Consider the following 144,179-nt stretch of genomic DNA (forward strand, 5'->3'; position numbering starts at 1 on the left):
TTCAAGACCCAAAGAGGGATCATGGTATATGATTTACAAATATAATGTATGGCAGAATTGTTTTCTTTTGGGGGCATTTTGAGAGACTACATTTCTGCAAAATACATTTTAGGAAATTATATTTTAATTTACTCTACAAAAACCCACAGTATACTAAGAATCAGATTAATAATATATTTTGAAATTCTTATTTATGTTATTTCTAAGACTGAAATAAAGTTTTGCGGTTTATAGGGTGCTCATGATGCTTTAGGATTGCAGTGGCATGCCATCAGAGAGTATTTAAAAAGCCTATTTTTAAAGAAAAATTTTAATAAGAGAAACTGCATATGATGCAGTTTACCTATTTTTTTTTTCTAATATAGTATACGGTATTCAGATTCACACCATGCTCCAATGTGCCTTTCCTGCAGCTCAACATATATAGTCCATCTAATAAACAATAGGTAACTTCTGATTCCTGATTTGAGAACCATAAAAATAATAAGAGCTTTCTCTAAAAGTATATGTTATAATGTCATTCTAAGTTTTTTAAAATGTGATAGAGGTAAGAATTTTTTTCTAGAAGTACATTATAATAGCATTCGGAAAGATCTAAGATGAATATAACAGGAAGTCACATTAAGGAGAAGTAGCATTTTCTCTTTAAAGTAAAAAATAGTACTCATTATTGGCTGTTTGTACTTCCATAATGCTTTTCATCTGAATACTTCAAATGTTCAAATGAATGTAATGATAGTGGGTTTACCTAACAGATTTGGGAGAGGAAGGATGCTGTGTGAGTGAAAACATTGTATGTTTTTAAAGAAAATTTGTTTTCACAGCACCAAGAGCTGGTTTTATTATTGTAGTTATAGTAGAGGTAGCTTTTCTTTTTCTGTTTAAAAAGCTTTCGGGAAATTAATGGGTCAGCAAAAAATCAGATATTTGGGTATGTATTCATGATGATAGCAAATGTGTATTTATCTAAGTAAAATATTAACCCCCCCCCCAAATAGACCAAAAGATACAACACATAGTAAAGCAGTGAAAACTCTCCTGTGACCTTTTTGACCTCTTGAGGACATCTGGTTTATGAGTTGGTTCACTGTAGCTGTAATACCATGTCAGAGGAACTCAGTCAATTTTCCCTCCATACTTCTATCCAATAGTCAGATCATATAGCTGCCTCCATGACAATGAAACTGTTCTAGAACTGCATGTTCTAGAGACTTTCACTTCTGTATTCATGGTATTAGATTTATAACCATGACATGTGGCCTGGAATTGTTCAACTTAACAGGTCCTACACATTACACAGGAATCACCACACATGTATGTATCCAGGATAGGGGCTTTGCAAGCAACAGTGGCCATTCTCTACCACATTGAATAAATGCTCACATTGTATCTGATACTTCATAAAGCACTTTTGTGAAGTTCCTTTATATTCTGAATATAATTGTTGTCTTTATAAAGTCACCGTTTATTAACCCATCTACAGTTCTGGCACATAAGTTAATAAAAAGTTCTTAAAAGACAGACCTTACTTTTCTAGGATGAAAGAAGATGTGTGTGTCTCCAGAATCTGCCCTATTTTTCTATCATTAGTAGAATATGTTGGGGGGGTGTCTCTTTTTTTAGGGCCACACCTGTGGCATATGGAGGTTCACAGGCTAGGAGTTGAATCAGAGCTGCATCTGCCAGCCTACACCATAATGAGAGCAACGTCAGATCCCAGCTGCATCATCTATGCTGTAGCTTGTGGGAATGCCAGATCCTTAACCCACTAAGTGAGGCCAAGGATCCAGCCTGCATCCTCATGGATAGTAATTGGGTTCTTAACCCACTGAGCCACAATGGGAACTCATTTTTTTTGTTTGTTTAAATTATAATAGTTTGGGTGGATTTCCTTAACCCAAATGAATTCAAGGAAGAAAAAAGAGCTAAAGTAGTGAGGAAATTTCAGAGGGTGAGTTATTGTACTTACCTATCAGAACTGGCAGCTTCTCTTCTAGTGTGGGATTGGCCTTCCCCTATCAGTACATACAAGAAAGCTAATTAATCCTAAATACAGAGCACAAAGACCCATTCCCATGAATAGTTGCTTGAACACTGTTTCCCTATTCAGTTTTTCTATATTTCAAGACCCGATTTTTATAAACTCATTCTTATTATGAATCATCCACTAATATACCAGGTATATAAAAGACACTTTCACATATCACTATAATCTTTTAACTCTCAATATACTCCAGAAGAATATTATCATTTTACAGATGAAGAAAAAATGTGGCTCAGATTAAACAATTTGACCAAAAGCACTGAACTTAATAAGGAAAAGAGGACAGAGGAAGAGAAGCATTTTTGAAGATTAAAAGGAGATGGTCAAGTGGTAAAGGATTTAGAAGGTCAGAGTTTAATCCATGCTTGCAGTATGGAAAATCAAGAAACTTTTTTACCTATTGGAATTCTCCCAAAGTTTCCAAAGTTAACACTGCCAGACACCTTAGCAATTGCAGGATATGGGCAAGGCTAAAAGGAGTAAGACTGGAGGAAATTTTAAAGAAGCTACAATCGTCTTATTCCCTTCTCTGCTCTATTCAGGCTGTAATTTTGCTATCCCACCATAGTACAAGATGGAAGTTGTAAAGAGAATTAAACAGAAGACTATTGGAAACTGCAGGGTTGAGTTTGGAGAAATCATACGGAAAATGTAGAGATTAAGGATTGGTTATATTCTAATGCTGGGAATCTCAGTTGTCTTTCATCCAGGTCATTGTAATCCAAGAAGGAAAATGGAAAATTGTGTTCTGGGAAATCTTTCAATTAAAAAGTATAATGTTTCATTCAAAACTGCGCAGTTAGACCCTTGCTTAACACTCTCCATTATACTATGTATAGCTTTAAATAAATGTACCAAGCACTAATCTTAAATATTACAAGAGAGACAAGAATTCTCAAATCAGAGATAAGTCTAAGATATGAAAAATGAAAAGTGAGCAAATACATAGACTTTTCTAGGAAACAAATAATTTGAAAATGTGTCAAAATATATTCTGAATATCAACAGAGAAATGAAAGATATTTTTAGAAAGAACAGGATGGTGTATATATATATATTACATTATATAGCTGTATTATGTAGATATACTGCATTGTTCTTTATATATATAAAATATTTATAAAACTTTGGAAAATTAATAATATAATAGCAGTATTAAAACTCAAGAGATTTAAAATAATGGAATCCTACCAGAAAAGACAGCAAAACATAATTGAAGAAAATATAAATAAAAACTAAAGTGTCTGGAGTTCCCGTCGTGGCGCAGTGGTTAACGAATCCGACTAGAAACCATGAGGTTGCGGGTTCGGTCCCTGCCCTTGCTCAGTGGGTTAATGATCCGGCGTTGCCCTGAGCTGTGGTGTAGGTTGCAGACGCGGCTCGGATCCCGCGTTGCTGTGGTTCTCGTGTAGGCCGGTGGCTACAGCTCCCATTCGACCGCTAGCCTGGGAACCTCCATATGCCGCAGGTGCGGCCCAAAGAAATAGCAAAAAAAAAAAAAAACAAAAAACAAAACAAAACAAAAAACTAAAGTGTCTGAATGATCCATCCAGGCAGCTATAATTAAAAAAAAAAAAATGTAAACATTGAGATCTCAAAAAGAACAAACAAAAGGAAATAAGATGAATTCATTAGGGAAATAACACTATTCAAGAACATTTTCAGGACAACAACAACAAAAGATGTTTCCCTATAAATATATTTACATTAATACCCCAATAAAAATGAAAATAAATCCACACTATGTAGAAACTATTATGTATTCACTAACCTATATCTCTTTAAAGTGAAATTGGCTATGGTGCTATTGTGCTTTCTTTACTGTCTTGCCACAGCTGCTAGCTGGATATAAACGATCCAAAAGAAAACTACTTCAAGACCCTACTGACTTTTAGAATAAGATGGAAGGAGCCTGAAACACCACACAGAAGGCCATCCATATTCCAACTACCTTCCAAACTAACTGTTAGAGGAGCTAGAAAGTAGCCTCTGCAGTGGTAATCCACAGAGATTTGGGGTTGTTTGTAGCCCAGGTGATTAATACAAAATGTAAACACTCTCTTTCTAATGTAAATCTTGAAATTAGAAAAAGCTCTATTTGAGTATGGAAATGATAACAAGAGAAAAATCTGTCACTGAAATATTTTGAGAATGTGATTTTATATAAATAAAATAGTCTTAGATACTTTTACTGAACTAAAACCTCAAATCATGGAAAATTAGTGTAACATGATTTTTTCCAGGAAGAAGGCATTTAAATATATATATATGCACATATATATATTTAAATATATATAATTTTTAAATTTTTTTTTTGCTTTACAGTCACACCTGTGGCATATGGAAGTTCCTGGGCTAGGGATCAAATTGGAGCTGCAGCTGCAAGCCTACACCAGATCTTAGCTGCATCTGCGACCTTACACCACAGCTTGTGGCAAAACCAGATATTTAATTCTCTCGATGAGGCCAGGGATTGAATTTGCGTCCTCGTGGACACTATGTCAGAATCTTTTTTTTTTTTTTTTGCGTTTTAGGGCCACATCTGTGGCATACGAAGGTTCCCAGGCTAGGGGTCTAATCAGAGCTACAACTGCTGGCCTACGCCACAGTCACAGCAAAGCAGGATCTGAGCCGTGGCTGCAACCTACACCACAATGCCGGATCCCCAACCCACTGAGCAAGGCCAGGGATCGAACCTGCAATCTCATCGTTCCTAGCTGGATTTGTTTCCACCACACCATGATGGAAATTCCTATGTCAGGTTCATAATCCACTGAACCATAAGGGGAACTCCTACAGTTTGTATTTTTTTCTAATTTTTGGAAAAAAACAGGATGCAAGAGATTTTCTCCACCCCCCAGGTTGATCATAATCAAAACGGTGGAGGAAGATTTCTGCCATTAGTTAAATGGAAAAGTACATTAATAAGTGTGTACATCATCCTCCTCTAAATTCAGAAATAATAAAAACTTAGTACTAGTATCATGTTGCTTTTAATAAAACCCATAAATGCAATATGCCACATTTTAAACTTTGTCTACTTTAATTTGTGTTTTATGTTTAGTCCTCTGAGAGGATATAACCCTGAGCACAGGGAGGATTTTTCCAAAAACCTGTGAAGTAATGCACTCCTTTCTCAAATGGAAAGTCAGTCTGTTTTTTTGGAACAGTTTCCCCCCCCTCCCCCCAGCACCCTGGCATCCAGGCCTGTGCCCACTGTCATAGACAGGAGGTCATTCCAAGTCTATTGTGCTTATTTTTCTTTCTTTACAATGTTTTCTGAAACAAATGCTGACAAAAATAACTTGGGGGAGTAGAATGAAAACTTAATTAGCTGAAAGGAAAACTAACACATCAAAGTCTACACCCGTGAGCTAAAATGCAAAACAATGTTATTGTTCTTACCAGAAATCCTTTCTTGGAAAGGATTCAATATGTGAAAGTGTGGAGGAGATTAATGACCCTTTAGTTGAAAGACTCCAGGAGAAAGTATCTGTAAATCATTTGCTGGCTTCTAGAAAATACCCTGAGAAACTTTGTTTAGATGTTCTATTTCAGTAATAGTATTCTACTTTTTCTTCAAGCTTTTTCTTCTTTTCAGTGTTTCTGGGCTTATAATCAATGAGGACATGCTAATTACATTTCTCTCCAGTGTGGCCTCTATAGCACAAGCTCTCTGTCCACAAAATTGCTTCAGGTGGAATTGCCTGACCAACCAACTCATTCCCACAACTAATTTGATGCACTTAAAGAATTCTCTTCAGTTCTTTTGTCTTGGTTGCAGACATAAAAATGCACAAAAATTATTTCAAATATTAAAAACTAGGAGTCAACTCTTCCAAATTTGAAGAAATTTCATTTGGTGATTTATCTTTCATTTTATAATCAATGCTCCCCCCCCCCCTATAAATGTATTTTCTCTACTTTTTGTTTTAATTCACTTTCTTGGGAATATGTATATTTATAAATTTGGTGACATTTTTAGCAGCTTACCACAGATCTCAAATATTATTGGCACTCAGTGATTAGTTATTAAGTAAAGGATATATTGTATATAAAAATAAAAAGATAATTAGTTTATAGAGAAAACAAGGTATCATTAACATCAACATCATGGATAAAAACCTCACCATTTCCATACTGGGAGTGAAAAGAGTTGGGATTATTTTTTAATTAAAAAATGAAGGAGCAGAAACTGTTGAAAAATAAGAATGTGCTTAAGAAATAGGTAGGAGAATTGCAAAGAAGACAGAAATAAAAAACTTCTACACAGAGAAAACCTTTCATTGAGAAGGTAGTCTGTAATGATAATTCTGTGTAAAACTTGCCTGTTTTGAAATTCAAAAGTATCAGATCTGTGTTTCTAAAATATTCATGTCATTGTGTCACATATTTTAGGTACTAAGAAAAAAACAAAAAATGAAACAAGGATGACACAGGACATGATGACACAGTAAAATGTTTCATGTCAAAATAATTTCCTTTCCCCCCTAAACAAAGAAATTCCAGTTAATAGAGATACAATGTTTCTCTAAGATTGGTATACCAAAAATTGTACAAGAAAAATATTGCTTTTTTCCTCTAAGAAAAACTAGTTAAATAGATATTTAAAAGTATTTGATGTAAAGGTACAACACAATATTCTGTTTTACAAAATTTTAAATTCAAATAGACTTTACATCTAGTAATGCATCATCCAGACTATTGTTTTGATAGAAAGAAAAGTATTTATATAAAAATCTCTTTCATATTTTCTTTGAGCAACTATTTGCCATCATATATGATAATTTAAATGTGTTATTTTTATTTGTAAGTTATACTGCTTAGTGTATGTGAATTGCTTAGCATGACACTTGGCACAAAATAAGAGTTCACATACCAAAACTGAACTTATCAATTCCTCTTTAATGACTATATTATGCATACGAAGCATTTTGCTTGTAGGTTTAAAATGAATGTATCATGTTCCCTGAGGCCAGAGGCCCTCTTTATCTTTCTCATTGATGTATTCTTTGTTTAGCAAAATGCCTTGCATTTATTACTCATTATGTGAAGAAAGCTATTAGAAAATAATGAATAAATGAAAGATTATATTTTGATAAAAACCTCAGCAAAGACAGAAAAATGGTTTATTATGTGATTTTCATTCAGCATGTTATAAACATTCAAGGCAGAAATACCCTTATTATACAACTAGAATTACACTTTAAGGCTTTTTTTCTGGCATAAGATGGGATTTGGAACAGAGGTAGGTATAATATCTCTATAATTAATTCACTTTTAAAAGTCTATGACCTCATAGTTGTTATAGTATCTAAGTAATTAATGCATTTAGTAAAACACTTCACAAAATATTTTATTCATAATTAAAATAGGGCAGCAGAAGAAGACTTTGATGAGAATATGTTCAACTTTCAAAACTTTTAATTTAGTTTAGCTTTTTTATGGGAATGCTGGCAGCCAAGGCTGGGGACTAGGCTGGGTGGAACAGAATTAAGGTTTCCAGGAAAGCAAACAGGATGCAGGTTGGAGCCTACAGGGTGCACTTGTGTGGCTTGGAGTATATGTGGTGGAGGTAGGGGAGGGGGAGGTGGGGGGATTTCGTGTGGAGAAGGTAGGAATCTGAGGAGGGGCAGAAAGAGATGGGCTAGGACGCTTTGAGAAACAGTGTGGCTCAGAATGAAAGAATCAGGCCTGAGTTGTTGTGGCAGCAACAACTCTTTCCAGAGGAAGCCCAGTCTCTCGGGATCTTGGGAATTCTGCAGAGTCAGCAGGGGTAACCAGGGACAAAATAACACCTGGGTGCCTTGGTGCCCTTGTCCCAGACTCCTGTGTAAGAAGTCTGGCTCACACCACCTGTCAAGCTTATCCCAATCCTCTTCAGATGTAACTGCCCCACCCCAGAGTCACAGCTCAGCAGAACCTCTATCCAGGACATATGTGTGGGGGGAAATCCTTACTATGCTTTTTATATATGTATGTGAGCTCTCCAATGGAACACTGCCATGTCTCTTTTCATTTTAAAATGTTCAATATATCCAAATGAGTGGTTAAAATAACATCTATTCTTCTGTAATAAGTGCATCAAGTTCCCTATTATTTTTAATGAACATGTTTATGTATTATTTGCCACTAGCATTGCAATGCTTCCTGAGGATAAATGGGGGCTAGAGAGTGGCTAAAACTGCTTTTCTCAGGAATTTGAGAATATTTAAGCCCTATAAACCTTTTCTACACACATCATGTTGTTTATCACCATAAAACCTCCTGAGTTTTTAAAGCTAATACCTACCTGTTAGCCATGTTGGCTTCATGATATACACATTTTGGTTTTATTGCCTATTTTAGCAACTGGTTGCTTTAAGGTGTAAAGCAGTTAAATCAGAATTCCGTTTCTTGTCCCTTCTGGATCTGGTCCAACACAAAACAGAACATTAAGTCAAAAGGGAAATTTAGCACATGTCTAGATTTACTATAGCTGGACTTTGCTATGGTATGGATATCAGAGAAATAAGAGAAATAAGTGTAGGCAACTCATCATGTCCAACTCTGTTATCCAGAACAGAGGTAGATAAATAAAGCAGATCATCATGAAGATGGACTTTGATCTTCAATGCATATTTCTTAAGGAATACATTTTTCTTGGGCCAGTTCAGGGCTTGGTGTAGAAAGACACCTGTTATATTGTCTACAGTGAAAATGTTGCTGGTTCTCTCCCTGAGAACAAATTCACTTCTTGACCAAGACAGGGAATTAAGTTCCAAAGCTAAAATAAAAAGGCATCTAATTTATCACCACTACTTCCAAAAAGAATGTGTGAAATGAATTCTAAAGTGCCAAATATTGAAAGCCAATCATGAACAAAAACTCAGAATTCAGAAGTGAATAAGGTGCAGCTCTCTTTCCAGAAGTTTCATTCCAGTGGAGAAGACAAACACTTCCATGACATTTTAGAACCAAGTGTGACATAGTCTATTGATATAAGCAAAGGGTTGGGAGGAAGTACAAGGAAGATAAAGATTAATATTGAATAGGGCTGCATCTGAGTTGTGATAATATCATACCTTCATTTTTTCCTTCAATAAATTATTTCAACATATGATTAATGAGCTTCAGCTATATGCTAGGCACTGTTTCTATGCATGAGAGAGATAGAAGGAAACAGAGCAGAATCCTATTTATATGAAGTATAGCTTCCACTAAAAGTATTTTTAGTAACTTATTATTGTCATTAAGTAAATAGCCCAAATGTGTTTGTCATTGAGAGAAAATATAGGAAAGTCATTAGTGCTAGCCAATAATACATAGTTCAGAACTAGTTACTCCTAAATTCTCAGTATTTAAATGTAGTCTATACTCATTATTGGCCAAATAACCCATGCAAATTACCTAACCTCAACTTTCTCAATTGTAAATTAGGTAACTATGATACTGAGGTTATACTGTTATTTTGAAGGCTTAAATGAAGTAATACATATAAACATCTTAGAATAGTGTGTGAAATGTAGCCAGGATTCATTATTATTTTCTGCATCATTATCTTTTTAAAAATTTATTTTGTTGCTATACCATACTACCATCTGCCTTTTCTTGTCTTTTATTTTTAATTTATTTAAGTAAAACTGACATATAGAAAGTGTACAGTTTGATATGTTTTGCGATGTGTACATCAATTTGCACCATAAAATAATGAATATATCTAAAAGTTTCCTCACGTTCCTTTATAAATCCTCTGTCCTTTCCTCCAATCTCTTACTTGTTCCTAGGCAACCACGAGGGATTACACTTGCATTTTTTGGAGTTTTCATTTTTGTTTGACTTCTTTCACTCAGTATAATTGTGTTGAGATTCATTTATGTTGTTGCACATAGCACATTGTTCCTTTATACTGCTGGATGCATTCCACTGCACCAAATATGCCATAATTTGTTTATCCATACACCTGTGGATAGCCAATTATGTTGTTTTCAGTTTTTAGCTAATGTAAATAAAGCTAAAATGAACATTCTTGTTTGTCTTTTTAAATACATAATGTCATTAACAACTTTCCATGTGCTTATATGCCATCCATATATCTTCTTTTATGAAGTGTCTGATCTAAACTTTATGTGTTTTTTCTTATTATTCACTTTTGGGCATTCTTTATATATTCTGGATACAATTTCTTTATGACTGGTAAATTGTTTTCGCAATCTGTGGCTTCTTTTTTATTCTCTTTGGACTGTCTTTCAAAGAGCAGGCATTTTTAGTTTTGATCCGGTCCAATTTATTAATATTTTCCCTTGTAAAAAAAAATCGTGTCAGATCTAAGAAACCTACGATCCTAAATAATTTCTCTATACTCTTTTCCTGATATTATTGACTTTTAGGTTATATATTTAATTCTATGTTCCATCTTGAGTTATTTTTTCTTAATGATTTAAGGTATAGTTCACATTTCATTTTCCTTTGCAAACAGACATCCTCTTTTTCAATCACCATTTGTTGAAAGGCCTATTCTTACTCCATTAATTCATATTTGCACATTTGTCAGAATCAGTTATCCATAAACATTTGGTTGTATTTCTGGCTTAACTATTTTATTGCAATAGACCAGTACAAACCTACCTTAAAACTATAGCTTTATAAAGTCTTGAAATCAGGTACTGTCGCTCCTGAATATTTGTATTTTTTCAAAATTGTTTGAATACAGTAAGCTCTTTGCATTTCCATTTGAAATTCAGAATCAGCTTGATGCTTTTTACAAAAAAGAAAAAAAAACCTGCTGGGATCTTGATTTGTTTAGGTAGAATCTATTGATCAATATGGAGAGAATTTATATCTTAAAAATATCAAGTGATCTGACCCAGGACAACAGTGTAGCTTTCCATTAATTTAGTTTTTTTTTTTCTTTTTGTCTTTTTAGGGCCGCTCCTGTGTCATATAGAGGTTCCCATGCTAGGAGTCTAATCAGAGCTGTAGCCGCCGGCCTACACCAGAGCCACAGCAACATAAATAAAGTGGATAGTAGATCTAAATAGCTTAGAGAATCTCACAAATCACGTCTTTCCAATCTTTCTCAGTGAAACCCCAAGTCAGTACATACTTTGCTCAAACAGCTGATCCCCTGCGCCTCTCTTACCCAACCCCCTTTCTTAGTCTACATATTCATTTTGACTCCATGGTTTTTGTGATTGTTTTGTTTAACATTTCTATTGACTAAAATATATAAATGTTACAACACTAAGTCAACAAAGCCTCATAGTAATCACGTAGAATAATTTATAAATCTTTTCTCTTCAGCCTGAGTGGTTTTCTGATATCATGATAATGTCTATTACATCAAACTAGAGTGACATATGGCATCTTTGACACTGACGGACCTATTTTTGTCACTTTCTTCTTCCCCTCTTAGAAGAAAACAATGGCTTAAATCACTTGCTTCTGGTAACGAAAAGTTGTGATTAGTAATCTCACATAATCATTGTTATTTCCGTTCTTAAAGAGTTGAGAGGGGGAGTTCCCGTCGTGGCGCAGTGGTTAACGAATCCGACTAGGAACCATGAGGTTGCGGGTTCGGTCCCTGCCCTTGCTCAGTGGGTTAACGATCTGGCGTTGCCCGTGAGCTGTGGTGTAGGTTGCAGACGCGGCTCGGATCCCGCGTTGCTGTGGCTCTGGCGTAGGCCGGTGGCTACAGCTCCGATTCAACCCCTAGCCTGGGAACCTCCATATGCCGCGGGAGCGGCCCAAGAAATAGCAGCAACAACAACAACAACAAAAGAGTTGAGAGGAAATAGGTTTTTTTAAATCATGAAAACAGTGACTTGATTTGTACATCTTAATTCTTCAAATGATCCTTAATAAAAATACCATAAGCTGCCAGAGGAGCCATGAAATCATAGCTGTCACTTATCAGAGAAAATTATATTTAAAATTGATAGATTTAACCATGTTGGACAGTTCACAACAACAGAGGCCAGAAACAATGTAGAATATAGAACAGATGCTAACTAGCCAAATAGAATGAAACAAAAAATAACTGGACAAACAGAACTAATCAAAATTTAAAATACTTCACCAAAAAAAAAAAAAAAAATCCCTCGGAGTTCCCATCGTGGCGCAGTGGTTAACAAATCTGACTACAAACCATGAGGTGGCGGGTCCATCCCTGGCCTCTCTCAGTGGGTTAAGGATCCAGCATTGCCATGAGCTGTGGTGTAGGTTGCAGACGTGGCTTGGATCCCGCGTTGCTGTGGCTCTGGTGCAGGCCAGCAGCTACAGCTCCATTAGACCCCCAGCCTGGGAACCTCCACATGTCTTGGGAGCGGCCCAAGAAATGGCAAAAAAAAAATAAAGTAAAATAAAATAAAATACTTCACAATTTTGACTGTTATAATAGGCAGGGGATCTTGACCCAGGTGTTGTTAAAAAGTATGTTGCTATCGGATTCTGTATTTCAACCATGTTCTTTTTTGCACAATATCATTGAATCAATTTTCCAAAGAAGAGTACTACAGCTTTTTATAACTATCTTGATAAGACCCGCTATCCAAGGAGCAATCTTTTAACATTAGATTAAATAAGACAACAACTTCAGGAAGCAGATTGTCTCCTTTAAACAATAAATTCCATCATATATTAAAATACTTCACATGTATCCCACTAGACTTTCAGGGAAAAAATTCTCAGGAGAAAAAATACACACAACATTATTATAGAAAATTATTTAGAAAATAATGGGAGCTGTGGAAACTGAATTTCCTAAAAAGAAAATTAAGCTATACCTGCATGAATGAACGTTTCTAAGGAAAATAAGATTTCTAAAGCAACAACATTTCTCCAGTTTTCCATAAATTTTGTTTTTGTGAGATTGAGAGGCAAAACATAAGACATAAGTGATTCTCCTTACTCTAATTTATTTTTTCTAGTACCAATTAAAACTAGCAACCACATATGTAATTTTGTAATATTTATTATATGTTGTTTATATCCTGCTTCTAGAAGGGAAGCCTAAAAGTGTCTAGAATTTTATCTCTTCTTTTGACTGATGAATCCCAAGTGCGTAGGCTAATACTGTCATGTAGAAAGCATTTGGTAAATGTCTGTTGATCAAATAAATGGATGAATTAGTGAATGAATAAAGGCATGAGAATAAATCTTGCATGACATTTTTAAACTAATGGCTTGTTACGAGGTATTATGAAAACCACCTACACAGTGAATTGGACACAGATAGTGAAACATTTCATAAAGGAAAATCTCTTTGTTCCCATATTAAGAATGTAGAGCCAACGTTCATTCACCTATATTATGCTGGTTCACTCAAAACTTTATTTCGATATGTCCCCAAAAAAGACAAACTTCAGTTTTTAAAGACTTTCAGTCTTGCGATCTATCAGTCCATCTGGAGCCAGGTATATGAGGAATTATCTTTCTGAAAGTTGTTCACATAGACTTTCTGACTCAATTTTAGTTCTACTGAAATGTTATAACAGTTCCTAGAAAATGAAATGGGCCCATTTTGTTCATGTTGTGAATCATATGAACTCAGTTCTTCAATTGCATATACCAATTTTGCCATGATCTTTTCTTATATAATGATGTTTTGTCATTACATAATGTAGTGATCAAGTTTAAAATAGTCTCAATCCAGTACTGTGATAATAATTGAACCGAATCTATAAGAATTCAAATTTATTAAATACTCTGTGTAAAACAACTTATTAATGTCCAAATATATAGTTTTAAGACTTCTACCTGAGAATACGAGTCCCTTTTAAAATTAGAGTTTATTATAGTGTGGTGTCAATTTCCGCTGTACAGCATAGTGACCCAGTCATACACACATGTGTATATATATATATGTATATACATATATATGTGTGTGTGTATATATACACATATGTACACACGTATTTAATGCTTAAAAGAGAAATCATTATATGTATGGTCAAATAGTTATCACATATTTTAGATCATCTTCAGATAAGATATATCTTCAACTATTTTTTCAATTCAGCTCATTCTGTGGCACTTACAAAAATGTAACAATTCTAATTGGTGATATAAACACATTAAAAAGGAGGAAACCAGAATTTTATATTCAAGTAGAATAGACTAAATTTGATTATGAATCGAACTTTAGTTAACATAGAATAATAGATATAACAGAAAGCTCTATTTCATGTGATAGATGTAATCCTTGTGTAATGTGTAATTCATAGATATAATTCATGGATAGTACACAGACATATATACATATATTTATAGTATATTACATATGTACTGTATGGTAATGGAAATGCAAGTTACTCATTTATAGATGCCATTTATTCAAGCAGAAATAAGAACTTCCAAAGCTAGCAGAAAGGCTGTACATTTTGATTTTTGTCCTTTTTTTGATGATATTTTGAAATTGTGGGCATTTTGAGTTTTGAAAGATTAAAAGGAGCCTTTAAATAATATCACTGGGGGAGGGTGATCAAGATTTAAGATGTATGTTATAGTGAAATTTGGGATGTTTCGCGTGGCTTTGATGGTGTTTTTTATTGATCATTCCCTAAAAGTTATATTTGTGACACTTCTGAGTTTGGGATGAAGAACATATGTAAAAGAAACTAACATAATGAAATATTTAAAATGCTTAGTCAATATGAAATCCAAAACCTCTGTGTAACAGATGGACATTATTTTCACTTTCCCAGTAGCAAAGTACATAAGTAACATAGGAGGGGGACTCTCCTCAGTATATCATTATGTACTTCATTCCATGAATATTTACTAAATATCTGAGAGGGCCTGGCTTTTGTAGATTTATCCAGTCACCAAACACTTCTTGGAAACTGTGGTTCCAGATAATATGCTATTTGGTAAGGAGATACAGTGATTCAGGACATGGTCCTTTCTCTCAAGAAGCTTAAGAAAATAGTTGATATAGACAAGTAAATTAATTGTAATGTATATGAAAATGTTTCACTTTTTTAAATTTATTAAAATCTTATAATTTATCTAAAAGATTTATGGGAGTAGAGAGGAGACAGAGGAATCCAATATGAGCTTATTCTAAGTTAGAATAATGAATATGTATGAATTAGACCCCAAAATTGTGAGAAGCTCGCTACTGACAGAGGGGTGTTAGAGACATGGCTTAGTATATGACATGTCTACTTCAAAGGGCAGGTGTGGAGAACTAGTGAAGAATGAAGTTAGGCAGAAACTAAATATCCAAGAGCCTTCAATGAAATACTAGGTTATATCATAGCAAAGGAAGAAAATGAGCACATTAAATTTTAAAAAGAACATCTGGCTTCTGGTGCCAGGAACATAGGCAATTTGACTAATTCTTATCTTCTGAATATAGATTGGCCATAAGTTAAATTTCCAAAACAGTTTTAAATATTATATTTGTAAAACTAATGGGTTTAAAGGGTTTCTTAAGTGGCATTTATAGGTTACAGGTATTTATTTGAATCAAGAAAAAAACTGTTTAAAGGTTTCAAGTTTAGAAATTTGATTTACCTTTACTATTGTACTTAAACCAAAAATCTCTCCATATTTTAATTTGAAAAAGGCAAACCATCTTTTTAATGTAAAAGTTTAGAACCCTTTGTGAACAAAACTACATGTCAAAGCTGGAGTGTTTCTCTTTTATGGTAATAGCAAAAAAAAAAAAAAAAAAAAGCAACCATGAAGACCCCAGTATAAACATTTGGTGTACTCTCACTAGGCATGATAGTTTACTGAAATGAAAGTGAGGTCTTAGTTAATTTGTCAGTCACCATGGACATAAAAAGAATTAATATGTTTTGATAAATGACAATACACATATAAATATTATTAAAAGTTTAAAAGGCGTCCTTCACCCTTTACACATGAAAAACACATTTGCAAGCATGTTAATTGGAAATACAAAAAACTGGCAGATGTAGGGTCTCTGTAACAAATTCTCAAACATAGACACTGAGCATAAAATATAGTAATTTCTTAGATGATAAAATTTTAAGATGCTACAAACTAACAGGATCAAAGAAGTGACATCAATTAGATGTATCAAAATGAATTAAGACTGTCTTGGGTCAGTAGGTTAACTCCATGAGCAGGTAAGCATAGTCCTAAAATTAAATGTCATGCATGTCTTGGTGAAATTAGATTAAGAAATGTTCTCTTAGGGAGTTCCCATCGTGGTGCAGTGGTTAAGGAATCCGACTAGGAACCTGAGGTTGCGGGTTCGGTCCCTGCCCTTGCTCAGTGGGTTAAGGATGTGGCATTGCCGTGAGCTGTGGTTTAGGCTGCAGACGCGGCTGGAATCCCACGTTGCTGTGGCTCTGGTGTAGGCCGGCGGCTACAGCTCAGATTCGACCCCTAGCCTGGGAACTTCCATACACCGCGGGAGTGGCCCAAGAAATAGCGGAAAAAAAAGAAAAAAGAAAAAAAAATAAGAAATGTTCTCTTAATGAAAGAGGAATATAAAGTTGACAAACATAAACCCCCTTGACTGAAATTATTTTAGGACAAACATGAAATAGTGCTACTATATTTCTACAAAGATATTTAAATAGACTGTTATCTTTGCTGTACTAGCTGTGTTCAATCACTATAATATCATTTCTTCTAAAAATTCAAATTTGAAGTCAGTTTTTTACGAGGAATATACTTAAAACTATTACTTTTCAGTTCCAGAAATTTGGGCTATGATAATCTCTTCTTCCCAATTACCAATTCTAGGTCAGGTATTTTCTTTGTAACAATATTTCTACAGATAACTTTGCATTTCTTTCAAAATAATCTATATATTTTAGAACCCAGGATAATATTGATTATGCAGCAGTGTTTTGAAAGTAATATGAAACGTTATTAAATATCACTTGAATTTCAGGTGCAATATACAACACTTAATTTCTTTATGATAAATGATCGTGAATGAATATTTAAGTGAATTAATAAACAAAAACTAGTTTTAATGGTTGAGAAACACAAAGGTGTAATTCTATCTCTGGGCACTTATCAATTATGGTTGGCTGGTGGCTATCCTTTTTTTCATCATTAGTCTTTAACTGAGGATGCTGGTTTAGCAAGTTTAGGACAGTGCGGACTACTTCAGCAAAGGCAGAAATATACACTGGCCCTTAAATCCTCAAAACTGCCACTAACATTTCATTGTCCTACTCAAGTCATATGGCTGATTCTGATACCAAGATAAGGAAGTATTATGTTCACTCTAAAAATAATTTTATGTTGTTAAACAGAGATACAATTTACTTACCACAGCTAGTAAGTGAAATATTTGGAGATTGCAAAAAAAAAAAAAGATAACTGCTTTTTTTTTGTCCAAAGCCCAACCCTTAATCTCTACACTAGTGGTAAACTAACTTTAGTTAAACAACAACAACAACTAGAATGTTCTTTTAGAAATAAAGATGCTCAGTTCCTAAAATAAAAGAAGCTAAGATCAAGATATAGATGAGGTATTAGTGGGTTGTTTGCATTATGTTATCAACTGTTTGTTTTGTTTGTTTGTTTGTTTTTGTCTTTTTGCTATTTCTTGGGCCGCTCCCGCGGCATATGGAGGTTCCCATGCTAGGGGTCTATTCCGAGCTGTAGCCACTGGCCTACTCCAGAGCCACAGCAACGCGGGATCCAAGCCGCGTGTGCAACCTACACCACAGCTCAGGGCAACGCAGGATTGTCAACCCACTGAGCAAGTGCAGGGACCGAACCGCAACCTCAGGTTCCTAGTCGAATTCGTTAACCACTGCGCCACGAGGGGAACTCCTCAACTGTTTGTTTTATTAGTGTTTTCATTTACCAAAATAGTCAATAGAAAAGGGTCTGCAAAGGATATTAAAAGGTATTACGTCTGGTACAATTGGTATGCTCCATATTCTTATTATGAGTGAAAACTTGAGCATGATGAGAGAAATACAAGACATAAAAATTCACATGCAAATTTTGAAAGAGGAAAATACATCTGAAATGAAACATACACTGGATTACAAGCAAACCAATCAGAGAAATAGAGTATTTGAATAATACCATATGTTTACAAAAATATGTTTATATTAACTCTCCCTGACTAAAAAAAAAAAAAAACGTTTGCATTACTAATGAATTCTATTAGACACTTCAGAAGAAAATTTGTCCAAGTTATGTAAACTGTCCATACAATAAAGAAGGATAAATCACAACTCAGTTTGACAAAACTCAACTTCCACTCAGGATAAAAATTATTAGCAATCTTGAAATAGTAGGGAACATCCTCAAACTGCTAAAGGATAACCATCAAAATATCTATAGCCAAAATAATATCAGTGGTGAAAAACTGAATAGTTTCTCTTTAAGTGTGGAAACAAAACTAGGATGCTTGTTTTCAACATTATTTGGCATTGTACTAGATGACCTGGCCATCCCAATAAAGTAAGAAATATATATTTGCAGGTGTTATGATTGTTTATATAGAAAAATCTAGGGAAATCTGCAACACAGCTAAGAAACCAAATTACTGAATGTATCACATTAGCAGGAACCAAGTTTGGTTAAAAATTAACTATATTTGTATAAGCAACAGCCAAGATTGATAAACTAAAATTTTCAAAATGAGAGAGTTCTCATGTGGTTCAGTGGGTTAAGGAACCAGCATTGTCACTGCTGTAACTTGGGTCACTGCTGTGGTGCTGGTTCAGTCCTTGGCCCAGGAACTTCCACATGCCACATGCATATGCACGGCCACAAAATACACACACACACACACACACACACACACACACACACACATGTATTGCTGAGGGAAATTAAATAAATAGATATATATTGTTTGTAGATTAGAATAGACAGAGCACAATAATAGCAATTCTTCCCATGCTGATTTCTAGACTCAATTACATTCCCAATGAAAAATTTCAGCAGGTTTTATCTCTGGAGATTGACAGGATGATTTTAAAATTAATAAAACATTCAAGACACTTATATTAACCAAACAGTATTTTAAAAGAATAATGTTGGAGAAATTATCTTAACCTTTTTCAAGACTTACGATAAAGCTAGGGTAATCAAGATAGTTTGGTATTCAGAAGAAGTAGCTCAGTGAAAAAGAATGGAGAGTCCAGAAACATAGTCAAACTGATTTTTGTTGAAAGTGCCATGGCATTTCATTGGGAAAAGAAAAATGCTTTCAACAAATCGCACAGAATAAACCAGAGCTGTGTAAGGAAAATACATAAATAGCAAAAAATGTATTTTACTCTTCACCATGCATCACTGAAAAAATGAAAAAGCAAGTCCCAGACTGAAAGAATGTATTTGTGCAACATACATCAGACAAAGGACCTGTAACTACATAAGGTATTCTTACTAATCAATGATAAGATGACAGATAAAATAATTAAGAACGAGGAAAAGACATGAATCAAAATTTTGCCAAAAGCAAGGCTAAATATAAGCATGTGAATAAGAAATAAAATAAGAAACAAGAGCCAGTAAACTTAGGAAAAGATGATTCATTCATCAAAATTAAAAATGGTTGTACTTCTATAGGCACCTGAAAGAAAGTAAAAAGACATCCACAAAGTGGGAGAAAAAAATAGTAAATCATACATCTGATAACGAGACTTGTATCTAACATGCGTAATAATCTCTTACAGCTCAATACTAAGGTAAATTATCCAATGTAAAAATGAGCAAAGAATACAAACAGATATTTCTTCAAAGAATATATAAAATGGGCACAAATATCCTTGTTTGATCGTTTCAATCAGTTCTAGAGGTCTCTATTACCATCTTCCATTTCCTGAAGATTTTAGTACTTTATATATATAAAGTTTTCAAGGGAGACAAAAATATTTATGTTAGCTATATATTTTTGTCAATTTTATTGTTTATTATAGCATTACTGTCTACTTTATTTAGTGAATTTGTCTTGGATAGTTTTTACTTGGTATCCACATTACATAGAAATTTATTAGAATAAATGTGCTACCATTTCGTTACCTGTGCTTCTATACTGTCATGAAATCTGAAACCTCACACAAATGTTCATGTTTTAATTTGATGTGGCTCCCTTAATATTAATTCACTGTTACCACCACAGTTCATTTTGTGGTACTCTATTGATTACTGAGAATTAAGGAACATTCTTTTTATTACAACCATTCTGAGGACAGTTCTTTTTTTTAACCACTATGTATAAATACGTATTATGGAAGCTGTATGTAAGCTAAATTATTTGTAGAGATAAACTTATCAAGAACCATAAAATACTCCTATTATAATTATTTGGTCATGTTAAGTTAATACCTAAATAAACCTGTTATAATGATGGTGAGTTTCTGTACAAACTTGCCTCAAACAATCAGTAGTTTTGTCTTTTTTTGTGGAAGCCACTGTATAACTTATAAATGAAGAATAAAAGAGTCTATCTATCAAGAATGACATTATAATTACATCAAATATATTATTAGAAAGTCAAAATTAATTCCTCTGCCTGTGGTCTGTTTTCTTCTTGGTCTCATTTGTCAGCTTGGCAACTATGAAAGACTTTCATGATTTTCTAGCATTATCTTCTATTAAGAAGATAATTGAATAAACTTAGAAAATCCATCCCAAGCAAAAATGGAAAAGGCAGAAAATTTTCAGGAAAATGACTTGCATTGTATTTCATTTTACTAGTTTGACTTATAGGAAAGTCAGACTTTTTAACCAGCCTTTACCAGTAATAGGCAGAATGTGTTATCAAATCTGTTTGCACTCATACTTTGCTGTTCACAGTTTTAGGTGGAAAGTATAACTTGGCAGAAAATATATATATATTTAAATTTCTCACCTACTCTTTCCCAGAGGCTTGAGTTCTTCAGAAGGAGTCCTTCTGTCATGGTAATTGCATTCCCCTGGCATGTGTAAATGTTTAATTGGGCCAAAGATTCTCAAGTATAAAACTCAGATAACAGTGAGGTGAGTCATACTTCCTAGATATATGTATCTCTTTTCCTCATGCAGAAGTTTTCCACATATACTCAAGTCTCAGTAAGTCCCAGTAGGCAAATTAGGTAACAGTGATTAAAATGATATGTACTTAGCTATTTAAACACCAAAATTCGTGTTTTCAGTCCTCAGGACTTGTGATCATCAACTGATCAAAAAAGTTAGGTTTTTGTCCAGATAAACCAGTAGATCAATGCAGCAGAAAAATGATGGAAGAGAACTGTAAATATATGGAAGTTAACTTTTCATAAAGATGCAAAGGCAAATCAATGCAGGAATATAATCTTTTTAAGAAATGGGTTGATTTTGTTGTCATTACTGTAGGAGGTGGATCTGAGAAGATGTTGCTATCATTTATGTTGGAGAGTGTTTGCCCTATGTTTTCATCTAAGAGTTTTATAGTATCTGGTCTTATGCCTAGGTCTTTAATCCATTTTGAGTTTATTTTTATGTATGGTGTTAGGAAGTGTTCTAATTTCATTCTTTTACATGTGGCGGTCCAGTTTTCCCAGCACCACTTATTGAAGGGGCTGTCTTTTCTCCATTGTATATTCTTGCCTCCCTTGTCACAATTTAGTTGACTGTAGGTGTATGGGTTTAATCCTGGGCTCTCTCTCTTTTTCCCCTGCTCTATATTTCTATCTTTGTGCCAGTATCTCATGGTTTCGGTGCTGTAGCTTTGTAGTATAGCCTGAAGTCAGGGAGCCTGATTCCTCCAGCCCCATTTTTCTTTTTGAGGATATCTTTGGCTATTCTGGGTCTTTTGTGCTTCCAAACAAATTTTAAAATATTTTGTTCTAGTTCCGTGGAAAAAATGTCCTTGGTAATTTGATAGAGATTGCATTGAATCTGTAGATTGCCTTGGGTATAGTATTGTCATTTCGATAATATTGACTCTTCCAACCCAAGAACATGGTATGTCTTTCATCTGTTTGTGTCACCTTTGATTTCTTTCATCAGCATCTTATAGTTTTTAGAGAACAGGTCTTTTGTCTCTTTAGGTAGGTTTATTCCTAAACATTTTATTCTTTTTGATGTGATGGTAGACGGGATTGCTACCTTAATTTCTCTTTCTGATCTTTCATTGTTAGTGTATAGAAACGACGTCAATTCTGTGTGTTAATTTTGTATCCTGCGACTTTGCCAAATTCATGGGTGAGTTCTAACAGTTTCCTGGTAGAGTTTTAGGATTCTCTAGGTATAGTATCATGTCATCTGCAAATAGTGATAGTTTTACTTCTTCCTTTCTAATTTGGATTCCTCTTATGTTTTTTTTACTTCTCTGATTGCAGTGGCTAGGACTTCCAGAACTATGTTGAATATAGTGGCAAGAGTGAGCTTCCTTGTCTTATTCCTGATCTCAGTGGGATTTTTTTCAGCTTTTCACCATTGTTTTCTGTGGGTTTGTCATATATGGCCTTTATTATGTTGAGGTAGGTTCTCTCTATGCCCACTTTCTGAAGAGTTTTTATCAGAAATGGGTGTTGGATTTTGTCAAAGGCTTTTTCTGCATCTATTAAGAGAATCATATGGTTTTATTCTTCATTTTGTTAATGCATTGTATCACACTGATTGATTTTCGGATATTGAAGAATCCTTGCATACCTGAGATAAATCCCACTTGATCATGATGTACAATCCTTTTAATGTATTGTTGGATTCAGTTTGCTAGTATTTTGTTGAGGATTTTTGCAACTATGTTCATCAGTGAAATTGGCCTGTAATTTTATTTTTTTGTATTATCTTTGTATAAACAAATGGAACTTAATTAAACTTAAAAGTTTCTGCACAGCAAAGGAAACCCTAAACAAAATGAAAAGATAGCCCACAGAATGGGAGAAAATATTTGCAAATGAAGCAACTGACAAGGGATTATTCTCCAAAATTTATAAGCACCTTCTATAGGTCAATACCAAAAAAAACAAGCAACCCCATCAAAATGGGCAGAAGATCTAAACAGAAAATTCTCCAAAGAAGACATTCAGATGGCCAAAAAACACATGACAAGATGTTTAACATCACTGATCATTACAGAAATGCAAATCAAAACCACTATGAGGTACTACCTTATACCAGCCAGAATGGCCATCATCAAAAAAGTCTACAAGCAATAAGTGTTGGAGAGGGTGTGGAGAAAAGGGAACCCTATTACACCATTGGTGGGAATGTAAATTAGTGCAACCACTATGGAAAACAGTTTGGAGATTCCTCAAAAAACTGAAAATAGAGTTACTATCTGATCCAGCAATCCCACTCCTGGGCATCTACCCAGAGAAAGCCATGACTTGAAATGACACACGTACTTGAGTGTTCATTGCAGCACTATATACAATAGCCAAGACATGGAGACAACCTAAATGTCCATGGACAGAGGAGTGGATCAAGAAGATGTGGTGCATATATACAAAGGAATATTACTCAGCCATTAAAAGGAAAGAAATAATGGCATTTGCAGCAACATGGAAGGACCTAGAAATTATCATGCTAAGTGAAGTCAGTCAGACAATAAGCGACTAACATCAAATGCTATCACTTACATGTGGAATCTAAAAAAAAGACACAATGAACTTCTTTGCAGAACAGATACTGACTCACAGACTTTGAAAAAGTTATGGTTTCCAAATAAGACAGGTTGGCAGGTTAGGGGATGCACTGAGGGTTTGGGATAGAAATGCTATAAAATTTGGTTGTGGTGATTGTTGTACAATTATAAATGTAATAAAATTCATTGAGTAATTAAAAAATGAAATGGGTTGAGCCAATTGAATATTCATTATAAAGATAATAATTTTGATCCGTATTTTGTACTATATACACAATTACCTAATTAATTCAGATATGTCCATAAATGTAACAGCTAATATTAGAAAACTTATAAAAGAAAACATCAGAAAAAATCTTTGTGGTCTCACTTAGGGATGCCTCAGATATCACACTAAAAGCACAAGCCATCAAAAGAAAAAATTCAAACTTCATAAAAATTGAAAAGTTTTGCTCTTTGAAAGACACTATTAAAATATTGAATGGATAAAGTACAGGCAGGGATAAAATGTATGAAAATTGTACATCTGACAAAGGACTTATAACAAAATATTTAAAAAATGCTTTAAACCTAATGACAAGACAATGAATACTAATAATGGGCAAAATATTTCAAATGGAATGTCTTCAAAGAAAAATATATGAATGAAAATGAGTGAAGTAAATTACGGAAAGAGAAATACACATTTTACCATTACATTATACTCTATATAATGCAAATTAATCTATAGTGTCCAAAAGTAGTGCAGTGTTTTTCAGGACAAGAAGGCGGCAGAGAGGGACAGAAGGGAGAGATTACAAAAGGGTATGAGACAACTTCTGGAGAGAGTAGATTTATTCATAGTCTTATTTATGTTGATGGTTTCCTGGAGAATGTATCTACATACACAGTTATATAAAAACAGCAAATTTAATGTTTAAATATGAGCACTTTTCTACTTTTCCATATGTTTCATGTATCTCAATAAAGATGCTGAAAAGAAAAAAAACTAGAAACATTCAAAACTATAATTATAGTTGATTAATAAATTGGTACAAACATTTATGGTATGTTTAACCATTCATTTATTGAGAGACATCTGTGCTTTTCCCAACTTGTGGTAATTACAATTAAAGCAATAATGAATATTAGTGTACATGTCTTATGTGAATATAATTTTTCATTTCTCTGTGATAAATGCCCAAGTGTACAGTTGCTGCCTCATATGATAATTCCATGTTTATTTTTATAGGAAATTTTTGAAGTCTTTACTAGACCATAACATATTAAATTCCCACCAGCAATATGTATCCTCCTGGGTATTTGGAGTTATCATTATTTTTTGTTAGCCATTCTGGTAAGTGTATAATTATGTCTTATTTAGTTTTGTGTTTTTTTATAATGGCTAATGAGATTAATCTTCATGTGCCTTATTTTGCCATTTGTACATCCCCTTTGGTGAAATATCTTTCATGTCTTTTATTTCTAATTAGATTGGGGTTTTTTGGGGTTTTTCGGTTGTGTTTTGGCAGATAGGGATAAAGGAGGTAGGTGTTTTATAAAGGAGTGACATGAGGCATCCTTTGGTGATTCTGTATCTTGACTGTGGCAGTGGTCTCATAAATCTACAAATGTAGTAAAATTACGTAGAACTAAATACACACATATATACAAATTAGTACAAGTAATACTGAAGAAATCTTTGAATAATATCTGTGGGTAGTATCAGTGTCAATACCTTGGTTGTGATATTGTACTATAGATTTAAAAGACATTACCATAGAAGGAAATTGGGTAAAGAGTATACAGGATATGCCTGTATTATTTCATGCTACTGCATTTCTATCCACAATTATCTAAAATAATTTCAAGTAAAAAAAATGAATGGTATATGGTCAAAGTTATACTCAGTGTAAAATATGGCAAAAGATTTAATCAATTAAGAATTAATATATTGTTGCAGCTGTGGGGTAGCTCACAGCTCCAGCTCAGATTCAATCCCTGACCTTAACATATATTGAGTTTCGAACTCAAACTGAAACAAATGTAAAGGGATTAACTGTCAAGGTTTATGTTAGGTATGAGAGAATGTACAGTATCAATAAATTTAACAATATATTCATCGTGTATTTCTCAGCTCATATGACTTTTAGAATTATCAAAATTGTGTCATATTTTACATCCATTCCTACCTTTAAAAATTCTCCAACAGTGTTGGAGAATATGGAGTAACCTGTTGTGGCTCAGTGGATTAAGGACCCCACATTGTCTCTGTGAGGATGCAGTTTGATCCCTGGCCTCACTCTGTGGGTTAGGAATTCAGTGTTGCTGTGGTGTAGGAAGCAGATGCAGCTCCATTCCTGTGTTGCTGCAGCTGTAGTGTAGGCCTTAGCTGTAGCTCCTATTCAACCCCGAGCCAGAGAGCTTTCATATTGTGACAATTGTGGCTATAAAAAGAAAAAATAATAATAATGTTGGAAAGTAAAAATATTTCCTTGATATTGATAACTATAATCAATGGTAGAAAATTACTCATTTTCTGTAAAATTACCAGATGGAGGATAGAATGGAACAATCACAGAGCATAAACATAATATTTTAATAAAATTTAAAACTCCATTTTGTATAAATATATATTTGTCTATGCATACATTAGCAAAGAGAATTTGATAGGGTTTGGGGTTTTTTTTCAGCCACAACTGGAATTTCCCAGGCCAGGGATTAAACCCTCGCCTCAGCAGCTATCAGGACCACTGCAGTGACAAAACCTTAACCTGCTGTGCCATAATTGAACCAGGATTTTTTTTAAGGTATCTCAGATACAGTGTGAATAGAGAGTAAAATAAAGGTTGTAATTTACATTCTTATTATACATTTTTCATACACACACATATTTTATATGTATTATGTATATTATATATGTTATAATGGAACTTTCTCATTTATTGTTATTGTGACAAAATAAAAATATTAAAGAATATTAAATTGTAACTAATAAAACTATTACAAATGCTAAATACCTACAAATTTAAAAAATGCAGGTTTTAAAGAAAACACATTTAAAAATGAATACTATGGAACTAAAAGGATGCTTGCATAGATGGAAAGAACTCCACATTCTAGGTTGTGAAGTCTTAATATTTTATATATAGTGTTTCTACAGAAATGTACTTGTGACATTGTTTCAGTTGGGAATGTAAGAGAAATATAATTCATCTGAGAATAGACATGATTAATTTTAAGTAATTTTTTAAAAATATATTAAGAAAGATCTTTCCTACCAAGAGTGTGACACTGATTTTGTTTCAGGCAAACAGCTTTTGTATGTTAGAATATTATGCATAGAAGCACTTTGACCATAAAAATGTGTGTATGTGTATGTTTGTGAGTAAATGGTATGTGATAAATTTAGCACTCCAAATGATTAGGGAAAATGTATCATTTAATATACAGTATTAAAATTATATACATCTGCAAGAAAATTGGTATTTAAAATAATAATACATTTTAATTCAAAAGAATGTTCTTCAGCAAAGCTTGTTATATATTTCCATTTAACTAAAAGTCACATCAAAATGCTCAAACTACATCATTTAAGAATACATGATTCAATTAAAATAATATATAAAATTTTCAATATTATATTTTGTTAAGGGTTTTTATGTCCGTGTTCATGAGAGAGATTTGCCTGTGGAGTTTTTGTTTATCTTGTAATGGAAAAGGTTTTCCCAGGGTTTGAGAAAAGGATAATCATTTCTCCTTTTTTTTTTTTTTTTTGCTTTTTAGGGCTACAACTGCAGCATGTGAAAGTTCCCCAGCTAGGGGTCAAATCCAAGCTACAGCTGCCTGTCTACACCACAGCCACAGTATCATGGGATCTGAGTCGCATCTGCAACCTACACCACAGTCCATGGCAACGCCAGATCCTTAACCCACTGAGTGAGGCCAGGGATCGAACCCGCATCCTCAAGGTTCCTAGTTGGGTTTGTTAGCCACTGAGCCATGAAGGGAACTCTGGGTAATTATTTCTTAAAAAAAAATTCTTAAAATTAGTTGGAAAGTAGTTCCTCTCTTCTGTTTTCTGGATTGTGCATATTTTGTTTGGCTTATAACTTAAATGTTTAGTGGGTATTCACTAGGAATTAAAAACCCCTGGGCCTGCATTATTCTTTTATAGAAGTTCGAAAAAAACCCTACAGATTAATTTCTTCAGTTTGTATAGGATATTTGTGTTTATTTGTTCTTGAGTGAATTTCAGTTTCTATCTTTCAAGAAAGTGTTTATCTCATCTAATTTATCAAATACATGAGCATAGATTATTTCTACTATTACCTTATAATACATTTAATTTCTCTGAGATAAATAATGTGACGCCCTCCCTCATTTGTGATGTCATTTTGCATTCTCTCTTTCTCTTTTCTCTCTCTGGTTTGTATGATTAGGATTTTATCAATTGTATTGGTCTTTTCAAAGAACTAGATTTTGTTGATTTATTTTCTTGTTATTTTACTATTTTTCCATTGATCTCTGCTCTAATGTTTATCATTCTCTTTCTCCTACTTACTTTCAGTTTAAATTGCTTTTATTTCCCTAGTATCTTAAGGCATAAGCTTGATTTGGTTTTTAAAAGACTATTATTCTTTTATAATTAAAAAAAGGTAGAGTTGTGTACACTGACATAAATTCACCTACACATATAATGAATTGAGGAAAAAAAAGACATGACAGTATTTTGAGTGGGAATATGTTTTTATAAAAAATTTACTTATTTTCACAGTAATACATACAGTTAAAAGTACAGAAGACTAACATTCTCAACACAGATTTTAAGAATGCAATGACAAAGTCACCGTATTTTTCATGAGGTATTCTATTTTTGGTATTATATATTTTATATAATAGTATTTATGTATTATTTGTATTTTATCAATTAATATGTGTGTATATATAGTCACTGAGTGGACAGGCAGAGATGTCTAAAAATAATTTATTGATATTTAGACAGCTGGTTAACTCTTTAGAATAAAAAAATGTAAAAACTGAATCTTTGTATTTAACATTCCACAAAATAAATTCCTGATAAAACTAAATGTAAGAAAGGTAAATATTAAATAATCAGAATATGAAAGGACTATTTAGTTTTTAATTATATTCAAGAAGGGAAAGATTTTAAAAGCATAGTTGCAAAAGCTGAATCGTGAAGTAAATGGTTTGAATATGTAGAATTGAAGATTTCTTTATGATTTTAAAAACATCATTACAAAAGTAGGCAACTTATCTGAGACAAAGTGTTTTCATATCAACTATGATTATTATACCATAAATATTTCTAGCATATCCATGAGGATAAGAAAGATTTCAATATAAATTGTTATAACTATATAAATTGCATGTAACAAGCAGATATGCTTAAGAAATAAAAGTGATAGAGTGAGAATACTTAAGCCTCAAGAACAAATGATCCAGCAATGGCACTTTTTTGTATTTACCCAAAGGAGTTGAAAACTTAAGTCTGTACCAAAACCTCCACATGGATGTTTATAGCAGTTTCATTCTGAATTGCCAAAACTTGGAAGCATCCAGGATTTCTTTCAGTAAGAGAATGAGTAAATAAAATGTGGCATGCCCACACAATGGAATATTATTCTGTGCTAATAGGAAATGAGCTATTAAGCCATGAAAAGACATGGAGTAACATTAAATGCACATTACTTAGTAGTCGCAGCAGTCTGAAAAGGAAGGCTACATATACAGATTCCAAATCTATGACAGAGAAAATGCAAAACTATGGAGACAAAATGATCAGTGGTTGTTGGAATTATGGGGAGGAAGGATGTATAGGTGTAAGAGTCAAGATTTTAGAGCAGTGAAACTACATGTATAATATTCTAACAATTGATACATATTGTTAACATGTTTGTGCAAACCCATAGAAGGTACAAACCAAGAGTGAACCCTTATGTTAACTATGGACTTTGGGTGATTATGATGTGTCCATGTAGTTCATTAATTGTAACAATTGTACCACTCTGGTAGAGAATAATAATGCAGGAGGTTATGCATATATGGAGGCAGGAATTACATGTGAAATCTCTCTACCTTCCTCTTAATTTTCCTGTGAAGCTAAAATTGCTTTAAAAAATAATTGATAAGGTTTTAGGTTGTTTGTTGTCCTCTTGTATGTGTTATCTGCATTTATACTTTTTCATAGAAAACTCAATGACTTGCATAGTAAAAATTAACTTCAAGGGAGTTCCTGTCATGGCTCAGTGGTTAATGAATCCAACTAGGAACCATGAGGTTGCGGGTTCAATCCCTGGCCTTGCTCAGTGGGTTAAGGATCCGGCGTTGCCAGTGAACTGTGGTGTGGGTCCCAGATGCATCTCAAATCTGGCATTGCTGTGACTCTGGCATAGGCCAGCAGCTACAGCTGCAATTAGACCCCTAGCCTGGGAACTCCATATCCTGCCAGAGCAGCCCCAGAAAAGGCAAAAGACAAAAAAAAAACAAAATTAACTTTAAAATATATAAGCCATTTTTAAACACATAAGAATTAAAAGATAGTGAAGTAGTTTACTTACCATCCACTGAGGATCTTGAATCATTTGCATTTTTTCTATATGTAACAATTGAAGATTGTTGTCTTTAGGTAAAATGGATCATTAATTCACCTTTTCTAAGTAAGATCAAATTTGATCCTCAAGACCTAATTGCAATAATTTTTTCAGTCATTTTGTGGCTTGATGTTTAATTATAAACTTGTGGATTTTTGGAGATCATATGGGAAAAAAGTAAGAACACCCATCTATTGTTCCGAAGAAAAATTTTTTTAATTTTTTTAATTAATTCTTTCTTTCTTTCTTTATTTATTTTGCCTTTTAGGGCTGCACCTGCAACTTATGGAAATTCCCAGGCTGGGGGTCAAATTGGAGCTACAGCTGCCTGCCTATGCTACAGCTACAGCAATGTGGAATTCAACCTGCATCTGAGCCCTACACCACAGCTCATGGCAATCCCCAATCCCTAACCCATTGAATGAGGCCAGGGATCAAACCCACATCCTCATCATCACTAGTTGGATTCATTTCCACTGCACCACAGTGGGAGCTCCCAATTAATTCTTAACTTTTAAAATATTTACCCATATAGAGGAAATTTTTCATTTCTGAACTTATTCCAGAGAAACTCTATGTCTTATTTGAATCTCTACCAATTAGTACCATACCTGGCACATAGAAGATCTTAAATGAGTATTTATGGAGTGAATGAATGATTGGGTAAATAAGTGAAGGAAGTAACCATGTTAACATCATGTGACAGTTACATTTCATCTATTAAGAAATGCAGTTAGCTGGTACAACCACTATGGAAAACAGTATGGAGGTACCTCAGAAAACTAAATAGAGAACTACCATACAAACCAGCAGTCCCACTCCTGGGCATATATCTGGACAAAACTTTTATACAAAAAGATTCATGCACCCCTGTGTTCGTTGCACCACTATTCACAATAGACAAGACATAGAAACAACCTAATGTCCATTGTCAGATGTATGGATTAAGAAGATGTTGTGCATATACACAATGGCCTACTAGTCAGTCAAAAAAAAGAGCAAAATAATGCCATATGTGGCAACATGGATGGAACTAGAGATTCTCATATTAAGTGAAGTCAGTCAGAAAGAGAAAGACAAATACAATATGATATCATTTATATATGGAATCTCATATAAGGCACAAATGAACCTATCTATAGAAAAGAAACAAACTCACGGACATAGAGAACAGACTTGTGATTGCCAAGGTGGAAGGGGTGGGAGGGGGGTGGACTGGGAGTTTGGGGTTAGTAGATGCAGACTATTGCATTTGGAGTGGATAAGCAATGAGATCCTGCTGTATAGCACAGGGAACTACATCCAATCACTTGTGGTGGAGCATGATGGAAGATAATATTGAAAAAAGAAAAAAAATATATATATATATATTGAGTCACTTTGCTGTGCGGCAGAAATTGACAGAACATTTTAAATCAACTATAATAAAAATTAAACAAAAATGCAGTCAGTATGAACCTTTTCTTTCTTCATCACTTATAATTTTATGAGACAATTTTAATGATATGTTAATGATTTCTTTAGAAAATTAAGCTTTAAAAACTCCACATTAAAATAACCCATATCCTGAAGTCATAAAAACTAAATGCTTTAGGTATTATATGAAAATGATTCTTAGATGTAGCCAGGGATAAAATAGTTCCTCCAAGAAATATTTTATATGACCTAATAGTAAATTGATTCTAAGCTTCCAATGCTTACTCTCCACCCTGCTCCTTCCTCCAGACACATTCATAGAAGCATTTCTTAACCTCACCTCAGGTATCTAAAAATCCAAGTGCTTTCTTTTCTCATTTTCTATTTCAAAACTGTAACCAATCTATTGTATTACTTTTGTGAAATCAGTTTCAACATGTGTAGCAAGTCTTGCACTTATAGCTACAGGTTTTAATTGATGAGTGTGAAACTAACCATTTGTCACTTGTTAAACTTTTAAGTAAGAGCAAGTAGGTATAGAGAGGGTTGGCAGAACGTCGGCCTCATCTGATTTGACCACCCATACCTACACATTTCCTAAAGACGCTTTTCTAATCTCAGGAGAAACTAACAAATGGTGCAGATGTGATCTGGGAAGAGGTGAGGATAAAAGGAGTAAGCTCTGTGATTACTAACTTTTTCAGGAGCACTTTAGCAAAATAACAACAAGAGACCTGTCTTAAACTCTTCACTTTTTATAACTCATGTAATTCTCACAATCATCTTCTGAGGGTGAGGATGATTTTTCTCATTTTCTAATGAGGAAGTTGAGGTTCAGATTTTGTAACCTGATCAAGGTCAAACACACACAAGGGTCTCTGCTTGTCTCCACTAGGCACTGGACTCTTTGTGCTTAGCATGGTCAGTACCACACCAGTCCCCTGGATCAAGTGGGAATCTTCCATCCCCTGCCTAAGTATAATTCAGTCCATCCCTACTCACTTTCCTAACACTCACAGGTACACAGTTTGTTCTTGAGATAACATTTTTATCATTTTTACTCAGACTAATATATATTTTCTTACCATAAATCCTTTCTTTTAAAATTCTAGAATGTATCACTAGGCTTCTCTGCTTCTCTATCATTTGAAATTCTAGTGATGGACTTCCTGGAAAGGTTATGGATAGATAAAAGAGGTTCTCTTAATTAATAGAAGGATAGTTCCATTACTTAAATTGTGGGTCAGGAATTCATCTTAGATTTAAATAGGCTTTGTTTACTTAAATAAATTTTAAATCATATTACTTATATCCTTGTTTACTAATTGTCTCTGGTCCAACAACTATTCCATTAATTGAAAACATTAAGTATACTTTGCATGTAGATAAAGTATATCCAAATTATGTCCCCTATTTTGACATGTGTATATGTATACATATGTACATGTAAAATCTATATAATAAATACATATCATACTTATACCTATGATAAAATTTTGTGTGGTGAATGTCACTATACTGCACCTAAATATACTCCTACAAACTAGTTTGCATCTAAATAGCCATCTTTTTAAACTGAATTTTCCCTTATCATGTTTGTTTATATAGTAAATATTTACTGAATATATAATTTGCATTCGAGTAGAAATAACTTGTAATTTGCCTTCATTGAAGAATAATATTCAGGAGTTTCCATTGTGCCTCAGCAGTAACAAACCGGACTAGTATCCATGAGGATGTGGGTTTAATTTCTGGCCTCACTCTGTGGGTTAAGGATCAGGCATTGCTGAGAGCTGAAACATAGGTCACAGATATGGTGGATCCCATGTTGCTGTGGCTGTGGTGTCGGCTGGAAGCTACAGCTTGGATTCGACCCCTAGCCTGGGAACATCCATATGCCGCACATGCGGCCCTAAAAAGCAATAATGCTAACAATAATATTCTTAGTCAAGTTATGCTACTTAGTAAAATCCACCATCAATTAGGTATTTTACACACTGAGCAGTCACTGAAGAATAACCATTGTGTTTACCTGAGTTTTTCAGAACATTGCCAATTATTCAGAAATTGAACTAGCTAACAATATGGATGCATTTATAGTGATATCTCCATTGTTTTAAAAACCAGATTCTGTCATCTTTATAGCTAGGAAAAATTGTATTTTTATGGAAGTTATAGCAATAAATTTCAAATGTATTTTTTCAAATGCATTTACTGGATTTTTGTGATAGAGATTTTACTGTAGACGAAATTTTAGCTTAATCTTCATTCACAGGTATCTACTTAATGAAGTACTGGAAAAGCACTTGATTTTATCAGATGTAGGTCAAACTAAGTACATTTATATCTGGAATAATAATCAAAAGCATTGGCCAAATATGGCTCTTTCTTTAAAGACCATTTTTATTTCAATTGCTTTTTCTCAAATGTTTACCTTGAGTAGAGGGAAACATTTTTTATCATGTATTCATACTATAATGCTTTAACTTATCTGTTCTATTGGATTACCTATAATTTAGATAATAGTAGGATAAAAATAACTGTCAGCCTCAGAGAAATATGGGCCCCTGAAGGAGTTTCTCTCCTTCAACCTGTGTGCTTCATAGTGTAGGATCTAATACATCATTCTGATACCAGAAAGCATGACATGTAGTCATCCATTTTGTTTTCTTTTTTGCCATATTTAATCAAAATAGATGACCTAGAATTTCTTTTGCTGGGCGTATGTCTATCAATATTTTAAGTTAGTAATTTGCCCATGATAACACAGAACTTAAAGAAACCAATGTGTTTTTTTAATTTATTTTTTGTTTTTGTTTCAGCTGCTCCCATGGCATGTGAAAGTTCCCAGTCCAGGGATCAACACTTTGCCACAGCAACAACTCAAGCCGCTGCAGTGACAATGCCAGATCTTTAACCTGCTGTGTGACAAAAGAACCCCAACAAATGTATTTTAATAGTTATAAATTCCTATGTCATAAAATTTTAATTCCATTAAATGTTATTATTTTACTTTTATCTTATACTTTCTTATAAGTTTTAAGAAATTGTCCTTTTATCTTATTCATAATTCATGCTAAGATGAATTATTTCTTATCCAAATGTACCCTCCCAGAATTAATTCCATTATTTCACTATTTGGCATAAATGCTAATAGTTTTATAACATCTTTATTGACATATAATTCACATTCCATATAATTCTCCTGTACCTGTAGTACATATGCACAAATTCATTATTATGATTCAGGACACAGTTGTTATTTGACATTATTCCACTCTGACTGCATACAAGTCCATGAGAAAAATTTTATGGGGAATATCTTGGTATACAAATAGCTCAACCCTCTGTTTTTAATATTGGTAGTACTAACACACATTTTACATTATGTTTAGAAATTTGGGCTTGAAAATTAGCTGTTAATTCAAATGAGAGCATACTACAATTTTATTAAAACGTTATGATCTATATCCATTCTGTGACACGACCCCACAGATTAAGATAATTATTATTGCTGTAATAATTTATATTTGTGTCCAAAATATTTTATATCTATTTTAGCTGAATAAAGAGAATCATGATAGTATTTTATATTAATACAGTAATTTATATTTGCTTCCAGAATATTTTTATATTTCCTCATTTGAACCTCATGAGATAAGATGATTTTATAACTGGATAAACTTATGGCTGGATGGCAGGCAAAACATGTCTAAAATGCATATTATATTCAGAAATCTTAAATATCACAAAGACAGTAATTATAGGACTATTGTGAAGTAAAGGAAAAATTAAAGATTAATATCTCTCCTGCAAAGATATTAACATATGAGAATAAAAATAAATACATTTTCTGATTGTAATCTTTTTTGAATCCACTGCTTTTCATTCACTCTTATTACTGAATTCATGTTTTTGTTTCATGTTTTTTCCTTAACCCCTTGAGAGCAAGGGCTGTGTGTTTTGGTCTCATTATCTTCAGTAACTTTCAAAGTGACTGAAATCCAGGAGATGCTTGATAAATATCTACTCAATGACTGAATGTTTTTTTTTCCAAAAATAGCTTACAAACATTCTTTCCTCTTTCCACTGGAAACCTATTTGGTATCTAAAATATATTTGATATGTATGCCTTAGATTTATCATATTATAAACAAAGATTTGGTGCTAATTCCTAACTATTATCTATCCAGTCCAGGTTTTTGTTGCTTGAATGATTGAGTCATTCATTTTTTCACTCATCTCATTTTATTTAATTCATCAAGTATCTCTTGATTACCTAACTATGTATTTGATACATTGCTGTACATCGGAGATTCAAAAGCATGTAAAACATACATAATCTTTACTACTATAGGTTGGGAAGAGAGAAAAAAATGCAAACTTAAAAGATGTGGAAAATGCTAGAAAGGAAAAGTGTAAGAGTTAGGGAATCATAGAGGAAGGAGACATGGTTACTGCACAAGTGATGCCAGAGAAGACAACACAGAAAATGTGGAATCAAAGCTATCTGAAAAATAAATACGATTTTAGTAGGCCAAAAGAAAGAAAAGATCATTCTCTAGCTAGGGAGAACAACATTGTAAAGGCCTAATTTTAGGAGGGAAAGTAGTCCATCCCAGGAAAAAAAAGTGAAATGTGACCTGGACCACAGTAAGCAAGTAGAAGTATCATATTAAAGAAAGGCTGAGATATAGACAAGGGCCACATTAGTAAGGAATTGCATGTTTTGTTGAGGGTTTTGGTGTACATCTCGAAATTCACTGAAGTGGTTTAACTTATAAAGTACATTTATAGTTGAGGTTTGAAGCCTCATACTCATAATCATGATTTTGGGTTTATTTGTAAAGACTGGAAATCAGAATGGAAAAATATACATAGAAAAATATTATTTACATGTCTAGGTCATAGTTTAAGGGATGCCTCTTTAGAAGACATTAAATACAGTAGAATTTTTTCAAGTTTATTGGAGTCCCAGCTCTTCAGAACATAAAAAATGGACAGGCCAAAATAAAGCAAAACAAAACAAAGTAGTACACCGATTGTGGTGTAGCGGAAACAAATCCCCACCTCTGATTCAACCTCTAGCCTGGGAACTTTCATATGCAGCTAGTGCAGCCGCCTCCCCCCCGCCCCAAAATGGACAGGACTTACTTTTTACTTAGATGTTGGTGAGTGATAGAAGAAACATAATATTAAGAAAGACTAATATCTATCTGGATTTGAAAGTCACAGTAAAAATAACACCACCACAATAAATCTGACAGAGAACTTGAAGAGGGAAAGATTTTTGTTTCAGTCATGTTGTATATGAGATGTCTTTCAAGTATCCAAGTGGATAATTTCAGTAGGCAGCCAAAGAAATATCTTTAAAGATCTTGGACAAGACATGAAAGTTTGAGAGGCATAATGATGCATACAGATGGTTTTTAACTATGGACTTGTGATTTCTCAGTGAAGATATAGACAATAAGAAGACAAAGGTGAGTGAGTTATAACCATGATACTCTTCCACATCTTAAAGGCTAAAGATAAGAAGGAAAAGGAAGAGAGGACAGAGGCGATAGTTTAGATGTCCTCTCCGCTTACGGCTGAAAATTACTAAGGAATTTTCAGTAAAAAGAAAAGATCCCACTAGTAAATGGCATAAAGCTGACCACCATCTATACCAAGGGCCATTTTTGTGGACTGACAGGATTAGTCATAGGAGAGTGTATTGAAGTGTATGGGTGGTGGGGAAAAAGAAACGGTGAGCAAAAACAACTATTTTGAGAAACTTGGAAAAAAAAAAAAAAAGGAAAGAGCCCACTAGTAAAATCTGGGTAAAGAAGATAGAAATGAAAAGAGGAAGGGCTCAGAGGCATACATGTTTCATACTTTGTAACTTCTCTTTAAGGATTTTTCTGTGGAGATAAAAACAAGAAAAGGGCTCAGGATGAGGAGATATGGGGTTGTGGTGGATCTAGTTGGAAATATGAGAAGAAAATGAAAAAAGTCCTTGTTCGAAGTAGGAGAGGGAACCTCCCTTACTACTACATGCTGTTGCTTTAATAGTCTAACAATTGTTCTTGAATGGGTCCTAGTTATGGACTGGCCCTAGGTATTTCTGCTTTTTATTCATGTCTTTTAAAATTACTTTTTATCTACATAAATATTAAATGATCTTTCAAGAAGGAGAGAAAGATTTAAATACTCCTTGATAAATCTATGTTATTTTAAAGGTATCATAACTGACCTTTTAATATTTGTTTAAATTATATACAAATTTATACACTTAAAGAAAAATATAGTTTGTCTTTATTAGGAATTATTCATTCAGCCATAAATAAGAGAAAAACTAAGTGACAAAAACATAAGGCTTTATCTGTTTCACATGATACAATTATAGTAAAACAGGAGAAACAAACTAATATCATTAGTGGGTACTTTTTTTGAAATGTAGGTCTTAACATAGTTATGGTATTAACTCCATTATTTCATTAAAATTATTCAAAATTAATTTCAAAGAACTAAATTTTAAAGTAAATAAAATTTAAAAATACAATCTACTAAGATAAATACAAAATTTAAGTATAACACTACTAAACTTTCATTAAAATTTTAATAGAAATTATCAGCTACTAAGTTAGTTCAGCTGTTTGTTTCCTTTAGATGCCCACCCTGCTGTCCAGGAAGCCCTCACAGCTGTCACCTCTAATATAACTGAGCTGTTGAGATTTCAGATCTTTTTGTCTTTAGCTCTTCTGAGGGAGCACTTTCAAAACCACCATCTATAGTAGCACGAATCCAAAGGAATGAAGAGAAATGGCAATGGAAAGCAACTCTTCCTTCTTTTTTTTTTTTTTTTTTTTTTTTTTAAGGGCTGCACCTGTGGCATATGGAAGTTCCCAGGCTGGGGGTCAAATCAGAGCTGTAGTTGCTGGCTTATGCCACAGCCACAGCCATAGCCATGGGGGATCCAAACCGCGTCTGGGACCAACACCACAGCTTATGGCACCACCAGATCCTTAACCCACTGAGCGGGGTCAAGGGTTGAACCTGTGTCCTCATGGATACTAGTCAGATTCATTACTACTGAGCCACGATGGGAACGCCTACAGCAGCTCTTTTTATCTCTTCAATGTATATGAGTTGCAGCAGCTTTGATTTCTCTCACCACCAAGAAAGGTGCTTATCTATCCCCTTCCCAAGTGAAGCGCTTATCCCTCTTTACAGGTTTTCCCGGAGTCCATGATGACTCGTTGTAGCAGGGTAAAACTAAAAGGAGCCAGGAGAAGTGAAGTAGGTCAGAAATAAAGATAATTATGAAGTCTTACGGTGAGGTATCAGGGACCAGGGATGGGTGGGAAGGGAGGAGATTAAAAAAGAGAGGAAGGGAGTTCCCGTCGTGGCGCAGTGGTTAATGAATCCGACTAGGAACCATGACGTTGCGGGTTCGGTCCCTGCCCTTGCTCAGTGGGTTAACGATCTGGCGTTGCTATGAGCTGTGGTGTAGGTTGCAGACGCGACTCGGATCCCGCATTGCTGTGGCTCTGGCGTAGGCCAGTGGCTACAGCTCCAATTCGACCCCTAGCCTGGGAACCTCCATATGCCATGGGAGCGGCCCAAAGAAATACAAAAAAGACAAAAAAAAAAAAAGAGAGGAAGGAAAGATTATAAAAAAAAAAACCCAAAAAACAGAAAAGTGTTCGAAGCCACTGTATCAACAAAATTCAAGTGTTTTGATATGAAAATAATGAGTTCACAATAATACAATTTGTTTGAATCCTGATGCTGAGGATGAGTGCTGTACCCATTACTCCATGCCAAGCCTTGAGGTCGGTATTGCTGTTGCTGAGGTGGAGTGATGACGAAGGTGACACTGTTCATGGCAGGAAGAATATAAAGGAAGCTTTCATCTGCCCTGTGGAGGAATAAGTTGGAAGCGGTAAGTCACGCTCTGCAGAATGACATTTGGCTTAACCATTATCACCTGCCAGGCTGGAAAGCAGTAAACTCTCCAGACACATTCAATGGAGTATACGTTTGTCTTGTGACAAATTATGGTTGGTACATTATGACTTAAGTCAACCTGGGACTTTTTGACTTGCAATTGGGTATTTTCCAGTCAACTTATTAAAAAGAGATTATATAGCAGGAAGAAATATCTTGAATCTCGAATTTACCCACATTGTTTCCATTGCCATTTCTCTTCATTCCTGTGGATGAGTGCTACTATCTAATGTGGATTTCCTTCTGTTGAAAGATTTTTTTTTCTCTTCTTCTTTCTCTTTCTGGCACTCGAAGTATATAGATATTTGCACTTCTGTTTATATTCTCAAAATCACTAGAACTATTAAATTTTTCCTTTATTTTTTCTTGATGTCTTCAGGGGTAATACCTAGACCTGATATTTGAATTCATTAATTTCTACTTTTACTGTATCAATTCTGTTCTAAATCTCACTCATAGAGTTCTTCATTTAAACTATTTTTATGCTTAATATATTCAATTAGTTCTGCTCTTGATTATTATTTTTTTTGTCTTTTTGTTGTTGTTGTTATTATTGTTGTTGTTGTTGCTATTTCTTGGGCCGGTCCCGCGGTATATGGAGGTTCCTAGGCTAGGGGTCCAATCGGAGCTGTAGCCACCGGCCTACGCCAGAGCCACAGCAACGCGGGATCCGAGCCGCGTCTGCAACCTACACCACAGCTCAGGGCAACGCCGGATCGTTAACCCACTGAGCAAGGGCAGGGACCGAACCCGCAACCTCATGGTTCCTAGTCGGATTCGTTAACCACTGCGCCACGACGGGAACTCCTGCTCTTGATTATTTTTAACAAAATAATTGACTTTTTTGTTTGTTCTTGCTCCCTATTTTTAATGCTTATCTTACCTCTTTGAGAATTTTTTAAATCTTCTTTTGACTTGCCTATTAGTATTGCTTCACCTAATGCAAGTTTTTCAGTTTTTTATATTTCCTTCAGACTAGTATTCTACCAAAAGTCTCAAAGATTTTCCTGGGATTAAGTTTTCCCCAGATAAATTTGTTAGTTGAGGTGATGTTATTCCAAAGTGTGGGGTGAAGGACTTGAACCTTTTCAATTTAGGGATTGGGTAATGTAGGAACCACTATGAAGATGATGACCCAGATTTGTACTAAATTTGTTTTCACACTAGTTCCCTTTGATTCTATCACCAGTTAGCTCACCTCTAATGAAACCATTGTTTTGATAACTTCACCTAGCTCTTGGGGTATGAGGGTGAACAGGAGGAATTTTTTGTTCTTCTACTTGTTTTTATCTGTTCATCTAATTTCTTCCCTCTCAGTCTTTGTGCTCATGTCATTCCTTTTATTTCCGTATTTTATGTCTCAAAATATGTTTTATCATTTTTGCTTAGAGTCACTTATCCTTTAATCAGTTAGAGCTACTTATCTAAAAAATTAAATTAATGGAAATCACATCAACAAAGTAGATAAGCTGATTGCAAATAAGTACATGGAAAACTGAATTAATATCACTAGGCGTTAGATAAATGAAATTTAAAACTAAATTCAATACTGCTACATGGTCATTGGAATATCTAAAATTAAAGGCTGATCATACCAAGTATTGGTAAGATTTGAAGCAACTTACTGGTGGGAATGTAAAATGATAAAATCACTTTGGAAAACTTAATGGCAGTTTCTTAAAAAAGTTAAACATATAGCTACCACAACCCAGTCATTTCATGTCTATGTACTTGCCCAAGAGAAATAAAAGCATATGTCTGGAGTAAGACATATATGAATATCTGTAGCAGATTTATTTAGTTTTTTGGCCACACCCATGGCATGGGGACATTCTCAGGCCAGGGACCCAGCAGTGACAATGCGGAATCCTTAACTGCTAGGCCACCAGGCAACTCCTGTAGTAGCTTTATTGATAAACAAAACCTAAAACAATCCAGACCTTAATACTAGATGAATGGATAAGCAAATTGTGCTATATCCATAAAATATCATACTACTTAACAATTAAGAAAAATTACGTACATGAGTACATCTCAAAACAATTAAGATAATTTTAAAAAGGCAGACATAAAACAGCATGTTGAGTGATTTTATATGAATTTTTAGAAAATGCACACAAATATATACAGAAAGAAGTTATGAGGTTATGTGGGGATGGAGTAGGCAGAACTAGATGGGGCAGGGAGAATTCATAAAAGGGAATGGTGAAACTTAGGGAGGGTAATGAATATATGCATTATCTTGATTGTGGTGAGGTATTGTTACCAAAACAGGTTCTGTTGCCTGATATGCAGCAAGAGAGACACTGAGACCTAGAGGGTTGCAGCCGAGAAATGATTTATTCACAAGGAAGTCAAGGAGGAGATGGGAGAAGAAATCAAATCTGCCTCACAGAAAGCAAGAGGGAATCGAGGTATTTATGGGATAAAGAAGCAGTGCAGCCTGAGGTGTGGGGAGCTTGGGGAAAGGTGACTGGAAATAAGAAAAAGGTGAGGTAATTGTTATGCACAGGTGCAGCCAAGCTACAGGCTTCTTCCTGGGAGGCATGTTCAGAAATGGCATTGTTAGCACAATGGAGTGGAGTGTGGGTCCTCTGAAGTCAAAAGCTCACCAAGTGGGCATTCATGCATGCCCAGTTGGTAGGTCATTGTTCTTAACCAGTCTCAATAGCTGGAGCTCAAACTCCTTACATCTGACTCCAAGTGCTTGAAAAACAACTTGAGCAAACATCTTATTTTTTCTGCACTTGAAGAAGGCATTTAGGCTACCTAAGACTTGGAAGACATGCAAGTTTTTGTGAAAACATATTAAGCAAGTTATAATGGAATGGATCTAACTGATGATTATCCTTGGTTTCAATATATCTGTATCTATAGAAGATATATCTCATCTAGCCAGTGCTCCTTCAGGGAGAGGGGCGTGGCAAAATGAATGAAATAAGTGAAGACAATCCAAATAAGAAAAGGCAAAGCATGCGATAGTCAGCCACCACCACTTGCATCTAGCAAAGACACAGACAAGCAGAAGAGTGGGAGAGCTTTAGAGAAGAAAAAAAAGGCTACAGGTATGACCTCTTTGGAGCGCCTGGTGGGACGACTAGAAACTGGGCAGACTATGTGATGGGTAGGGTGCATATCTGGCTCTCTCTGTTTGGTCCTAAATAGAGAGCAAAGACAAAAATTAGGGAAGCTGTTAGTTATTAATAAAATTCTGCCATCTGTGGCTGATTCCTACTTTTTTTTGCTTTCTGGACAGAGATAGAAAAAATGAGAGCATGACAGAGATAGCCAAATAATTCTATTTTTCTATTATACTTCAAAATTTTTTAACCACAACATTTAATCCTGCTCAAAATATTCTTGAACTACTAAAATTAATTAAAGTGCCATATACACTAATATTCTTCCTAGTGATCTTTTAACTCTGGTTCTTTTAACTTCTAACCTCAAAATGGCATTTGAATTTCTGACAGTGGCTCTGAACACATCAGTTCGCCCTAATTTTTTTTTTTTTTTGGTTAAACACGATGATTTTAAAATTCTATTTGCTTTTCATTTCATTCCTATGGGATGCTGAAAGATATTTAAGGAGGCTAATGCCTCTTTTATGGAACTTTTAAAAAAAATTATGGTGTCTTTAAATAAAATAAAAATGGGCAGCGGAGAAGAAAACTGGGGTTTTAGAGGCAGTAGAGGTGAAGGTTTGATAAAAGCAGTTGGGGATGGGTTTGGAAGGGGAGTAGGGGAGAGTCTGGGTATTCAGAGAATATTTCAAAGAATTTCTCAGCTTCCAAGGTCACCATTAACATGCAAAGATGTAAAGCACACATGCAGGATTTAAGTAATAAAATGAGATAAGGCAAACCTCAAAAATCTTTACTTTTGAGTTAAAAATTAGAAATATTGATTGATTAGAACAACAAAAAGCTATTTATTTTCAATAAACCTTTTTTTAAATTCGTGTTAGAACAAATAGTATTCATAAGGGAGATGCTTTCTGAAAAGTCTCTGGATTTTCAGTGACAGAGTTCACCAGCAGCAAGGGAGACTAGAGCAATAAAAAAGAACTGACTTTAAAATTGGACACACCTGTGCTCAAATTCCAGCTCTGCAATCTATTACCTGTGTGCTCCTGAAAACCTTTAAACGAGGGTTTTTTTTTTTAATTTATTCAGAAAATATGACAATAACAGCAATCATATCATTGCAATAGGGGCATTTATGAAAGGCTCACTAGGTGTTAAGCCTCTTAAATATTCATATGAAGTAACACATTTTATTCTTATAGCAGCCTTATGAGTTATGTACTGTTATCATCATGCCAATGTTATGGATGAAGATGTGAAGTCACAGAGAGGTGAAGTGATAGACAGCTGGTAAGAAATAGACTGTGAACTCAGGCAGTCTGCCTCCCTCATTTCTACCTGTTGTATTTTTACGAGGATTGTATGACATAATGCTTGTGTGTCATACTTTCCATAATATATCAAATATGAACCTGAGAAAAGTAATATCATCACTTTATTGGTTATTATGAAATTAAAATCTACATTAGATGAGCCTCCATAGGCTATATAGTGAATCCTACCACTTGTTATTAATCATGTTTTAGGGAATTTCTTCAACTATAAAAATTTGATTACAAAGGGTATATGTGTATATGTGTGCATATTGTATATATATATATATGTATGTGTATGTGCATATATGTATACATATTATATGTGTATATTGTATGTGTATATACAACATAGCTATTATATGTATATACAGTGTATGTATATATACATTGTATGTATGTATGCATGTAATATACACATATATAATATGCATGCATATACACACATACCCTTTGTGATAATTTTTTTAAGCTTTAAATAATTAAAAGTTTAGCTTAGGTCCTAGATTGGCTACTTAAATTGTTTTGGACTACCTGTCTAGAAAAAACACAAACCAACTAACATCCCAAAAAGTGTGTATCATTTGACCCGACTGAACGTACAAGTTCATTAGGAACTTGGCAATTGCTGATTATATAGTTTGCATTGTATCAGTATTGTTGCTACTGTATTTTGAGGAACGGCTAATAAACATGTATGCTAAAAAATCAATAAGGATTTACAAGTAAATCATGTTTTCTTAGGTACACTGTTTTTTTAATGTTTTTGGAGTATAGTGGCTTACCATGTGGTATTAGTTTCAGGTGTAAAGCAAAGTGAATCAGTCAAATATATAAATATATTCATTCTTTTTGCCCATATACGTACTTTCCTATGCTATGCAGTAGGTTCTTGTTAATCACCTATTTTTTACAGCAGTGTGAATATTAGTCCTACCCTTCCAATTCTTCTTTCTTCCTGTTTCACCTATGGTAACCATAATATTTGTTCTGAAATCAGTAATCTTTTTTCTGTTTTATAAGTTCTTTTGTGTCATTTTTATTAGATTCCACATATGTGATATCATATTTATCTTTCTCTGACTCAGTATAATAATCTCTAGTCATCCACATTGCTACAAATGGCATTATCTCATTCTTTTTCATGACCAAATAATATTGCATTTCATATAAGTACCATATCTTGTTAATGGATGTTTAGGTTGCTTCAATGTCTTGGCTGTAAGGCTGCAATGAACACTGGGGTGCATGAATCTTTTTGAATTGTGGTTTTCTCTGGATAGATACCCAGGAGTAGGATTGCTGGATCATATGGTAGTTTTATTTTTTTGTTTTATAAGGAACCTCCATACTGTCCTCCAATTTACATTTACATTTACATTTACATAGTGGTTGCACCAATTTACATTCCCAGTTGATCGCACCAATATACATTCCTACCAACAGTGTAGGAGGGTTCTATTTTCATATCATTTCTTCTTTAGAAAATATGCAGAATATATTTTACTCTTTGGGAAATATTTAGGTAAATCCTATTAGGATTAAATGTTGAAAACACAATGAAAATTGTTAGTTTCTGTAGAGAAGTTACATAATAACAAGGGTGCTGACTTTGATTATGTCCACAGATGGAGGTGGAATTGAAAAACTTTTAAACTAAGCTTTTCAATTGTAACTTCTAATTCCATAATGGGTTTTAGAAACCATAGCCTATCAGATTAGAACAAAACCCACCAGAGATCTGTAAATAAATCTGTACTAGGAGCAAAGATGCATTTTAAAGTTAACTGAAAACCCAGTCAGTAATACTGGACTACTAAAGATCTTGGCTTCTTATATATTGCTTATGGTGCTGGTAAGAAAGAGTTTTATAAACTTCTAAGGACTAGAAAATCCACAAATATTTCAAAAGACAGAGTAAAAGTTTCTATCTACTCCCTGATCTTCCCTCCAACCTCCTTCTCAGCATCCTGCTGACACCAGGTGGAAGAACATTTGAAGGTAAAATGAAGTGTGGATCTAGAAATACAGTTGACAGCTTATTTCCTGGGATTAAGAAAAACAACATAGGGAGTTCCCATTGTGGCACAGTGGAAAGAAATCCAACTAGTCACCATAAGGTTGCTGCTTCAATCCCTGGCCTTGCTCAATGGGTTAAGGATCCGGCATTGCTGTGAGCTGTGGTGTAGGTCACAAATACATCTGGGATTTGACGTGGCTGTGGTGTAGGCTGGCAGCTGTAGCTCCAGTTTGACCCTAGCCTGGGAACTTCCGTATGCCACGGGTGTGGTCCTAAAAAGCAAAAAAAAAAAAAAGAAGAAGAAGAATATATTTTGCCAATTATACCTCCATAAAGCTGGGGTGGGGAGGGAGAGAAAAAATATTGCTCAATAACTTGGAAAAGTCATTTCTTTATTTACTCTCATGCATAATACAGCAAACAAAGAACACAGAGTTAGGTAGACATACATAAAACAGAATCACATGTTGAAAGACCAAGTAAGCCTTGCTTTTCAGTAGCTTAAAAAACAATAAAACACAGAGGATGCTTGTGAGCACTAGTCATAGGAAAACTCTTTCTTTAAAAAAAGATTAATAATTTAACATAAAGGCAGAGCAAAGATAATCTCATGTCAATAATGAAAAAATCATCTGTATTTAGAAAAAGACTGCATTACTTTGATATCAATAAGAAGCTGAAACACGAAAATAGGAAGTCAGTTCATCAGTTTAGAGGGGAAGAACAGTGGTCAGAAGTTTTGGGGTTTTGTCTTTTGCTTTATTGCTGTTTTCAATTGACACTAACTGGATGTGGAATCAGCACAGTCTAAACAGCAAGCCTGTCTTGATAGGTTCTGAGAACATGTCGAAGTGATTCTCTGGTGACACACATTAGTGGAATCTGCAGTGGCATCTCTGTGGAGGTGGCCGACCAAACTCACATGTCCTTTCTCAGCAGTAGATAGCTGCCCAGGCAAGGGAGCCAGGTTTTGGAATTACTTCTGACTTTTTTCTGCTTTGGCTACAATTGCAGTTGTAGCTGTTATTGACTAATTGAAAGCACAGCAAAAAAAAATCTGCACTTAATAGAGGAAATGTCATACTTTAGAACTCCTGTAAACAAAGCTCCTACAAAAAGCTTGGCTTAGAGAAAGCAGAAATGAGGAAGGAGGCAGTTTGGGCCATGGCCCCAGGGATATTAAAGATCATGAGTATTTTGACTGAACAACTGGAGTGGCTAGGTAGAGTAAGTTTGGAAAAGAAAGCTTGACTTTTTGTCTCCAGAAGGGATTAAAACCTCCTGGTAAACACCAGAACAACTTTTAGTATAAATGGCTCCAGAATACTATTGCCAAAGCCCCAGAGACCTCCTACCAAATTAGCCTTTGGATCCAGTGTCTACTGTTCATTCTCCCAGACACCACCGCCAGGCTTAGCACTCATCTTTTTTATGTTGGCTCTTGGCGCAGGCCCAGGTACTGACTTGTCTTAAATTTTCAGTACTGAGGCACGGACCAGTAACCCTCCATCAGCAGAAGTATGAGAAGTTTCAAGCAGAACCAGAGGTTCTAAATAATAAGAGCATATTTTTTAAAAGGCTAACAAATTAGAATAGATGAAAGCGCCATTGGAATGTCACATTTTATCCTAATTTTAAAGCAGCGTAAGTCTGCCTAACAGTTAATATTTTACAAAGTGTTTTCCATCTGCATTATGTAATCATTATAACAACAGCATAAACTATGTATTATGAAGAAGCTCGTTTTGCAAGTAGGAAGAAACATTACAAAATCTTGCACCTGACTGCTGTGTCCAGCGCTACAGGGCAACAGGAGATCCTGGAAGAGGGACGGTGCAACATAACAAAGCATCGAAGACTCTTACATACAGAAAAGTGGGGGACCAGGAAGCACTCTGTTCCGAAGAACAAAGGCACCTAGGTTTTAGCCCACATGCCTTTCATCAGAGGTGATATAGGTTAATGAGCAAAATAAGGTGCAGTTAATGATAAAGCTATCTCTTAGTGGTTGTGCTTTTGCCTGTGTGACAAACTTGTTTACTGCATCATTCAGCAATTTCAATGGTGTCCAACAGCTGACCACAGAGAGTGAGTGACGGGGCAGTGACTCAAACTCGGACCCTAATTCCATATGCATGCTTCTTCCACAGAAATGTTGTTTGGTTGTGACATCTAAACAGGAATCTAAACAAACACTGTCAGAGAAACAAGGCTAAACACAGTCATGGAAATAAATAAAACACTTTTAAACACCAAAGTGAATGTTTTAGTGTTGATTTTACAATGGCTCTTTGTATGTGCTTGATACTTTCTCTTACAATATCTCCTTCCTATCACGGATCCAGTAATCCCTCTGGTTGGATGCCATCACCTTAGGCTTTCCTTTCTTCCCTTTCTTACCTGTCCTGCCTCCTGTCCCCAGCGGATCCCAAATTACCTGTATCTGCCTTATTAACTGTATCTCTTCAGCCTCACTTCTTCCACCTTCTGATACAATAACTTGCCTCTATCTAGAGCTATATACAGACATAGAACATGAGTTCTTTGCCTGGATATTTTGGGATTCATGGCAGCCATAGCCTCTTACACTCCCCCTGGCACTTTAGCATTAGGGAGACAATGAAAGAAGGCTGCTAGCATCCTTCCTTCCAGTTGCCTTTAGATGTACTCTCAACCTCATCCTCACACCAGCCTATCCCTTTCCGTTACCCAGGTAATAGTGAAGGTATGAATGGGAATAAAATTCATCCCATGTAAAACCTAGGCCATTTCTAATTCTAATATCCCTGCTCACTCTTTCCCAAGAAGACAGACTTCAAGAAAAAGCTTTACCTTTCCTCTGATGAATGTTCCAGGTTTTATTGAGAAGATATGCTTCCTTTTGGTAAGGAGTGGTCTCAGAAGTAAAGGCAAAGGGTACATACATAAGAGAGTAGTGGTAGTTTTTATAGCAAATAGTAGGAAATTCCAGCAGTCAGAATAATTACCAACTTAAATACTACATGAAGAAGAGAAAAGAAGGTGAACTAGTGTTCTGGGTATACTAGAAACATTCTAAAGGCATACACAATATGGAAAAGAATGATTAAGTTAGCGATGAGCTTTTGAAAAGAAAGTAATTGGGCTCTAGTGTTAATGCAATTAGAACACCATGCAGTAGTTTTTAAACTGACTCTTTATGCCTAGATTTCAAAAAGCATTTTAAAGTTCTTTGCCATTTTCATCCATGTGATGTTTCTATTTGTGGCATCATTCAGTGATCTCATAAGGCTGACAATTCTCTTTAGTTTCTTCGATAATCTAGAGGTCTCTATGTTAAACCTGAATTCCTGCTGTAATTTTTACCCAATCATTTTGATCTTAGGAAAATGTATTTGAAGATGATGGAAAGAGTTAACTTCATGAATTTAGTGTTAAGTGTGCCTGGCTCATTTATATACAGTAAATAAATGCTATAATTTCTTCCATTCACCAAAGCATCACTTAATTGATTGAGGTATGAGGAAGCTAGCCAGAAGGAGCTGTTCTTCAGTCATTTTTCTGTTGTATTTACCACCTACTGAAAATCAAGCAGGAGTGTAGGTCTCCTCTACTACCCTTCTTTCTTACAAAACACAAGCCACTTGGGCTAAATCTTCTCTCTTGGTGCAGCATTGTAACCCACATATATGAATGTCACAGTTCCCTCTTCGTTTCCTACTTCCACTGACATGTACTGAATTACTTAAATTTTTTTTCTAAGTATATACAAGTACCAAAGCTGATATTCACTTAAGGCAAGTTAATTGTGTCCCCCCACAATTAGTATAGTAACAATAGCAAAAGAACACTTATCACATGCCAGATACTCTTATAAGCATCATGTATGGTATTTGGCATTTACTCTGCCATTTAGTCCTCACAATTACCCTTGAGGTAGTTACTAAGGTATCAGGTATTATCCCCATGTCGCAAGTGAGAAAGATGAGGCAAAACAAATATAATTGCCCTGAGGTCTCACAACTTTCTTATAGTTTTCAGGCAGTGTACTCTCTGAAGCAATGGTTTTGACCATTATGCTAAAAAGGCCTTGAATTTTGAGCTATAAAATACAAGGGTATACTAGATGGATTCTTAAATCTCTCTAAAGTTCAAAAATTTAAACTATATTATTCTGTAGTAGGTATGAATGAGTACTAAACTAGATTAATATGTATTCCTGAGATAGATTTTTAAAAAGAAACTTGCTAACCCAAACTGGTCTGTGTTTAGGCAGTGTGATTAAATGAAGACTGTTGAGAACACAGACATTTTTTGAAAAGGTCACCTTTCTTCAGCTTCTAAGAGATTCATTATGAGAAGCAGCCTATGCCAAAGATAGATCTGGGTCCTAGTTGTTTCCCACCTCCCTCAACCCCGGCCCCTGGGTTCTAATTGTTTTAATGTGATTTCATTTGTAAACAAAAACCTAATCATCTGACAGTCCTTTTCTTAACTGGATATGAATTCTAAAATAATTTGTGTCATTTAAATGATCATAGAGTCACTTTTAGGATATTTTTATTTAATGCACAAGTGACAAGATATTTAGTGATATAAACACATGATATGTTTCTGGGCCATGAAAACCTTTTGCTCATGCTACCACAGAGTACAAAGTGCTGCTAAATAAATCAATTTGTTGGGGTAGGGGAATACAGCACAATTTGTAGAGGTACTCTATGAACATGTTACTTTATTTTGTTAATTTATTTTTTATTGTTATTTACCCCAACACACTTTTTTTTTTCCCACTGTACGTCATGGGGACCCTGTTACGCATACATGTACGCATAATTTTTTCTCCCACTGTCGTGTGCTGCGTTGTAAGTATCTAGACATAGTTCTCAGTGCTACACAGCAGGATCTCATTGTTAATCCATTAGGAGAACAATAGTTTTCATCAGTTAACTTCAAGCTCCCAATCCCTCCCACTCCCCCCGCCCCCCCGCCCGGCAACCTCAAGTCTATCCTCCAAGTCCATGATTTTCTTTTCTGTGGAAAGGTTCATTTGTGCTGAATATTAGATACCAGATATGAGTGATATCATATGGTATTTGTCTTTCTCTTTCTGACTTATTTCACGCAGGATGAGAGTTTCTAGTTCTGCAAATGGCATTATTTCGTTATTTTTTATGGCTGAGTAGTATTCACTGTGTGTACCACATCTTCCTAATCCAATCATCTGTCGATGGACATTTGGGTTGTTTCCACATCTTGGCTATTGTGAATAGAGCTGCAGTGAACATGTGGGTGCAGGTGTTTTTTTTTTTGCCTTTTTGCTATTTCTTGGGCCACTTCCGCGGCATATGGAGGTTCCCAGGCTAGGGGTCTGATAGGAGCTGTAGCCACTGGCCTACGCCAGAACCACAGCAACGTGGGATCCGAGCCAAGTCTGCAACCTACACCACAGCTCACGGCAATGCCGGATCGTTAACCCACTGAGCAAGGGCAGGGACCGAACCCGCAACTTCATGGTTCCTAGTCGGATTCGTTAACCACTGCGCCATGACGGAAACTCCGCAGGTGTCTTTTTTAAGGAAAGTTTTGTTTGCATATATGCCCAAGAGTGGGATTGTTGGGTCATATGGTAGTTCTATGTATAGAGTTCTAAGGTACCTCCATACTGTTCTCCATAGTGGTTGTACCAGCTTACATTCCCACCAATAGTGTAGGAGGGTTCCTTTTTCTCCACACACTTTCCAGCATTTGTTATTTGTGGATATATTAGTGATGGCCATTCTGATTGACGTGAGGTGGTATCTCATGGTAGTTTTGATTTGCATTTCTCTAATAATCAGGGATGTTGAGCATTATTTTCATGTGCTTGTTGGCCATCTGTACATCTTCCTTGGAGAAATGTTTATTCAGGTCTTTTGCCCATTTTTCCTTTGGGTTGTTGCCTTTTTTGCTGTTGAGTTGTAGAAGTTGCTTGTATATTTTAGAGATTAAGTGCTTGTCAGTTGCATCATTTGAAACTATTTTCTCCCATTCTGTAAGTTGTCTTTTTGTTTTCTTTTTGGTTTCCTTTGCTGTGCAAAACTTGTCAGTTTGATTTGGTCCCATTGGTTTATTTTTGCTTTTATTTCTGTTGTTTTGGAAAACTGACCTGAGAAAATATTTTTTCCATTTTTTTTTATTACTCAAATGAATTTATCACATCTGTAGTTGTATAATGATCATAACACTCCCTTTTCATAGGATTTCCATAAGGTTGATGTCAGAGAATGTTTTGTTTATGTTCTCTTCCAGGAGCTTGATGGTGTCTTAGATTTAAGTCTTTCAGCCATTTTGAGTTTATTTTGGTGTATGATGTGAGGGTATGTTCTAGTTTCATTGATTTGCATGCAACTGTCCAGGTTTCCCAGCAATTTTTGCTGAATAGACTGTCTTTTTCCCATTTTATGTTCTGGCCTCCTTTGTCAAAGATTAATTGACCATAGGTGTCAGGGTTTATTTCTGGGTTCTCTATTCTGTTTCATTGGTTTGTCTGTCTGCTTTGGTACCAGTACTACACTGTCTTGATTACTGTGGCTCTGTAATATTGCTTGAGGTCTGGAAGAATTATACCTCCTGCTTGGTTTTTGTTTCTCATGATTGCTTTGGCAATTCTGATTTTTTTTCTTTGTTTGTTTGTTTGTTTTTTTTTTGTGGTTCCATATGAATTTTGGATTGTTCTAGTTCTGTGAAAAATGTCCTGGGTAATTTGATAGTGATTACATTGAATCTGTAGATTGCTTTGGGTAGTATAGCCATTTTTACAACATTGATTTTTTCCAACCCAGGAGCATGGAATATCTTTCCATTTGTTTACATCTTCTTTCATTTCTTTCATTAATGTTTTATAGCTCTTGGAATATAAGCCCTTTACCTCCTTGGTCAGGTGTATTCCCAGGTATTTGACTTTTTGTGGTGCAATTTTAAAAGGTGTTGTATTTCTGTATTCATTTTCTAGTATTTCATTGTTAGTATACAGAAATGCAACTGACTTCTGAATGTTAATCATATATCCTGCAACTTTGCTGAATTTGTTGATCAGTTCAAGTAGTTTTTGGGTTGAGTCCTTAGGGTTTTCTATGTATAGTATCATGTCGCCTGCATACAGTGACAGTTTTATCTCTTCTCTTCCTATTTGGATACCTTTTATTTCTTTTGTCTGATTGCTGTGGCCAGGACTTCCAATACTATGTTGAATAGCAGTGGTGAGAGTGGGCATCCCTGCCTTGTTCCAGATTTTAGTGGGAAGGCTTTCAGTTTTTCTCCATTGAGTATTATATTTGCTGTGGGTGTGTCATAGATGGCTTTGATTATGTTAAGGAATGTTCCCTCTATACCCACTTTGGTGAGAGTTTTTATCCTGAATGGATGTTGGACTTTGTCAAATGCTTTTTCTGCATCTACTGAAATGATCATATGGTTTTTGACTTTTCTTTTGTTAATGTGGTGTATGAGGTTGATTGATTTGCATATGTTGAATCAACCTTGTGAACCTGGATGAATCCCACCTGATCATGGTGTACGATCATTTTGACGTGTTGTTGGATTCAGTTGGCTAAAATTTTGTTGAGAATTTTTGCATCTATATTCATCAAAGATATTGGCCGATAGTTTTCTTTTTTGGTGGTATCTTTGTCTGATTTTGGAATTAGGGTGATGGTGGCATCATAGAATGTCTTTGGGAGTGTTCCTTCTTCTTCAACCTTTTGAAAAAGTTTAAGGAGGATGGGCACCAGATCCTCTTTGTATGTTTGGTAGAATTCGCCTGTGAAGCCATCTGGTCCTGGGCTTTTATTTGTAGGGAGTGTTTTTATGACATATTCAATTTCATTTCTAGTGATCAGTCTGTTCAGTTGGTTTATTTCTTCTTGATTCATTTTTGGCAGGCTCTATGACTCTAGAAAGTTTTTACTTTATATTTCAGTCAAATCATTCCATTTTTCTATTTGTGTCAAAATGTAGAAAAAGTTAAAGAACCCGATAACTAGAACTTACTCTAGACTGTAAGAAATCCCCATGAAAAGTAAACGTCTTGACTAGTTCTGTATTTGTCAAAAGTATATGTTTAATTTTTAATGACATTAGTAACTGCATAAGGAATGAAATGAAATTTGATAATATTGAATATATTAGAGATGAAAATGTAGCTTCTGAAAAAAATGCAGATGTAATGTACATTGTATCATCTAGTATCTTACAAACTAAAAGCTTTATTTCAACTACTTAACTGCAAGTGTAAATTGGCATTCCATTTGTATGCAAAATCCTCTGAGTTCTCAGAATAGCAGGTTCCTAGACCTCTACCAAAAAGAAAACAAGATTACATCTCCCCTAACCAGAAGCCATGTTGTGCCAATCTTTGTATTGTCCAACATGCCACATACATGTGCATATTTATAAGTTGAATTGAGTTATCACAACCCAGAATGGTGGAAGAAGATTTAAGACAGTGTCCCTCAAATGTGAGTTAACTGAGGGCCTATTTAAAGAAAACCAAAGCCAAATTGCAAGTTAATCTTTTCAAAGTTTCATAATGAGTCAAATTCAAGCTAAAGGCTTTAGGGTAATGTGAACACTGCTATTTTCCTTCAGTGTGCTTGTAGTACTGCGTCTGCATTTACACTACTATTTAAATCTCACATTGGTCTAGAACTATGGGTCAGGTATTGTTCTGTATCATTTATAGAGTCTTTAAATTTGCACCACAATTCAATGAGGAAATAAATATACTTTCACCAAAAAAAAAAAATCTAAAGCAAAAGATCTTTATTAAATTCTCAAGGTTACACAGTTAAGTGATGGAGCAGGTTTAAATGTTGGCAGTCTGGGTGTTCCCATTATGGCACAGTGGAAATGAATCCAACCAGGAGCCACGAGTTTGCCAGTTCTATCCCTGGCCTTGCTCAGTGGGTTAAGGATTCGGCATTGCCATAAGCTGCGGTATAGGTTGCAGATGCATCTTGGATCTGACATGGCTGTGGCATAGGCTGTCAGCTGTAGCTCCAATTAGATCCCTAGCCCAAGAACCTCCATATGCCATGGGTGTGGCCCTAAGAAGCAAAAAAAAAAAAAAAGTTGGCAGTCTGACAACAGAACTCTCTGTAATACTACAGGATAATGCCTCTAAAATTATATATATAATTATAAAAATATATAAACAGTGATATATATGTATAGATATATAAAACAATATTATTGTTTTCTACCACAGAGTACTAATCAGAGTTTTAAAGCAAAATAAAATGTTATTGGGGATTAAAATATATATTTCTTTTATATATATAAGTATATTCTATCACTGGGACCTATAAATTAAATGGACAAAAGACAAATTAACAGGAAAAGGGCATACAAATTTTGTTTGACAGTAAATTTTAATTATTTATGTGCTTGGAGGTCTTCGGAGAAAAGAAGTTCAAGATCCAGAGAAGCACTTAACCTTGGGGTTTTAGATACCCTTTTAACAATGGACAGCAAATTGAGGAGAAGTGAAAAGACAAAGGCAGAGGGCTTGGACAGTAAATTATGGAAGGTCAGTACGTGGGAGAAACTAGTTGAAGATAAGGGTTATTTCATAAAATTTTGTACAGACTCATTTTGGCACTTTCTCTTTGTTGAGCCGGAAATTTACATCCTGCTTTTAGACACGTAAGGGAAGGGTATCCTGTGTCTGTTTTTTCTCATTTGCCTTCAGCTCAAAAGAATCCTTATGCCAAAGTAGCATATTTTGGGGTGGCCTATTCTGCTCCCCTTCACGTGGAAATTGGAATCTGGCTGTTTAAAATAAAAATACAGTGTGTGAAATGCAGTTAGATCCAGTAGCAGTAATGGAAGTCAAGGGTCCCAAAAATTTATTATCAAACGTTAGGTAATGTCACAATCATTCTTAGCCATGTAGAAATGTAAATAGATCAAGTTCCTAAAAATTGTCTCCTCCTTTTCTGAATATATCACATACTTTAGGTTAATATATTATGATGTATTGATATGCTTAGTATTTAGAAGTACAGTTAGGATGTAAGTAATAAAAGATGAGGAGGGTAAGCCGGCTGGATAGGATAGCGTACAACTGTTTAAAAAATTTAAGTGCACTCAGATTCCTTCCTGGAGAGGAGAAAGCAAGCCCATAACACCTGTCACCATTTGAGATCCAATCATCTGGAAGAAGAGTTGATGCAGAAAATAGGCCAACCCACAGGCAGCAGCCAGAGCTGGCATCATGTGTTGCCAAGGTGTTGTTCACAGTATTTGCATTTGCTTGAGGTGGAACAAGTGGCAGTAGGAAAGAGAGAGGTCACAGGCTGTTTATAAGGAGTTGAGACAATTTCTGGACTACCATTCAAAGTCCAAAAGAAATGAATGTAAAATAGGATTATTAAGTGGTTTTAGCCTCCTGCCTTCCACTGAACCAACTCGTGGATTTGCCCAGTGCTCTCCAGACCAATGCCCATGGCATACGGATTCTTCTAGAAGCCCACAGTTCTCTGCCTGACAGTGGAGTTGAATGATTCCAAGAATAGTGTTTTTTCCAAAACATGTTTGTGCCATTTTTGTTATTATTTTTATTACTTAAGTCAAATGTTTTCAATGTGGCATAAAATTTTTGATATTAAATTAAATGTGAGATGACTGCAAAAGAATGGGGACAATGAGAAAATTTACATTTGTCACTCAGAGTCCTTTTAAAATATATTTAAGTTCATGTCTTATTTAAAGAAACCAAAAATACAAATATAAATGTCCTGTGAACACAGGCTAGATAGGAAAGCACTAAAACTGAATCAGTTTGAGGCTGTATTGGTATTTTAGCAAATAAGTAAACATTATACATTTTCAGTTTAATATGAATGGATAAGCTTTCCAACTCTGTTCTAGAATCTATCTTGGTAGGGTTTGAGGACATCACAATGGATTCTCATTTCTTTTTTATATATGTTATTCATTCTTATGTTTCAGAATTTGCCAGGCTTATTGATATCTGGTAATTCTGTGGATTATGCTTTATTACATTTTAAAATGACAGGAAGTAGATTTTTTTTCTCAAGAAAATTGAAGTATTGTAGCATAATGTGGGTGTGAAGGAAGATAATAATTCCAGGACATTGAGCTTTGTGCTATACCTTCCTTATAATCCAAAGATGGCAATATATCAGTAGCATTTAATAAGTTGTTTCTTTGATCTATTCTACCCCTACAAAAATAAATGCAAAGAATTTAAAGTCACACCTTATACTTTGAAAGGATTTCTATCATTACAGAAAATGTCTAACTTATCAGAGGAACAATTTATAATTTAAGAGAACCTGTCTCGATGAAGCAAAGCTATCAATGTATAAAGTGTTTCTCAAGAAGTTTTAGCCACTGGTGATGTATGATTTATGATGTATTATTGTCATGGGAAAGAAAGCGCCAGTATTTCTTTCCCTGGTTAAGTCTTTTGAAAGTAATATCCTACTTGGGTCACATATTATGATTTCATATAAGTGAGTTTATTTTTGTCAATTTATATCCTGATTAAACCATTTTGTATAAAAAGCATTAATTTATGATTTCATTTTAGATTTTACTTATTGTGTATAATTTGTGCAAATAGTTTTCAGTTTGATGTAACATTAAATGTTCTTTTTCAACTATATATAGGTAACATTCCATGTAAATTACTCATGTGAAGTTGAAAGCAAATAGCCTTTGTCTTCTGAAAAAGCAAGTTCAAATTTTGCGCTTTTCCACCTACTAGGTCTTTATTCTAATCATCTCCAAAGAATATCCAAGGAATCAATAAAAACATCCTAGAACCGGTGAGTTCAGCAAGATTGCAGGATAGAAGATAACATAAAAACCAATTGTATTTCTGCATACCAGCAATGAACAAGTGGGGAATGAAATTTAAAATAATAATGCCCTTTATAATTACATAGGAATGTAGTCAGAAAGAGAAAGCCAAATACCACATGATATCACATATCTGGAATCTAATATAGGGCACAGATGAACATTTCCACAGGAAAGAAATGCAAACTTGCATTGCCAAGGGGAGAACAGACTTGTGATTGCCAAGGAGGAGGGGAAGGGAGTGGGAAGGACTAGGAGTCTGGGATTAATAGATGCAAACTATTACATTTGGAGTGGATAAGCAATGAGATCCTGCTGTATAGCAAAGGGAACTATATCTAGTCACTTGTGATAGAACATGATAGAGAATAATGTGAGAAAAAGAATGTACATATATATATATGTATATATGTATATATATGTGTGTGTGCATGACTGGGTCACTTTGCTCTACAGTAGAAAATTGAAAGAACACTATAAACCAACTATAATGGAAAAAATAAAAATCATTATAAAAATATGTATAATTACATAGGAATAAATAACTTAGGTTTAAGTCTAACTTTTGAAAGAAGAATCAAGATTTGCATACTGAAAACTATATACCACTAAGGAAAGAAATTAGTATAGCAAAGAACTCAGTTCTTCCCAAATCAATATACAGATTCGACAAAATTCTCATCCCAGCAAAAATGTTTGCACATATAGAAAATGTTATTCTAAGTTTGTATGAAAAGGCAATGTAATAAGAATAACTAAAACAGTGTTCAAAAAGAATATGAGAGGAATCATTCTACCTAATTCTAAGACTTATAATGTACAGACAGTCCCAATCTTATGATGGTTTACTTTAGAATTTTTGGACTTTACAATGTTGTGAAAGTGATATGTATTCAGTAGAAACTGTACTTTGAATTTGAACTTTGATCTTTTCCCAGTATGGTGATAATGTGTAGAATACTCCCCAGTGATGTGGCACAGTCATGGTGAGCTCAGCTCCCAGTCAGCCTTAGGATCTTACCACCACTCTCTACCATGCTTTTATTCTGTTTTTCACTCTCAGTACAGCATTCAATAAATTCCATTCAGCACTTTATTGTAAAATAGGCTTTGTGTTACATGATTTTACCCAACTGTAGGCTAATAGAAGTGTTATGAGCATGGTTAAGCTACACTAGGCCACCAAACTATAATGTTTGGTAAGTTAGATGTAAAAATTGCATTTTTTACTTAAAATATTTTCAACTTGTGATGAGTGTCTCAAGATGTAATGCCATCATAGGTTGAGAAAGATCTGTAGTTACATTAATCAAGTCTATGTGGTATCATCAAAGACATAAACAATAGATCAACAGAGGATTTTAGATAACCCAGAAATATACCAACCCTAATAATACTCAAATGATATTTGGGAAAGTTATCAAGCTATACAATGGAAGAAAGAGAGCCTTTTAACACTGGTGCTGGAACAATTGTACATACAGAATAAATTAAAAATAGAAAAATGAACTTTAATTCTCATAGCCTTACAAAATTAACTCAGAATGGATTACAAACTTAAATGTAAGAAGTAAAATAAACCTTTAACACTGGAGAAAATCTTTAGGATCTAGGATTAATCAAAAAGATCTTGACATCAGAAGCATAATGCACAAAGCTAAAAATGATAACTTGACTTTATCAAAAATAAAACATTTCATTCTCTGAAATACCTTATTAAGATGATGAAAAGGTAAGCTAGAGACTGGGAGAAAATATTTGCAAACCACATATCTCACAGTGGATATAGTATCTATATCATAGAACTCTCAAAACTCAACAGTATATTAAAAAAAAAGAAAACCTAATTGGAAATTGTCCAAAAGACATGAGCAGACATTTACTAAAGAAGATATAGAAATTAGTCATGTTAGAAAATGTTCAATATCATTACCTATTAGGGAAATTTTAAAAAAGATAATGAGAGTATGAATTATTCATATATTAGTGGTGAGAAAATAAAATGGTATGGCCAATCTGTAAAATAGGCAGGCAAATTCTGAAACATGCGACTATCATGTGATTCAGCAGTTGCAATCTTATGCATTTATTTCAGAGCCACATAAAAAAAGTTAACATCTACATTTATGGCAACTTTATTTACTGTATCCAAAAATGGAGGTGGGAAATAACCAGATGCCCTTTGGTGGGTAAATGATTACACTGTGCTACATTCATAACATAGGACATTGCTCAGCAATAAAAATGAATAAGGTACAGATACATGCAACAAGCTGTTTAACTCTCCAGAGAATTAGGATGAGTGAAATAAGCTAATATCAAATGGGTATACACTGTGTATGGGTTTATTTCTATTCTTTCTCTCCTGTCATTGACTGATGTGTGTTTTTGTGCTGTATAACATACTGTTTTGATTACTATAGCTTTGTGGTATAGTCTTAGGCCAGGTACTTCAGCTCTTTTTTCTTTGTCAAGATTGCACTGGCTATTTAGGGTATTTTGTGTTTTCATGAAAATTAAAAATTTTTATTCTAGTTCTATGAAAAATGCTATTGGTAGTTTGATAGGTGTTGTGCTTAATCTGTAGATTGCCTCAGGTTGTATAGTCATTTTGACAATATTGATTCTTCCAATCCAAAAAGATGGTATATCTTTCCATCCCGATTATCTTCAGTTTCTTTTGACACCATCATATAGTTTTTATAGCACAGGTATTTGCCTCCTTAGGTAGGTTTATTCCCAGGTATTTTATTCTTTTTTCTGTGATAGTAAATAAGATTGTTTTCACATTGATTCTATAAGTACAGATTAGCAAGCTAGATTCCTCTGTGAATTTTTTCAGACCGTCTAGAGATTGTATTGCCTTGAGGAGGAAAAAGGTTAGGTAGCCATCCTCCCCATTGGATGCCAAGTGTTATTAAACAGAAAAAAAATCAGAGAGGTAGGTGAAAGAGTAATCAGCTAAGACTTTTTCAGCAGGTAGAACATGAGTTTGACCCCCTGCCTTCCACTCTCCTTACTCCCCCTAGGGATCTAAAATACAGACACACATATACATACAGTCTCCTTCTAGATCTGCTGTGATTAGTGGGAGGTACTCCCCTGGTTAATTTAACTCAAAAAAGGATATTCACTGAGAAAGCACATGTTTCTAGTTTTTCAAACAATAGCTTAAAATGACCACAACCCATATTTATAGAAGGTTTAACAAAGGTGATTAGATGTGACATGTTATAAAAGATAGCACATAATATATGAAATTACGCAGAACTGTGTTCAATTCCTAGATCTTATACTTACTACACATATAATCTCAATTCATCTCAGTTTACTCAGAGATAAAATGCAGATGATAATAGTTACCTCATGGAATCACTACAGAAGGCATTTTTCATAGAACTAGAATAAAAATTTTTAATTTTCATGAAAACACAAAATACCCTAAATAGCCAGTGCAATCTTGACAAAGAAAAAAGAGCTGAAGTACCTGGCCTCAGACTATACCACAAAGCTATAGTAATCAAAACAGTATGTTATACAGCACAAAAACACACATCAGTCAATGACAGGAGAGAAAGAATAGAAATAAACCCATACACAGTGTATACCCATTTGATATTAGCTTATTTCACTCATCCTAATTCTCTGGAGAGTTAAACAGCTTGTTGCATGTATCTGTACCTTATTCATTTTTATTGCTGAGCAATAAAAGGCATTTTCATCCTTTTACTTCTAGAGTACTTTTTACTACTGAATCTAAAATAAATATATGCTACTCACATCTTGCAGATAGAATCTCTAGGAAATATTTGATGATACGTATAATGTCTTATTTTAGAAGTAAGCAACATGACCTGCTAACTTGGATTATATTGATATATAGCCACATGTTTTATAGAAAAATTTCTAAGAAGCTTTGTCCTGCGAATGAATGAAAAACGTTAATTTCAGCAGCTTATAAATGTAAGCTATTGCTTGTAGTGTGAGACATACCAAAGGCTAACTATTAGACCTCAGTAGATTTTAGGAAGCCTGTGTCTCAGTAGATTTTAGGAATCCTGGAAAAGGATTAAAGCAAAGCAGATCATTGCTCATGTTCTACAGTCAGCAGATATAATCCATTAGATACAAAGAGGTTTTTGCTGCCAGTCAACACTCTCATATTCTCATTCCCCTCATTATCCAGCTTAAGTTTCATGGTCTTTTCTTATCACTATTGTCCTACATAAAACCTCAACTGCCTTACCTCTTTCTTGATTTGCAATACTACCTTGTCAACGTCCATTCTGTTTGAAGCCATTCCTCTGCTCATTATACAGATCTACAACTCATCCTTGCTTGAGAAGAACACAGGGCTGCTAACTTCATCTCACTTTAAATACACTCCCTGTAGCCTTAAAAGTGACCTTAAGGATACCCAGTAATCTCACCTCATTTCCATGACACTCTTCCAATTCAGCTCCAACACCTTTACCCTGGCCCTCATTCTCAGCTGATATCCTTGCTTTCTGTTTCACAGAGGAAGTAGAAGTAATCAGAAGATTATTTTCATATTTCCATATCTACTTATACTCCAAAGAGTTAGGGCAAAGTACTGCACTAGGTCTTCTTAGAATGATTCTTTTAGTAATTATGTCACTGACTCATAATTCATTTAAGTTCCTTAACTTTTGTTTGTTTTTATAATAGACTCTTTTTTTATTTTTAATTTTATTTTTTATTTTTATTTTATATTATAGTTGATTTACAGTGTCTTTTAGTTGCAGATGTACAACAAAGTGACTCAGTTATACACACACACACACACACACACACATACACACATCCATTTTTTTTTTTCCCACTGTACAGCAAGGGGGTCAGGTTATCCTTACATGTATACATTACAATTAACATTTTTCCCCCAGCCTTTCGTCTGTTGCAACATGAGTATCTAGACAAAGTTCTCAATGCTATTCAGCAGGATCTCCTTGTAAATCTATTCTAAGTTGTGTCTGATAAGCCCAAGCTCCCGATCCCTCCCACTCCCTCCCCCTCCCATCAGGCAGCCACAAGTCTCTTCTCCAAGTCCATGATTTTCTTTTCTGAGGAGATGTTCATTTGTGCTGGATATGAGATTCCAGTTATAAGTGATATCATATGGTATTTGCCTTTGTCTTTCTGGCTCATTTCACTCAGTATGAGAGTCTCTAGTTCCATCCATGTTGTTGCAAATGGCATTATGTCATTCTTTTTTATGGCTGAGTAGTATTCCATTGTGTATATATACCACATCTTCTGAATCCAATCATCTGTTGATGGACATTTGGGTTGTTTCCATGTCCTGGCTATTGTGAATAGTGCTGCAATGAACATGCGGGTGCATGGGTCTCTTTTAAGTAGAGTTTTGTATGGATAGATGCCCAAGAGTGGGATTGCAGGGTCATGTGGAAGTTCTATGTATAGATTTCTAAGGTATCTCCAAACTGTTCTCCATAGTGGCTATACCCGGTTACATTCCCACCAACACTGCAGGAGGGTTCGCTTTTCTCCACAGCCCCTCCAGCACTTGTTATTTGTGGATTTATTAATGATGGCCATTCTGACTGGTGTGAGGTGATATCTCATGGTAGTTTTGATTTGCATTTCTCTTATAACCAGCGATGTTGAGCATTTTTTCCTGTGTTTGTTGGCCATCTGTATATCTTCTTTGGAGAAATGTCTATTCAGGTCTTTTGCCCATTTTTGCATTGATTGATTGGCTTTTTTGCTGTTGGGTTGTATAAGTTGTTTATATATTCTAGAGATTAAGCCCTTGTCGGTTGCATCATTTGAAACTATTTTCTCCCATTCTGTAAGTTGTCTTTTTGTTTTCTTTTGGGTTTCCTTTGCTGTGCAAAAGCTTTTCAGTTTGATGAGGTCCCATGGGTTTATTTTTGCTCTAATTTCGATTGCTTTGGGAGACTGACCTGAGAAAATATTCATGATGTTGATGTCAGAGAGTGTTTTGCCTATGTTTTCTTCTAGGAGTTTGATGGTGTCCTGTCGTATATTTAAGTCTTTCAGCCATTTTGAGTTTATTTTTGTGCATGGTGTGCACATCCATTCTTTTTCAGATTCTTTTACCATATAGGTTATTACAGACTATTTAGTAGAGTTCTCTGTGCTATACAGTAGCTCCCTATTGATTTTCAATTTTATATATAGTAGTATGTATATGTTAACCAAAAACTCCTAATTTATCCTTTATCCTCATTTCCTCCTTTGGTATCCATAAGTTTGTTTTTGAAATCTGTTTCTGTTTTGTAAGTTCATTGTATCATTTCTTTTTTAGATTCCACATGTAAGTGATACCCTATATTTGTCTTTGACTTACTTCACTTACTATGATAATCTCTAGGTCTGTCCATGTTGCCACAAATAGCGTTATTTTATTCTTTTTATGGCTTAATAATATTCCATTGTATGTATGTACCTTGTCTCCTTTATCTATTCCTCTGTAGATGAATATTTAGGTTGCTGCCATGTTTTGGGTATTATAAATAGTACTGCAGTGAATACTGGGATGCATATATCTTTTTGAATTATGGTTTTCTCTGGGTATATGCCCAGGAATGGGATTGCTGGATCATATGGTAGCTCTATTTGAGGTGGGTTTTTTTTGTTTTTTTGTTTTTTTTTTTTTTTTGCTTTTTTATGAACACACCCAAGTCATATGAAAGTTCCTAGGCTAGGGGTCAAATCCGAGCTGCAGCTGCCAGCCTACACCACATCCACAGCAACATCCAAACTGTGTCTGTGACCTACACTACAGCTCACAGCAATGCTGGATCCTTACCCCACTGAACGAGGCCAGGGATCGAACCTGCATCCTCATGAATACTAGTTGCATTTGTTACTGCTGAGTCATGACAGAAATTCCCTCCCTATGAGTTTTTAAGGAACCTCCATACTGTTTTCCATAGTGGTTGTACCGGTGTATTTTCCCATTGACAGTGTAGGAGGGTCCTCTTTTCATGACACCTTCTCTAGCATTTACTGTTTGCAGACTTTTTGATGATGGCCTTTCTGACCAGTGTGAGGAGATACCTCGTTGAAGTTTTGATTTGCATTTCTCTAATAATTAGTGATGTTGAGCATCTTTTCATGTGTTTTTTGGCCATCTGTATCTCTTTTTTGGAGAAATATCTGTTTAGACCTTCTGACCATTTTTTTAATTTTTTTTTGTTTTTGATTCTGAACTGCATGACTTATTTGATATTTTGGAGATTAATTCCTTGTCAGTCACTTCATTTGTGAATATTTTCCCCCATTCTGTGGGCTTTTTTTTTTTCATTTTGTTTATAGTTACCTTTGCTGTGAAAAATCTTTTAAATTTAATTAGGTCCCATTTGTTTATATTCATTTTTATTTTCATTACTCTAAGAAATGGCTCCAAAAAGATACTGCTGTGATTTATGTAAAATAGTATTTTGCCTCTTTTCTTCTAAGAGTTTTATAGTATTGGGTCTTACATTTAGTTATTTAATCCATTTTAAATTTATTTTTGTATATGATGTTAGAGAGTGTTCTAATTTCATTCATTTACATGTAGCTATCCAGTTTTTCCAGCACACTTGTTGAAGAGGCTGTCTCCTATCCATTGCACATTCTTGCCTCCTTTGTGGTAAATTAGTTGACCATAGGTGTGTGGGTTTACTTTTGGACTTCCTATCCTGTTCCACTGATCTATATTTCTGTTTCTGTACCTACCATACTGTTCTGATTACTATAGCTTTGTACTCTCATCTTAAGTCAGAAAGCCTGATTCATCCAGCTCCATTTTTCTTTTTCAGGATTTCTTTTGCTATTTAGGGTCTTTTGTGTTTCCATACAAATTTAAAATTTTTTTATTCTAGTTCTGTGAAAAATGCCATTGGCAATTAGATAGGGATCATATTGATTCTGTACATTGCTTGGTGAAATATAGTCATTTTGACAGTATTTATCCTTCCAGCCTAAGAACATGGTATATCTGTTTGTGTTATTTTCAGTTTCTTTCATAAGCATCTTATAGTTTTCAGAGTACAGGTCTTTTGCCAACTTAGGCAGATTTATTACTAAGTATTTTGTTCTTTTTGAAGTGATGGTGAATGGGATTATTTCCTTAATTTCTCTTTCTGATCTTTAATTGTTAGGGTTTAGAAATGCAAGTGATTTCTGTGTATCAATTGTGTATCCTGTGACTTGAACAAACTCACTGATGAGCTCTAATAGTTTTCTAGTATCATCTTTAGGATTTTCTTGGTATAGTATCATGTCATGTGCAAATAGTGAAAATTTTACTTCTTCTTTTACAATTTGGATTTGTTTTATTTCTTTTCCTTCTCTGTTTGCCATGGCTAGGACTTCCAAAACTATGTTGAATAAAATAGGTGAGTGGACATCCTTGTCTTGTTCTTGATCTTAGAGGAAATACATTGACCTTATCACTGTTGAGTATGATGTTAGCTATGGGTTTGTCACATATGACCTTTATTATGCTGAGGCAGGTTTCCTCTATGCCCACATTTTGGAGAGTTTTAATCATAAATGGATGTTGAATTTTAACAAAGCTATCTCTCCATTTATTGAGATGATCATATAGCTTTCATTCTTCAACTTGTTAATGTGGTATATTACATAGATTGATTTGTGGCTATTGAAGAATCTTTGCATCTCTGGAATAAGTCCTACTTGATCATAGTGTATGATGTTTTTAATGTATTATTGTATGTATATTTATAGGTATGTGGACATAAAAAGATTAGTATGCACACATATATTTCCTTATTCTGTTAGTGAATAAGGCTTAAAAGCAATTTCCCTAGCAATTACCACCCTAGAGCATAGATCTTCATTTCTGATACCATTCCACAACAAAATGAACCATGGATCCTAGAAGAAATGACAAATTCTTGAGCTGCAAAGCATATTATACAAGATGAGGCTGGAGTATCTTGTAAGACCAAAAATCAAGGAGTGATAGAAACAAAACAAAATCAAATCAAACAAAAAGCAACAATAAAAAATCTGATGTTGTTATGTCAAAAGTATGTCAGAAACAAATGAAAGGGCTACCAATGGCCAATGCTGGAAACAATTTGAACAGCAAAATAAATATTGGGCTATAACCCAAAGTATAATATTACCAATCCATAAGTCAATACTGACATAAATAAATCATTGAACAAAAAGGTAAATTGAGGAACAGAGGCCAATCTTCAGTGCAGAATTAAAATAATTTGTGTAGATACTTCCCCTCAAACATGTGAATACTAATTCCTCACACCTTGACTGCAAGCAGTGCTTGAATGATTAATTTTACTATGGAGAAATCTATCAGTTAGATATTGAAAGCTAACATCAATAGTGATGTGATATGGGTAGTATAAATATGTACCTTACAAATGATGGGATGAGAATAGCACTTTACTTCTATGTTCTTCCCCTTAAAAACATATAGCCCCAGTGTAATGAGTAGGGAGACAACAAATTTCAATAGGGGAATATTCTATAGATGTATAAATACATGAACAAAATATAAATCTATTCATTTATACAAAATGCATAAATTTATACAATTATTTATTTAAATAATCCATCATCAATAGATGTATAAGATAAATATATAATATATATCAAATATCTGACCAGTGTTCCTCAGAACTGTCAAGAGCATCAAAAACAAGGAAAGTTGGAGAAATTGTCATAGTCCAGAGGAACCTCAGTGGACATTACAACTAAATATAATGTGGTATCCAAGAAGGAATCCTGGAGCAATAAAAGGACATTATTTAAAAACTAAAGAAATTTAAATAAACTATAGTGTTTGGTTAATAGTAATGCATCAGTATTGTTCCTTAATTGTGACAAATGTACCATACTAGTTAGTGTGAAATGTTAATAACAGAGGAGATTGTTGTATTGGTGATTCTTTGTACTATAGTCTTAATTTTCCTATAAAATTATTTATCAGTGAGCCATCTGGGCCTGAGCTTTCTTTTTTAGAAGATTATTACTTACTGATTCAATTTTATTAAGAGATATAAGACTATTCTTTTTACCTATTTCTGTTTGTATTAGTTTTGGTAGTTTGTCCTTCAAAGAACTGGTCCATTTCATCTAACTTTTGATATACAGTTGTTTGTATCAGTCCCTTTCAATATCTGTGGAATCAGTAATGATAGCCCTTCTTTCATTTCTAATATACTTAATATGTATTCTCTTTTTACTTGATTAGTTTGGATAAAGTTTTATCAGTTTTATTTATCTTTTCAGAGAACCAACTTTGATTCAGTTTATTTTCTCTTTCTTAGCTGTTTTCCTGTTTTTGGTTTTGCTGATATCTGCTCTAGTTTTGTAATTTCCTTCTTTTTTCTTTCATTGTGTTTCTCTTCTTTCTATATTTTCTTCAGGTAGATGCTTAGGTTAGTAATTTTAGATCTTCCTTTTTTATAATATATAATTTAATGTTATATATATACCACTAAGCATTGCTTTAGCTGTATTAAAATTTTTTGATATGTTTATTTTCAGATTCATTTAATTCAGAATATTTAAAATTTCTTTCTTGGTTTCTTTCAGCCATGGTCACTTAGAAATGTGTTTAATGTCTTACTATTTGGGGATGTTATAGCTTTCCATTATTCATTTCTAGTTTAATTCCATTTTGGTATGAGAATATGCTTTGTGTTATTTTTAGTCTATTAATTTTGTCAGGCTGTGTATCATGGTACAGAATAATGCCTATTTGGTAAATGTTCCTTGGGAGCTTGACAAGAATGTGGGTTCTTCTGCTGTTGGATTCAGTCTATAAATATCAATTATATTAGGTCGAGCAATAGTTCTGTTCAGGTCTTTAAATCTTTATTGATTTTCTGCCTGCTTGCTCTACCCTTACTGATAAGGGAGTGGTGAAGTATTCAGGTATAATTGTGTATTTGTCTATTTCTTCTCCTTCTCCTTGTGAGCCACAGGTTATCTTTGAATTCTAGTATCATCACAGTGATAACTCAGGAGACGGGTGGGGAATACCTAAAAGGAAAACCCAAGAAAATATTGTGGCTCCTTTCATACTGTGACCACCAGGATTTTTTCATCCTCATGTTAATCCACTCTCAGCTTCTAGCAGTTCATCAAAATTACTATTGTTTTTATTATTATTATTATTTTATCATTTGTATCTCCAGCAGCTTCTGCTCTCTATAAGCAGACCTTGGTTTCTAAGTCTCTGTGTATGTGCCTTTCTCTCCAAATTTTTAGGAAGTACTTTGCTCTTAAGCTTCATTTCTCTGTAGGCTTCAAGAAGTCATTAATTTTCTATTTTTTTAATTATGAGAATAGGAGCGATGACTTCTAAACTCTGTACATGTTAGATGTGACACCAGAAGGCCTCTAAATATACTTTTATATGAACTTCCAAGTATTTTTAATATTGTGCAAAGTACCTATATCACTTCAAAGACTTAATAAGTTTTACCAGTATGAATGTCCTACAAGAATTTTGTGCTTACCTCCACCAATTTTCTGTAACCAGAGACAGAAAGAACAAGACAGAAAGAGAATTATTTAAAAATAAGCATTGATATGAGACTTCAATGTTTGCTATTTCTGGTTGAGAATAATGTTAAATTTTATTTTTGGAATCATAAAATTTTATAATTGTAAAGTGACTCAAAGATAATCTAATTCAACTGTCTTCTTTTACAACTATATAAACTTGAACCTAAAGATCTTTTAGTATAACCTGCATTTTCTTGGAAAGGAATTAATTAATTCTGGTGACAACTAAGTGACATACTTCTAAACAATAAACAGATATATTTTTTCCAATTTACCTTTTGCAATAAGAGCCAACCACTACACTCTAAACTCTGTAGAAAAAAAAATTACCTTCCAGATATTATCATTATTATGACTTATGTTTTTCAAGCAGCATTTGAAGTAGTGTAATTAATCAGAAACCCCACATACATAAAATGGTTAACAGTGGAAGCTTTAACATTCTTAAGTAAGCATGTGGGGAAATCATAAAAAATTTTAGAATGTTTTGAGCTCTGAAATCTTGTTATACTCAGCCTCCAGCTGTGCCTTGCTAGTGCCTGCTTTTCACAGTGAGTTGTACACAGCAGGAAAGCTAGCCAAGGAAGGATTTAATAAGCAAAAATGACCTAGCATTTAAAGAGGCTGTGTTGTGCAAGCATTACAAACAATCACTGTTTCCACCCTAGATTTTCCATTTGTATTTATATTTTTAAACATTTGTTAAATGACAGTTGAGCCTTGGATGACTGATTTTCTATCATTCAGAATGTACACAACTTTAGCCTTTAAACCAGGCCTTTTTCCACACCATGCTCAGCTATTTGCCTTAGTGAAAGTACAGATGACACACATTTATATTAATATACATTGTGACAAATGGCTTTGGGTATTAGTAATTTTGTTTCTTGTTCTGCTTAGCATTTTATTTTATAATTACAAATACATAAATTTCTTTGATCTATCCTTTAATATATTTGAAAGGATTTATGTTTAGAAAAAGAAAAATAACTGTCATCTCTATGCCTACAAAATACACTAGAGCAAACTTTCTATGTATGACACATCTTATGTGCAAATAATAAAACAATTTATGGCTTTGGGGAAATTTAGAAATCTCCATTTTCAAAATCTAGAAATGTTTGTTTTTTAAATGGTAACACTTAGGAAAATTATAGAGTTCTGTTGTGGCTCATTGGGTTAAGAATCTGGCATTATCACTGCAGAAGCTCAGGTTGCTGCTGTGGCAAAGGTTCAATCCTGGGCCCAGGAACTTCCACATGCCTAAGAGGTGTAGCAAAAAAAAAAAAAAAAAGGGAGAGAGAAATTATATAAATGAAATGTCAAAGATCATTGAAACTTACCTTTGAAAAAAAGGAGATGTATAAGGATTATTTATCTTTGCTGCATATTGAAAGATCAGAGTATGGGATTCTGAGGTAAAAAATAGCACTATCTTCCAATTAAGAAACAATGAAAAAACAATAAAAGCTATAAAAAATGTATGGAAAAGTTCAGAGTCTCAAAGTAAACAAAGAAACAAATATGACCACCTAGCATGAATGTTAGATAGAAATTGAAATCTGATTGAGTTCAGAAGCAAATCTCTTTTGCTGTTGACTTCTTGCTGTGATATCTCGGCCAGTTGGAGGTCCAGACTCTCTATATAAATTACTTCTATAATGGAACTCTCACCACTAACTAACCAGTTTTAAAAAAAAATCAGTAGAGACTCTGAAGCATCCTGCTAAAAATTCAGGTGTATTTTGACACACCAGTCTTTATTTAGATTTCCCTTCTTGGTCCTAAATGGGAGAAGATTGAGTATACCTGGGAGTTCCGCATGCATTATCCAAAGGTCCTTCCATACTTCCAAGTAATCTTGAGATCTTCAGGCTTTTCTTTAAATTTTAAGGGTATTCTGCTTTCTATCACAGAATGTATCCATATTTGGTTTTACATCAATCTCTTAGTGGGTGGTATTCATCTATCAATTTAAAAAAATTTTGTACTACATTCAGGAGCACTAACACACGTTGTTTGCTTCTACTTTCTGGGAAATTCTCTCCTTTCTCTCCTTGTCAGAGTGTTCTCAGAAATATGTTCCCACAATAATGTGAATGTAACAGGTAATGTTTTGTGCAGTGAAACATTCTTAAACATATGTATGTTCTCTTAGATAGGAGAAAGTAAAATAGATACTATGTTAAACAAAACAAGGGGGGGGGATAGGGAACATTAGCATATCTCTAAAGTGCAAAACAAAGATTGTAAAAATAACAGCAGGAGCAGGAAAAAACATTTTCCTAATGACAAAATTAAAAAACAAAACAAAAAACCAAAAAACAGGAGTTCCCATTATGGCTCAGTGGTTAACGAACCTTAGTATCCATGGGGACATGGGTTCAATCCTTGGCCTCACTCAGTGGGTTAGGCTCTGGTATTGCCGCGAGCTGTGGTGTAGGTCACAGAGGTGGATCGGATCCCATGTTGCTGTGGCTGTGGAAGAAGCCGGCAGCTACAACTCCAATTAGACCCCTAGCCTGGGAACCTCCATTTGCCAAAAAAAAAAAAAAAAAAAAAAACAGGAAAAAGCATTTCAAATGACAGAATTAAGAGAGATTCTTTGAAGAAATAAACATAATCCTCCAAATCTTAAATTAAAAGTATTTTAAACAAAGTATGCTCCTGTCCTAATTGTAATTAAATATTGTATATTCTTTCCCCTAATTCACTTGAAAGTGTGAATAAAATGAACAGCTGTCCACAAAAATACAATTAAATAAACAAATTAGAAATTCCTAATAGAACAATATCCCAGAAAAATAAAGAAGAGAAAAAAAATTCTCAAATTATCATACAAACTGAATTCAGAGATATTCACCAAGGAGTTTCTTTAAATATTAAAAAACAGAATATTTCTGCAATATTTCAACTGCTATGGAACACAGAGATGGAATTGAGTATTTACCTGTTTTCGTGAATTCTCAGCAAGTATTTCTCTGATACCCAAATTTGAAAAAGATAGTAAACACACAAACACAATACCCATTACTTTCCTTTAGTTATTACCAGTTCCTTTGAACAACCTGTAATTTCAACTACCTATAGTACCCAGTCAGAATCTGATTAACTTTGAACAGTGAGAACTAGGGAAGTTATTGCCATCATAGAGGTTTATTTACAAAAGAGAGCTTCCCGTGTGAGCACATTTTAGAGTTCTCTATGTTGATTAGAAAAAGTATGTAGCCCCAAAAGTATCTATACAAAATACAAATGTGCTGTATAAAAATCTTTGTTATATAGTAAAGTATTTCAATCCTACATCAATTATTACATACTTAGTTCAAACAGTTTTTTGATAGACTCTTTAGGGTTCTAAAAATTTAAGGCTTTCCTAAGAATTAATCCATTTCTTCTAGGCCATCTCATCTTTTTGCATCATTTTTATAGTAGTTTCTTCTATATTTGGTAACATGTTCTCAAATTTTACTTCTTTCTTTTCTCCACCTAATTGCTCTGGCAAGGTTTACTAGTACTATGCTGAGCAGAATGAGGGTTCTCTTCTCTGTGATCTCAGAGGAGAAGCTCTCAGCTTTCCCACTGGTGAAAATGTTAGCTCAAGGCTTCTCATACATCATCTATATTATGTTGAAGTACGTTCCATCTACAGCTAATTTGCTGAAAGTTCTTATGATAGGTTGTTGAATATTGTCAAATACTTTTTCTGTACCTATTGAAATGTTCCTATGATTTTTCTCTTTCTTTCGATTAATGTGATGTATCAAACTTACTGTTCTGCATATATTGAACCATCCTTTCACCAAGTAGGGATGAAAACTACTTGATCACAGTCTATGATCCTTTTAATGTGCTGTCAAATTTGGTTTACTGTTGTATTATGAGTTTTTTTGCATCTATATGCATCAGGGATAATGACCTGTAGTTTGCTTTCCTTGTAATGTCCTTATCTTGCTTTGTTATAGTAATGCTGTCCTGGTAAAATGATTTTGGGAGCATTCTTTCCCCTTTAATTTTTGTTGTTGTTGTTGTCTTTTTGTCTTTTCTAGGGCCACACCCACGGCATATGGAGGTTCCCAGGCTAGGGGTCGAATCAGAGCTGTAGCCACCAGCCTACGCCAGAGCCACAGCAATGCCAGATCCGAGCCATGTCTGAGACCTATACCACAGCTCATGGCAACACCTAATCCTTAAACCACTAAGCAAGGCCAGGGATCGAACCCGCAACATCATTGTTCCTAGTCGGATTCGTGTGAAGAGATCAGGACATGGATTTTCTTTGTTGGGAGATTTTTGATTACTGATTTCATGTCCTATTAGTAATTGGTTCAAAATTTCTATTCACGATTCAGTATTGATAAGTTTTATGTTTCTAAGAATTTATCTATTTTTTTCTAGGTTATCTATTTTTTTTGTATAATTGTTTCCACTAGTTTCCTACTGCCCTTAGTGTTTTGTGTCATCAGTCGTAATGTCTTATGCGTCATCTCTATCTTTATTTGAGTCTTCTTTCTCTTTTTTTCAGCCTGGCTAAATATGTGTCAATTTTGCTTATCTTTTCAAAAAAAAAACAGCTCTCAGTTTTATTTATGATTTTTTTTTTGTCTTTCTGGCTTCTATTTCAATTATTTCTGCTCTAATCTTTGGCATTTCCTTCCTTCTACTAACTCTGGATTTACTTTATCTTTTTCTAACTCCTTGAGGTGTAGAACCAGGTTGTTTATTTGAAATCTTTCTTTTTTTCTTAATAAAGGCATTTATAAGTGTAAACTTTCCTCCCACAACTGCTTTTGCTACATCCCATAAATTTTAGAATGATGTGTTTCCATTTTCATTTGTCTCAAAATGTAATTTACCTGTTAATTTCTTTGACTCATTGGTTGTTTAGGATCATGTAGTTTAATCTCTACATATTCATGAATTTCCTGTTTTCCTGTTGTAATTTATTTCTAGTTTCTCATCAGAAAAGAGTTTTGATATTATTTCAGTCATCTTAAGTTTGCTGAGATTTGTTTTGTGACCTCTCTCCAGGATCTCTCCAGGAGGATGTTTCATGTGTGCTTAAGGAGAATGCACTTTGCTACCAGAAAATGGAAACATATATATATGTTAGGTTCATTTGATCTAGCATGTAGTTTTAGTCCAATGCTTTCATATTGATTTTCTGTAAGGATGATCTACCCATACTTGAAAGTTAGCTATTTAAACCCCCCGTTATTATTGTATTGTTGTCTATGGCCCCCTTCCAATCTTAAATATTTAGGTTCATCAATGTTGGGTGCATATATGTCAATGATTTTTATAATCTCTTGATGAATTGAATCCTTTGTCATTATATACTGACTTTCTTTGTCTCATTACAGTTTTTGGCTTAAATTTACTTTGTCTATTATAAGTTTACCTATCCTTACATTCTTTTGATTTCTATTTGCATGGAATATCTTTTTTTTCATCCTTTCACTTTCAGTCTATGCGTGTCTTTAATGATGAAGTGATTTTCTTATAGGCAGCATATAGTTGGATCTTGCATTTTTATCCATTCACTCTGTAAGCATTTTACATTTTTAATGACATCATTTACATATTTTATATTGTATATCTATTACCAAATTATTATAATTATAATTATTTTAATAATTTTGTATTTGAAACTTTTTGCTATATATATGATTTATCCAACACCATCACCATTTTAGAATATTCTGAATTTAACTGTATATTTACAGTGAGTTTTGTATTTTCATGTCATTCATTAGTATCCTTTTGTTTTAGCTTGAAGAGCTCCCATATATAAAGGTGATAAACTCCTTTATCTTTTATTTGGAAAATTCTTTCTCTCTCCTTCATTTCTGAAGGATAGCTTTACTGGATAGAGTATTATTGGTTGGTAGTTTTATTCTTTCAGCACTTTGAATATATTATCTCACTCTCTTCTGGCCTGGAAGAATTCTGCTGAAAAATCTGCTGAAAGTCTCATAGGGGGTGTGTTGTACATTAAAAAGTTGCTTATCTCTTGCTGCTTTATATTTTTGTCTTTAACTTTCGACAATCTAATTATAATATATCTCATTTTAGGTCTCTTTAAATTTATCTTATTTGGAACTCTTTAGACTTTTTGAATCTGATGTCTCTTTCTTTCCCCAGGTTATAGAAGTTTTCGGCCATCATTTCTTTAAATAGCTTTCTGCCTTTTTCTCTCTTTCTTCTCCATCTGAAGCCCCGAAAATGTTTATATTGATCTACTTGATAATGTCCACAAGTCCCTTAAGCTGTCTTACACTCTTTTTCATTATTTTTGCTCCTTCAATTGAATGAATTTTACTGCCTGTATGCCTGTTCAAGCTCCTGAATGACTGCCCATTCAACTCCCCAGGAAAGGGCTAGTAACTGACTCCCATTCAACTCTCCAGTGGAGGCTAATTGTAAGCCCAACTTTCAGGCAGCATCTCAGAAACTCAGGATGTTAGCTATGTAGTCTAGCCCTCTTCAGGGAGAAATCAGGAATTAGTTGTTTTTGCTCACTGACTTTATGCTGAACCAGAGGTCATGGTCACTAGGAATGCTTGTGCACTCAAATAAAACTGCCTCTTTGTTTTATGTGATCCTAGGAGACTCATGCATGCCAAGTCCAATCAGTTTCCAGAACAAGGTGATTTGGGAGCCAGTGCCGTATGTGCATCGTTAAGAGTTGGGAAACTAGATATGTGGACAAACTCCTTCCCATGAGAAGTGGAACTTGAGTTTACTGTTGAAGCAAGCTGAGAAGAAAGAGCAGCACAAGACTCTATCAGACTCCTGAGAGGATTCCAGTCAGTCCTCATATAGGGTCTGATTAGAAGTCAGACCCTCAGGCAGCAGCTAGGAAAGTTTGAAGTCAAATCTCTTTCAGGGAAAAACTGGGAGATGGGTGATTTTACATGCTGCCTCTGTGCTGAGCCTTGGGATGATAGCTGCAGGAAGTGCTTGCCTGTCATTTGAAAATCACCTTTTTCCAAAAAATTCAATATTGGTGTCCCCATCATGGCTCAGTGGTAACAAACCCAAATAGTAACCATGAGGACTGGGGTTTGATCCCTGGCCTTTCTCAGTGGGTTAAGGATCTGGTGTTGCCGTGAGCTGTGTTGTAGATTACAAATGCAGCTTGGATCTGGCATGACTGTTGTTGTGGCATAGGCTGACAGCTACAACCCCGATTCAGCCCCTAGCCTGGGAACTCCCATATGCCAAAAAAATTAATACTGTCCTGTGGGTCCAAGTCCTATTGGCTATACAAGTTGGTGAATTGAATGCCCATCTTTCAAATGGCAGCTGCAAAAGTTGGCCACTAGATGTGTAGACAAGCTCCTTCTCTGGATTTTCTTGTTGGACTGAGTAAGAGGGAAAGTGCTCCCTAGCTCTTTTGGTTCCAAGAAAGCTAAGTCAGCACCTAGACACAGACTGATTAGGAGCTGGAATTCAGGCAGTGGCTGGGAAGGTATGTCTCCAGATCTCTTACAGGGAGAAACTAGGATATAGTCATTTTTGTCTCCTCCTTCTGCACTGAGTTTTTGGGGGCTAGTCACAGCTAGTGTTTGTGTACCATTAACAACCACTTTTCTGTTTGTTACAGTCCTATGATTTGTGAGTACTAGTCGTGGCTGTCAGAATGAAGTGATTTGGGGGCCCATCCCTTGGCTGGTAGCTATAACAGTTGTGGGGCTACATGTGTCAGCAGATTCCTTCCCAAGGATTGTTGAAGTGGAGTGAGGGGAAAGCAGGGGAAGTGCCCACTAACTCTTTCAGACTAGGGAGGATTGTAGTTAGTCCCCAGATATGGCCTAATTAGAAAGTTAACTCACCCGACACCATCTTGCAAAGTATGTAGACTGAGAGAAAGGAATTTTCGATTGCTCCTTCTATACTAAGCCCTGGGGGAATAGCCAAGTTGAGTGCCTGTGTGCCCATTAACAATCTCATATTGAGTGAAATGAGTCAGAAAGACAAAGACAAATACCATATGATATCACTTATAACTGGAATCTAATATCCAGCACAAATGAACATCTCCTTAGAAAAGAAAATCATGGACTTGGAGAAAAGACTTGTGGCTGCCTGATGGGAGGGGGATGGAGGGGGAGGGATCGGGAGCTTGGGCTTATCAGACACAACTTGGAATAGATTTACAAGGAGATCCTGCTGAATAGCATTGAGAACTTTGTCTAGATACTCATGTTGCAACAGAACAAAGGGTGGGAAAAAAAATGTAATTGTAATGTATACATGTAAGGATAACTTGATCCCCTTGCTGTACAGTGGGAAAATAAAATAAAATAAAATAAAATAAAAAAAGAGGAGTTCCCATCGTGGCGCAGTGGTTAACGAATCCGGCTAGGAACATTGAGGTTGCGGGTTCGGTCCCTGCCCTTGCTCAGTGGGTTAACCATCTGGCGTTGCCGTGAACTGTGGTGTAGGTCGCAGACGCGGCTCAGATCCCACGTTGCTGTGGCTCTGGCGTAGGCCAGTGGTTACAGCTCCGATTCAACCCCTAGCCTGGGAACCTCCATATGCCGCGGGAGCGGCCCAAAGAAATAGCAAAAAGACAAAAAAAAAAAAAACAATTGCATCTTTGTTTTTAATGGTCCCGTGGGATTGTGAACACCAACCCTACTGGCTCAGAACTAGTTGATTTGGGGACCTATTCCTAAGATGACAATCTTAAAACACTATAGCTCTTGTCCAAACCCTTTGCTCCTCTGGGAAAAGTTAGGAGTTAAGGGTTTTCTCCCAGTATCATGGTGCTGTGCCAAGGGTGATTCTTACCAAAAGAATGTCTCAGCCTTTCTTACCTATTTTGATGTGGGTATTGTGTCAGTTTCTCAATGTGTAGGAGTCTTTCAAATAATTTCTATATTTCTCTCAGGGGGAATCACTTCATATGTAGCTGTTTATTTGGTGTGTCCATTGAAGGAGGGAACATTAGAGATGCCTATGTCATCATCTTGGAGACATCTCCCAGCATTACCATATCTTGAAGAGTTTAGAAGAGATCGTAACTGGCAGTAAATTTCAAAATAATATTTTTCACATAATCTGAGGGAATAGTGCGAGTTTGTGATAGTGGTACATTTTTCCCAATAATAATATTTTTGTACATGTGTCACATTTAGATAATTTTTTAGCAAGTGATCCAATACATTCTTTCTAAGCCCATTTTCTTGGGTTTCAAAGAAAAACATATATATCTTAGAGTAAACTGTTATCAGCTAATCATGGGCTTGAAAAATTTATACACAATTGTGACAGTTTACTCAGTTCTGAGGTGCTGGTATAGCTTCATTAGCAGGCAGAGAGTTAAAAGCACAGTTTGGGCCATTGATATTAAACAAAGAAAGAAAATTCTGAATGCCTATTCAGGTATAAAGGTGACTCTGTTTAATATCCCTGTAGGTGGTACGTGCTAAGATGGAAAAATGGGTTAACAATTCCATTAAAAATGGAATAAACAAACATTTCATGTAGAGGAAAAGCATTGGAAAAGATTATATATGTCTGAGGTAGGCAAAAATCAAGGAATATAGGTAATGACAACAAAGAAAGCAACAAAATTTTAGGCTTAAATTCTTTAGATTGTTCCTTGAAAGATGTGCTGATTCTTCATTTTGTTTTCTTTTTCCTTTTTTTTTTTTTTTCCCAGGAGGAAGAAGCAGCAGTGCATTTTATTTTATTTTTTTTTTTTACTTTTTAAAATTTTTGTTTTAGGAGTTCCCATCGTGGCGCAGTGGTTAACGAATCCGGCTAGGAACATTGAGGTTGCGGGTTCGGTCCCTGCCCTTGCTCAGTGGGTTAACCATCTGGCGTTGCCGTGAACTGTGGTGTAGGTCGCAGACGCGGCTCAGATCCCGCGTTGCTGTGGCTCTGGCGTAGGCCAGTGGCTACAGCTCCGATTAGACCCCTAGCCTGGGAACCTCCATATGCCGCAGGAGCGGCCCAAGAAATAGCAAAAAGACAACAAAACAAAACAAAACAAAACAAAATTTGTTTTAGTTGATTTACAATGTTCTTTTCTGTACAGCAAAGTGACCCAGTTATGCATAAATATGTACATTCTTTTTCTCACATTATCCTTCATTATGTTCCATCATAAGTGATTGGATATAATTTCCTGGGCTATGCATCAGGACCTCAGTTCTTATTCACTCCAAATGCAATAGTTAGCATCTACTAGCCCCAAATTCCCATTGTGTTTTCACAGTTGGCAAAGGGTGCATTTACTTCTCCTGAATATTCAAGTCCTGTGCTTGCAATAGACTTTGTTTAAATGCATCAGTTGTAAACAAAAAGGTATTTTTGTAAGATTCCAAAAGAGCTATAAAAGGACCTAATGTCTTTATCTACTGTCAACAAAAAAATAATCATTCAATCTAAGAAAGAAATAGGAAATTTCATTTGAGGCAAATTGAGGATTATAATCCAGGAACAGCCTCTCAAAACGCTCTGAGAACTTTAGAGATCAAAGCATAGTTAAAAGTTTTTGAGACAGAGGGCTATACATTAAGGGATGTATAGTTGATGGTTTATATAATCTCGACCTACATGTGCAAAGTAGAGGGTCATGGGTCATAACATCCCCTTTCAAGATTAAGAAGGAAGGTTATCTCCTAAAGGGTTATCTTGCTGATGCTAGGAGGATGTTGCTCTTTATGGATGAGCGGTTATTTCTGCTCATGGGAGATTTGGTCAGTACCTAATGCAGATATGTAATTCACAGAGTGGAGAGGGGAAGCTAAAGGGCAAAGAAAAACTGACTTGCCTTTGAATATGAATTTTTATTTCATCACTCTGTAGGTAAAATTCTTATAATGAGCACTCCTGTCAAGGGAGGAAAATACTCTTAAAAAATAGAACAATATCAAAGGAGAAGAACAAAGTTAGAGAACTGATATTACCCAACTTCAAGACTTACTATAAAGCTACAGCAGTCAAGAAATTGATATTGCCACAATCCCAATCTTGGGCATATATCTGGACAAAACTCTACTTAAAAGAGACACATGCACCTGCATGTTCATTGCAGCACTATTCACAATAGCCAGGACATGGAAACAACCCAAATGTCCATCAACAGATGACTGGATTCGGAAGATGTGGTATATATACACAATGGAATACTACTCAGCCATAAAAAAGAATGACATAATGCCATTTGCAGCAACATGGATGGAACTAGAGATTCTCATACTGAGTGAAATGAGCCAGAAAGACAAAGGCAAATACCATATGATATCACTTATAACTGGAATCTAATATCCAGCACAAATGAACATCTCCACAGAAAAGAAAATCATGGAGTTGGAAAATAGACTTGTGGCTGCCAGGATGGGAGTGGGAGGGAGTGGGAGGGATCAGGAGCTTGGGCTTATCAGACACAACTTGGAATAGATTTACAAGGAGATCCTGCTGAGTAGCATTGAGAACTATATCTAGATACTCATATTGCAACAGAACAAAGGGTGGGGGGAAAATGTATACATGTAAGGATAACTGATCCCCTTGCTGTACAGTGGGAAAAAAATAAATTATAAAAATAATTGATATTGTGATATTGAGGAATAGGCAGTTGGATCAATGGAATACAACAGAGAGCCCAGAAATAGACCCACATATAGTCAACTGATCTTTGACAAAGGAGCAAGGGCTATATAGTTTTGTCAACAAATGCTGCTAGAACAACTAGACAACTGGACATCCACATGCAAAAAAAAAAAAAAAACAAGAAAAAAAAAAGGAATCCAGACACAGACCTTACACTCTTCACAAAAAATTAACTCGAAAATGAATCATAGACCCTAGAAGGTATAGAATATGCCAGCCAACACTACTGATTATTTTGAGAAACAACAGATGCAGAAACTACTCTGAAAACAAAATAGAAATTGCTCTTTTTTAAGGGAAATTTACATTTTTAGAGGAAATCATTTAAAGGGTGTCTCCCTCTCTATACAATTGAGAGGATGACTTTACCAAATTTTTCCTAGTCACTCCCATGATTGGTATCCCCACACCCTTCTTTTCTTGATTTGCCTGAAGCCAGAATTTTTGTACTTAATCCGGAATTTTAAGTTATCTCTTTGAGAGATACTTATTTTTCCCTTGGTATCGTCCATGTATACATGAGATATACATGTTAATAAACTCCCATTTGTTTTTCTCTTGTTAATATAATTATTTCATTATAGGAACAGAACCAAGATCTTAAAAGGGTAGGGGAAAATTATGTTTCTTCCCTACAGACCTAAATGTAAAACACGTAACTCTAAAATTCCTAGAAGATAACATAAGACAAAACCTGGATGACCTTGGGTATGGTAATGACTTTTAAAATAAAATACCAAGGGCATAATTCAGGAAAGAAAGAATTACTAAGCTAGACTTCATTAAAATTAGTGACTTCTGCTCTGCAATAGATATATCAAAAGAATGAGAAGATGAGCACAAGTAAGGAGACTATATTTGCAACACACACATCTGATAAAAGATTGTTATTCAAAATATGCAAAGAACTCTTAAGACATGGAGGGAGCTTAAGTGCCTGTTACTAAGTGAAAGAAGCCAGTCTTAAAAGGCTACAAATTGTATAATTCCAACTATATGACACGCTGAAAAAGGAAAAACTATGAAAACAATGAAGAGATCAGTGATTGTCAGTGGTTGTGGGAAGGGAAGGATGAATGGGCAGAGCATGGAAAAACTTGAGAGCTATGAAAATGCTCTGTATGACACCATGATAATGGATACATATCATCATACACTTGTCTAAACCTATACACAACATCAAGAATGGACTGTAATGTAATGTAAACTGTGGGTGTTGGTGATGTGTCCATGTAGGTTCATGAGTTGTAACAAATGTATGGCTCTGGTGGAGTTCCCATCGTGGCGCAGTGGTTAACGAATCTGACTAGGAACCATGAGGTTGCAGGTTCGATCCTGGCCTTGCTGGGTGGGTTAAGGATCTGGCGTTGCCGTGAACTGTGGTGTAGGTTGCAGACGCGGCTCCCATCCCGCGTTGCTGTGGCTCTGGTGTAGGCTGGTGGCTACAGCTCCGATTCGACCCCTAGCCTGGGAACCTCCATATGCCCTGGGAGCGGCCCTAGAAAAGGCAAAAAGACAAAAAAAAAAAGTATGGCTCTGGTGGAGGATGTCAATAATGGGTGAGGCTATGCATGATGTTGGGGATAGGTTGTTTATGGGAATTCTATATCTTCATCTTAATTTTGCTGTGAATTTAAAACTGCTCTAAAAATTAGATTTAAAAAAATAGTATTTTCAAATTCAGCTAATCAGCAAAATTTTATAAACAGTGGTTGCATCAGGAAAAGATATTGGGAGATAAGAAAGGAAAGGAAATTACTTTTCACTTTTTTGGAAAGGTACTTTTGTACCTTTCGATTTTTATTATTATGTGGTACCTATTCAAAATAAGAAATGCATAATGAAAAAAGTTTGATTAGATATAACATCATTCATATGGAAAAGAGAATATTTCATAGAAAAAGTCACCTCTATTGACCAAGAAATCCCCCTGAATATTGATTTTTGACCTTGGTAAAATAATTTTGGAAGATAGGGAGTCCCTGTCATGGTTCAGTGGAAACGAATCTGACTAGTATCCATGAGGATGTAGGTTTGATCCCTGGCCTTGCTCAGTGGGTCAGGGATCTAGCCTTGCCCTAAGCTGTGGTGTAGGTCGCAGATGCAGCTTGGATCCTGTGATGCTGTGGCAGTAGCATAGGCTGGCAGCTGTAACTCCAATTCCACCCCTAACCTGGGGACTTCCATATGCTGCCAATGCAGCCCTAAAAAGCAATAATAATAATAATAATAATAATTTTGCTAAGATAATATCCAGTATGATGTATTTTCTTTCCTTTTCTCTCTGGTTACTGCCCAACAAAATCTGATGGTATGGATATTCAGAAAATTTTGCCATCCTTCCTTGATAATTTGGTGAGGCAGGAATTTAAGTTTTCCTTCTGTCAGAGTTGTGCATGGACTGGTCTACAGGGACACTCATGGAAATGTACAGATCATGGGCAAATCACACAAGTATTACTACATTACATTTCCTATGTACATTTAAAATTAAGTAATCTTCCCTATGCCCATCTATAATGGGAAACCTCAGATGAGATGTATTTTTTAAAAAAGAGAGTAGTTCAGAGCCCTGTGACAAAATGAGGACATTGCTAATAGAATTAAAAAAGAAAAAAGAAGCAGACTCAAGGATAAATACAGGTAAGATATTTACAATAAAATTCTCTTTAACAGACTTTTCTTTTTAAGTAGAATCTAAGCAACTATATGGAGAATCTATATTATAAGAGCAAGAAAGCCATTACAGTAAATTTAGGAAAGAATAAATGCATGAAGTATTGATTATCAGCACCAAATTTCCATATTATTGACACTAATGATATGCAAGACAAATTTGTAAGTAAAAACTGATACTCTTTTCTCCAAATGCATGCCCTCAAAATTACATGAGAGAGAAACATTTTTTATTAGCCCAACCTTTGTACGAATAAAATGTATCTCAAATATGGTATAACTTGCTCTGCCTAACTTCATGTGTGTACACTTTTTTTTTATATACTTTAAATCAATATATTTTTGTCCCTAATTTGTGTGCAGCATAATAAAAAAGCAAGTTTTTACATTGCAAATTGATTGCTACTCTGGAGATAGGGAAGAGCACACCTAGGGAGAGAAGTTGCTGTGGAATTATATTTAAGATCATGTTCCTGTAGCAGCTACATCATTTTCTGAAGGTGGCTCCTATTTTAAAATACTTCCTCAGTAAGAGTCATGAGAGCAGCACATCCTGTGCAATGTGAGCTTATTTCCAAAGTTTAGGTCTCAAATGATTATTAGGGAGATGTTCAGAGGTTAGTAAGGTGCCAGTCACTTTTGTGTAACTCATTGTCTCTGTTTTCTCTGTCTCCAACTCTCTACCTACCTCTCTTTGCCACTTTTAAGTATAAAAACTCTGACCACACTACTCTTAGAAAATTGATAGAAACTATACATTTCAATTTTTTGTGGAAGTAGGTAAGATTACTTTATAGAAACAGAAAATACTGCATTAAATGATTTAAATTACTGTATGATACTGTATCAAAAGCTCCTTCTCCAAAAGGGGACCCTCCTACATTGTCAGTGGGAATGTAAGTTGGAAAAACCACTATGGAAAATGGTATGGAGGTTTCTCAGGAAACTAAAAATAGAATTTTCATATTATCCAGCAATCCCACTCCTGGGCATATATCAAGACAAAATTACAATTCAAAAAATACATGTTTATAGCAGCACTGTTTACAATAGCCAAGACAGGGAAACAACCTAAATATCCATTGAGAGATGAATGAATTAAGAAGATGTGGTACATGTATACAATGGAATACTACTCCGCCATAAAAAGAACAAATAATGCCATTTGTAGCAGCATAGATGCAACTAGATATTCTCACACTAAGTGAAGTAAGTCAGAGAAGGACAAATACCATATGATATATAAGTGGAATCTAAAATATGATACAGGAGTTCCATCATGGCTCAGCTATTAACAAACCCAACTAGTATCCATGAGAATGTAGGTTCAATCCCTGGCCTTGATCAGTTAGTTGGGTATCCAACGTTGCCATGAGCTGTGGTGTAGGTCACAGAAGTACAACTCAGATCTGACATTGCTGTGGCTGTGGCATAGGCTGGCAGCTACAGCTCCAATTTGACTCCTAGCCTGAGAACCTCCATATGCCATGGGTGCAGTCCTAAAAATAAAATAAAATAAAATAAATTAAAATAAAATAAAATAAAATAAAATAAAATATGACACAAATGAACCTATCTACCAAACAGAAACAGACGCACAGACATAGAGAAAAGACTTGTAGGTTGCCAAGGAGGAGGGGATTGGGGGAGTAATGAAGTTGGAGTTCGAGTCTAGCAAATTGTAAGCTATTATATATAGCATGGATAAACAATAAGATCTTTCTGTATAGTACAGGGAACTATATTCAATATCCTATGATAAACCATAAAAGTATTCTAAAAAGAATTATATATTTGTATAACTAAATCACTTGGCTATGCAACAGAAATTAACATTGTAAACCAAATACACTTCAATAAAAAAGTTCATTCTCCATTTCTGTCTTTTTGAGGAATACATATGATAAAAAGCATTGTGTATACACTCAAATCATGTGTTGCTAGACTACCGAACTCACATGCACTTAACTATCAAATTTGTATTGTCATTACAAAGCATAAATAATGCATAGGTTGTGCCATTAGGATGTAAGCAGCTCCTAGCAGGTAACATTTATTTTTACTTTGGCAGTTTCAAGGGTGAAGGAGGAGAGGAGCTTCCACCTGTTCCGAGCAGCATCCCACATCATCCGTCTTGATGCTAGGAAATGCACAGGCTTTTCATGATTTCCTAGTTCGTGTTTCAGTAAATGTTCAGCATGAGAGTTCTTAGGCCTCCAAGACACATTTAGAATCTCTTGACCAGGCAGGCTTGAACAGACTTTAGGGTCGGGGAGATATACTAAAAGCAAAGGATAGTTAATGTTTAAAACAAAAACTGAACCCTGAAAACCAGACTTCCTTTCCCTAAAACCTGACAGACTTAGCATAAGGGAGTTCAACATCACAGTTATTCATGTTGTAAAATTCAGAAACGTGTCATTTAGTGTGATTCTATCCCAAACTACTTCATGTGCAAACACAAGGGGGTTTTGTTTATTTTAAGGGGTGTACTGATAGTGTTTATTGTGAAAGGCAGTACATTGAGCCTGTATAAAGAATTGACAGATAATAATGTGCCTTCAGGAACTCTAGAGGTTTGCTGAATAAACAATCATTTGGAATCTCTCCTCACTGTCTCCCAACACACAACTAAATCTGAAAATATAACAAGAAAGAATGAAGACAACACAGTCATCTCTGTTTCACAAGCTCAGAGCAGTAGAAACAGTGATGGCTTTGAGGAAGAAAGGACAGCAGAATATGTCATCAATCATGAGCTCTCTCTGAACAAAAGGGTTTGTGAATTAAATAGAATAGAATATTATGTTCTCTTGATGCTAATAAGATGTATAAGAAATAGAAGGGTGGTTTAGAAACTGCTAGACCGTCCGTTTCACTTCATCTGTCATAGAGCCATTGCAGATCTTAATTGAAGTGTGATTTAAATTTCTGTATGATACCTTCCATTTTCTGCATGTAATTTCATCTGCCATAAAGCAATAAAAAGTATTGACTAACCTCTGTGATGACCAATGAAGTCCATGATCTCATCAGCTTTTTTTTTTTCACAAAAGAATTATGAAAGTAGGAAAATCTGCTGAATTTGGTATAGCAACTACTACATGTTTATGGTAGCTATTCATATATTGTTTAGCACAGATTTCTTATAAAATAGGTATAAACAAAGCTAATTTCCTATCATCTTATATAGTAGCACTTAGAAACAAAGGATGCAATGTTGCCATTGAAATTTTTTAAAGCCCTAGAAAATGTAAACATGAAATAAAAAATAAAAATAATTCAGCTATCTATAATTATAAATTATTACTAATATAAATCATCTATAAGAATTTCTTATAGATATTGTCCAAGAACAGACATTATCAGCTCTCTAGGATATTCTAGAAAATCAAAGGTATATTTTCCTGGGGAGAAATCAACTGTATCCTCTAAATGTTAGGGCTCCAGTGTCACTTGGTAGACAGTTCCAGGATGTCAAGATGGGGACAATGGGATCAAGCACATCATTGAGTGAATTCTGTTTTTAGTATTTTTGCAGTTCTTCTCACATTTTATCTCATTTTAATGCATATATATTTTCACAATATCAGAGGTTAACCAGGGAGGGACACTATTCATCTTAAAAGAGAACAATCACAGAATATACTGAAGACCAAAGCCGCCTGATTCCAGTGTCATCACAAATAGCACATTACAGGGGATAAGCAGAATTGGCACCTGATTAGAGGCCAGATATCTGGGATCAATCATTAACTTTAGTAAACCAGCTGATGACCTTAGTCAAATCTCTTGATCTAGGTTGTGTCACTTAACTTTTAGTGGGTAGATTAGATAGATTAATCTCTGAATTGGCCATTTATTGTTTTGGATTCTAGTAGACACAGAAGTGAGTACCTTCTACTTGATGGGCTTTAGCAGTTATTTCAGGGATGGAAATGTGACCTAAGTGAGCCCAGTGAGAGTCAGTCTCAAGAATTGTGCTAACATATTCAAAATGAAGCACATACTTTCTGAAGCATCATTAGATAAAAGAATCTTTTTTTTTTCTTTGTCTTTTAGGGCCACACCTGCAGCATATGGAGTTTCCAAGGCTTGGGGTTGAATCAGAGCTGCAGATGCTGGCCTATACCACAGCCTTAGCAACACGAGATCAGATCCACATCTGCAACTTACACCATAGCTCAGGGCAATGCCAGATCATTAACCCACTGAGCGAGGTCAGGGATCAAACCTGCATCTTCATGGATACTAGTCATATTTGTTTCCACTTAGCCACAATGGGAACTCCAGATAAAAGAATCTTAAAATAAAATTTTTGATAGCAATATAAGACTTTTAATGGGGTGAGCTAATGTGAACAAAAGGAGACAAAAAGAAAAGTAAAGCACAAAATAAAAAGTAATAATGTTCTGATACTATAATCTGAGATCCTGAATCCTGGATTTACTAAAGCTAGCTACATCCATCACTGTGAACTCTGGAGTTACATAAGCCCCAAATTCAAATTTTAAAATGTAATTTAATTATTTCATCATTTTTAGTTGTCATAGCACTAAAAAACAAGATCTCAAGTATAAGTACAAACCCAGAGATTATATTATTTTTATAATCTGGATAAATCAATACCATTGCTATACTTTGCTCTTTGATAAAAATATACTACTACTACTAAATGATTTACAATTTATATATTTCATTAAAATGGTGTATTAAATCCTAGCTGCAGCAATTGGTAAAATAAATAAAAGACTCTATATTGGAAGAAAAAGTAAAACTGTCACTATTTGTAATGACATAATGCTATATTTTAAAAATCCTAAAGTCTCCATCAGAAAAGTATTAGAATTTAGTAAAGTTGCAGAACACAAGATTAATATACAGAAATCCATTGCTTTTCTGTATCCTAACAATGAATTATCAGAAATAGAAAGCAAAAAAAAAAAAAAAAATCCTGGTTTAAAGTCACATCATAAAGAATAAAATACCCAGGAATAAACATAACCAAATAGGTGAAAATCCTATACTATGAAATACATTTATGAAAGAAGATAACATGAAGAAATGAAAAGATATTCTATGCTCTTGGATTAGAAGAATTAATATTTTTAAAGTAGCAATACCACCCAAAGCAATCTACAGATTTACTGTAATCTCTATCAAAATACCAAAGACATTTTTCACAGGGTTAGAAAAAATAAACCTAAAATTTATATTGAACCAAAAAAAAGACCCCGAATTTCCAAAGCAGTCTTTAGAAAAAAGAATAGAGCTGGAGGTATCACACTGCCAGACTTGAGACAATGCTATAAAGCTACAGAAATCAAAACAGCATGATATCATCATAAAAGCAGATATAGATCAATGGAGCAGAACAGAGAATCCAGAAATAAACCTGCACACTTATGCTTAGTTATTCTACAACAAAGGGAGACACGAATATACAGAGGGGAAGATAGTGTCTTCAATTATTTGTACTGAGAAAATTTGACAACCACCTGTAAAACAATAAGATCAGTTAATAGATACAAACTATTATTGCCTTTAGAATGGATTAGCAATGAGATCCTGCTGTGTAGCACTGGGAACTATGTCTAGTCATTTATGATAGAGCGTGATAATGTGAGAAAATAGAATGTGTACATGTATTAGTGTAACTGGGTCACCATGCTGTACAGTAGAAAAAAAAGTTGTATTGGGGAAATAACTATTAAAAAATAATAAAAATAATAAAAATTAAAAAAATAATAAATAAGAACATTTTCTCACACTGTATATAAAAATAAACTCAAAATGGAATAATGACCTATTTAAGACTGGAACCTAATACTTTTAGAAGAGAACATAGGCAGAATACTCTTTGACATAAATTGTAGCAATATCTCTTTGGATATGTCTTCTAAGACAAATAAAAACAAAAATAAACAAAACCTAATTAAACTTAAAATGTTTTAAACAGCAAAGGAAACCATCAACAAAAGGAAAATACAACCTAATGAATGGGGGAATGTATTTGTAAATCATCTGACTGACAAGAGGTTAATATTCAAAATACATAGATCGCTCACACAATTCAGTATCCAAAAAGCAAGCTAATCAAAAAATGGGAAGAAGAATTAAATAGACTTTTTTTTCAAAGAATCATCTAGATGGCTTACAGGCACATGAAAAGATGTTCAATATCACTAATTATTAGAGAAATGCAAATCAAAACCACAATAAGATATTGCTTCATACCTGTCAGAATGGCTGTCATCAAAAAGTCTATAAATAACAAACATTGGCAAGGATGTAGAAAAAAGGGAACTCTTGTATACTCTTGGTGGGAATGTAAATCAATACATCCACATTGGAAGACAGTATGGAGGTTCCTCAAAAAACTACAAATACAGCTATCATACGACCTAACAATTCCATTTCTGTGTATACACCTGGAAAAAATGAAAACACTATTCCTAAAAGATACGTGCACTCCAGTGTTCAAAGCAGCATTACTTTCAATAGCCAAGATATGGAAGAAACCTGAATGTCTATCAACAAATAAATAGATAAAGAAGATGTATAATGTATGTACACACACATACAATGGAATGTTATTAAAAAGTGAAATTCTGCCATCTGCAGCAACATGGATGGAACTAGAAATTACTATGCTTAGAGAGATAAGTAAGCCAAAGACAGATACTTGTATCTGGATTCTGAAAAAATAAAACATGACTGTATATAGCAAAACAAATAGACTTACAGATCTAGAAAACAAACTAGTGGTTACCAGTCAATAGGGAGAGGGAAAGGAGGGGAGGCAAGATATGGGATTAAAATATATGGACTCTTATGTATGAAATAGAGAAGCAACAAGGATATACTATATAGTACAGGGATTTATAGCCATTATTTTGAAATAACTTTTAATTGAATGTAGTCTATAAAAATACTGAATAACTATGCTATATACCTGAAACTAATATAATATTGGAAATCTTCAATTTTTTAATAAGTGGAATATAATGGACATAAAGTTCTATCTACATTCTAAATCTACATGTTAAATTCATTTTATTTGTCCATCTTTATGTATCTGACCATGCAAAGAGTTACCTTATCTAAAGCATCACTTTTATTTTATTTGTTTTTGTGTCTTTTTTTGCCTCCGTGGCATATGGAGGTTCCCAGGCTTGGGGTCTAATCAGAGCTGTAGCCGCCAGCCTATGCTAGGGCCAGAGCAATGCAGGATCTAAGCCATGTCTGTGACCTACACCACAGCTCACAGCAACACTGGATCCTTAACCCACTGAGCAAGGCCAGGGATCGAACCCACAACCCCGTGGTTCCTAGACTGATTCATTAACCACTGAGCCATGACGGGAACTCCAAAAAGCATCACTTTCTACATCAGTTACTATCCTCATAGAACCAGATTTCTAATACCAGTTTCCAGATAACTCATAGACCTCAAAACTTTTTCTTAATTTTTTAATTTATTTCTAAATTAACTCACAAGGAAGTTGTTCATATAAATATTTGGTCTCATTTTTTTCTTGGAGATCTTGTATTCATTCAAGTAATTATTCTTTGTGCATCAGTTTCTTCAAGTCCCAGTTCAAGATTTATATTTTCCAAGAACTCAAGTTCACCATAGAAAGAATTTTGAACCATTTATTTTTGTTGAGTTTGGATTGGCTAAATATAAACAGATTTCTAAGATGAAGGGATATAACTTGAATGAACTTAAGATATGAAAAATAGAATTGGATAGATGAAAGGTAAAGGACAGAAAGAAGAGTGTATAGGAGTAATTATAGGAAGTAAAGAAAAGTCTTGGAGTTCCCATTGTGGCTCAGTGGTTTAAGGATCCAACATTGCCATGAGCTGTGGTGTAGGTCACAGACATGGCTCAGATCCTGCATTGCTGTGGCTGTGGCATAGGCTGGCAGTTACAGCTCCTATTTGACCCCTAGCCTGGGAACTTCCCTATGCTTCAGGTGCAGCCCTAAAATGCAAAAAAAAAAAAAAAAAAAAAAAAGAAAAAAGAAAAAAAAAAGGAAGAAAAAGAAAAGTTTCAAAGAGAAATATCAAAGGATGTCTCATTGACATTAAAGGCCAAACATCTTTAAAATGCCCTCATCATTTTAAATACTAGGTTATTTAATCTGTGAGTAGTAGAACACAAGAGTCAAGTCCCCTATACTTTGGAGGTTTGGATCTCTAAAAAGGGTATCCATAGGCTGTCCAACAACTGAAAGCACTATCTGGTATAAACAAATGAACTCAAATTAATTTGGCCAATCTAAATTATTTTGGGGGATATATGAAAAAAAAAATGCTTAAAGTATAAAGTCGTAAGTAAAAGAAGCTAAAATTGAAAGATTTCCGAGGGATACTGTGAGCTAAACTATGCAGACATAAAAGAATTACCTTAATGTTGGAATAGAGGACTTGAGCATAAACCCAGAGGGAAGTTTCTTTTCACTCTCTCTGAACCAGCTCATTATCCCAAAGATCAGGAGGCCCAGTTACAAAAGCAACAGCAGCAGTGCAAGAAGCTCCATAGGAAATTCTATGAAAGCAAGACATTAGAAGTGACAAACATTGAAACAAACAATATCGAAACCATATGCTCTCTTGTTTAAGAAGTTATCAGTAATTTGATTGGATTTTATCTTGATAATAGAAGTGGTAAACATGTAGAACTAAGTGATAAAAGTAATAAGACAGTATAATTGGTTACATAATCACTGTTCTTATTTACAAATTCCTGTGAGAATATAGCAAACCTGTTAAAACACTTGCCTCTCAAAAGGCATTCAACAATTATAAGGGAAAGTTGAGAATGAATGCTAAATTGTATTTTAGCACTATGATCTAAGCTTTTATCATTGGACAGAATAAGAAATAGCACATACATATATACTGTATTTGACATAAAAATATTTTATTGTCCTCTTTGATATAGCATCACTCTGTTATATGAGGCCCCACATAGAAATTAGTGTAAAAGAAACTGTAATCTATTCAGAAGAGATTGTATGTTCTTCCCTTCTGATAAGATAGAAGTGCTCTCTTGGGGGGAGTCTGCTAAGAGGAATGGTGAGAGCCTAAGCTAATATGTCAGAATAATATTACTCTTGTATGATTTGTATACTTTATTTCTTCCCTTTTTTGTGGTCTTGGTTTACTAGGTCTATGTTTATGTGAATACTCTCATTTTAAGTGCCTAAATACTTAGTAAACCTTAATATACATTAGGTAGAAATGAGAAATAAACAAATGTGTAATATTTGATGACACCAAATTGCTACAGCCAGGTAAATGAATAGTACATTTCCCCCTAGGTAATACAGAAACATCTTTCAGTGAAGATCATTGCATTCTATAGGTTTCTTCCTTGTGTTTTACTATATATTAAAAGTAGTATGTCTATATTGATTTTGATTTGTGCTTTGAATCATCTCAGAAAAGATAGATGAAATCTTTAAAGACCTTGTAATGAGTAAAATAATGTGGCTAACAGCCACTGATGACATGCCTTGCGATTATTTTTTCCATGTTTTAATGTCTTATTTTCTCATTGCAAACATTTTTATGGGAAGAACCAAGTAACATGCTTCCTTGGCTTTTAGCATTTTCCTATTTCCTGTTTTGAGTAGGAAATAAATTTATTTATTCCACAAATATGTATGCAGTTTTTCCCATATACTAGACATTTTGCTAGAGTAAGATAATGCCCCATCTAATTGATAAATAGCTATGGAATCTTCTGTTTGTTTTTGTTTTGTTTTGTTTTTTACAGTTTAGAATAGGAAACAGAAGTGTACTAAAAACTAGGAAGACAGTATTCTTACTTGATATTTACAACTCCACAACTAAAAATGTTTGTAATATCTGATATACATTGCATCAATCTAGTGAAAATAGAATGGGAAAGTGTCTCTGAACAATTTAAATTTAGATAAATTAATATTAGTAGAAAACTTTCAGTTTTAGCCTGAAGAGTGTTTGTGGAACCATTGTCCCTGGCTTTGTAGATTGTAGTTTGCAAGCCAAAGACAGAAGAACATTGTTCTTATACATGTCCATTCTGAAGTCAAACAGAGCTGGATCATTTACTATAATTTTTTCAGTAATACAAGCTTTATAGTTAGCCTTAACTTGAAAAAAAAAAAAAAAAGCCCAGCATCTATAGCTCTGGGTTACCCAGATTAATATTTCTGACCAATATTCAAATAAATGATTCAGCCAAAATATACCTAGTGAAGAAGAGATAGGGCATTTCTTTTGTCTCCAAAGTTTCTGTCAGAAGCTACAATTCTCGGCACAATGGACAGTGATTTTCCATATTTCTAGACTATACTTTCTCAAGGTTTACTAAGGGGTATCAAAATACTAGTCTAGCTACTGCTATGAAGGCCAAATTAAATGGCCAGAAATTCACTGAGGAGAAAAAATAACTCTTTGAAGCAATTAGTGGTGGAGAATGGATTCAGGCATATTCCCTCACCCATTCCCATTAATGTGATTGGTTTGGTTTGCAGAGAAAAGACTAGAATTTTCTTTCTAGCTGAGTATTTGCTAGTCTGAAGAATAGATCTGGCCCTGTTATGACACCATCACTAAGAACAATGAAAGAATATTTGATAAACCTGACATTATCCTCTGGAGTCTGAGCAGAACATGAAGGTTTGGACTTGACTCTTCTTTGAATTCTTAAAATCATTGACTGTGGCTACCCATGGAATAGAACAAAGGAAGAAGAGAGGGATGAGTGTGCTCCCAGGGTTTGTTGGACAACAATGCCTGAATTCCGTTGACTTTTGTTCTTAGATATGTGCACTTGTATTTACTTTATAGAGATTTGACCCAGGATATCTGCCCTCCATACTAAGTAATCTAGTAGTAAGGATAGAGGGGTAGTGCTGGGGCACAGGAGTTTGGGTGAACATATATGAAGCCATTTGAATGGAGTATTACCTACCGCAGGTCTTGGTTCAGTGCAGCAGTCACCAAAGGAAGGGTTTCAAAATTACATACAAGAGCCTCAAGGAAGAGATTCTGAGAATTTGGTCACACACCATATAGTGCCGGATTACATTGGCACCAAGCAAAAAGCAATTTGACCTTTCTAATTTGCCCTTACTCTATCCCTGAACAGGTCCCACAGAGGCCAGAATCAGCAGAAGTAATTAAGTAAGTATAGTGGGGAGAGCAAAAAGATCAGATTCACCCCTCACCTTAGTGATAGAGAATCCTAGGGGTGTTCTGAATTACAACGAATATGAAGCTTGAATTGAGAGGTTAAAGTTTTGATTCAAACTTGTTAGCCCTTCTAAATAACTGAAATGAAACTGTTTTAAGTCGAAAATGAAAAGAAAATTTGGGGAATATGCTTGACATGTTGACAAAGAACAGGAATTGAGGAAAATGGGTTTGAAGTCCATGAAGGAAACAAAATAAAGCTATTTCCATGTGGTATCTTACTGGGAATAGCATACTATCTCTCTTAGGGTTACTCAGATTGTAGAATTATTTTAAACTATTGGTTTAGATCAGTGTTCCTCATTTTAGCTACACACAAGGGTCAGACACTGATGACATTTTTGCTTTTCAAGGCAATAACAAGTAAGAAAAATGCAGCAAGTCTGTTCAGCTTTAATTTCTTCAATTTAAATGATATTGAAGGAATCTTTATTATAAGATTATGTACATTACACTTAAAATAACCGTTATGCTAAAAAATACGGTAAGGGAGAGTGGCAGTGCTTTCTTTTATTATATATTCTTTCTTGGAAAAAAATTAAAGCTTGTCAATACCATGTCCACACAATACTATTTTTTAACCATCCTCCATTGATCGAGGACATTTTATTTAATCTGAAATCATGTAGGCAACCTTTTTTTTTCTGTTCTGACTTCATGGACTTAAAAAATAGAGACTCTCATACTGAGTGAAATAAGTCAGAAAGAGAAAGACAAATACCATATGATATCACTTATAACTGGAATCTAATATACAGCACAAATGAACATTTCCACCGAAAAGAAAATCTTAGACTTGGAGAATAGACTTGTGGCTGCCTTGGGGGGAGAGGGAGGGAGTGGGAGGGATGAGGAGCTTGAGGTTAATGGACATAAACTATTGCTCTTGGAATGGATTTACAATAAGATCCTGCTGTGTAGCATTGAGAACTATGTCTAGATACTTACATCGCAACACAACAATGGGAGGAAAAAGTATGTATACATGTATGTGTAACTTGGTCCCCATGCTGTACAGCGGGGGGGGGGGGGGAAACACTAAAAAAAATGGTATCATTAAATTTTTAAAATGTAGAGATGAATTTATTTTTTAAATTGTTATGGTAAGATAAATGAATTATTAGTGTCTAAGAGATGAACCTGAGATTTTAAGCTCATCCTGCATTGAACTGTTCTTCACTGAATCAGTCTCCTTTTCCATTGGATTGTCTGCTATTTCCCTCTCCACCTCAGAAGAAGCAAGTGAAAGGAACAGTGTATTGCATCGTATTTGGAGCAGTCACTCCAAGAAGAACATTTTGCATCAAGGAAAACTTATTACTGAAAATGTCCACATCTTTGTCCTAGTGCCCACTTCATTTTGCCTTTATTTCCCAGATACAGAGATATTTTCGTTTTTGAATTTGCATAGCTAGTCAAGCCACGTGTCTAATCCTTTTAGGCTGAGGAAACAAAATCATACAGAGTTGAATGAGTCATTTTCAAGAATAAGCACCAAATAGCTATTCTCCTCATCTTTTGTTTCCACCTGTACTTTACCTCACAACACAGTAATTTCTGCCACAGTATCTTGTCGGGTTGGGCTATAGAGGGAGTTGGGAGACTCAAAAAAAAAAGAAAAATCAATTTTGAACTGAATTCATACATTCTAATCAAATCCAATCTCAAGAGTACATTATGTTCTGTGCCTTGTTTCATGGTATTTTTCTAAATTCAAATTCTCAGGAGTTTGTCGTGGCTCATTGGTTAGCAAACCAACTATCATCCACGAGAATGCGGTTTCAAACCCTGACCTAGCTCATTGAGTTAAGGATCCAGTGCTGCCATGAGCTGTGATGTAGGTAGCAGACACGGCTCTGATCCTGCCTTGCTGTGGCTATGGTGTAGGCTGGCAGCTACAGCTCCAATTGGACCCATAGCCTGGGAACCTCCATATGCTGCAGCTGCAACCCTAAAAAGACAGATGGATAGATAGATAGATTCAAATTCTCTTTCTCCGCTGCTCACATTACCTTTGATACCAATATGTAGATGGCTACCCATTCTTCAGCTCAAAGCATCAACCAGAAAGCTCTTCCTGATCCGTCAGTGTTCACTGACCCCTTCCTTCCCTTTATCCCACTGTATAGTCTGTCATGTAAAGACCTGTACCTAATCATTTACCGTTGTGTATTTTGGGATGATCTCCATCACAGAAAGTTCCAAGATTTATATTTTGCTTAATCCTTATGAGCACTCTATGGCTTAGGACATAGGCTTTAGAGTCAGTCAGCATCGATTTGGATTCCACTCAACTATATATTGGTGTCCCAAAAACATAAAAAGTATTTAACAGAGGGCTTGGCAAATGCTGCTTGTTGCTGCTGCTACTGCTGCTACAGCTTTTATTGCCAAGTTGTTACCATGTAGTTAAGGTAAACAGTATTGATCATTTGCCAGGAACTTAACAGATAATTACTACTACTATGAAAACTCTTAAAATTCTTTAAATTATTCAATCTCTCTTCCCTGACCACACTGCCAATGTTTTCACACGTCCATATTTTTGAAAATAGTTTCAATTTCATTAATCAGTGGACTTTCCTTATTCCTCCCCTTCAAAAAAAATTTAAAATTGCATTATATATATTTTATATGGATGCATCTTTTAGACCTATGTCTGATTTTTAATAGTGTGAACTCCCTAAAAATAAATATTCGAAGACCGTGTTGACTGTGTTTGCTTAATTAATGACTTTCAACTTTTTAAATGAGAGTAATGCAAAATCTCAAAAAAAGAGATAGTATATAATTAAATTCTAATATTTGCATATCCTTCTCCTTCTTAAGACAGAGCACCTATCTAAACACTGTTCTTTTTAATAAAATAACTCATTTCCCTTTTCAACAATAAGATGAGCTTTTAAACAATTGTAATTAATTTTTAAAATATTTTTCAATAAGATGTTAAAGTTTGTAAATTCCGAACAATAAGAAATAGCTAAAGCAATACATGTGAAGCTCAGCATTAGATATCAGATTTCAAGGGCAAGAGAGTGTTTTTAAGGATGTCCTAGAGATGGAGAATACAAAACAAAACAAGAAAATCAGGTCTCATTTTCTCAGCATGATAACCTCTACCTGGTGATCAGAATATCTTTTATTTAACTTCCTTGTGTGTCTTTTTCCTTTCCCAATTTATTTGAACGTCCTTTCAAATAGACTTTTTCTCAAACTTACAGAGATAATGCAACTGTCTCTTCTGAAGCTTAGCCTAATACTCTGAAATAAGAATAAAGACAAACAGCACTACACAGATAGCTCTTTCTCTTTTAATGTATGTGGTTTAAAGTAACAGAAGGCTTAGTGTATGAGAGAGATTTTTTTCCATGCATCATTTGCTACATGAGCTCTACTAGATAGTTTCCAGGATGAGTGTGGAACCCACTGGCCCTGACACAGTGTAGCCATCCTTCTTCTGCAGGTGGCTCCCTCCTAAGCCCTGGGAAACTGCCAAACACCTACTGTCAGAGGCAGATGGTCCTAAGGTTAGCAAACATACAGTTAAAAGTACAGAGTGGCTGTTCCTGTCTTCTTTTGGAGGAAGTGCATGTCTTATTTATTTTATTTTCAGAAACAGTGCAAATCCATTGAATACTAAAAAGCCATCTTGTCTGTAAGTTTGTTGGTGGTACTTTAAGTGCAAATTTTTTAAAGATAAAGTTGCCAGTTGATTTCATTGAAATATCTGTAAAATTTTTTTCGGTGATTTTTGTTTGTTTCTAAATGATTGTAAATATTTACAGATGACTTTTCAGTTCAACATATAAATATTTCTGTTGTCACACTTTTTTTTTTTTTTGCACCTGTAGTATATTGAAGTTTCCAGGTTAGGGGTGGAATCAGACCTGCAGGTACAGGCCTACACCACAGCCACAGAAATGCCAGCCAGATTCTCAACCCACTGAGCAAGGCCAGTGATCAAATCTGTATCCTCATGGATATTAGTCAGGTTCATAACCTGCTGAGCCATAAGTGGAACTCCTGTTGTCACACTTTATATCCTGATATTTTTGAAGCAAAAAACACACACAATGAGTAAAATCAGCAGCAAATATTATATTTCCTAATAAATATGTCTACATATTATCAGCCTCAAACTTTACATCCATTTACCTGTGGACATAGGAGAGCATTGCTTTAAAAGCCCATAGCATTTTAATGACATAAGAAAACAGGAGGATAAGGACTGCACTATTATTAAAAAGAGACAGAGAAAAAGAAAGAAAATACTTTGAAGTTCTTCTCCTGACCTTACTCTTATACATATGTTTTCGCATCATGAATGGGGGATGTACATGATAAAAATGATCATAATGAGTGGAGGGTACATTTACTTCCTTCCTCTTGAGGAAGCATTGACTGCCAGAGCAAAAGCTTCATCCAAGAAATCTGAAAGACAGTCAGCTTTTGTTTTCTAACATGTTTGGTGTTAAAAACATTGAAATAAATATCAAAGACGTTAATTAATCCATAGACTCTAAAACTGCGATGAAACGTATGTATAACTTAACACTTAGACTACATCAGAGATAGAATTCAATTACCCAACAACAAAACAACATTCATGCACATCTGATCTCACAGACAAGTAAATTCTCCCACTCTGTAAGCCACACCCACAAACTCTATACACCATTTATTTTAATATAGACTAATTCAATATGTTTTATGAATCCTCTACTTCATACAGATCCTAATGCCAAGTTCAGAATACAAACATATAGTACTTTGTATAAGAGCATAGCTATTATAGGTGAATATTTTTGCCAGAAAGCATGAAATTAAACTTGAACAGAAGCTTAAAATCATAAAATCACTTGAACAATATAAAGTGTAAATTATCAAATTTTAGTATAATGAGCTTTTATTGTTATATCCCCTCTTTCTTGTATTTTGAAACCAGAGTTCTTATATGAATATTCAGTAAGAGCTTTTTTGGAATCTTATTTGCCCTCTCTGAATTGTGTCAATAAAAAATACGTGTAAATTCAGGTTACTTATGGTCAGGTTCAAAATAAAGGTGACTTCTAAAAATGGCATGGCTGTGAGTGAGCGAAGCCTCATCTAGGAGTATAACAGATTCTGACTCACCGATTTAAAGGCTGTTCCAGCAATATTCATTTATTTATCAAACATTTGTAAAGCAACTACTGTGTGTCAGGTTGCATGGCTGTAGACCCACAGCACAAAAATAGTCCATTTGTTATCTCCAAGGAAATTCAGACTAGTGAAGACAGGTATGTAGAAATCATTGTAGTATATCTCAGTAGGTAAGCCATCTATAGATGTACATGTTTGTAAAGAGGGCTCATAGGAGGTGCCACTTACCTATGGAGATCGTTAAACTGGGCTAGAGTGAATTTTCAAAGAATCACCAAGTGGACAAAGTGTTCTCTTTAGGCCCAGAGATAAACAAATGTGGAAGCGCTGAAGCATCTGAACAAATTAGGGGACTGCTAGAGATTTAGTAAGTCAGAAATATAGTGAGCCGAAGAAAGTAAGCAAAGTAGGAAAAGCAGAAGCAGGAAAGGTCCAGATCATGGAGATCCTGGAAGATTATTGTGCAGAGGAGTAGTATAATCAGCCATTTTTTTAAAGGTATTCCAGACTAAGTGTTTCCAATAGAATGGAAAGGGTTGGGAGAGCATTTAAATAGTCATTGTGGTAATCCGTGTGAAAGGGGTTAAAGGTTTCAAGTAGGAAAGTTCTGCTATCAAAGGAGGCAATGGACTCAAAAGGTATCAGCCTGGCCTAAACTTGACCTTATTTTTAAATGAAGGCTTTAGTTACTTAGAGTGAAATTTTAGGATATACTAATTCATAATATATCCTTAAATTTTTAGAAGTGTTGCCCAGAGGAAGACAGGAGTAAAGAAACAATCCCTGGCCTGGGAACTTCCATATGCCATGGATGTGGCCAAAAAATAAAAAATAAAAAGAGTGAAATAATGCCATTTTCAGCAACATGTATGGACTTAGAGATTATCATACTAAGTGAAGCAAGTCATACAGAGAAAGACGAGTGTCGTAGGATATTGCTTACATGTGGAAACTAAAAAAAATGATAAAAAATGAACTTATTTACAAAACAGAAATAGACTTATGAACATGGAAAACAAACTTACAGTGACCAAAGGGAAAGGATGGAGAGGAACTGATTAGGAACTGGGAATTAACATACACATGCTACTATATACAAAGTAGGTAATTAACAAGGACCTACTGTATAGGACAGGGAAATATATCCAATATCCTTCTCACTCCTGGGGTTAAATTTTATGTTATATAGTTTTTAATATGTTGTGTTCTTTTGTCTAAATTTTGTTTAGAAAGAATGAATAAGAATTTAAAATTCTTACTTTCCCTGTCATGTTATATGTTCTTTTATAAATGTAGAGGTCACCATCTTTGATAAATATCCTAAATATTTTTTCACAACAAAAGAAATTTGTATTTCATTGATGTATAGTTGCTGCATGAGGCATGGACATATTTGAAATATTCTTGAACATTTTTTTTAGTTTTATATTGACTTTATAATCAAGGCACTTGTTTGATTTAAAAATGTAAAGTCTATTTTTGATTTAGCAAAAGCGAGTTGTTATATTTCATCTTTATAGGATCCATGTTGAGCATGTGCTGTAATAGAGTTTGAGAGAATCTGTTCAAAAGCTTTGCTACAGATTTTAGAAGTGAATGCTGCAGTTATTTCCTGTTGGGTGTGTGAAATTATTCACCGCCCTTGGGTTTATTCATTCTGGATTGCTGCTCAACTGTCATACATCTCTCAAAAGAGAAAGCAGTGAGTTGCTCCTTAAGAGAAATTACCAGTCACATCTGAGAAAGCAAATTCAGCGAACTTATTTGTAATGCATTTCTAACTTTTCATTAATGTGTATTTGTGTGTACAAATAACCCATCAATTATGTTGTGTTCCGAATCCACAGAATTACACTAAATCTTTCAAAACATCAAAGATGTACACAGAGAAAAAGAAATAGGACATTGAAGGGTATAATTTAAGAAAAACTCAATGACTGAAACATAAGGTCTGTCTATACCCCTCATTTTTGCCTAATCCTTTGATCCTCAGCTCTATTGATGGGGATCTAATTATGGCAAAATCATATTTCTCTAGCTTCAGAAATTTTGTGTTTTGTTCACATATATTTCCATTTATGTCTTCAAAAAAATGACTTGATTTTTTCAAAATGAAAGAGCAGATATGAGAGGAAGCAGTATACCTGACAGAACCATTGACAAGGTTTTATAACACAGAGAGTGAGAATAAGTTTAGTTTTACCTTGGAAAGATGTTGAAAGAATTTCAGGAACTTTAGAAGCTGGAAGTGGTGGGGTCCAAAGAGGGGCTGAGTGGAATGGAGGTGAGCAGGGTGTGCAGCATGGGCTGTGGAAAGGGGAGTCCCCTCTTCTGGAGGCTCAGTCAGAGATCTTGTGCTCTCTTCATGGCCCCAGCAGGCAGGGTCACTGGTCACCAGGGCAGAGGCTATATTTCACACACACAGACACACACACACATATCTACACACCTACCTTTTTCCTTTTTGCACAGGTACTGTATTAACAAGGTTTTTCTGAGAGCACATTTTTCTGACTCCCAGAAAGGGGGAATTAAAAGCAGAGGTATTGAGACTAATTTCCTGACCCTGGGACCATTCCAGTTCTGCAGTTCCAGGGCTAGCATGAGTGCAGGGTGGGTATGATGGACCCACAATTTGAAGAAAAGCAAGCTTAATTTCTATATATGGATTCTAGTTTCGGCTCTACCACTCACTAAGTAATCTGGACCTCAGCCTCCCCATCTACATAGAGTAAAGGCAGATTTTCCTTGGCAATGCAATATTTACCCCAAGAGGAAAAAAAAGAGGGAGGAGACTGGGGGAAATAGCAACATTTCTTTTTCTCTTTAGGGCCACACCTGCAGCATAGGGAAGTTCTCAGGCTGGGAACTGAATCAGGATTGCAGCTAGGGCCTACACCACCTCCACAGCAACCCCAGATCCGAGCCTCATCTGGAGCCTATGCTGCAGCTTATGTTAACACTGGATCTTTAACCCACTGAGTGAGGCCAGAAATCAAACGTGCATCCTCAGAGAGGATTATGTCCTTAACTCACTAAGCCACAACAGGAACTCCAAAAGCAACAGCTTTTGACTCAGATGTTCTCTCAAGCTTCACAAAGCCACTTTTAGGAATATGACTGAAGGACTTTTGATGCTAAAAAAACAGTTTAGGTGCCGGGGCCAGCTCAGCAGGATGGGGCTGAAGAACGGGTGCTGTGGAACTTAAGGAAAAAATAGTTAACATAAAACAAGACACAGAGACATTTATCTTAAGTAAAGGTGGGAGCCAGGGAACTCAAGGTCTCAGGGACCAAGAGAGCCCTGCCTCAAGAAACCACACTGCTTTTATTGTGCTCTTTAGATGAGATCAAGTGAGGAGTGGCTATGGGTGGATGATACAGGGTTTGTTTACTATTATATAAGTTCTTTTAGTATTTAGAAAGCCACTTAGGTGGTAAAGGGTTAAGCTCTTACTCTGACCTCTAGGCACATAACAGTTCTTAAGCTTAAGTCACTTATGCCTTTAGGTCTTTGCTCTTAAGCTTAAGTCATTTACCAGCACTGTGACTGTTTTTCAAAGCAGGAAGATGGGATAAAGTAAGACAAGAAGATGGGATAAAGTAAAGAAGGACAAGATGGAGTTTTCAGGGAAACATGTCTTGCAACATCTCCCCCTTTTTGTTTTTGTGGGAAGACAAAAATAGGTCTTGTAACTTTTTTCTTTTTTTTTGAATTATTTGCTTAGACAGAACACAGTCCAAGTTCAGTCTCAGAGTTCAAGTTTTAAGTCTCACGTGGAACTCCTTGGGTTTCTGCTGTGCATAGACTGACCAGCTTCTACGGGTGGCCAGAGCAGGGCTTAGCACTCTGATGATGGTGAAGGGAGTCTCTGGAACTTGACTATGAAGAGATTTTCGAGGTGTTGTACAGCCTCTCCAGTGTCCATGTCAGCAGCGGATGCTTCACTCTGATGTGATGGATCCATGGGGCAATACCCGCAACCTTTATAGCAGTTGGGCTTGCTATGTGACCCTCAGTTTACAAATGTTAATAAATAGCCACAAAGAATGTATCAAAGCCTATATCCCTACACTGACTACCTGAGTTAAAAATCTACCTTAATTCCCCCCCTTTGAGTTGGAGACTCTAACTGTGGGAAAAGGGGCGACGACCGCTCTAACTTCTTCCTGATGAAAAGGGGCATCGTTAGGGAAAGCAGTTAGATCTACACTCATGGAATGGTCAAGTGGGCTTTGATAACATTGCTTTGGATACTTCAAAGAAATATTTTCGCCAGAAGGAGGAGGTCAGCTGGTTTCACAGGGCAGCTCCAAAAACTGGAGCTGGATTGACAGCTCATGAATCTACTGATGATGATCTAGCAGGGAATTAGACACATTCTGTGAACAATCAGGAATACAACATTTAGATTTTATAATAGCACAGGTAACTCATGATTCTTTTGATTTCTCTGGCTGGTTATGAAACACTTGTATGCCTTGGTCAACATGTAATGGAAAGCTACCTTATGTCCTTTTGAACAGTATGATTTATGGCATCACCTTCAAGTTAACTTACTCAAATATATTCTAAACAGTCCCCACCATGTTCAAAATTCTCTTCTCAATGTCCACTTGCCACACACCTTATATATTTTTCTGTATCTATATTAGTCTGTCCCTTATTTTCCAACCAGAGCAATCAGCTGAAGACAATCTTTCTTTTGCCTTAATAAGATGTAATTCCATTTCTCATTCCTTTTATATTGAAAACACACATACCCTACTTTTCTAAAGCAACCACGGACTGACTTTTATAATTTCTAAAAACAAGTTTTTCTTATAGAGACCATCTCAGGTGGCACTGATCATATTGGTTAATCATTTTAAAGACCTTTAGTTTCTGTTTAGTAACTGATGTTTCAGTGTCTCATTTGACTTCTGTTAAACCTAGGTACGATAAGATATTATACCTAATGTTGACAACTGTAACAACGTGTATGTAGTTACCTTCCATATTTTAGGAATTTCTAAAAGAGGAGTTGGACTCTGAAACAATCAGAAAGGTATTGAGAAAAGAAAATGGATTCCCAGTCACAACTCAAAGGTTGTGTAAAGAATTTTGTAACCGGCTTGCCAGAAATATAAATGTGGCAGATTCATAAGGGAGGGGCCCAGGATTGGAGAGGAGGACTGAAAAGTGGCTCCATATTCCTACATTTAGAGTCACCCAGGGCTGAGTGGTGATAAGGACAGGAGCCATTATGGAAATGTTCCATCAGTCTTGATCCTGGGCCTGAGGGGTCAACCACAGAGACCTTCGTCTTCAGGGGCAATCCCTCTTCCAGTGATCTGAGTCTTGGGGCATTCCCATTTAAAGGGTCCCTCTTTTTTTTAGAGGAAACAGACTCCGGGCATAGGTCTCTGCCCTAGTCCTCTCACCTTTGAGACTCCCAGGTTGACTCCCTGTAGCGCCATAACTAGAGCCTCAGCCTTTTTTCAGTCTCTTTTTTTGTTCTCCTTTCATTCTTCCTGGCCCCGATTGTAACATACTCTGAGGAGGTGCTCCAGATCCTGATCAGGGCCAAAAGCCAATTTTTGGAGCTTTCTCCATAAATCTGGCACCAGCTGAGCTATGAATTTATCCTAAGAATTATTTGGCCCTCCATTGTTTTTGGGTTTCTTTGTATGTTTTTTTAATGCCCTTCTGAGTCTTGTTAAGAAAGCTGATGGACTCTCTCATTAAACCTTCAATAGTTTTTAATGGGTTTTACTCATGAGGCTTTTAATCCCTGTACTATACAAGTAATAAAATGATTTCTATGCCAGTTGTTAGAATACTCACTGCGATGGAGAGCTAAGTTTTAGCTTCTCAGGTTAGATGTTTGATTTGACCTCAAGTGGGAAGATGAGCCCTTATCATCCTCCTTCTGGGATCTGGAGTTGAGGGATGTTTCACAAGCTTGTTCATGATATGGTTTGAGTTTTCTATATGGCCCTTCTCTAATTGTTCTTGGACAAGATCACTTAAAACCTTTAATTTTTCTGAAGAAAGAGGCCACTGCTCAACCCAAACTGGTTTTTTTGTAGTCCATTTCTGTCAAATAGGTTTAGGAGAAACATAATTATTTTTACAAGCAGTGGCCGCTAATGAAAAGGCCGATATCCCAAACCAGATTTGTCCATTTTAACCTCAGATTTAATAGGTTCCACTCTCCCTTGATGATGTCTTCCTAATCCCAATCCAGGAATGTAACCCTGTTTTTGTAACATTTTTTGGCTTTGATGACTATATTGATTTACTGGTGGTAAGTAAATTTCTGCATGTCACTGTTGTAATAAATCTCTCCCCCATAGATTGATAGGGAGTTGAGCAACATAAGGTTTCAATCTAGCTGGCTGCCCATCTGGTCTTTCACAATTAAGCCATTGGGCACTTTTTTTGAGACCCTCTGCTTTTCCTAACCCAGTGACTTCAATATCAGCTGGCTGAAGAGGCCACGTGTCTGGCCAGTGTAAATGGCTAATGATTGAAACATCAGCACCAGTATCAATCAATCCTCTAAAAGACTTCCCATTTATGATAACTTGACAAGTGGGTCGTTCCTCTAGGACCTTTTCTGACAAAAACACTCCTGTCCCTCCTGTGGTATTGAATCTCTTCTGTCTAAAATTATTCCTGTCTTTTTTCTTTTGGACTCTAGGTAAAATTAAGATTTGAGCAATCCGATCCCCTTTTTTAATTTTCCAAGGAATCGCAGTGGAAACCATCACTTGTACTTTATCATCCCTGATATTATCCAATATCCTGGTATGAACTCGGATTCTTTGTTCTGTTAGCTCTGCCCTTCCTATTATCAATCCTATTGTATCTGATGGTAATGGATTTTCCAATTTGGTTGTAATAGAAGTAGGAGTTTCACTAGGAAGGAGAATTAAATCGTGTAAACTAGGGAGATCTACTGTGATGTCGAACTCTGGTGCAGAGCGTAGTTCCAGGGAGTTTGGCTCTTGTTCTGAATGGGGAATGCTTCCTTGGTTGACGGGGCTGGAAGCTTGCCCCGAGGGTAGTTTCCCAACAAGGGGGTTCCATCTTTATGAAAGATGGACCGGCACTGGTTAGCCCAGTGATTTTCTTTATTACATCTTGGACATAGTCTGGGCTGTTTACTATTGTTACTAGAAGGTGCTGAAGCTCCGTGAGAGAAAGATCGAGCTCGTGGAAGAGCGCGACATTGTTTTTTAATATGTCCTGTCTTACCACAATTAAAACATTTTCTTGAAAATTTGTCTTTAACTTTTAAATTAGCCATTGCTTGGGCTAGCATTGAGGCCTTAAAGGACTCCGTCCCCACTCCCTGACAGGCTTTAATATATTCGGCTATGTTAGCTTTTCCTTTTAAAAATCCTATGGCCTTTTTGTAATCAGTGTTTGCGTTTTCATATGCTAACAATTGAAAAATAGTATCAGACACCTCAGAGTTAGTAACTTGTCGTTTTAATGCCTCTTGTAAACGAGCTAGAAATTCAGTATAAGGTTCCTTAGGGCCTTGTAGGATCTTTTGAAAAGAAATATTTATTTGACCCGTAGGTTCAATTTTATCCCATGCCGTTAAGCAACATTGTCTAATCTGTTCAATAGCCAAATCATTCATTCTTAATTGATCTTGAAGATTACTCCAAGGACCAATCCCTAACAGTTGTTCCATTGTAATTGGAAGATTTTGAACCTGATTACGATTAGCAGTAATTTGGGCATGATCTTGCCACCAAGACTTAAATTGTAAATATTCACTAGGTGATAGCACAGCACGGGTTAAGCTATGTCAATCAGCAGGAATCATACAATTTCCTTCAGCTACTCCCTACACGATTCCTTTTGTAAAGGGAGAATTAAACACCATAGTTTTGAATGGCCTGTTTTAATTCTTTAAGAATTTTAAAAGGAAAGGGCTCATGAATGAACTCGTAAACTCCATCAGGGTTGGCGGGATCAATGCCTGGAGCCACTGTCTCCCTGACAGTTACTGGAAAGGCTAAGTGTATGGCATCTAAATCGCCTTCTCTTTGAGCTTGTAAAATTCCCTGTTGAATGGATGATAGGTGGTGTTCAGGGATAGCGCTCACTTTCTTTACAACCCTGGAAGTAGAGGCTTGACGAGTCCTCATCACCTTACTCCTAATAGGAGGCGATTGAGGAATATCAGAATCAACAACTGGAGCAGAAGGCTCAGGAGCCAGATACTCTCTATGATAATTTTGTTCAGGGACTGCATATTTAGATTCTTCCAACAAAGGTGTAAACTCCCCTTCTTCCTCTAAGTCCTCTGTGGTCTCTGGAAGTTCTAAAACTGATTTAATTAAGTTCCAAGTACTCCAAATGGACACAGGAATTTGAATGCCCTCATCATGCAATATCCTAAGTTCCATTCCTATCGTTTCCTATATCTTTAAATATAATGTTTCTGATGTAAAAAGCCAATCACAATGTTTCTCAATAGTCTGAAAAAGTTTCAAAAGCTTACTTTCACTTGTTTTTGCACCCCCCTTTTTAAGGAGTTGTCCAAACAAACAAATGTAAGGATTATAGTTTCCCATTTTACCCCGTAAATACTTGAGAGAGGGAACTTATCTGCAGGATTTCTTTAGCGTGGCCACACAAAATTCCTCTCTCCTCAGGGCTCCACAGCACTTCCAGTGAATAAAATTTCTGCTGTAGTCATGGTCCTTCGTTCCTTGTGCCTGCCTGTTTGTGAGCCTGCCCCACGTTGGGCGCCACTTGCCGGGGCCAGCTCAGCAGGATGGGGCTGAAGAACGGGTGCTGTGGAACTTAAGGAAAAAATAGTTAACATAAAACAAGACACAGAGACATTTATTCAGAGCCAGGGAACTCAAGGTCTCAGGGACCAAGAGTGCCCTGCCTCAAGAAACCACACTGCTTTTATTGTGCTCTTTAGATGAGATCAAGTGAGGAGTGGCTATGGGTGGATGATACAGGGTTTGTTTACTATTATATAAGTTCTTTTAGTATTTAGAAAGCCACTTAGGTGGTAAAGGGTTAAGCTCTTACTCTGACCTCTAGGCACATAACAGTTCTTAAGCTTAAGTCACTTATGCCTTTAGGTCTTTGCTCTTAAGCTTAAGTCATTTACCAGCACTGTGACTGTTTTTCAAAGCAGGAAGATGGGATAAAGTAAGACAAGAAGATGGGATAAAGTAAAGAAGGACAAGATGGAGTTTTCAGGGAAACATGTCTTGCAACATTTAGGCTAAGTGAGAAGGTTGTATATAATTTAAGACTCAGCATCCCCATATTGAATTTGCATATTCAGGACAGAGAGTAAGGCAGAAAAAAAAACAGAAAACGGTTTAAGCCCTATGTGAAATTTGGCCAACTGAGGCATATAGAGTTTGTTATCACCAGGCCATCTCTACTTTAATACCTAAACTACTTGATAATCTCAGAACACCCAATACCTCGCATCATTTTATTGTATAATTCTCAAGTAGGGACGTTCTGTAAATGGTCCAACCTCAATTTAAACATACCTACAATAACTACCTCTAAAATCATTCTGTCCAGGAAGCTACTTATTTTTTTCCTAATTAACTGTTCTAATGGCCTTTATCATTAGAAGGCATAGGTAGGGCCAGACCTAACTGTAATGTTATTGATTTGATAGCTGCCCATGTAGGAAAGAAGAAACAATCCCACTGGAACTTTAATTGGGGATATACTCACAAGTTCTTTTATGGGGAAAGTAGCAAAATATACCATGGTAAGAAAAATAAAGTTACTAGTAATTATGTCAACAGACTGTGAGCTATAGCATTAATCCATAGCTGTAACATTAAACATGTGTCAGTATTGCTGTATCATGCTCCTGAGTTGGTCTAGAATAGACAGTCATCTGCCATTTCACATTCTTTGTCCTAACAAATTAAGTGCCTAGAGGCCTTGGAATCAGAGGAGTTCAGAATAAGGCTCAGTTACCAATTTATAATAACTCTTCCGACCTTTAAGTCAGTGTTTTTTACTAAAAGCTTCGTAGGATGTGCTTATAGAATATGCAAAAAAGCATTTAGGATCTTTTTATAGCAAAAAAAAAAAAGTGCATGCATATTGTCAAGGCATAAACAATATTCAAGCGACCCAATTTTAAATGAGAACATGCCTATGCATAACAGAGCTACAGTAGTACATCATAAAAATAATTTATGTGACAACAAGTTATTTTATGTTCTAATTTCCCCCATTTAAATGTTGATTGTTTCCTAAATCACAGCTTTTAGCACCAAGTCTAGAAACCACTGTAAGCATGTTTATTGCCTTTATGATCTTACAAGAAAAATGTAAATACCCAGAGGTTTAGAAGGGATTTTTTTTGTAGGAACAAAATAGAATTGGTAACAAAACTACTAAATAAATCACCCAAACATGGCAAGGTGCCTGGGATTGCCTCTCTTTATTCTTCATTCCCTTATTACTTCCTAGTGGAGTACTCAACATCCCAACCACTGGAATGCCATCTTTTAAACAACCTCTGTTGTGCACCAGTTCATAAATAAGAACATACATGAGTTCTAAGCACAAACATGGGTGGTGTGTCAGGTTTTCTTGAGGTTTTAAGTTATGTGTAACTTATAATTCTTACAGAAGGCATTGGAAGAGTGTAGACGCTTTGCTCAAGTTTCCCACACAAGTGAATCAATGGTAGTTTTCAGTCATATTTTGATATAGTTCTTATGTGCAGGGATTTCTACATCACTGATTCAACCATCAAAGCAGTTTGGAATTTCAAATATTCTCTCTTTAGATCCTTCATAAAAAAGAAATAAGCCATGTTCCAACTGAGACCTTACTTTAGAGAGCTCTTTATCTCCCACTCTCCCTAGTAAAGATATCAAGATTTGAATTTTTTGATAAGGGCCATGAGCATAGGAGCTAAATGATTTCATAAACTGTTTTCAATCCATGGCCTATTAATCTAAGAAAATTAACTTGTACAAAGACAAATAATAAAGCCTGAAGTAAGACAAGGGGCTTTATTTGTTGTGTGGGTTTTGTTTGTTTGTTTGTTTGTTTTTGTCTCTTTGATTTTAGTTTCATGTTTGTCTTGAAGAAAGAACAAGAATGTGATTTCTTGTTGTAGTTCACAGACTGGTAAGATGACGCTAACACAGAGATTCTCTTGTGATAGGTGGGCATATAATTTTCAATAAAAAGACAAAACCCAGACCAACCAATCAGTAATTCCCTCAGCTCTCAGGTCTACCTTGAAGGCTAATAGTCATGTCAAGTGACTGGGGGGTATCTGCATATATATGCGTCTATTAAATGATCTTGTCTTGTATGAACTGATATGGAAGAAGCAATGGAGAAATGAGCTGTTCTGTAGTATCTTCAGCAATTTAGACTAAAAGGCTGCTTTTCTTTCTTGTTAAGTGCATATATAATGCTTCAGAGTATTATCTGGTTACAAGAGGGAATTAAAGTAGTGAATTATAATTATAACATAGAAAAAATTTGGACTCAGTTCTTTTAAAACATCAGGTGTCAATTTCCAAATTATAAAGGCGATGACAAATTTAAATGTAAAATGAAATCATCAAATGTAAACCATACACAGAACATGTTCTCTTCTTTGTTATGCCCATAGATCCTTAGAATCAGAAAAAACATCTAGAAGAATACATAATGAAATAATACACTGAAGTAGAAAAAAAAAAGCCGACATATGTTCACTCTAATATCCTGGATAGAATTATGTTTACCCTAAACATTTTAAGTTAGGCATATGTTAGAAGTTTCTGAATATTAGCACTATTAACTTAATTCAGGAACCAATTTCTTTTCTCCTTTTCAAAAATAATTTTTTTATTGTATCCAATATCACTTTGTTACTTTTGAATCCTGTATATTATGAGGTATACATCTTTTTTTTTTCTTCCTTACTAAATTAAAAGCACTACACTGACAGATACCACATGGTATTTTGTTTCTGTATTTATGGCACTAGGCTTGTTGCTTGGAGTAGAGAAAGTATTTGGTAAATGTTTATTAAATGGGACAGGCCATCTTTTTTCATCTTATTTGCCCTAAAGTCATGACTAAATATAATAACTTAAAAATTGGTGTTAATTGAGGGATGTGATGTGCACAAGGGATTATAGATTGTGGAAAAAAATAGAAAGCATTTGTTTCTGTATTTTATATATATATATATATATTTAAAATTAAAAATTAAATAGTCTGGAATTCCTGTGTGGTTCAACAGGTTAAGGACCCGGCATTGTCACTGCAGTGGCTAGGGTCATTGCTGGGGCATGGGTTTTATCCCTGACCTGGGAACTTCTGTATGCTGCAGGCATGCCCCCCCAAAACAAATAGTCTAGATGTAGTGTTTATGTTTATTTGGAATGATAGTTTTCACGCCCTCCCAGACTCATTTAAGCAGGTTTTCTTCTTTCTTTCCTGTAGTTGAGTGAAGAAGAAAAAAATATATGTTTTGGGCCCATGGGACATGGTTAGCCTGTTAAAATTTACTGAAGATTTGTGAAAGATGCCTTAGAACAAACTCAAAACATGCAGTGTTTTCTAATGATGCAAATCCTGATATATATATGAATTTACTTCTTTTGCAATGAAGACAATAGAATCTCAGTGGGAAAAGCCTCAGCTTCTAGTAAATTCCCAAGCAGGTTTTTCCAACCATAAACAAAACATATGAGTTCTTCACGTCTTCATATTTACTGACAAAAATTGTTTACCAAACCAAAAGGCATATAAATAATTTCCACTGTATCTCAAAATGCTAATACTCTCAGTAGAATATTTCATGAAGTATTTATACAGCACTGCTGGAGACTCCAGTGAACTGTAAATCATGACACACTTCAGTACAAGAGTCTCAAAAGTAAGCTCCATGTTTTTAGAAACATAATTGGTAAGTGACATTTAGATATTTCTGCCCAGGATTTTCATTTGTTTTTGTGGCACACATACACACCAAAGACCTTTTGTTCCATGTTAAGCTTCCTCCAGTGTGTCCAATTTTGAATCTGTTGGAGTATTATACAACTAAGAAAAACACAATAACAGTGTCATAAGAAGCTAAGGTAAATGGGATCATTAAAACTGACATGTTCTCAAGATTTTATCTCCAGACCATATTTTAAAATTTTCAATGATTTGTTCTGTACCTCCTTATCAGGGAGCTGAGGGTGCAGAATTGCTTTTGACATGTTCTTGGAGAAAACAGAAGGTAGAAAAGAATGTGATAGGCAAAGTTAAAATAAAGACTAAGAGAGCATCTAAATATACAAAACTAAAAAGAGTTTTGCAGTTACCTTTCTCATAGGAACTCCTAACAGCTGATTACATTTAATTCATCAAGTCAGGAAAAGGGAATCAAAACTTCACCTCCATATGAAAATCCAGTGTTCAGGTTTATTTAAGTCTTAGGTAGGTGAACCCTTAAGATAAACTGTGAATGAGTGGATCAAATAGTAAGGCTGAATTTTCTGGGCACGTCATTCCTGTATCTCAATTCAATGGATTATGAGTCCTGGTGTGAAATACAGTAAAATCTACTGATTTGTTTTTACTTTTTCCTATAAGAGACATCTAACATATCAGCAGTGTAACATTAATAAAAATGTGTTTTCCATTTAAAATAGAGAGGCTTTGTTGGGGCTGTTTTACTCCAGTTTATTTTTTTATACTCAACACATAAACTGATAACTAGTGGTATATCATTTAAAATAGGATGGTGAAGTTATCTAGACAGTATTTAGCTGAGGTGAAATAATTCAGATTGGGTCAGATTTGAAATATAATTTACTGTTCTCATGTGAAAGAAACAACAGTGAGAAATGAGAAATGAGAGATTTGCAACAAATATCCTCAATAACCAAGTCCGGTACAGTAAATTAACAAATTCTGGGAAATACAGTTTTAGGACACTATCATTGCTGGCTAGATATCCTGGGGTTAACTTATTGCAGGGCAGTGGTTCAAGCATAGGCTTAAGAGCATGGTCTTCAGAAAGTCATCCAACCACTTTCTGCCTGTTTTTTTTATCTATAAGTTATAGATATTGATAGTATTTGTCTCATATGTGTGTTGAGAGCAAGGTATTGATATATAATTTGTTGATGTAGGCACATGACACAGCTAAGATAATTGTTATATTGACTTTTGATTCATCTTTTTTTTGCATTCAGTGAAAGCAAAGTGATGATGTTTTAGTATTTATTGATGCAATGAGAGAAATCTACTCCAAGCTTTTCTTTTTCTTTCTACTTATTTAGATTCATGACATATGAAATAGAGAAGAAACAAATACACATTTAATGCTTGTAGCTAAACATATTCATGCAGATATTTAAATATGGAGTTATTAGGGAATATGATAGTTCTTATGTGTTTTTGAAGGAAAGGAAAAGAAATAATTACTTGACAGACATAGAATTAAAAATTGTCACAATAACAGAATATTACAGGAGAAGCCATTCTATGTGAAAAACACAGAAAACTGGCTTAAATGAAATTACAAATGTTTATATCAGTATGTTTTTAAAATTATTTTCTTGATATATAATAATATTTTTAAACTTAGGTACCCAGAACCAGAATATCTAGATCAGAAGCAATGTTAAGTGTAATCAAAGTCAATTCTACAATCCACAGGTTAAAAACTGGACCTAAATGTACTAAGAGAATAAATATTGGAAGGCTTTTTTAAATGAACATGTGTCAATCTCATGTGCAAAATTAGGTATTAACACTGAAATTTGCTTGATGCAATAAAATGATGTGAGTTCATTGCTAATTGAAATGATGGTGAAACATTTAATCATTGAAATCTGAATGAAGCATTGATGATAATAAAGCCATATCTCATTGTTCTTTTTTAAAAGATGATTTCATGATGAAAATATGTGCACCAAAACTATGGCTATGATAATAAAGCCATATCTCATTGTTCTTTTTTAAAAGATGATTTCATGATGAAAATATGTGCACCAAAACTATGGCTATGTCAACATCATATAATCCAAAAAACAGCAATTAAACATGTACCCACTTTATTGCACTCAGTCAGTAACTAGGGATTTATGATTTTAAAAGGACCTGCAAAAACTAATGTAATTATAAGGAAGTCTTCAGTGTATCACTTTCTAATTATTAAAAAAAATTCATTCTCTAATGTAATATTTTTATTAGGTACTATTTATTAAGCAAATTAAGCAGTTGTAGTAAATACTAGGCTTAATGACCCATTGAAGAATGTAGGGAAATATAATTTGAAAAGAGACATACTGAAGAAAATCTAAGCTATGTAGTACCCACATATATAGGAAACATCTGTATACAACTATTGCTTTGAAATAAAATACTATTCTATTATAAAATGATATACAGTATCAAAAAGGATCTCAATAATGAAGCCATTTATTTAACCTATGTGATAAGGCTACATACAATTTAACTTTTTAAAAAGTTAAACTAAATATAGCTTTAAAAATAATGTATCTGAAGAAATAATTTTCACCTAAATGTTCTAATTCTATTCAGGTAGGGACATGCCATCATTTTTTTTCTCTTCACATTTTAGTACAGACATTTTGGTATATATTACAGTGTTGTTGGACAGGAAAAATAGTGGTAAATTTCTTGGCTAAAAATTAGATTATTCTAAGTTCTTTGGAGTAATATTATATATATATATACAATACTATATATATAATACATATATTATATATATATTGCCCCATGAATTATATTACTTTATATTTAATAGGACAGAACAATGTATAACAAGCTGTTTTTCAATAAGAGGTAGCAATGATTTAGTTTTAAATATTTTGTGAGATAATAGGGACCATGTGTAACTTTCCCATTCTGTCATATGCAGCCCTGTCTTCAAATGAAATGACACTGCCTAGGATCTGTTGTGGAAGTAAATCCCATCAAACTAGAAAAAAGCACCAAGAATATCTTTAATAAGTAATACATATACATCTCTACCCCCCACATTGTTCTGGCTCATTACCCACCCCCTCAAGGGTATTCAGGTCAGTGGATCTGGGTGTCTGTCAAACAGCTCTTTGTCTCATGCAGACATCTGCAGCACTCTTTTCCATTTCCTCCAATTTCCAAGTGTCCTAATAGAGATACCCATTTTCTATTATATTATGCAATGCCATTTCATTAATGGGAATATCTAGTTGACGTGTCTTATAGTGATTCATTCAAAGACAGAGGTTTAAATAGCAGCTATTTATATGTTAATTAATAAAGTGACATGCAGAGCCCTGTGATTAGACCATGCTCATAGCCTATTGAGCATATTGCTATTTTCATTTCCGCACACATAAGAATGAAGAGCTGCCCCCTCTAGCCCTCTAGCCCCCTTTTGGTATGGTTATGCAAATCAGCTCTATCTCTATAACCTTATTAATAAGGGGCATCCTCATCATTAAGAATAATATTTAAGGGAAAATAGCAACTGCTTATAAATCATCATATTGGTCTTAGTTTATAAGGATTTTGACAGGCTCTACCAGAGGCTTGCTTTAACCACAAAGCCTCCCTTAGAATGGGTGAAAGAAAAGGGAGAGATCAAATCATGTGAAATTAACAGAGGGAGGGGGGAGGGAGGGGGGAGGAGGGAGGGAGAGGGGTGGGGAGTTTGGGGTTGGTGGATACAAACTGTTACATTTGATATGGATGGGCAATGGAGCCCTACTGTATAGTGCAAAAAACTGTGTATAATTTGCTCACTTTTCTGTACAACAGAAATTGAAGGAACATTATAAATCAATTATGCTTTAATTAAAAAAAGAGGGCTAATTTAAAGGTGAAATTGTTTTCCAAATCATCAGTTTGGTAGCTAAAAACATGATGCCACTATATAAATCAATTAAAGAATGATTACAATTCATTTTTCTTCATAAATATGGATTGCAGACCTACTATGGGTAGGCTTTGTGCAAGCACAGTAAAAAGGAAATTCAGAGTTCCTGTCATAGCTCAGTGGATTGTGAACTCGATTAGTATCCATGAGGATGTGGGTTCAATCCCTGGCCTTGCTCAGTGGGTTAAGGATCCAGCATTATTGTGAGCTGTGGTGTAGGTTGCAGATGTGGCCTAGATCCTGTGTTGCTATGGCTGTGGCAAGGGCCAGCAGCTGTAGCTCCAATTCAACCCCTAGCCTGGGAAATTCCATAAGCTGCAGGTATGGCCCTAAAAGAAAAAAAAGAAAGAAAAGAAAAAGAAAATTTATATGATGTGGAAATCTAACATTCTTGTTGTATTTTTAACATTGATTACAGCTGGCAACACATTCTGGGGATAATTATTTGATGATTATATTACAAACTACCCCAAAATTTACTGGCTTAATGCAACAACCACTTATTTTGCTCAAAATTCTGTGTGCAGGTTAGTAATTTCACTTGGGCTCAGCAAGGTTATTAGTGAACCTGGACACATGTCTCCCTCATCTGGGATGCTAGCTCAGGCATCTCTATCAGGTGGAAATGTAAACTGTCAGAGAGCATCCTGAGAGGGCAAGTCAGCTGTTTACATCAAGTAAGTTTGCTGTGATGCTATCTGCCAAAATAAGCTATGCAGGTAAACTGAGATTCACATTTAGAGAAGACAATTAGAGGGCATGAATATGCAAGGCGTAAAAAAGGAAGAATCATATTTGAGGAGGATCAACCACAGTCCACCCAGAGACCTTACCTTAATGCTTCACTTTGCTCACAATGCAAAACACATTCGTGTCTTACCAGGATCCCCAGAAGCCTTATTGGATTGTCAGACTCATTCATTATCCAAATAGCTTATCAGATATCTCTTGGATATCCTCAAAATCCAAGACCACACAATCTGCAATCAAATTTAATAGAAGTCCTTTGTCATAATTATGATTGGTTCATAAACCTATTAAAAAAAATCAGTCTATCTGTCCTCCTCACATCCAACACCTGATAGTGAGATAGGAATCGGAGAGTCACAAAAGATTCTCCAATTCAGGAGAGGCACCAACTATGGTACATATACACAGTGGAATATTACACAGCCATAAAAAAGAATGAAATAATGCCACTTGCAGCAACATGGATGGAACTAGAATTATCATACTAAGTGAAGTTAGACAGTGAAAGATAAACATCCTATGATATCACTTATATGTGGAATCTAAGAAATGAATACAAATGAACTTATTTGCAGAACAGACACAGACTCACTGACTTTGAAAACAATTTATGGTTACCAAAGGGGACAGGTGGATGAGGTTTCAGGTTGTCATATGTTCACTGTGGTATATGGAATGACTAGGGAGTTCCCGTCATGGCTACGTGAAAACGAATCTGATGAGCATCCATGATGACACAGGTTCTATCGCTAGCCTGGCTCAGTGGGTTAAGGATCTGGCGTTGCTGTGGCTGTGGTGTAGGCCAGCAGCTATAGCTCCAGTTCGACCCCTAGCCTGGGAACCTCCACATGCCATGGGTGCAGCACTAAAATTAAATTAAAAAAAAAAAAAGAAAGAAAAGGAATAATCCGCCAGTGGAGACCTGCTATATATATATAGCACAGGAGTTCTACCTAATATTCTGTGATGATCTATGTGGGAAAAGAATCTGAAAAAGAATGGATGTGTGTACATGAATCACTTTGGTGTACAGCAGAAATTATCAAAAATTGTAAATCTATATTTCAGTAAAATTTTAAATAAAATAAAACAATGAATGGTATCCTATCTTTACAAAAAAAAAAAAAGGAGAGGCATAGTGTGTGGCTATATAACTTTTCTGAAGTTTCCACAGGTATCTGTTGACAAGGCCCTTACACTGGGGAGCAGGGACTATTCCTTTATGAGGACTCAGTTGCGCCCCCAGGGAGTGACTCCCCAAGTCATCATTTTCTATTGTTTTTGTCTTTTCTCTCTGGACTCTTGGATGGACCCATTCACACATTTTGTTTCTTTTATGCAAAAAATGGTCTGTGCTTCCAGTGTAGTAGCTTCCTTAACCTGCTACTTGTCCATAGAAATGGCCAGAAGTCTTGAGCAATCTAATTCTATTTTTGTCTATTTTGGTTTGGTCATTTATTAATATCTCTCTTAAAATTTTGTGGAATTTGTGTGCATAAAATTATGGCCAGCTCTATTTAACTGAAGATACAACAACAGTTCTTTTTGAGATAGGCCTCTCTCCACTCAGGGCATTTCAGGCTTCTCTGGAAATCATAAAGACCCTTGGAATAGCTTTTGTTTGACTTAATGGCTCTCAGTGAGGGTACGTTTGCCCTTCAGGAGACATTCAAAGATGACTAGAGACATTTTTGGATGTCACAGTTGGAGGGCGGTTGGTGTTCTGACATCTTGTGGATAAAGGCCAGAGATATTCCTAAACATCTTTCAATACACAAGACATTCCCCACAGTGAAGAATTATCTGGTCCCAAATATCAGGAGTGCTAATGTTAAGAAACCCTTACGTAGTTTATAGCGTCTATTGGGCACTGACTTAAATAGTTTAGAAGTTTGAACAGAAATTTATGGTTTTTACCACCTTTTCATTACCTGAAATTTCTTTTCAAACAGGCTTTTTTTTTTTTTTTTTTGAAAATCACTTATAAGCTAGGGAAAATGAGTTGAAAACCAGTTTTATTTCCTAATACAGCATACAGCACGTCCTGACTCTCTGTGTCCCCTCTAAATTCTGTTTACACATTAAATTATTCCCTGTTTAGCTTAACCTGTTATAATTATTTATTTTACATGGTTAAGAATTATCTAACAGATGTTTTTAAACATCCTTTCTAAGCAGACCCCAAAAGTTTTAAGTACTTTTTTAAGATTCCAAAATATTACAAGTGACAGTTTTGCCAACTGTTATATAGTCACACAAGTTGCCTTTCTCTAACTTCCAATAACAATTTCCTCATCATTTTTTTCAGCATTTCCTAACAGTTTTCTCACTACTTTTCCAGACTTCACGAAGAATTTCCTTTTACTACTGCCTGCACATGGTCTCAAAGCCAGTGTCACATGTGTTACATCCTTGTTCCAGCAGTGCCTCATTTCTGGTACCAGCTTTCAGATCAGTTAGCTTTTTTTTTTTCCCTGTATAATAAACCACATCAATTTTTAGTAGCAAAAAAAACCCCAAATATGTCTTTATCTCACATTTCTGAGGGTCATCAGTTTGGCTGGGACTCAGCTAGGTGGTCCTTCTGTTGGTATTGGTTGTGCTTTCTCATGCACCTGTAGTCAAGTGTTGGCCATTTCAAAAACACTGCTTTGCAGGGCTGGTTCAGCGTGGGCAATGGGGCTGACTGAGCCATATATCTTTCAATATGCATTAGGCTATCCCAGGAGCAACAATATGGAGGCACATTTCAAGTTTCTGCTCCTTTGTTGTGTTTGATATTGACCCATTATCGAAAAGGCCAAAACATGGCGAAACTCAAATCTGGTTTAGGAAGGGAACATCCATGGTTATTGTCATAAGGTGGCATACATATTTCATAAGCAGAGGATGTTTTTTAACCACTTCATTGAGGTATGATTAATATATAAAAAGCTGTGCATATTTCATGTGTACAACTCTATGAGTTTGCAGTGAAGCATATACCTTTAAACCATCCCCACCATTAAGACCGTAATCATACCCATCACCTCCCAAATTTTCCTCCCACCCCCCTTTATCATTATTATTAGTGTGCATGTGGTTAGAATACTGAACAGAAGATCCATCCTCTTAGAAAAATTTAAATATGTAAGTATTGTTACAAGCATTGTGCTTTAGAGTAGATCTCTAGAGAACTTACCTTATACAACCTAAATTCTGTACTCTTTAACCATAACTTCCCCTATTCCCCCTCCCTACAAAACAACTTAAACATCCATTAGTAGATGAATCGATAAAGAAAGTGTGATATATTTACACTGATAGATAGATAACAGGTAGATGGAATGTGATATTACTCAGCCTTGAAAAACATAGGAAATCCTGCCATTTGTGACAGCATGGATGGACCTGGAGGGGACATTATATTAAGTGAAATAAACTAGACACAGAAATATGAATACTGTTGATCTCACTAATATGCAGAATATGGAAAAGTCAAACTCATACAACCACAGGTTTTAAGAGTTTGTCCTTACTAGTAACAACAAAAATTATTACACATTGTATTAGTTCCTTCACTATAAAAATAATTCTTCCCAAAATTGGGTAGGTTTTTTTTAGTCAACCAATTCTCATAACAGCCATGAAAATGGTAGAGAAATTTAATAATATAAATATGTATTATACATGACACCATGGCATACTCAAGCTGTATTACAATAATACAAGATAAGAACTCCACACATGTGATTTGTAAATGTAATTTTGAAAAGAGATTTGGATCAGGATTTATTAGTTTATTCCCTGAATTCTGGCCCCAGTCCTAAACGCCTTACACATTGTAGTAGTAGCTTCTATGAAGTTGTGGAAGTTAAATTAGGATTCCCTACTGTTGTGTATCCAAGAACAAAAAGCCAAGGGATGAAACAGCTTCATTCACATGAGCACTCAGGAGGCCTCCTGACCTTATTTGTTTCTTTGCTTATCATCCAGGAGAAAAATTTTAATTAGAATTCTCCTTATTCTTCTTTTAATATTTTAAAATCTACATGGCAGGGATTTCCCCCAATAAATAGTCAGTGTGTTTTTGAAATGGTTTTTATTCCACTGATGGTAAAAAGATCATTTGGATCAACTGGCAATTGGATTGGTTTCCAAAAGTCAGAACAAAAGTAAACCCCTCACTTCCCCTTCTACTCTAATGCATGAAATTCTGCCATCTATGGGGGAAAAAAAATTAGACTCCTTTCAAATATGAAAGCCTAATGTCTAGCAAGATAAGAATACTCAGAACCTTAATTTCTTCTCTCTAGTAAAACAAAACAAACCCAACAATTTTATTTATTTATTTATTTATTTATTATTACTTTTTTAAATTTTATTTTCCCACTTTACAGCAAGGGGATCAAGTTATCCTTACATGTATACATTACATTTTTTTTTAATGGCTGCACTCATGGCATATGGCAGTTCCTGGACCAGGGATTGATTCCAAGCTACAGCTGTGGCAATGCTGGATCCTTTAACCCACTGCACCAGGCCAGGGATGGAACCCACACAGTGACCTGAGCCTCTTCAGTCAGATTCTTAACCTATTGCACCACAGTGGGAACTCTGCATAATTTTTAAAAGAAGCTATTTTGGCCATCACATCAAATCCTCCTGTATCTATTTCCCAGGCTTAGGGAATTTAATATGGAGAGAGAAGAGGAGAAAGGAAGGGAGGGAAGGAGAAAAGGAAAGACAGAGAGAGACAACCCTCCAGCCAAAACTCTTGATCAAGGAAAGATGAGCCTAAAAATCCCTTCTTCAGGTTGCGATTCTTCTAGGTACCATCATATCTTGAAACACACACATCATCTAATTCAATCTAACTCAGTTTTTAGCTTTGTGACACAAATTTTTTTTTTTTTTTTTTGGTCTTTTTGCTCTTTCTTTGGGCCGCTCCCATGGCATATGGAGGTTCCCAGGCTAGGGCTCGAATCGGAGCTGTAGCCGCCGACCTACGCCAGAGCCACAGCAACGTGGGATCCGAGCCGCGTCTGCAACCTACACCACAGCTCAAGGCAACGCCGGATCCTTAACCCACTGAGCGAGGCCAGCGACCTAACCCGCAACCTCATGGTTCCTAGTCGGATTCGTTAACCACTGCGCCACGACGGGAACTCCTGTGGCACAAATATTAGCCATTAAGAAATATTAGTCTTGGAGTTCCCGTTGTGGCTCAACAAAAACGAATCTGACTAGTATCCATGAGGATGCAGTCTCAATCTCTGGCCTTTCTCAGTGTATTAAAAATCTGGCATTGCTGTGAGCTGTGGTGCAGGTGGCAGACATGGCTTGGATCCCGCACTGCTGTGGCTGTGGTTTAGGCTGGCAGCTACAGCTCCAATTCGACCCCTGGCCTGGGAACCTCCATATGCTGCAGGTGTGACCCTAAAAAGACAAAAAAAAAAAAAGAAGTTAGTTTTGTTTGTTTAGTTTATGACCGTCATAGCAAATAGAAAACTTTTAATTTTATTTCTTTATTTTTCAGGTTTGCTTTTGACTGTTTCATGAAATTAGAAAAGACATGAGAAACAAAGTCCTATTGATAATGTTTGCTCATTTCTTATTGAGTGGAATGATTAAAAAATTAAAATTCATAGACTTGCATAATACTTGTTGAGGGAAAAATGGAGGGTAATAGTATGTTAAATCCTCAAATATGTCTAAAATCTATACCCTTTACTTTAGATCCAGATAAATGTCAAAGCTTCCTTAATCTTTTTTCTTATAATTGAAATGAAAAAAAAAAAATCCTGAATTTTCTTCAAAACTAGGTTATTATTTTTACGTTTCTTTGGTACAGTCAAAGTATTAAGATTTAATGAAGTAATAGTTCTTACTTTATTAATAAAAATGTGAATTTGTAACTAAATCGACAGTGATGAGATAGTTATTAAGAATTAATGGATGAATCTTTGAGGTAGTAGATTTAATCTTCAATAATGCAAAAAATAGGTAGTGAGTACATAATGACAGCACTGTTGCAAAATGATCATATAATTATCAAATATGCAAATAAAATAAATACAATTCTAAATATATTGGCTAGCCTATATTTAATTAGGATATGATTGTAGTGAATATAGTAATTTATGCATACCTTTTTATTTTTCAAATTTTTATTAAAGTATGATTTATTTACAATGTTATGCTAATTTCTATTGTATAGCAAAGTTAGCTATTCATATATATATGTATAATATATTATTTTTCATATTTTCCATTATGGTTTATCCTAGGATAATGACTATACATCTCAGTCCTATACAGTAGGGTCTTATTATATAATACTTTGCATCTGCTAATTCCAAACTCTCAATCCATCCCTCCCCCACCTCTCCTCCCGCCTTGGCAACCACAAGTCTGTTCTCTGTATCTGTGAGTCTGTTTCTGTTTTGTAGATAAGTTCATTTGTGTCATAGTTTAGATTCCACATATAAGTGATATCATATGGTATTTGTCTTTCTCTTTCAGACTTATATCACCTAGCATAATCTCTAGGTCTAGCCATGATGCTGCAAATGGTATTATTTCGTTCCTTTTTATGGCTGAGTAGTATTACACTGTATATATGTACCGCATCTTCTTAATCCATTCATCTCTCAATGGACATTTAGGTTGTTTCTGTGTCTTGGCTCTTCCAAATAGTGCTTCAATTAACATTGGAGTTCATATATCTTTTCAAATGATAGTTTTGTCTGGATCCATGCTGAGGAGTAGGATTTCTGGGTCATATGGTAGCCCTATTTTCAGTTTTTTGAGGAATCTCCATACTGTTTTCCTTAGTGGCTTCACCAATTTACATATCCACAGACAGTGTAGGAGGGTTCCCTTTTCTCCATACCCTCTCCAGCCTTGTTATTTGTGGACTTTTTAATGATGGCCATTCAAACCAGTGTAATGTGATAACTCATTGTGGTTTTGATTTGCATTTCTATAATTATTGGTGATGTTGAGTATCTTTTCAGGTACCTGTTGGCTATATGTATATATTTTTAAGAGAAATGTCTGTTTAGATCATCTACCCATTTATTTATTGAGTTGTTTGTTTGTTTGTGTTTGTATTGAGTTGTATGAGCTGTTTGTCTATTTGGGAAGTCAAGTCCTTTTTGGTTGCATCATTTGCAAATATTTTCTTCCATTCTATGGGTCTTTTTATTTTGTTTATGGTTTCCTTTGCTGTAAAAAACTTAAAAGTTTGATTAGGTCATATTTGTTTATTTTTGCTTTTATTTCTATTGCCTAGGGAGACTAATCTAAGAAAACATTGGAACAATTTAGGTCAAAGAATGTTTTGCCTATATTCTCTTCTAGGAGTTTTATTGTATCATGTCTTATATTTAAGTCTTTAATTTTGTATTTTTGTATATTGTGAAAGGGCACTTCTAATTTCATTAACTTACATGTGACTGTCCAACTTTCCCAACACCACTTGTTGAAGACAGTTTCTCATTGTATATTCTTGCCTCCTTTGTCAAAGATTAATTGATCATGTGTGGGTTTATTTCTGGGCTCTCTATTCTGTTCCATTGATCCACATGTTTCTTTTTGTGTGAATATCATGGTGTTTATATTACTGTAGATTTGCAGAAGTTTATCCATATCTTTAAACCATAAATCCACTGGATGGCAACTAAACCAAATAGGTCAGACAAGAATTTTTGAATGATACATAGAAGACATAATGTGGTAGAACAAAGGTGACTATTTAGTCAACTTTCAATCTGGTATGTAAATCATAAAATGATGGTTGGTAACACAACAGTAAATAATAGCTAAATGTAAATAGTCTTCCTTAAAGTACAAGCATAATACCAATGTATGTCAATACAGTTTAAGTAAAACATATTTACATATCATCTCTTTTTTATATTCTAATTCATTGTACAAACAATTTGCGAGTTTCTATTTTACCTTGAGTAAATTACTACATATTTTAATACTATATTCATTATTTTTGGTATTTTTAGTGCCGCATCCATGGCATATGGAAGTTCCCAGGCTAGGGATCAAATCAGAGCTGTAAGACCCCAAACTATGCCACAGCTATAGCAACGCAAGATCCGAGCCACATCTGTGACATACACCACAGCTCACAGTAACACTGGATCCTTAACTCACTGACGGAGCCCAGTGGTCAAACCCATGTCCTCATGGATACTAGTCGGGTTCATTACCACTGAGCTACAATGGCAACTCCACTAAATACATGCTCAACTTAAGGATATTCATCTTTATATTTTATTTATTTTGTTTTTTTATTTCGAAAGTTAGCTTTAACAGTGGTATCCATTTACCCATATTCTCTTTGCCACAGATATGCCACAGTGCTTTGTGCCTTTATTTTATTTTGTTGAGAATCTATATGTAAATGTTTTACAGAATATATCAATAACCTCCTCAACTGGCTTGAGTGTTAAGTTTCTCTTTTCTCATAATTTATCCTCATCCAGATTAAACACTGGATGTCATTTATCACCTTGTATATTATTATAATTCATCAGAGAATTTCTTCAGATTAGAGCATTAGATTTGTCATACTCAAACTGTGGCTGAGATAAACCATAACTAATATATGTCAGAGGAATTTAACATTCTTTAGGAAGAAATTTGGGAATATTATCACATTATTTTTAATATACTCTTAACATTTTAAAAATTCCTATTTTTTTCTTGAACTTTTGAAACCATTACCTAGTATTTACTAATTCATGAAAACAAGTAACAAATGCACAAATCAGATACAAAAAAACAAGCATAAATAACTCAGAAGAAGCCATCCATGCTTATTTTTAGTGCTTCTATTTCTATCTTATGCATTCATGGGTATGTGAAAATTAATGCTTATGTTTGTAATTTTTGTGAATGTGAATAAAGTTTAGTCTTATTTGCCAACAGCCAGGTAATTCCTTGTGGGCAAGTTGGTATTTAATCAGTCAGCCTTTCATAGCATTCCTCATAAATCTCCTCAACCTCCAGAACACCTTACCTTAGCAAACTCATCAGACCTAAACTAGGTGCCTCATAATCATGCACTTAACCTTTTGTCGGTTTATTAAGAAACAGGAAATACCATCAGAGTAGAATTAGAAAACAAGAAGGAGACAAAGCACCAAATGCAAATTCAGTGTAAATCTTGAATGACTTTGAGTCACTCAAGACTGAAGTATTTCACAAGCTTGCTGTAGAATAACAGATACATTTAAGCACTGTTACCTTTTAAAAGTCATTTCATTGAAAGGGAAAGGATTAGTGAGCAGCTAGAATTAATAAACTGAGACCTCCTGCTAGGATTAATAAACAGAGACCACCATCTTTAAGAATGCACTGATCATAACTTGTCATCTTATAAGCATGTATATGTCAGCTCTAGGTTCATTACATTTTTATCAGAATTTAAATCTTTCCCAACTGACTGTAGAATGCCTCCAGTGACAAGTATGGAAATGCAAATAGATTTTTTTTTTAACCAGGGATTTTTGAAAACTTTTTTTTAATTACTCAATGAATTTTATTACATTTACAGTTGTACAATGGTCATCACGACCAAATTTGACAGCATTTCCATTGCAAACCCTCAGCCCATCCCCCCACCCCGAACTTGTCTCATTTGGAAATCATAACTTTTTCAAAGTCTGTGAGTCAGTATCAGTTATGCAAAGAAGTTCATTGTGTCCTTTTTTTTAGATTCCACATGTAAGTGAGAGCATTTGATGTTGGTGTCTCACTATCTGACTGACTTCATTTAACATGATAATTTCTAGGTCCATTGGTGTTGCTAAAAATGCCAGTATTTCATTCCTTTCAGTGGCTGAGTAATATTCCATTGTGTATATGTATCACATCTTCAGGATCCACTCCTCTGTCGATGGACACTTTGGTTGTTTCCATGTCTAGGCTATTGTATATAGTGCTGCGATGAACATTGGAGTACATGTATCTTTTTGAGTCATGGTTTTCTCTAGTTAGATGCCCAGGAGTGGGATTGCTGGATCAAATGATAGTTCTATGCTTAGTTTTTTGAGGAATCTCCGTACTGTTTTCCACAGTGGTTGCACCAGTTTACATTCCCACCAACAGTGTAATAGGGTTTCCTTTTCTCCACGCCCTCTCCTACACTTATTGTTTGTAGACTTTTTGATGATGGCCATTCTGGCCAGTTTAAGTGGTTTTGATTTACATTTCTGTAATAATTAGTGGTGTTGAACATCTTTTCATGTGTTTTTTGGCCATCTGTATGTCTTCTTTGGAGAACTGTCTGTTTAGATCTTCTGCCCATTTTTTGATGGTTTTGCTTGCTTTTTTGGTATTGAGCTGCAGAAGGTGTTTATAAATTTTGGAGATTAATCCCTTTGTGTTGCTTCATTTGCAAATATTTTCTCTCATTCTTTGGGTTGTCTTTTCGTTTTCTTTAGGGTTTCCTTTGCTGTGTAGAAGCTTTTAAGTTTAATTATGTCCCCTTTGTTTATTTTTATTTTTATTGTCATTACTCTAAGAGGTGAATCTGAGAAGATGTTGCTGTGGTTTATGTCAGAGAGTGTTTGGCCTATGTTTTCCTCTAAGAGTTTTTTAGTATCTGGTCTTATATTTAGTCTTTAATCCATTTTGAGTTTATTTTTCTGTATGGTGTTAGAAAGTGTTCTGACTTCATTCTTTTACATGTGGCTGTCCAGTTTTTCCCAACACCACTTATTGAAGGGACTGTCTTTTCTCCATTGTATATTCTTGCCTCCTTTGTCATAGATTAGTTGACTGTAGGTGCATGGGTTTAATTCTGGTCTTTCCATCCTGTTCCACTGATCTATAGCAAATAGATTTTTATTACCACAAAATGCTGAGGGCCCAGGCATCATGAGGTGTGAGTGACGACGCAAATGATCATTGGACCTTTTTAATGGTATCTGTTCAACAAAATCTCTTTAAAGCTACTCTCTTTATGTCATGTTTGTATTCATGTGTGTGTCTATTGGAAATATTATTTTCTTCTAGATATAAGACAGGCAGTTTTACTTCATTATGAGCAATGCTGGTCAGGAAGCACTGTTAGATGTTTTATTCAATAATGCGTTTTACTTATATAGGAAATTTCTGGTTTCAATTCAATTCCTAGGGACCACAGAAGAGAGGAATTATCACCAGTTTCTTTCAAGTCTGTCTTCATCAGTTTATAAAGTTTGCCAGCTCCATATTATGAGAGTTAAGGAGAAGAAAATTATGGTAGTCGTTCCTGAAAATTACATCAGAAGAAACATCACATGGAACCACTTCAATAATTTCAGAAACCAGCCTCCACACTGCATGGGCACCATTTGGAAAACCAGCACCCAGTAAAGAATCCCCAACCAAGTTACATCACACTAACATTTTGAGATAATATAGGTCATGAAAATCTTGAAGTTTTTACATAGCAACAGTGTCAGGAGAGACTATTCAGACTATTTCACTAGGCTTGTTGGCATTGCCTAAACCACCAGAATCCTGAAAGGACAAAGTTAGCTTCACCATGCAGGAATCTAGGTAACAACCTATCTTAGTGCCTGGACAGCAATTTTACACTAATTTTCACAATATATTGACACCCCTGCCAAGTGCCTTTAAAACCATATCATCTTAACTGTATGTTTGGGTTATTGTCGAAGAAAAATTTAGGAGAGCGAATTTTTATTTAAAAAGCTAAGGAAATCAGTATTTTTACCTTTGTAGTTTAATACCGTTGTTACCTGAGTTTTCATGGTTTATGCATCTGGTCATAAAAGAGCTTCTGTCCTCACTTTCAGAGTCTCATGAGGCTGCCTTCCAGGTGTCATTGCTGCGCTTTGGAGCTCAGTGGCCTCTTCCAAGCCCATGTTGGATTGGATCCAGTTTCTTTCATTTTAATCCTAGTGCAGTAGCCAATGCTATTGAAAGGAGAATAGCAAAATGAATGATTCCATATTATTCTTTAGAAGTGCCTTCTTTATGGAAAGCAGAAGTTGAAAAATATCAGAGTCATTACCTGTCTTCATCCTTGCCCTATCGGAATGATCATTGCAGGGTACCCTAAGCAGGAAAAGCAGCTAGAAATTCTTCAGGTCTGTAAATCAATTTTTCAGTCTTTCAAGCTGTTTGAACAATCTGCAAGACTAATATAACTGATAATTATCAAAAGGGAACTTTTCTGGAGTTCCCATCATGGCACAGTGGTTAACGAATCCGACTGGGAACCAAGAGGTTGCGGGTTCAATCACTGGCCTTACTCAGTGGGTTAAGGATCTGGCATTGCTGTGAGCTGTGGTGTAGGTCACAGACTCAGCTCGGATACCACATTGCTGTGGCTCTGGTGTAGGCCGGCAGCTACAGCTCCTCTTAGACCCCTAGCCTGGGAACCTCCATATGCCATGGGAGTGGCCCTAGAAAAAGGCAAAAAGACAAAAAAAAAAAAAAGGGAAATTTTCAGATCCAAGTAATGGAAGGTGAATGCTTTCGTGAACAGGAAAATAAAACAGAATCTGAGCCCCACCTTGAATAACCACACTAAACCAGAAGGAAGTATTGTAGTTCAAAACATGTCAAAAGGCAGGAGCTGGTACACTTAAGTTATGCTGGATCAGGACCCCAATGGGCCCTCCAGAGTTAAAGGGAATCAGAAATAGACCAACTCTATCAGAAACTGCTGCTCAGGTCAGATCCTTCAACACCCTCATCCAAGTAATCAAGTCTTGAGGATTCCATTTGCTATGTATTGCTAAATTCTTGCATGCTGCCAGATTTTCATGGCTCATTTTGAGATTACTGCACCTGCCACATGTAAGTCTTGCTTCCAGTTTTACTTCCAGAATGCCAGTAGAGTGACTTGTATAAAGGGAAAATCCTCTATCTTTGAACATATAGGTATCCTCCATGATTGTCAGCACACCTGAAATCCGTCATGTGCCTGCAATAATCTAGTCCTTTAAATGACTCTTCAATTCATTATCCACTAGTCTCCCTTTCTCCATCTTCTTTCCTGTCTCCTATTTTCTGCAACCATTTTCTGTTCCTTTAATGGAAAAGGCTTGTTTGCCAGAGGACTTTTTGACATAGCTGCCACTTCCATGACGTCCTCTCTTTTCTCCACTCTCCACCTGGTTATCTCTTGCTCTTCCTTCTGCTCTAGCTTAGTCATGCCTTTCTTCTGACTTCCAAGAGTCTTTCCTAACCATCCAGAAATGTGTCAGACTCTATGTGCCCATCACAATTGCCTAGATGTATTATCGATGCTAGCTGGGGTTTTTTTGTTTGTTTTTGGTTTGTTTTTGTTTTTGTTTTTTTGGTCTGTCCTCAGAACTCTATGTGAGCCAGTACCATTTTCCTTGACTTCATTTCCCAACCCAGTGTTTAGCATTTCACGTATGTTTAATAAATATATGACAAATGAATAAGGGATTTAAATTCAGATGCCAGTCCTGAAGTCTTAGCGGTGCAAGGATCTCCCAACTGTTCATAAAATTCTAGAACCCAGAGTACAAGTCAATGCCTTCTTCGGAGCAATCTCCTGGATACCTAGGCTGACAGTCAGTGGGCACTGAAACTACTAGAGGAGACTCAGCTGCTGAGCTGGGAAGGAGAAGGAAAATCTGGGGTATACCTCAGCTAAGATTCAGTAGCTGACTCTGTCACAGATGGCCTGTGAAGACACACCCATATGTGCTCTGCTTACAACTCTTTCCATCTAGAAAGTGATCATCCTGTCTTCTTCATGCCTGTATCCCCAGGGGACGCCCTGAAAGGGAGGCATATATTCATTTTTTGCAAACTATGCATTGGTATTCCTTGAATCCAGACGCTCTATAAATACAGAGCATTTTTGTCATGAGTCCAGATGCCCTACCCCAGTCTAACCTATTTGAATCTGCGCTACCTAACAGCTGCCAGCACCCACCAAGAGCATCTGGTTCCATTTCATGTTGGCAAGGGCCCCATTAGCAGTAAAACAGCTAATGCCTTTTAGATGGCCTCGTGATTACAGCTTTTATTGGTACCCCAGGTAATTGAGTTAATAAATTTAATTGCCTTTGCTGACACATCCTCCCACTGCCTCCACTCCCATCACTTCTTCCGCAGCTCCTCGTAGTCTCCTCTCAAAAGAAAAAAAAAAAAAAGGCAGAGAAACCATTAATAAGAATATGCATCTAATAGGACAGGTGACCTCACAAAACACTTCTGAATGACTTCAAAATGTCACTGAGCCCACCCCAGTTTGTTTATAGCAGCATGTGGTGCCATGACTCACATTTACTACCTTTTTCCTTTCAAGGTAATTTATAGAACCGTCCACACTGCATAGAGCAATACCCAGAGTATATCGTGTATTGCCACAAAGATTTCCAAGGAAATATTTATAGTTGCAGAGGAGAATATGGGCACAGATTTCTGGATGTCTCAACTAATAATTCATATACTACATTATAAATCATGTTGAAATATTACATAATACACAATAACACAACAACAGAGAGGAGACAATTGAAAACTGAAGTTTCTCTTGGGAGGCATTTTTAAGATGTTGCTGGAAGAATAACAGATCCTGGATTCCAGTATATATTTCTCTCGGGAAGACGGTCTCCTGGATCACTCTGGGTTGTTTGTTTGTTTGTTGCTCTTAGAAACTCCCCAGTATTATCACTGACTAATGCCATGTGTCCAAATTGCTCCTGTCCTCCCAAATTAAATCATTTACCCCCTTCTAAAACAAAAGGCATTACCCTCATCTCTGCCTAATTAAAAGAGGCTGGTAGAGATGTCAATTATTCAGATGTTCAGCATGACACTGTAATCTCTGCCACCCAATGCATATTATCCAGATTACTTTCATGCCTGACTCCAGCTCAGTGACCCCTTGCAATCTTCTTACAGTCACCAGGCTCCTGGCTCTTGTCTCTTGATCTGAGTGGTTTTATTCTCAGCGCCCAAAAGATGAACTCAAATCAGATTTGAGAATACTATCTACGAGGGTACCAGTTATTATTTCCATAAAGGGCTTCACAGATAGTATTTTTTATTCATTTTGTAAGACAATGGTTGTCAACCAGGGGTAATTTCTCTCCCTGGGTACAGGTGGTGACGAATGGAGACATTTTTGGTTCTCACAGCTAGGCTACTGGTATCTAGTGGGGAGAGGGTCTAAGGATGCTGCCAAACACCCTACAGTGCGCCCTACAGTATCTCCTATCACAGAGAATTATGGAGCCCAAAATGCCAGTAGTATGAAGGGTAGGAAAACCTTATGCAAGGTATTGTTCCCATTGTAAGGAAAAGCTCAGAAAAGTTAAAAAAAAAAAAAAAGTGGAGGACAAATTCAAATGCAGGTTTCTCTAATTCCACTGTTAAGTCTATCTCTTTCTGTAGAACAATCTGTCTTCTAGGATTTCCTGGAAACCAGGAAGTTACAGGAAGCATTTAAGCTTTAAATGCTGAGCACGCAAATCACATTATGTAAAGAGGCCTTTCCTTCTAATGGTCATCCATGAAAGAGGTGTATTGCTGTGATCATTAGAGTTCTGCCACAGTCTGAAGTGCAGTTGGATGTGTGATACTTCCAGCTAAAAATTCCAGTCAGGGATGTTATGATCAACAGAAGCCATAGCAGATGGATCTAAAAGGACTGTGTGCAAAGCAATTTATGTTTTGAAATTGGCCAACATTTATAAAAACAGAGGTCAGTTACCGCTGAGAAGGTGATGCACAATGGTAAAAGCTAAAAGAGAAATAAAAGATGCTAAGCCAGAGCAAGAGCCAGATGATGAGGTGCATAGTTTCCAGAGAGCTTTCTACATGTTTTTAGCAGGAAATCCTGGTGATGAGTAATTTTGTTCTCATTATCAAAGCCTTTGAGATAAATTAAAATTTTATGTATTTTTATTGTTTCTTAATGGTTTTTTCCATTCTTAAGAAAAAATTGTGCATTGCAAAATCTAATTTTGGATGTGAAAATTAGTAAATTACTTCTATTTAAATTCAAATATTTGTTTCATAAAGTGTGTTTTCTCTTTTCAGATAAACCCAGATGTTATTTAAAAATACCAAATACTTCAAGTTTTCTTCAGCTGATTATATAATACATTTATATAAAACAACAAATGTTTTCTAAGATCCTTATGCTTTTCTCTCTCTCTCTTTTTTTTTTTATAACTTTTTTTCTAGAATCATTTAGTGTACCTTAGGTTCATTTGTGTCCTGTATGTAACTCTCCTTTAGAGTTAAGACAACTAAACTCGTGATTCGCATTGGCTTGGGAAGGTGGGAGTGGGAGGGGCTGGAGGACGTGAGAGGAGCCAAGAGAGGGGCCCAGGTTAGGGAGCAGAAGAAAAGAGGAAGCAATGCACATTGAAATCCAACGCCAAGGACAAGCCAGAGGTGATGTGAAGCAAAGTGAAGACCAGGAAGCCAGTTGGACGAGGACATCTAACCTGAGATGGAGACCAATATCCATCTACACAACGAGATGATTCATGTTATAGGTAGAGGAGCATTCAGAAGGGGAGCAGGTGTGGGCCAGCAGTGGCCAGGCCTGGGAGAACCTTTGAGGCACCTTTGTTCCAAATGAGAAAACAGCCTAGTGCTCCCCCATGCTGTACCAGGAATGAGTGTTGGCATAGAGCTTGAACTCAGATCTCCTTCTTTCTGGTCCAGTATGTCAGACAGAGATAGAAAGATTTTCTGAAATCTCAGGCCATCTAGGACACCCACTTGCTGACCTGAGCTGTTTATTTGCTTGTAATCACTGGAGAATACTGCACTTAGACCTTCATTTCCTTAACTGTGTGCATGTGATTGATCTGCAGCTCCCTAGAGGCTCTTTGGCCTAATTTAAGCCTAGTGTTAACTCCTCAGTGTCTTCATCTGTCCTCTTGGCTTCCAAAGATTATAGTTGTGGCTTCATATCCTCCTCATTGTAATCTCTAGTTTCCAGATCAGATACCACAGGCTCTGCTGGCCCAGGGGTGCTCTTCTGTCACCCCTCAGGCAGAAAGCAGTACTATTCACTATTCATCTCTGCACCCCTTGGCATGCAGAAGTTCCTGGGCCAGAAATCGAATCCAAGCCACAGCAACAATACCAAACCCATAACTGCTAGGCCACCAGGGAACTCCATTACATCACTTTTTTGTTTTGTTTTGTTTTGTTTTAGGGCCACACCCACGGCCTATGGAGGTTCCCAGGCTAGGGGTCCAATCGAAGCTGTAGCCACCGGCCTACGCCAGAGCCACAGCAATGTGGGATCCAAGCGGTGTCTGTGACCTACACCACAGCTCACGGCAACACTGGATCCTTAACCCACTAAGCAAGGCCAGGGATCAGACCCACATTCTCATGGACACCAGTTGGGTTCGTTAACCGCTAAGCCACAATGGGAACTCCTACATCACTTTTTATTGACACTATTTGCGTCCTTAATGATGGTCCTTTGCCTTGTAGCAAACCTTCAGTTCCCAAAGTCTCCTGAGATTCCTGTTCTATTGCTAATTATTTTTGTAGTCATGAAATCCCTAAGAACTTAATATGCTATACATCCAAAGCAGTTTGATATGTTCCGTATTCATAACCATAACTAAGGTGAATCCAATGGAAATTCAAAAACAAACACCCATTCCATTTCTTCCAATAGCACCCAGAATTTATTGGAAAAATAGTGTTCTCACTAAACTTGCCTAGGAAAGATATTCTCCCACACCCATGAAGCTTACTGGCTAACAAGAAGATAAAGGGAGCAGAAAATGCCACTAAGTCTAACTAGGCCATCCTCATATTAAGCCAAAATATTAGTTTTAGGACAATGAAGTTGGTTGTTAAAATTCCAAGAACAACAACATCAAAATGTATGACCTCTCTATTTTTTCTCTTCGTATGTATTTGTACATACATAATATACATAAATAGGCATTTAAATCGGAACATGGATGGTTGAATGGTTGAGAGGAAGAAAAATTATTCAGTTGGTCTGGGACATATACCCACCCATCTACCTCTCCTCTTTAGAATATGACAGAATCAGAAGTGGATAGGAAAAAAAAATGAGGTTTCAAATTATTTTAAGTAGTGGAAACATATTTTAAAACATATATCCTACCTGAAAATTGAATATATAAATTAGATGAAAGCATAAAGTAATTTCAAACTTCTACCCTATCAAGACCTCTGAGTTCTCTGGAGTTGTGGGAACACCTAAAAGTAAAGATGGCAAACTGCTGGCACGGTGGAAAGGGTAGGCTCTAAGGCAGGACATACCTTGGGATAAGTCTAAGTTATTAGCTATGTGACTTTGAGGAGGTGGTTTATCTCTCTTTTTTCTTTTTTTTCTTTTTATGACCACATGTGTGGCATATGGAAGTTCCCAGGCTAGGGGTCAAATAGAAGCTACAGCTGCCAGCCTATGCCACAACAACAGCAACACAGGATCCGAGTCACATCTTCAACCTACACCATAGCTCAAGACAACATCCAATACTTGACCCACTGAGTGAGGCCAGGGATGGAACCTACATCCTCATTGTTACTAGACAGGTTTGTTACCACTGAGCCACAATGGGAACTCCCATGGTCCCTCATTTTTTGAGATTCGTCTATGAAAGAGCTAGAATAGGAGAGCCACGCCTGAAGTTCCAGTCTACACTAAGCACTCATTGAAACAGATTTCCCTTAACAAAATTTTTCTGTAACTGTAGGTCTTATTCCTTCTTTTCAAATTTATATATTCAAGGGAAATGGAGAATTGAGCACACAGACTGACTTGAGGGAAGTTAGGGATCATCCCATAGCAAATAGGGATGGAGGAGTTGTTCATAATCCAGCCTCAGGACTTTGGCTCTGTGGACAGTTGCCCAGGCATTACTTCCTTGGCCACCGCCATTCCAGAGCAGAGTCCTTAACAGACCAAAGACTCTCACTCACTGTTGATCAAAAACCCTGTTGATTTTTGTCAGTGATGGTTGTATCACTATTAGGAAACCTGTCAAAATTAGAATCTGTCACTCTGACAACAGGAAAAAAGGGCCAAAGCATTCAAATATGCCAAGCCTGAGACTCTGCGGTAAGAAATTTAGACTGTGTGGATTCTGCATTTCCCCAGGTGTAATACCAACAGAAATTATGATAACAGTACCTTTTCAGTTAGCATAAGAAGAAAATATATTTTCATATATTCCCCCAATAATAGTTTTTAAAAAAAAAAAAAAAAAAAGAACATGTTTTTTTAAAAAAGAACTTACTTGTGATTAAAAATGTATCTGTGTGCTCCAGAAGCAAAGAAAGCCCCAAAGAGAGAAATGGAGAAGGACCAGCACAGCTTCATTTTCATCTCTGGCCCTTGGCCAGCTCCTCATGTGAATCATGGGGGCACGAAGAAATTTGTATTGCTTCTTAGAGCAAAATAAATCCTCTGAAAAGAGTCTGCGTTATTCTTTTGGATGAGTCAGAAAAAGCCCTGTGACTACTAGATGGATTCTCTAAAGGCACAGCACTTCTTTTTGGTGAAGGGTGTGATGTGGATCATAATAAGCCTTCCTTTCCTACTTTTACTTTGATAAGAGTCTATAGTACTTAATAGGCTCACAGGGAAAATCAGCACCAGCTTCAAAAAAGCCTTTAGTTTAGAATATTTAGGATTAGCTAGCTAGCTAGCTAGCTGTCTACACACCTTTAAGCATTTGTCTCTTTGTCCTGCACACCATTCTGCCTTCACTGGCAACAACACTTAACTACTCCCATCCCATGACAAAACAGAAATTTTTTTTTTCCACATACAAAATATTAGGAGACACAGAAACCTCAATTTTGTTTGAGAAGTCCAAATATACTTTATGACCTTGAGTATAACCTTAGTCTTGGCATATGTAGCTGAAAATCCATCTGTACAACCATGTAAAATATGTCAAAAGTTATAGAGAAGATCATCCCTTTGATATATTTTGCCCTTTAGGTGTAAAACTATCAAGAGTTCCTTGATATAAAGTCCAGTAGTTACCAAAAGCTACACATACATTCTTCCTTTTTTATTTTTTTTAAATGAAGCAGCACAATATATATGACAGCTGTGACACCTAAGTGTTAGCTTAGGTTTGAAGTCTCCAATAAAGCAGAATAGCAATGAGGACTGTAGGTGAGTAATATAATGGTTTTGTGAGGAAAAAAAAAAAAAAAAACCTTAGTCATTGAAACTCTTCATTTTACAAGTGGATACACTGAGATCCCAAGGTTATAATGCTTGTCATTACTGGGGCTAGACAGCACTCAAGTCTCCAAATGAAGTTTCCCATGATCCTTCAACAATAACTTCTGACCAAGATTTCTTCTTTCTTCTTCTTCTTTTTTTTTTTTTTACTTTTTTAAAAAAAATTAAAACATAATTGATTTACAATGTTGTGCCAGTTTCTGCTGTGTTCCTTTCTTTAGTGCTATGAAATTATGAAATTGTAGATTATAAAATTATAACTACCTTTCCCTAGCTCCTGAAATTAGGAGATTTTAACTAAAACTCCAGCAAAATGAAAAACAATTTATTTCCCCTAAGCATTCAACACTGAAATTGTGAAAGCATCAATTTCTTATAAACCTCCCAGCCCCAGCCACTGCTTTTTTTTTAACAGAGCACTTTGAGCAGCAGAGGAGAGAAAGGAGAGTGGGAAAACACAAATGGATTACAAAGAACCATCATCAAAAGCACTACACTGTCCATCCATCCCTAGGACTGTTTGGGCCAGTACAGCGAAAGCCAGTGCTGAGGACATAGGAATGCCAGCCAAGGTAACTATATCAGAACAGCTGTGGCCAAAGCCAAGACCATCCTCGTGATGTGGTCATGGACTTTGACCACATGCCAGGGCTGCTGGGATTCTGAAAGTGCTTAATAGGTGTAAGCAAGTACCTTAGATCCCAAGACTGGGGATGACATTATCTAAAGGCTTTGGGGAGTTTCCACTGTCATGCAATGGGATCAGCAGTGTCTCTGGACACTGCAGGTTTGATCCCCAGCATGGCCTGGCACAGTGAGTTAAGGATCCAGTGTTGCCAGAGCTGCATGTATGTCACAACTGCAGCTTGGATCTGATCCCTGACTGGAGCTCCATAGGCTGTGGGGCTGCCAAAAGGGGAGTGGGGTGGGGAAGAACACTTCGGGCAGTGATTAAATCATAGGGTGTCAGTTGTTTATTAGTTGTTTACTTCAGACATCACTGAGAGATGGGAATTGCTAAGTAATGTTTTCAAGGCTCCTTTGTTTATTCTATGCTCTTCTCACTGGTGATGAAGTCCTCCTTCTCTCATCATGGAAAGAGGGCCACTTAGTGACAAGCATCATCACTTCACACATTCCTGATTTTATGATGTACTTTACAAAACAGCAAAAGAATTGCTCCACATTAAAGAGATAATGTCTTGCCATAGTGGAAGTGTACTATTTTGAAATATTGGAAGTATTAAACATTAGGAAAAAAATACTATCAATATAGTATTTCAAATAATCAATACAAAATCAAAATCAAATTTTAAAATTCATGATGGAAAAAAATTTCTGTTTCATAGCTTTTTCTAGTCTTTTTAAACTCATTTAAGAAAGAAGAAACAAGTTCTCTTTAAAGTTTAGTCAGTGAAATTAGAAGTTTATTGTTATGCTGATCTTTTTCACTCAAATAATTTTCAGTATTTGTCTAAACAAAAGCATTGCCTTCACACATGGATCCATCTGATTTGACAGCATATTCCTTCTCACCATAACAATCAAGCTGGAGCTTGATTTCACCACTTAAGTGAAAATTGGTTTTGTAATGGAAAAATGCATCATAATTGTGTCAATAAAATTCCTGAGCAAAGCCACTTAACAATGTAAGATTCAACATCTACTCTTAATGTTGTGGAATACCTCTACAAATTGCTTCCTAGAAAGCAAACTGTTAAATTGTTTCTTCACTTATCCCAGGTCTTCTCTTATTACTCAATTTTTATTTGCTTTTTATTTACTCAATGTTTATAAACTGGCTATTCAATTCAACTACTAACAAAAATCAACGCTTAATAATATAAATGATAATATCACTCATTTATTTTTAACCTTCCTTTTGAGAGAATAACAGTTTCTCCTTCAAATATGGAGAAAAAATTTACCTCTAGTCAAGTTACAGATATGGTAACTAAGCACAAAAGTCATTGGTATTTTCAGGGAAACGTCTTTCTGTCTCTTTCTCTTTTAAATATTGACTCATTTGTTAGTCTCTGTATTTCATTTGTTTGATCACTTGAACAGTGAATGAAAAGCACTGCACAAACACATTGCATTATATATATTCTCCTAACCTCAAACTACATTAGAGATGCATATGTCCCTCTGTCTCAATTGCTGCCAGAAATATTGAAGATAAAAATAGCTCATTAATCAACTAAGAATTTAGGCATTATTAAGCAACTGCATAACAAGTTAAATTCTTTTCAGAAACAACAAGGAATCTAGATCAGCAATGCAATAGAAATATAATGTGAGCTACAGATGAGGACCACATATGTAATTTAAAATTCCTTAGTAGCCATATTTAAACTGTGAAGAGAAATAGTTGAAATTATGTTTAATGATATATGTTTACCTCAGTATATCCAAGATATTTTCATTTCAATATATAATGAATATAAAACTTAATAAACTATTTTACCTTTTTTTTTATCTTTTTTGCCTTTTCTAGGGCCGCTCCTGTGGCATATGGAGGTTCCCAGGCTAGGGGTCTAATCAGAGCTGTAGCCACCAGCCTATGTCAGAGCCACAGCAATGCCAGATCCAAGCTGCGTCTGTGACCTACATCACAGCTCATAGCAACACCAGATCCTTAATCCACTGAGAGAGGCCAGGGATCGAACCTGCAACCTCATGGTCACTAGTCGGATTCGTTAACCACTGTGCCAGGACCGGAACTCCTTTTACTTTATTTTTTAAAGTTAACCTTTCAAAATTCAGTGTGTATTTTACATTCACAACACATTTCTGTATAAACTAGCTTAGTTTCTAGTGCTTAATGGTCTCATGTGGCTGGTGGCCACCATCTTGATTGGTGCGTTCTTGAGGCTATATGGTAAATAAGGCCTGAAAGATTCCTTGCCCTAGGACTACTTATGAGAGATCAGAAATTCTTAAAAGTTCCATAAGGCTCAGCGAATTCTAAGAGCGTAAAGCAATTTGATAACTTCCAAATTGGATTTCCCTAAGAGGTCCAGGGCCAAAATACAAATAGGATCCAACATAATAAATATCTAAATTTTTAAATTTTATCAGTCTCATAAAGTTATTTAAAATATATTCTATCCTCCTACTATATCATAAAAAATTTAAAATATGATTTTTATATGACCAATAGTAAACAAAATTTCAAAGATGATTGAATTACTTAAAAAAAAAAGCATAAGCAATCTGAAGGAAATCACACTTTTCCTTTTAGGGACCTTCCATGAGCCATGAGAGACAACTCAACAATGGATAGATTAAAAAATCATATTATGTCCTTCCATTCTTATTTATTTAACCCTAATTATATGGGTGGATATTAAAAGGAATTCTCCAAAATTACTTAATATTTAAGACTATTATCTCAGCCATTTTCTCTCACTTCACCTACCTAGCTTATACTGAGTATTTGAGATTGTTTCTTGCTACTTCTCTTGAACCCAGTTTAAAGAATGATTCAGATTAAGATATGTATTTGCATGTAGTACTGTTTATATTTTTAATAAAATTAAAATGAAGGCTGTTTAGCATTCCAAAACACGATAAGCAATATTATATTTTATTGAAAAAAATGTGTAGTGTTTGTCGACTACACCTGCCATTTCTCCCCACCTAAAAGGAGAAAATGACTTTCCTGCAGGGATAAAACAGTCATTTCATGCCTTTGTGCATATGTCTGCCCAGTCTTCACAGTGTATCCCATTTCAGCATATTCCAAAATGTATGATTATTTCCAGGTAATTTATTTGTGGTTGCTCTTGAAGTCATCTGAATCTTAGAAAAGTAGAGGTAACTAATTGCAAATGTGTTAATTTCCAAATTAAACTTTTTATTTGTTTTTATTTTTATTTTTTCGCTTTTAGGGCCGCACTAGTGGCATGTGGAGGTTCCCAGGCTAGCGGTTGAATCGGGCTACAGCTGCTGGCCTATGCCACAGCCACAGCAATGCTGGATCCGAGCCGAGCCGTGTCTTCGACCTATACCACAGCTCATGGCAATGCCGGATCCTTAACCCACTGAGCAAGGCCAGGGATCAAACCTGCAACCTGATGTTTGCTAGTCAGATTCATTTCCACTGCACCACAATGGGAACTCCGAACTTTTTGAACCTACATGTTTATTTCCCTCTTTCTACTACTAATAAAAAGGAGTTAGCATTCTACTTTGGGGAATAGGCTATTTTTGGTTTCTGAGAATGGCATATTGTAGCAAAATGTCTTCAGAACAGGAATCAGAAAGCAAAAGACACTGGTGGCTAATAGAAGTAAAGCCTTAGAAATAAACCAATTTACTCTTTATCCATTTACTACTAATTTAAAGTGAAAGGACAAATGAATGTCATTTTTAAAGCAACATTGGCCATATAAAGTTTGTTCTCCAAAACTATTGAAGTGTCTTGGTAAATTGGACCATAATAATAGCCAGTCACCTCAGCCCTGTGATTATAACTGAGTTACAAGGCACTCCAGGGCATTTTATGAGCTGCTATGGAAAAATGCAGTGAAACTGCTAGTGATGGCCAAAATGAAAACTTTCAGGCAGTAGTGTTACATTAACTCCGAGCAAGCACAGCAGCATAGCAACAAAGCTACACTCACAGAAAGAACTGTGAGTGTTTTTTGACATGTTCTGTGTGGGTATTTGAGATGATCCAGATAAGAGCAGAGAAAACAATTGCCCATCAAGTGACTTACAAAAGTCTGGGCAAGGACTGTGACTAAAAGAATATCCACTGATTCTTCTGGATTTATATTTGCATAAACTATAAGATAATCTAACAAAAAAGCAAAAGATAAGCCCTTAAAGGATAAAATGGGATATAGAGTTGAATTAAAACTTATCTGGAGAAGAGTATTGATGGCCATAACAACCCTGCCAGCAAACCTTAACTTGCCACCTACTGTCACTTTGCATCAGGATTATTTCTGGTATTGTGATATATGAGAACCTTAGGAGGAAAGCATCAGACATTCTGGGACATCTGTGGCACTAAGTAGAGGCTAAAAACCTGGGGAAATGGGAAAGAAAAAGATTAATAATATGAACTGGCAGCAGGTAGGGATGGAGAGATTTGTTAGGATGTAATCCTCTGCGGAGGTGTCAATCAGTGGTTTAAAAAATTTTGCATGCACACAGATCAACCTGGGGATCTCTTTGGATTGCTGGTTTTCATTTAGGAGGTCTAGAGTAGGCCCGGAGATTCAGCCTTTATCCTGGGTTCCCAGGTGATGTCCATGCTGCAGCTTTGCACACCACCCTGGGAAACAAGGCTATGGAGGATTGCGAAGGCTGTATTCACTGTCTACCCATCATGCGTTCTTGCTCCCTGTCCTCTGTCCTCTTTCTTCTGAGGAACCTCCTGTGTCTTTGGGTATGTCTGTAACTTCCTCACCTCTGTACCCTCCACCCATGCAGAGTTGGAAACATTTCCTAGATCCACCAATCAGACTCCTCATTCTCTAAACTCGGCGATTGGTTGAGGGGTGGGTACAGGACACAGCTATGCAAATCAGCCCTATTTGAACCTTTGCTGAAACTTTGGAAGAGGAACACTCTTTCACTAAATTTTCTAGTTTGAAAGACAATTAAGTCCATCTGGTGGTGGCTGCTTTTTTTATTCCGGTTAAGAATGTAGCCAACATGAATGACAGTAGAGTTAAGAGATGGATGGGAGATTCCTGATCATGTAGTTCTAATGCTGAGATCTTCGTATCTGAAGCCCATTTCCTCCTTTGAAGTTTCCAGTTAGTGAGCCAAAGACATCCCCCTTTCCTGCTTAAGTTAATTTGAATCAGTTTCCTTGATGAGGGAAGAACTGACCTTTTTCCCCTCATGCAGCTAATATTCTCTTACTGAATTTAAAGTTTCAGCTTTTACTTTCTGCCTTCCCCAGTCCTCTAGTTGCCAATATTAAAGCCTTAAATGGATGGCCACTCTCCTTTCCCAGGTGTTAGAAACAATCCTAATTTGGCAGGCACTTTGTTTTGACCTTTAGCAGAATTTCAGAGAGTGCCTTGGTGATTCTGGTAGAATCACAGACCCAAATAAAAACAAACAACTCCCCCAAAATAGTTGCCTATTTTAAAATGTATACTTTCATTTTACATATTTAATGCAGAGGAGAAGAAACAGTAATCTATACAGACAGAACTCATGGATATCTATATCAAATTAGATGCCTGAAGCTCAGATCACGCTTACCATAGAAG

This window comes from Phacochoerus africanus, chromosome 4 (genome assembly GCF_016906955.1).
Source record: "Phacochoerus africanus isolate WHEZ1 chromosome 4, ROS_Pafr_v1, whole genome shotgun sequence".
NCBI lineage: Eukaryota > Metazoa > Chordata > Mammalia > Artiodactyla > Suidae > Phacochoerus > Phacochoerus africanus.